General features: G+C 37.5%; 1 protein-coding gene across 2 annotated transcripts; it reads left to right on the top strand.

The window, feature by feature from the left end:
- Positions 1-38,644: 38,644 nt before the first annotated feature.
- Positions 38,645-142,562, top strand: CCDC150 (coiled-coil domain containing 150). 2 transcript variants are annotated; one of them, XM_068543845.1, is made up of 26 exons: positions 38,645-38,687; positions 45,888-46,051; positions 47,178-47,398; positions 47,520-47,698; positions 49,634-49,702; positions 55,026-55,163; positions 56,184-56,304; positions 59,403-59,446; positions 60,961-61,053; positions 63,299-63,406; positions 65,446-65,570; positions 65,820-65,997; positions 66,559-66,627; positions 89,134-89,217; positions 118,803-118,910; positions 123,753-123,881; positions 124,780-124,949; positions 125,994-126,087; positions 126,881-127,050; positions 127,962-128,088; positions 131,404-131,598; positions 132,044-132,112; positions 132,205-132,366; positions 133,092-133,178; positions 141,853-141,963; positions 142,249-142,562. In XM_068543845.1, exons 1-26 carry the CDS (start codon positions 38,676-38,678, stop codon positions 142,372-142,374), a joined length of 3,153 nt encoding a protein of 1,050 aa, XP_068399946.1. In that variant the 5' UTR covers positions 38,645-38,675; the 3' UTR covers positions 142,375-142,562. The 2 variants fall into 2 exon arrangements, with proteins under 2 accessions (XP_068399946.1, XP_068399948.1); XM_068543847.1 differs by lacking the exons at positions 38,645-38,687; positions 45,888-46,051; positions 47,178-47,398; ... (11 more) ...; positions 118,803-118,910; positions 131,404-131,598 and adding an exon at positions 119,978-120,304.
- Positions 142,563-144,179: the final 1,617 nt, after the last annotated feature.

The raw sequence follows: 144,179 nt of genomic DNA, 5'->3' as shown, positions 1-144,179 counted from the left end.
TACAGTATACCTTAATCAATGGAGTAACATTCTATCATTTTTGCCATATTCTATTGGTTAGAAGCAAGTCACGGATCTCATCCACACTCAAGGAAAGATATTTTACAAGGGGACTTAGCTCATTGTCTGCCACAGGGAAAAGGGGAACAAATAGATATTTGGTGACCAGAAGGCAAATATATTGGTTTTTACCAATCACTATGTGCTTCTATATTTTCCAGGCTGCCTCATGATTAAGTGGCCATGTGACTAGTTCTATCCAATGAAATGTGATCAGAACTAATGTTGGTCATTTCTAGACTGAGATGATTAATTATACAATGTACCTTCCTTATCTCCTCTTCTCCCTTCCCTAGACCATGAAGGCTACATGTTGAAAGATGGCAGCATTACAACATAAAAGAAGTCTGGCTTTCTGAGCAGTGCTTGGAGACAAGCCACCCAGGAGAATAGCACCTATGCCCAGACCAGGACAGGAGTAAGAAATAAACACTTCTCATGTTAAGGCACTCATATTTGGGAGTTATTTGTATGGAAGGATTGAAGGGGGTGGTATATTATATAGGGGAGGAAGACAGCCTCCCTGAGAAAATGACTTAAATAAGGATCTGATAGAGTAAAGGCTCAGCCACTCAGGCATTTGGGGGAAGAACATTCCAGGAAGAAGGAACAGTAAGTATAGAGGTGCTGAAATAGGAGATGGATAAATAGTATCTTACTGTATCAGAGGCTATGTTGATAATCACCTTGTTTTTAAGATATTTTACAGTAGTGTTTCCCCATCCCAAAATTATTTTGTTTAATATATTATTTTTATGAGCTTCATTTATTTATTCATTCAAAAAGAATTAAGTGTTTCAGGGACTAATATAAAATGTGAGTGTAAAATGTGAGTAAATTTGTGATTCCATTGCAAAGATATTATTGTCATTAATACTTCTATATTTCTTTATTTTGTCCTTGATTTGATCTTTTCTTCTTGGTAACAAAAATCTTGTTTTGGATTTAAGAAAGAAAGCCTACCTGGTAAAATTAGTCTGATAAGTTTAAAGAGTCTCTTTAGATTAATTCTGTCTTTTTAACTTAAAAAAGCTCAGTTTCCCAGATTCTTCCCCCCACACCCAGGATAGTGCCCGTGAAAAGAGGTGGCAGTGGAGGCTTATGTGATCAGGTGGCAGCAGCTGGGGAGCTGGATCCATGGCATCCTCTGGATCTATGCTGGCCTCTCATGGGGAGTGGCCATCTGGACTGCCTGGGTTGTGGAAAGCCAACTGGTCCCACCTCTGGTTATTCAGCTGATGGAGTCTGCTGAAGCCTGTGGCTACTGTGACTCATCATCTGATCTCTCAGGTTCTGGTAGGCCCAGCATTGCTCCCTGGCTGATTGGGCCTCCTCCCAGTTGCTGCTGCTGCTATAGACACTTCTAAATGTCTGTCATATGTGCTATCTACTCCATGGCCTAGGCTATGCCTCCCTTTGGCTCTACCATAGAATCACCTCATCTTTCATCACTGCTGGCCCTATGACAATCACTCTATTCTCAGTGCAGCTGCTTTCATGTTCCTCATCAGCATGTGGTTAGTTCTGAGGCCTATACACAACAAGGAAACTGAGGTAGACTCAGTAAGGTTAAACTCAGGGTTTCCCTCTGTCTAACTACACTGTACCCCTGAACTTACTTTGATGCAGCTGCCCTCAGGTTGGTGCCAGAGCAACCTGTGAGGCAATCTCCTTACTAAAGCTTAAATATAAATTGAAGAAGATTCTGGGAAGATAGTGGAGTAGGAAGCACCAGGAATCTGTCTCCCCACCTAGACAATGATTGCACTATCAGAATCTGTCTGATGTAACTATTTTAGAGCACTGGAGTCTGTTGAAGGCTTGAAACCTCCAGGGGAGACTTGGATGGCAAATTGTGGTTAATTTTGGCCAATTTTAGCTCTTAGCACAGTAGCAGCTACCCAACTCCCACACCCAGCCATGTGTCTGGCAGCTATATACATGTTCTTAGAGCAGCTTGCACACAGCTTACAGGAAACAGGGTGGTCAAAAAAGACTATGTCCTCCAAATATCAGGGATCTGTACTCTGATCACTGATTGCTGCTTCTGATCACAGAGGTGCAGACAAAGAGGTGGGTAGCCATTGTTGCTGTACCTACCCTCTCCTTGACGCAAGCCCCTCCCTATCCAGTTGAAGTGATTTCCAGGGGATTTAAAGAGCTGGTACCGTTTTCCCCCTTCATTTTTCATTTTTTTTCCCTTTTAGGAGGCAGACATTAAAAACTAGGGCATTCAAAAACACTGCCTTTATGGAGAAAATTAGAAGCTGACTGTGCATTCCCAGGGAAAGGCTCAGAAAAGACCTGTGAAGACCTTAAGTTACATCTCGGTCTGATCCTTGGCACAGAGACAGCCTGCAACAATATAAATATAAATATAAATATAAATACAAATATAAATACAACAAACCCTGGAAAGGGAGAGAATCTGATTTCTAGAGTTACCACATTATTAGATTCAAATGTTCAAGGTTAAACTAAAAATCACAAGGCTTACAAAGAAACAGGAATGTATAGCCCACTCAAAAGAAAAAATAAATCAACAGAAACTGTTCCTTTAAAAGATCGAATGGCAAATATACTAAACAAAGTTTTCAACACAACTGTCTTAAAGATGCTCAAAGAACTAAAGGAAGATGTAGAGAAAGTCAAGAAAATGATTTGTGAACAAAATGGAAATATCAATATCAATAAAGAGATAGAAAACCTGGGGAAAAAAAGAAATCCTGGAGCTGAAAAGTACAATAGCTAAAATGAAAAATTGGCTAGAGGGATTCAAAGGAGATCGGAGCAGGCAGAAGAAAGAATTAGCAAACTTGAAAATATGACAATGGAAATTATTGAGTCTGAGGAATAGAAAGAAAAAAGATTGAAGAAACATGAACAGAGCCTAAGGAATCAGTAGGATACCATCAAACAAACCAACATATGCATCGTGGGAGTCCCAGAAGAAGAGGGAGAAAAGGGGGCAGAGAAAATATCTGAAGAAATAATGGCTGAAAACTCCCAAGTAAGATGAAATACATGAATATAAACATCCAAGAAGCCCAACAAAGTCCAAGCAAGAGCAACTCAAAGAGACCTACACCAAGATACATTATAATCAAACTATCAAAAATCAAAGAGAAAATCTTGAGAGCAGCAAGAGAGAAGCAAATCATCACATACCAGGTATTCTCAGATTAATCCTAAGATTATCAGCAGATTCCTCACCAGAAATTTTGGAGACCAGAAGAGAGTGGACTAATATATTCAAGATGCTAAAAGAAAAAAAAAAAAACCTGCCAGCTAAGAATTCTAAATCTAGCAAAACTGTCCTTCAAAAGTGAGGGAGAAATTAAGACATTCTCAGATTAACAAAAGTTGAGGGAGTCTGTGACCACTAGACCTGTTCTGCAAGTGAAATGAAAGGACACTCAATAGTAACTTGAAGCCATACGGAGAAATAAGATCTCAATAAAGGTAAATACATGAGTAATTATAAAAGCTAGTATTATTGTAACAATTGTTTGACACTGCATTTTTTGTTTTCTACTTGATTTAAGAGACTAACACATTTAAAGAAAAAAATTAATGTAACAGCTAGTATTACTGTAACTTTGTTTTCTATATAATTTAAGAGACTAATGCATTTAAAAGAACTATTAATTTATGTTTTGGAGCACACAGTGTATAAAGATGTAATTCTATGACATCAACAACCTAATGTGGTGGGAATAGAACTGTAAAGGAGCAGAGTTTTTGTTATGTTATTAAAGTTTTAAATTTTTGTGCATCAAAATACCCTATGAAGAGAGTAAAAAGGCAACACAGAGAATGGGAGGAAATATTTGCAAGTCATATCTATGATAAGGGATCAATACCCAGAATATAGACAGAACTCCTAAAACTCAACAACAACAACAACAACAAAAAAAACAACCTAATTCACAAATGGGCAAAGGACTTGAAGAGACATTTCTCCAAAGAAGATATTTGAATGGCCAATCAGCACATGAAAAGATGCTCAACATCACTAAACATTAGGGAGAGGCAAATAAAAACTATAATGAGATACCTCACACCCATTAGGATGGCGACTATTTAAAAAAACAGAAAACAACAACTGTTGATGAGGATGTGGAGATATTGGAACCCCTGTGCTCTGTTGGTGGGAATCTAAAATGATACAGCCACTGTGGAACAGTATGGTCGTTCCTCAAAAAGTTAAAAATAGAATTCCCATATGATCCAGTAATTCCACTTCTGAATATATACCCAAAAGAATTAAAAGTTGTGTCTCAAAGCATGTGCTATATACATACAATGAAATATTATTCAGCCTTAAAAGGGAAGGAAATTCTACAATATGCTACAACATGGATGAACATAGAGGACATTATGCTAAGTGAAATAAGCTAGTCACAAAAAGGCAAATATTATATGATTTCACCTACTTGAGGTACTTAGAGTAGTCAAAATCATAAAGACAGAAAGGAGAATGGTGGTTGCCAGGGGCTGAAGGGAGAGGAGAATGAGGAGTTATTGTTTAATGATTATAGAATTTCAGTTTACAGGGTGAAAAGAATTATAGGCACGGGTGTTGGTGATGGTTGTACAACAATGTGAATGTATTTAATACATAAAATGGTTAAGATGGTAAATTTTATGCTATGTGTCTTTTACCCCAATAAAATAAATATACAAATAAATGAATAAATAAAATAAATCAAAGCAAGAGTCCCTGCCCTAACATATTCACCCCCTTGAGGCCAGAGCCTGAAGAGGGCATATATTTTGAGAGACACATCTGGGTTGCTCCTATCTCTGTCTGCCTTCTTTTCCTATGACCTGCTGGCACTGGAAGAGACATTTTTCTTTTACTTCTCCTTCCTTATTTCTTACTTTCTTATTGTTTTCATCTTTTCAGCATCTTCCTTAATACCACCACTCCTTATAGCATTTTTAATAATATTCATATAGGAAGAGCCCCAATTTGCTTTCTGAATGAATATATCTTCACAATTTCTTGAGATGAGAGGCCAAAATGAACTTAAAGATACAGAAAGAGATCTATCCCCCAGAAGGATAATATTTTGATTATGTAAGAAATGTGATGAATGCTTTAAAAATCCAAAATGTATACTATAGTTGGCATATTTCTTTTGTTGATGAAAAAATATTTATCTCGGATAAACCCAGCATTTCCACTTGGCTCAAAATTCCAACCCAAAACATGATTCTTTTGGGATAGAAGACTATGAGTGATGCTGTAGCTTTTGGCCAAAGAAAATATATCTTTCCCAGAAGCTGTAACATTATTGAAACTTGTGCCAAGGAGTTTATATTGTGATTTAGTTCAAGGTCATGCAGAGGTAGCAGGTGATGCAGCAATTAATCAAAGAAGACTTAAAGTGAAACAGAAGCATAGAAAATACATTGTGAAATTAAAATCAAGGGTGAGGTCCTAGAAAAATAATATAAATTTTATTAAAAGTTTGATTATAGTGTCTTTTTTTAGTGTTATTCTTTCCCCATGTCCTGGAGTCAGTGATATACCACATACAGCTTATCCATTTATACTGGTTTTCTTTGTATGCCAAGCCACTTCCTCTGGAGACCCATGTTCCACCCTTCTCCACCCCGCTTTGTGTCCTGGAAGACTGACCCATACGGACTGCACAACAGGCTCCCTTGCTCCCTGGCACTGGAGGAGATTGGATGGTAGGACAGCAGAGGGATTGGAGTGTTTTCTCCCCAGCTCCCTCCTGGACTTGGTGATGCAGTTCCAGAGTCCCCCATTAGGCAGTCCCCTTTCTACTCCTCCAGCCCTCACTGAACTACCGGACATCGTTGCCCTTTCTGCCTATGGATAAGAGCAGCTTCCCACTGTTGCTGGTTCCTAGCTGCCTCAACATTCCTGCTAGGTTTCTTAACTCTGCCAAAGCCTCTGTGAACAGAGTTTTTGTGACATTCTGTACTACAGTCCAACTCAGCATGCATTCTATTTTCTGCCAGGCTCTCAACTGGCATCCTTTTCCAGGATATTTATACTTTGAGAAACGATAGATTTAGACATGGTTAGAAGTACATTTAAAGTAGATGGTCTTTACAGTTCAGATCAATAGGGTTCAGGTCAATAGAGCTCAGATAAACTGCCATCAGGTAATTTCATAAGGAACTTTTTTTTTCAATTTTTTAAAAAAATTATTTTATTTATTTATTTTTGGTTGTGTTGTGTCTTTGTTGCTGGGTGTACGCTTTCTCTAGTTGCAGCAAGCGGGGGCTACTCTTCATTGCGGTTCACGTGCTTCTCATTGCGGTGGCTTCTCTTGTTGCGGAGCACGGGCTCTAGGCAACGGGCTTCAGTAGTTGTGGCACGCGGGCTCAGTAGTTGTGGCTCACGGGTTTAGTTGCTCCACAGAATGTAGGATCTTCCCGGACCAGGGATCGAACAGGTGTCCCCTGAATTGGCAGGCAGATTCTTAACCACTGCGCCACCAGAGAAGTCCTGCCATCAGGTTATTTCAGACCTAGATTCATTGAGAGTTTATATCTCAGTTTTGAAGGTTCAGAAACTTCAATTTTATCAACTCACCTAGAGATGACAGAACCATAGGGAATCTGTTCATGCCAAATAAACTCATAGGACACAGAGTTCTATTTCTAGACTTCTGTTTATTAACTTACAGAAGAGAATCTCTGCCACCAGAACTGTTAGACCATCAGCTCAGGGTTCCCCTTTTAGGTGGATAATATCATGTAGAGTCTCAAATTACGAATCAGAGGTTTGCATCATGGTGAGCACAGAGTTAGAATTAGAGGCATTAGATATTTTTAAGGTCTTTTCCCATGTATTTACATCAACACAGTGAATTGCTCTTATACACTTCAGGCATTTGCCTACATGAACACAACAAAAAACAAACAGCATTCACATGGAATACTATAAAGTAACGAGAATGAACAAGTTACAACCAAATAACGATATGGGTGACTCTCACAAACATGAAGTTGAGTGAAAGAAGGCAGACACAAAAGAGCATAGATTGTATAATACATTAATTAATGCCATTTAGAAGTCAGGACAGTGGTTACCTTGGGGTGGGGTGGGAGGTTATGACAGGAAGAGAGCCTCGAGGGGGATTCTGGGAAGCTGGTGATGTTCTCTTTTTTTTTTTTTTAATACAGGAGATTTTTTTTTTTTTTAAAAGGGAACGCTATTTATTTATTTATTTATTTTGGCTGTGTTGGGTCTTCATTTCTGTGCGAGGGCTTTCTCTAGTTGCGGCGGGTGGGGGCCACTCTTCATCGCGGTGCGCGGGCCTCTCACTTTTGCGGACTCTCCTGTTGCAGAGCACATGCTCCAGGCGCGCAGGCTCAGTAGTTGTGGCTCACGGGCCCAGTTGCTCCACGGCACGTGGGATCTTCCCAGACCAGGGCTCGAACCCGTTTCCCCTGCATTGGCAGGCAGATTCTCAACCACTGTGCCACCAGGGAAGCCCGATGTTCTCTTTTTTAATCTGGGTGCTAGTGACACAAGGGGATCAGTTTGTGAAAATTTATCAAGTTATACATTTATAATAGGAGTGCACCTTTTTGTATTTATATTATACTTCAATAAAGTTTTTCAAAATTATCAGTACCACTCCTAGAAACGGAGCTTGCCCTCTATTGGACAGTACTGTAGATCCACTGACCAACTACCACCAATTTTGTTTTTCTGATGGGATAGTCATTGTCAGTACTAAAGCTTCTATCATGACATTATCTCAAATAATAATGTCTAACATCACAACTATTTTACATTAGCACCTCATACTTTCTGGATGTCTTCCAGGTGAAACATAATGATAACTCTTTGGTTCTAGTCACAAAAAATTCTTGGAAATAATATCTTAGACTAGGCTATTTCTGGAGAGAGTTCCATTGACCTCTTTTAAAACTTTAATCTCAATTTTTATGTGCCTTCTTGATACACCAGAGCAGTGATTTGTAATCAGATGTATGCCTTGGAATCTCATCCCACACCTGTTGAATCAAAGCCTCTATAGTCTCCCACTTTCTTGTCATATGTATTTTGAAAATGTGTCCTGGATGAATCAGATGCACTTCTCTATTTAAAAACCGCTCTCTTATTTGAACAGATATTGGCTACATCATTATTCATAGCTACATTATTCACAATAGCCAAAAGGCAGAAACAACAAATTTCTGTGACCAGGTGATTCGATAAACAAAATCTGGTATATACATGCCATGAAATATTATTCAGACTTAAAAAAGAATGAAATTCTGACACATGCTACAACATGGATGAATCTTGAAGACATTATGCTAAGTCAGACACCAAAGGACAAATTTTGTATCATTCCACTTATATGAGGTACTTAGAGTAGTCAAATTCATAGAAACAGAAAGTGGAATGGTGATTTCCAGGAACTAGGGAGAGGTGGATGGACAGTTAGTGTTTAATGGGTACAGAGTTTGTCTGGGAAGATGAAAAAGTTCTGGAGATGAATGGTGGTGATGGTTGCACAACACTGTGAATGCATTGAATGCCACTAAACTGTACACTCAAAAATGGTTAATATGGTAAATTTTATGTTACATATATTTTACCACACAAATAAAAACACTCTCCTGGAGGCTTATTTAACTTATTTTATGCCAAAACAAACTAAGGGTTCACACTATTGGAGGAAGATAATAAAATCAAACTCAAGGGCCATCTAATGGCACCAGCAGCCCCCTACTTGAAGGCCAGAGTGACCCACAGCCTTGCATGTAGATAGAGATTTGTACAGTGCCATTTTTGTTCTTGCTTATTTGATCTGGATGTTGACCAGTGGGAGCAAGCATTATGTACTCAGCCTACAGACTACCTATGGTTCCTCTGGCTTGTTGATTAAAAGCAGCCTCTTATCTCATTGAACTCCTCAGGAAGCTAAGCCCTACCTGGCAACAGTTGCCATGCCAGAGGGACTTTGTTTAAACAGCATTCAGAAATGTCACTCATGAGCATTAAAGAAACCCTGCAATAAAGAATTTCATTCCATTTTGCCTTGACTCCTCTAAAGAAAATATCATTTTTCTTTGAGCACTGTCATATAATTGTTTCTAATAATAATAGTTTATTACTTTAGGCATTTGATTATTATTTTGGTTTAGTTTGTTTATAACAAGGTTTATCTCACCCACCTAGCTGTCAAAAGAAACAGGATACCTTCATGGCCTTCGTAAGAAGCCCCTGGTTCAGGCTTCCCTGGTGGCGCAGTGGTTGAGAATCTGCCTGCCAATGCAGGAGGCACGGGTTCGAGCCCTGGTCTGGGAAGATCCCACATGCTGCAGAGCGGCTGGGCCCGTGAGCCACAATTGCTGAGCCTGCGCGTCTGGAGCCTGTGCTCCGCAACAAGAGAGGCCGCGATAGTGAGAGGCCCACGCACCGCAATGAAGAGTGGCCCCCGCTTGGCGCAACTAGAGAAAGCCCTCGCACAGAAACGAAGACCCAACACAGCCATGAATAAATAAATAAATAAAATTTTTTAAAAAAATAGGAATGCCCCATGTAGTAAACAGAAATCTATTTCCAAAAAAAAAAATAAATAAATAACATTTAAAAAAAAAAAAGAAGCCCCTGGTTCATGACAGCCAGACTTCCAATGGTAGGTTTTCTAATACAATTATAAAGCGCTCTAATCCACTTTTTGAAATCCAGTTGCAAATATGCTCTTTTTCCTTTGGCTAACTAAAGCTGTGGCAAATATAGGTGCTATTACTCCCCCACCCCCAGTCCCACCACAAAAACCAAAACCAAAACCAAACAAAAAAAACCCTTACCTTTTATGAACTAAAGACCTGATGAAATGACAATGTGGGGACTTCTTTTCAGCTAACTATGGTTCCAAATTAAAGTACATCGACTAAGGCACTCTCTTTAGATGAGCCTGCTTTTACGATTAGAAGAATGTAATGGTAATTGTCTTGTAAACTGGCTGTATCAAAGCAGCGACATGTTTGGGGATGCACAACCCTCCACACGTATATTACCTCCCCCTCCGGCAGAAACTGATAGAGCACATTTCCTTGGTAACAGAACACTGACTTCATCTGGAGTAGTGTATTAGTTTCTTATCATTGCTATGACAAATCACCACAAATTTAGTGCCTTAAAAAATACAAATGTATTATTTTGCAGTTCTGGAGGTCAGAAGTCTGGAATCAGTCTCACTGGACAAAAAGTCAAGGTATCATCAGGCCTACCTTCTGGAGGCCCTCGGGAAAAATCTATGTCCTTGCCTTTTCCAGCTTCTAGAGGCTGCCTGTACTCCCTGTTTTGTGACTCCCTCGTCCATCTTCAAGGCTCATCACTCCAGCCTCTCCTTCCATTGTCCCATCTCCTTCTTCTACCCTGAACCCTCTTGCCTCCCTCTTATAAGGATCCTTGTGAATACATTAGACCCACCTGGAAAATTCAGGATAATCCTCCTGTCTCAAGATCCTTAACTTAGTCATATCAGCAGAGTAACTTTTGCCTTGTAAGGTAACATGTTCACAGATTTGAGGGATTAAGGGGGCCATGATTCAGTCTACCATGGGAAGCTATAGCTCCAGATAAAATATTATACTTACCAGCTTCTTTTCCAGATACAATTATAAGATTAAAATTTGGCCAATGAAATGTAATAAGTGGGCCTTCCAGAAAGAACAGTTAAAGGAAGTTGATTTAACTGGAAGGTGTACCCTTCCTTTTGTTCTTCCTCTTTTCTTCCTATCTTCTGCCTCAAATACAGATATGTTGGCTGGAGTTCAGCAGCTTCTATGGACTCCAAGGTTAACACTGGAAGTGGAATCCATGACTAGGGCAGTGAAGCAAAAAAGGTAGAATAAGTCTGAGCCTTTGCAGGGTCACTGTACCATCCTGAAATGCCAAACTCTGGACTTACTGTCCATGAGATAATAAACTCTTGGGTACACAAGTCACTATTTGTGTCTGTTACTATCATCCAAATACAATTCTTGCCTGACTTGACTCCCTGTATAATTCAGCAAATCTACCTTTTCAGTTGATCAGAGGGTATTTGTTAAGAGTCACACTGCACTATGTGCCTCTACATTAGTAGGGCTTTCAAACTAAATGTAGAAGAAAGAAAGAAAGAAAAGAAAAGAAAGAAAGAAAAAAAGAAAGAAAGAAAGAAAAAAGAAAGAAAGAAAAAGAAAGAAAGAAAAGAAAGGAAAGAAAGAAAGAAAGAAAGAAAGAGAAAGAAAGAAAGAAAAGAAAAAAAGAAAGAAAGAAAAAAGAAAGAAAGAGAAAGAAAGAAAGAAAAGAAAAGAAAGAAAACAAGAAAGAAAGAAAGAAAGAGAAAGAAAGAAAGAAAGAAAGAAAAGAAAAGAAAGCAAGAAAAAAGAAAGAAAGAAAGAAAAGAAAAAAAGAAAGAAAGAAAGAGAAAGAAAGAAAAAGAAAGAAAGAAAGAAAGAAAGAAAAGGAAAGAAAGAGGGGGAAGGAAGGAAAGAAGGGAGGGAGGGAGGGAAGAAAGGGCAGGGAAGGGAAGGAAAGAAAAATGTGTCAGCCCCCATAACTTCAGTTAGGGCTGGCACCAGGCACAGCCTGACTTCAGGCCAAACTAGAACCCTAGGACCCATGTTGGCTTTGCCTCCTCAGGGCTTCATCATCAATCTGGTTCCTCTCCTGATGGCACAATGGCTGCAGCAATCCCATCTTCCTCATATCCTTAATTCCCGAAACCCAGAGGAAGAGTGAAAGCCTCTCTGTTCTTGAAGTCCCTTCAAGGTCTTATTAGGCCTCATTACTTCTGTTTAGATTATGTGCATATTCCTGAGCCAGTCGCTGTGGGGACTGAGGGTTGGGATAATCTGATTGAATTGGTTTACACCAATCAGGACCTGCCCTTATGGCTGGGAGTGGGGTCCATCCCCCACATACAATATGGCTGAGAACAAGGGAGGGTGTATGTTATAGAGACAATGAGTATTCAGAGGCAGTCTAGAAGACCTAGTGTGTCAGCCCACCAGTTTCATCAGAGACTTCTCCAAGGCCCTAGAAGAAGAATTTGAGCCATATAATAATTAGCAAAAAATGTTTCTAGGTTAGAAAGCGAGGATTTAAAGCAAACACCTTTAATTCCTAGTCCCTGGCCAGCCTCACAGTCTTCCATTCTGCTTATACAATTGTTCATGGACTCTTTTCCTCCCCAAACCAGAAGCTGCCAGGGCCAGTAAAGATTTCTCTTTGCAGTAGTCTCAAAGTTAAATCTGCTCCAAGTTTATCTGTACATACATTTTTCAAGAGATTATGTGGCCCTGAGATACTGTTTCCATGAGAACTCTAAGATGGGTAATGTCATCACTTCTCCTGGGAACAATAGGAACTTATCTTTGTTACTATGTGTATAGATTCAGCTAATTTTTTTTGTGTGCAATGCAACCAGTCTAGGACCTTAAATGTTCAGGCATGGTTTTCCCTTTCCTTAGTCGATGTACACAAATCTGCATTCGTATGTACATCCAACCTGTCATATAGAGTAGATTCTTTTACAAACAGGTTAAATTTAAAATAAGGTAAATTTTATTTCATTTCTTATTTTTCAAAAATACAGAAAAAAGACATCCATGTGTCCATGACTGAGATTAAACAAGCATTAATTAATTGCCATATTTATTTTACTTTTTTGTTGTTATTAAGTATTAGTTTCAGAACTAAGACAGTTTAGAAATAGCTTAAAAACAAACAAAAACAAACAAAACCCCTAACTCTCACTTTCCTCCTTTCCTCTCTTCCTCAAAAATAACCACTACCCTGAAGCTGATGTACATCATTCCCATTCTGTTTTGTTTTGGGGGGGTTGGCAACATTTTTCTCCCTGTGTATATGTCCAGAACTAAGATATGCCCTGGTTAAATCAGTTAGGATCCCAGCAAGAAGGTGATGGCACACTCAAAGGAGTAATCAGAGAGAGGTTACAGAGGGTAAAAAGGGACTGTTCACGGAGGGATGGGCAGTTTTAAAGAAAAGCAAGACGTGGTGAAGCAGCCAGGAAGTAGCAACGGTGGGAAGTCCCGACCACCTGTGCATTTGAAAGGGCCAGGGAAGGGAGTCATGTTTCCAGAACCTGGTGTGAGCTGCAGTTTGGGACAGGGGTCTGATGGGGCTTTGACCTGCAGTAGAGGAATTAGAGGATCTCAGTTGTTGCCTAAACCAAGGCCTTCTAGAGAAAATCAATACCAGTCTCTCTTTCCTCCCTCCTCTGATCACTTACCCGTGCCTTCCATTGGCCACAACCAACTAAAAGCCAAGATAGCTTGTCTGATGCTCTCCATAAAGGTCAGTATCCTGTGGCACAGAACAGGGAATAGAAGGGTGAAAATGGGATCTGGAAAGTCAAACAGATAATACAATGGTTCTGTATTTTAAAAGTTAACATAAAGACTATCATAAAGTACATAAATCTAATTTTAAAATGATATACAAACTGCTTCCTTCAACCATAAGTTAAAAAACCAAGTTATTAAACTACAAGTTTTATCTCTGAGCACTACAGTTATTCATCAATATGCATTTGATAATCAAAAAAAAGAAAGAAGAGAAAAAGAGGTTGAGGTGGAGGGGGGGAAGAGAGGGAGGATGAGGAGGGGGGGTGGGACACAGAGAGGTTGGTTGATTCCAGAGTTTGTTGAAGAAAGGGGTAGATTTATTTTTCCTCTATGATGGCTTAGAGAAGCAGCAAGAGCACAGAAATTTCTTATTTCCTGTCAACTGATCATCTTCAGAATCACTACGGGTTCCACCCTTCACCTTGCCCTAGTGGAGAATAGAGACATAGCATCTGAAAAAATGCTGTTAGCAAATAAGCACCATTGCCCCATCTTCAAAACAAAACAAAACAAACAAACAAAAAACTTTGAGATATAATACAAATACTATACAATTCACCCATTAAAATTGTGCAATTCAATTATGTTTGTATATTCATAGAGTTGTGTATCCATCATCACAACCAGTTTTAAAACATTTTCATTATCCCAAATAGAAAGTCCACACCCCTTAGCCATCACCCCAATACTTTCTCTTTTTCAACTCTTTGGTCACTTGCTATAACACTGCAAAAAGTAATATTGTTATCTAACTTATGCAACTCCCTAACTTATGCAATCTACAATTTTCCTGTAAATTCTGACTCCAGAAATCTAAAGAACTAGACCAGATATATTATAGTAACCTATTGAATGTACTGGAAACATTGTTAACATTCTTCCCTTATTTATTACCCTTCAACACAGATGCCCAAATTAATTCATCAAACCTGTCAATAACTATATGTTCCTTCTCACTCTTTAAATTACTATTAGATACACTCTGAGGTTTTTAATTACTTTGAGGAGACTTCAATTATTTTTTGCTTCTTTCAGCATTGTCTTTGGTAAGTGAAACACCTTTTAGGATACGATAAATTATTTAAAAGCTTTGAATTATATTAACGGGGACAAACAAAAAAGATCTTGAAATTCCCTGGAGGTAGTTCTGCTTTGTTGGGGATTAATCATAACCTTTATTAATTGCACCGCCTCTTATTTTAGTTCCTTCATTTAAGCATAACGTACAAAAACAAGTGAATGTCCAGAGGGGAACAAAGGAAATAAAGGATTATAAAAATGAGTAGGTATGGAGAAATTAGAAATGGGTGTTTGGCATTGTTTCACTCTGAAAAGAAGAAGGCTGAGGAACAACTTGGCCGTCCTCAAGTTTACAGAGAGGATATTAATTCATCTCCATCTCCACAGACCCTTACATATACACTCTTCCTGGACAACATCATCTACTTCCATCATTTCACCTGCCATTTATATTCAACATGGATTGTGGGTTTATAGCTCCAGCCCTAAGCTTCTCTTTTGGTTCTAGACTCACATATCCCACTGGTCATCTTTACTTAGATGTTACATGAAACTCAACATGTCCAAACTGAACTCATCTTTCCCCTCTGTGGCCCTTGATTCCAGCCTCATAGTGTTCACACCTTTGTGTAACCCTTTCCCCCTGACAGTGGGTGGGGCCTGAGACTTGCTTCTAACCAGTAGAATACGGCAAAGTTGGCGGGATGGCACTCCTGTGGCATTAAGTTATACTAGATTCTGTCTTGCTAGCAGACTTCCTCTAGGGACTCCTTGTTGGCTAAACATAGTAGTCATGTTGGGAGAGTCCAAGTGGTGAGGATCTGTGGCCAGTCTCTAGAAACTGCAAGTGGCCTCAAGGAGCTGAGGGCAGCCTCCAGCTGTCATCATCAATAAGCTGGGGCCCTCAGTCCTACAATCACAGGACATGAATTTTGCCAACAATCTGAGTGAGCTTAGAAGCATATACTTTCCCAGTTGAGCCTCCAGATGAGAATGCAAACTTGGCCAATACCTTGACTACAGCATTGTGAGACATTAAGCAGAGTGCCCAACTAAGTCATGCCCAGATTTCTGGCTCACAGAAACTGTGAGATAATGTATTGTTTTAAGCTACTAAGTTTGTGGAAATTTGTTACACAGCAGCGATAACTAATATACCCCAGAATCTCACCCATTTCCACTTTTCTCTGTCTCCTTATGGCTATATATTCTACACTGTTGACCAAGCCATCCTGAATTCTTCCCTCTTCACCTCTACATTCAACCAGTCTCTGTGGGCCACCATTTCTGCCTCCTGAATAGCTTCTTAATTTAACAATTCCAAAACTCTGTTCCACAGACTGTAAGTAGATACTGCATAAACAAAAATTTATCAGTGGTATATCAAGTATGACATATATAAATTCAGATCTTCAGAATCATTTGCCTGGATATTGCTATAGCCTTTTAATCAGTTTCTCTATATCTATCCTTTCCTGTTTCCAATCTGTTCTCATAGAACTACAAATCTATCTTTCTAAAGTGTAAATCTAACCATTTCACTCCCTAGGCAAATAAGTTCATATTTACTGACAAAATTCCTTAGCATAACTTTGATCCAACTACCCTTGTCTAGTTTCATTTCTCACCATTTCTGCTCTACTCACACTGCACTTTCAGTTCCCATATACATCTTACTTTTCACCACAAACACACTTGCACAGACTGTTCTTCCATCCTGGAGTTCCCTTTCTGTCCTTAAGTCAACAGGACAACTCCTACTCATCTCTTTTTACTTAATCTTGGCATTATTTCCTCCAGAAAATTTTCTCAGACCTCACTACCTGGATCCATGTGAGATGTCCTTCTGAGATGCCTTTCCTATGTGCTCTCTGGGCCTTATTAGGCTTGATCACAGCAGATGGGTTGTTTGCATTTCAGTCTCTTTTATGAGATAGTGATCCCCTTGTCTTCTGGATTCTTGTCTTATTAATTTCTGTTCCCCCTGTAGTTAGCATTGTGTCTGACCCAAGCCATAAATGGTTGTTTAATTAATGAATCAATAAGCTTGCACTTTTAAGATACATGGAAGTTGGCAGAGAATGCAGTTAACTACACAGTGAGAAGGTATTGACTCTTGGAGCAAGATGTGAAAGAGAAAAGTAGCCTTTCCTCTGCCCTCAGCTCAAGGCTAAGTTCCCATTTCTAAGGCATGTGCTTCACAGGCACTTCATCTTTGCAGAGAGAGCTGGTGGGGGATTGAACATGGTTCTTTAAGCTTCAGTCTTGGCTCAACACACTTCTAAAATCTTTGAGGCACTGATGGAAATAGTAGAAATCTGGGGATAGGGCAAAATATCATCTCAGAGCTACAATCAGTCTTTGGGTATTGGAAGATATAGAGAATAGAATGCAGCTTTGATACGAATTATTTTTAATTTGAAAAAAAAGCCACCCAAATAGAACATTTAAATATACAAAAGAAAACTGGAGCCCACATAAAACGGTGTAGAATTGGAGTTCTGTGATTTTTAGTTTGGGTTTTCCCAATACCTGAAACAGAATCAGGACTTGGGTGCACGTTGTTTATTTAGGAGGTGATCCCAGGAAGCTGAAATAAAAGGGTGGAAAGAATGAAATAGAGAAAGGAGGAGAGCCAACAAAGAGTGCCTCATTGACCTGTGGGCAATTGGGGTTTGATTCCCCCTGGGAACCCTCTGAAGAACCATGTAGAATGTGCTCCAGAATCATTTTAGTAAAGAACTGGAGGGGGGCTGGTTATTCTCTGACCTCCCTCCACCATTGGTTGATGGTTGCCTGCAGGGCTGTTAACTATCCCGTCGCCCAAATTTCCAGCTGAGCCTGCTTGTTCTGAGTGGCCTTCTGTGGCTTCAGAGAAAACCTTGAGCTAGAAAGGTGGAGAGATTTCACTGCCCACATTGAGACTAGACACTGGCACTGTGCATGGAATTGTCCACCACCTCTGTGCTGGAATCACATGAGCTAACGGGATATGACATGGGGCACCCAAGTGTCTGCTCTGTGTGTTCTAAGAAGCTGAACTGAATTTGTGATCATGGATTTGTCTCTTTGCTTGAGCCAGAACTGAATCTCTGCAATCTGTGTCCTCTTTGGAGAAAAGTTTACTGTGAGTAGATTTAAACTGCACTGTGCCTGTAGAATGTTGCTGGGTTCTGATGAGATGGTTGTGTTCTCACTTGAGTGGTTATCACAGATAAGACCCCGTAATCCTAAGAATGGCAGGAAGCATGTACATACATTTTCATCTCATCTGGAGAAGAGGTCATAAAAGGAACTAGACTGGGTTTGACAAAGCTCATCTCAGACTGAATTACTGCTGTCCCACGTATATTATTTAAAATATAATAACACAGGGTTGAGAAATGTTTTTAAAAATCTGTCTCTCTGCTATTTGGAAGTGGGGAATTTAAGGTTGCAATTTCTCTGCTGCTGGGAGTGCATCTCCCGTACTGATACCAGATACTGTGCTGTCATGTCAGGGAAGGTATTCGAGCTATTATGAAGGGTGTGATTATTGTCACTGTCAATCATCTTAGGAAGATAAAGACCTTAAATAGGGTGAGAAGGGAATTTTCCCCCCTTCTCCAGGCATGGGTTCCAAGTACATGAAGCTATTCATAAGAGGTGAAGGAAACCAGCCTCTGCCACAGAAGCAATGTGGTAACTAGGCAGAAGAGAAGCTGTATGGATGAACCAGGGTTACAAAAACAGCCACACCAGGTAGCCAGTAGTCTGTACTGGGTTTCCCTTCCATATCCTCTGAGACTTCGGTCAAGTTTTTTTTACAGCATACAGTCTAGCTTCAAGCTCAGCTTTGAGGATTTAAGTTTGTGCTTGATTTGGAGTGCTCTATTCTAAAATTCAAGTGAAGAGAGTATGTCCAAAAGGATAAGGGTGATAATGGGGTCATATCTGCAGAGAGGTCAGGAGGAATGGAGGCAAATAAAAGCCATTGGGATTCTGCAAAATGGAGGTCAACAGTGCCATTTCAAATGGCCATTACAGGAAAGTATTGAAGCTAGTCACCCAATTACAATATCTAAAGAGAGATAAGAGAAACGGAAAACAATCAGTTCAGAACATTCTTTCCATTACAAACTAAGAGAAATAATGTGTTTTTTTAGTTAAAAATTATTTTAACTGTCACACCCTCAAATTCAAACTGAGTCTTAGATTATGACTTCCCAAAGTTACAAATCTAGAAAGTTTTTCTCCCTCAAGTTCAATTATTTTCCAGCTGGAGACCTTCAAGATGGTGGAGGAGTAAGTCGTGGAGATCACCTACCTCTTCGTAAATACATCAAAAATACATCTCCTTTTGGAACAACTCCTATAGAACACCTACTGAACACTGGCAGAAGACCTCAGACTTCCCAAAAGGCAAGAAAATCCCCATGTACTTGGGTAGGGCAAAAGAAAAAAGAAAATCAGAGACAAAAGAATAGGGATGGGACCCGTACCTCTGGGAGGGAGCTGTGAAGAGGGAAAAGTTTCTACACACTAAGAAGCCCCCTCCTTTTCTTCTGAGCCATGTGGCTGTCAGGGTCTTGGTGCTCCGGCGAGGCAAGAGAAGAGCTAACACCTATCTTTCTCAAACTCTTCCAAAATACAGCAGAGGGAGGAACACTCCCAAACTCATTCTATGAGGCCACCATCACCCTGATACCAAAATCAGACAAAGATGTCACAAAAAAAGAAAACTACAGGCCAAAATCACTGATGAACATAGATGAAAAATCCTCAACAAAATACTAGCAAACAGAATCCAACAGCACATTAAAAGGATCATACACCATGGTCAAGTGGGCTTTATCTCAGGAATGAAAGGATTCTTCAATATACACAAATCAAGCAATGTATAAAACATATTAACAAACTGAAGGAGAAAAACCATATGATCATCTCAATAGATGCAGAAAAAGCTTTTGACAAAATTCAACACCCATTTATGATAAAAACCCTCCAGAAAATGGGCATAGAGGGAACTTGCCTCAACATAATAAAGGCCATATATGACAAACCCACAGCCAACATCGTCCTCAATGGTGAAAAACTGAAACCATTTCCACTAAGATCAGGAACAAGACAAGGTTGCCCACGCTTACCACTATTATTCAACATAGCTTTGGAAGTTTTAGCCACAGCAATCAGAGAAGAAAAAGAAATAAAAGGAATCCAAATCAGAAAAGAAGAAGTAAAACTGTCACTGTTTGCAGATGACATGATACTACATATAGAGAATCCTAAAGATGCTACCAGAAAACTACTAGAGCTAATCAATGAATTTGGTAAAGTAGCAGGATACAAAATTAATGCACAGAAATCTCTTGCATTCCTAAACACTAACAACGAAAAATATGGAAGAGAAATTAAGGAAACACTCCCATTTATCACTGCAACAAAAAGAATAAAATATCTAGGAATGAACCTACCTAAGGGGACAAAAGACCTGTATGCAGAAAACTATAAGATATTGATGACAGAAATTAAGGATGATACCAACAGATGGAGAGATATACCATGTTCTTGGATTGGAAGAATCAACATTGTGAAAATGACTATACCACCCAAAGCAATCTACACATTCAATGCAATCCCTATCAAACTACCAATGGCATTTTTCACAGAACTAGAACAAAAAATTTCACAATTTATATGGAAACACAAAAGACTCCGAACAGCCAAAGCAATCTTGAGAAAGAAAAATGGAGTTGGAGGAATCAGGCTCCTGGATTTCAGACTATACTACAAAGCTACAGTAATCAAGACACTATGGTACTGGCACAAAAACAGAAATATAGATCAATGGAACAGGATAGAAAGCCCAGAGATAAACCCACGCACATATGGTCACCTTATTTTTGATAAAAGAGGCAAGAATATACAATGGATAAAAGACAGTCTCTTCAATAAGTGGTGCTGGGAAAACTGGACAGCTACATGTAAAAGAATGAAATTAGAACACTCCCTAACACCATACACAAAAATAAACTCAAAATGGATTAAAGACCTAAATGTAAGGCCAGACACTATCAAACTCTTAGAGAAAAACATAGGCAGAACACTCTATGACATAAATCACAGCAAGATCCTTTTTGACCCACCTCTTAGAGAAATGGAAATAAAAACAAAAATAAACAAATGGGACCTAATGAAACTTAAAAGCTTTTGCACAGCAAAGGAAACCTTAAACACGATGAAAAGACCACCCGCAGAATAGGAGAAAATATTTGCAAACGAAGCAACTGACAAAGGATTAACCAAAATAAAATATACAAGCAGCTCATGCAGCTCAATATCAAAAAAAACAAACAACCCAATCCAAAAATGGGCAGAAGACCTAAATAGACATTTCTCCAAAGAAGATATACAGATTGCCAACAAACACATGAAAGAATGCTCAACATCGTTAATCATTAGAGAAATGCAAATCAAAACTACAATGAGGTATCACCTCACAACAGTCAGAATGGCCATCATCAAAAAATCTACAAACAATAAATGCTGGAGAGGGTGTGGAGAAAAGGGAACCCTCTTGCACTGTTGGTGGGAATGTAAATTGATACAGCCACTATGGAGAACAGTATGGAGGTTCCTTAAAAAACTAAAAATAGAATTACCATATGACCCAGCAATCCCACTACTGGGCAAATACCCTGAGAAAACCATAATTCAAAAAGAGTCATGTACTACAATGTTCATTGCAGCTCTATTTACAATAGCCAGGACATGGAAGCAACCTAAGTGTCCATCAACAGATGAATGGATAAAGAAGATGTGGCACATATATACAATGGAATATTACTCAGCCATAAAAAGAAACGAAATGGAGTTATTTGTAGTGAGGTGGATGGAGTTAGAGTCTGTCATACAGAGTGAAGTAAGTCAGAAAGAGAAAATCAAATACCGTATGCTAACACATACATATGGAATCTAAAAAAAAAAAAAAAAGGTCATGAAGAACCTAGGGGCAAGACGGGAATAAACACACAGACCTACTAGAGTATGGACTTGAGGATACAGGGAGGGGGAAGGGTAAGCTGACCCGAAGTGAGAGAGTGGCATTGACATATATACACTACCAACTGTAAAATAGATAGGTAGTGGGAAGCAGCTGCATAGAACAGGGAGATCAGCTCGGTGCTTTGCGACCACCTAGAGGGGTGGGATGAGGAGGGTGGGAGGGAGACACAAGAGGGAGGGGATATGGGGATATATGTATGCATATAGCTGATTCACTTTGTTGTACAGCAGAAAGTAACACAACATGTAAAGCAATTATACTCCGATAAAGATGTTTTTAAAAAAAAAGAGAGACATGTACCACAATGTTCATTGCAGCACTATTTACAATAGTCAGGACATGGAATCAACCTAAATGTCCAACAACAGATGAATGCATAAAGAAGATGTGGCACATATATACAATGGAATATTACTCAGCCATAAAAAGAAACGAAATTGAGTTATTTGTAGTGAGGTGGATGGACCTAGAGTCTGTCACACAGAGTAAAGTAAGTCATAAACAGAAAAACAATGGGAGGGAGATGCAAGAGGGAGGAGATATGGGGATACATGTATAGGTATAGATGATTCACTTTGTTATAAAGCAGAAACTAATGCACCATTGGGGCAATTGTACTCCAATAAAGTTGTTAAAAAAAAAAAAACAGATACCGTGTGCTAACGCATATATATGGAATCTAAAAAAAAAAAAAGGTTCTGATGAACCTAGGGGCAGGACAGGAATAAAGACAGACATAGAGAATGGACTTGAGAACACGGGGAGGAGGAAGGGTAAGCTGGGACGAAGTGAAAGATTAGCATTGATGTATATACACTACCAAATGTAAAATAGTTAGTGGGAAGCAGCTGCATAGCACAGGGAGATCAACTCCTTGCTTTTTGACCACCTAGATGGGTGGGATAGGGAGGGTGGGAGGGAGGCGCAACTAACACAACATTGTAAAGCAATTATACTCCAATAACGATGTTAAAAAAAATATTTTCCAGTAGCTTTCAGGAAATAAGCCTGTGTCTTGAGAACCAGGCTATGTGACTATATTTTGATCAACTGGATGTGTTTAACTTCCAGGGAATATCTTTAGGAAGGAGAGGTGCTCCTCTTTATTTCTTCTTTTCTGCCTTCTGTGGTACAAAAATGATGGCTAGAGCCTGAGGAGCCATCTGGAACCATAAAGTGGAAGTCCCTTTTAAGGATGGTAGACAAGAAATGTCTAGAACCCTGGCACCAAGGAGCATCTGCCAGCCCTGAACTGTCCACCTCCTGATTTCATTTACATGACAGAGAAACAATCCCTCCCCTAACACCATCTTATTTAAGCCACTGTTATTTTCAGTTTACTGTCACTTAACGCAAAATCTAATATTAACTGAGCATCTGGGGATGTGAGCAAGTGAGTGCAGCCACGTTGATAGAAAAGGAGATGGATTGTGGTCTTAGTTGGTAATCTCAATGGAAATTCAGGTTTATGTATTGACATTATCCTTGCTGTGGCTGTGCTGGGTCTAGCTAGTAAAATGACTAGTTGTCGTGGACATTTGTTCACTTTGTCTGAATACACCCCTTTCTCCTTCGGAGAATTTGTTACTTTTTCCACGTGCTTCTAGTGGGACTGCCATTTCATTACCTTCCACATAGTTGCGGGGGAGGGGTCTGCAGGTGACTCAGGCAGTTCTGGCTTATCATTATTCCCTCTTCTATTTATTGGGATAATTGTTTCAATGGTTGGGTGCCTGACCCTAGCCAAGCCAATTAAAGTCCTCCTCTGAGATCGTTCTAAATGGCTCTAGGGCATAAAGTCCCATTTGACTCCGAAGACACAGGGCTAGGAAGAGGTGAAATTGGTGCTGCTTACAGCCATGTTCCTTACCATGTGGGAAAAGCCTGTATCTGCAATAGAAATGAGGTCAAGTAGAGATAAACAGAAGGAAGAGTAAGTTGGTGGAAGTTGGGGGGGAGGGAGGGAGAGAGAGGGAGGAGTTGGGCCCTAGCCTTGCTAATAATAATTTAAGTCAATGGATCCATTTTCTGGCTGAGCTAACTGTATTAGTTTCCTATTGCTGCCATAACAAATTGCTACAGATTTAGTGGCTTAAAACAATATAACTTATTACCTTACAGCTCTGGAGGGCAGAAATCCAAAATCAGTCCCACTGGGCTAAAGTCAAGTTATTGACAGGACTTATTCCTTCTGGAGACTCTAGAGGAGAATCTGGTTCCTTGCTTTTTCCAGATTTTAGAGGCTACCTGAATGCTTTGGCTCATGGTCCTTTCCTCCATCTTCAAAGCTCTCTCTCTCTCTCTGACCCCTGCTTCCATTATGTCATCTTCTTCTATAATTCTGACATTCCTGCCTTCCTCTTTCCCTTATAAAGTCCCTTGTGATTACTTGGACACAGAAAATCCAGGAGAATCTCTCCATGACAAGATCTTCATCTGTGAAGTCCCTTTTGCCATGCAAGGTAACATACCCACAGGTTCTGGGGATTAGGATGTGGACATCTTTGGGGGGCCATTGGTCTTTCTACCACACTAAATCCCCCCTGGACTTGTAAAAAATTATTTTCTTCTTCTCTTCCTCTTGTCACTTGCAAATAAGAGTCCTGGCCTCACTGACTGACCACAAAACTCCTCATATTAAATCTTACAGAATAAATAGTTTGAGTCCACTTGGATTTATCATGGTCTGTAAACCTCTTCACCCAGGTCAATGAGGATTCATCATAGGAATTCATTCACCTGTTACATTCTAGTATAAATTCTCAGGATTCATGAGGATTGATGGTCTTGGGTAAATCAAACATGATATTGCCTTTTGCATATTCTGAATCCCAAGAAGTCCAAAATTTTAGAGCAAAATTATTACCAAATAGTGCTATATGGATTATTAAGATATTGCTTAGGATGTGTTTATGCCCTGGAAATCTCAACCCCTTAATTCCATGCAGGAGCTAAAACCTTATACAAATATAAACCATGGACAGTACATGAATAGCAACTACCTGGGGACTTCAGGGAGAAAAATAACAGGTGGACAATGGAGAGGACTCAAAACTTGAAGAGTGGCCTGTGCAGGGGTTAATTTCCCTTTTTTCTTCTTTTTTTCTTTTTCTCTTTTATCTGCTGGTGTTAACCTAAGGAAAACTCCAGTTGTGTGTAACTGTGCAGTACCATGGGCAACTGTAACTCTGAGAGAAATACCATCTTTCTAGCCAGAAGACTGGGAAAAGGGGCCCTAAAAAGTTGGAGAAAATGATGGAAATAACAGAGAGGAGAGAGCTAAAGGAGATCCTTTGGTCCTGTGTATGAACCAACATAAGTCACGAGCTCACCACCGAGCTGTACACACACGGAATAGATGTAAAGTAGCATAGAAAAGCCTTCGAAAATTGAAATGATATTGGAGCCGCTCCCACCAAGTTGAGACAGAGCTTAAAGTGTGAACCTAACTAGGTTGATTTCTGTTAAATCAAAAAGTAATCAACATTCTAAAGTCCAGAGGACTTTAACAGGTCCCAGAGTCTCACTATATATTATTCAAAATGTCCAGAATACAATCCAAAATTACTCAACATACAAAAAACTAGGAACATGTGGCCAATTCTTAACGGAAAAGACACTCAACAGATGCAAAGCCTGAGATAACCCAGATCAGGTGCAAACTTTTTATGTAAACAGCCAAATGGAAGGAATGTTTTCGGTTATTTGGGCCATATGGTCTGTGTCACAACAACTCAGCTCTGTCATTGTAGTACAAAAGCAGTCACATACAATATGTAGATGAATAAGCATGGCTGTGTTCCAATAAATTTGTATTTATGCAAAGTGAAATTTTAATTTCATGTAATTTTCACATCACAAAATATTAGCCTTTTTTTGATTTTTTTCCCAACCATTTAAAAGTTTAGCTTTGGTTAAACTGTAGTGTGAAAACAATTCTTTGCTCATGAACGAAACAATACCAGACAGTAGGTTGGATTTGGTTTACAGGCTTTAGCTTGCTGGCTCTTGATACAGATGGTGGAAACATCAGACAAAGATTCTAAAGTAGCTATTTTAACAATACGTCATGAGGTAAAGGTAAACACTTGAAATGGATGAAAAGATAGAGATCTTCTCAACTAAGAAATAGAAACTATAGTAATAATAAAAAAGAACCAAATGGGAATTTTAAAACAGAAAAGCTACATATCTGAAATAAATGTCAAGAAACTCAGAAAATCCTTAAATATTATTAGGAATTCTCTGCTCTACCGAGAGACCCAACAGGATCAAAATGTATCACATGATTCTAAGGGTGATTATGTGGAATGAAACAAATCATATTTCTGAAGCAGAATGAAGTTTTGTAGGGGCAGGATCTAAGACCTAAATCTTCTAGGTATTAGAATTGTTTTATTCTTATGTATACTGGGGAAAGGGAATGGAAAATGAGTCATCAACTAAAAAATACCTGGAAGATAGAAACATTTTTGTCATTTTCTTTTAGTATTTTTTGTCTTATCTTTATCAGGTTTTTTATTACAAAAGAAATACATATTTATAAAACATTTTTGGTAATAATACAAAAGTACATAAAGCATAAAGTGGAAGGAATTTATCGCTCATCTCCCAATTCCAATCCTGAAGATAAATACTAATGGTTTGGGCTTCCCTGGTGGCGTAGTCGTTGAGAATCTGCCTGCTAATGCAGGGGACATGGGTTCGAGCCCTGTTCTGGGAAGATCCCACATGCCGCGGAGCAACTGGGCCCGTGAGCCACAACTACTGAGCCTGCGCCGTCTGGAGTCTGTGCTCCGCAACAAGAGAGGCCGCGATAGTGAGAGGCCCGCGCACCGCGATGAAGAGTGGCCCCCGCTTGCCACAACTAGAGAAAGCCCTCGCACAGAAACGAAGACCCAACACAGCCAAAAGTAAATAAATTAATTAATTAATTTAAAAAAAATACTAACGGTTTGTGTATCTATTCAAGCTCTTTATTGTCCATATAAAATAAATACATGTATTCAAAGGTTTTTCTTTTAAATGAAAATAGGATCGTATGCATATCTCAATTTGTTCTTTTCATTCAGTAATGTATTGTGTACATTTTCCATTTTAGAACATTCAGATTCACTCATTCTTTCTGATGGCTGTTTAGTATGAATACACAGTATTTAGTTAACCACTTTCCTATTGATTATGGTAGAGTAAATTGTGGATTCCAATTCTTCACTCTTCTATAGTACATTGAACATCCTTACCATGGCTTTCTGGTGGTCTTGGTATAATTTCCCATGTCTTGACTTCGGGCCTGGCTGTGTTGCTTGCTTTGACCATTAGGATATTATCAGATGTGACACAAACAGAGGCTTGAAACGTGCTTGTGCAATTGGGCTTGCCCTCTTGTTCTTCCATCATTCCCAAGAAGAGTATGCCCCAGCTAGTCACTGCCCCCTTTTGCCTGGGCCCCAGAAGGGGACACATGGATCAGAGTTTTCCCAGCCAACTTGTAGACATCACGAGTGTGAAAATAAATGCTTGGCTTTATGACACTGAGTTTTAGAATGGCTGTGTTTGATGGTATTACTGTGGTGATAGCATTTTTATAGGATGGTCATTTATGTTTATTCCAATTTTTACTAAAAATTTACAATTAATATCTAGCACTTTACACATATCTCACAACTTTCAGCCTGACAAATTCCCAGAAGTATAATTGCTAGGTCAAATCTTAGTATTTTTGATGCTAAATAATGCTGATGGTGATAAATATTAATACTTGTTGAACATTTTCTACATTCCAGACGCCAAGACTGTCATATGTGCCAAAAACTGTAAAGGGTCTCAGATTTTACCCTATTTTCAAGCTAACAAGCTATCCTGCCACAGTTTCATGGATGCTGACAGAGACACGAGACTCCTGGGTAAGAGACAAAGGACTTTGTTACTCAGGACACAGCAAGCAGCATAAGGATCAGCATGTTTGCATTAGTTCCCTTTTCCTCAAATTACCAGAGGGTCCTCATTGCATATGAAATGGATGGTGTTACAGGAGGGGATCCCTGAGCTTAGGGAATCCAAATCTTTTATAATGGATGGTAAGCAAGCCTTCCCTTTGCTCCAGAGGCAGACTCTATCTCTATTTTCCCTCTAAAAATATTCTTGAAAAGAGAGTCCAGAGAAAGGGCAATCAGTGCCTTTCCTCACAAGTCACAGAGAAATGTGAGAGACCTATAGACAATTGTCTCCTGGTGGTGTTATTAACTTACTTAATCCTCTCTACTTTACAAATATGGAAACTAAAGTACAGAGAGTCTAGCAACTTTCCCGAGATCATACAGCTAAGGAGTCAGGCATATTGGTTATTATTTCTAGAACAAAGATAGATTTCCGTTTAAGAAAAATCTTTAATACTGTAATTCTAGAATAAGGAATATATGAACTCAATTTCTTCATTATCATATTAAATACTAGTCCTTTTGACTTTATTAAGCTGTTGAGTTTATATAAGGCAAAATATTATATCTTCATAGCACTGTATCTAGAGAGAATGTTTTCCACGAACAGTTATTTTAAGAAGCCAGGACGCTTTCCAGGAAGAGAATACACGGGGGTAGAAAATGAAACCAGCCAAGTTGTCAAAGGTTTCAAGAGACAGTATGCACTTCAGAGCTAATGTAGAAGCTTGATTTTATCATCAGTATGTTTGACTGAATTTACTATCTTTGTGGGTTTTCAGTACTGATTGTTATGGAGGAAACAAAGAAGAAAGCAATGTGAATATGGATTTTTCTATTTGTTGAGTGCCAGAGGAGAAACAGTTCTACTTTGTCATATAATCTTATTAAATAATGTTTTATAAAGATTTAACCTTTTACCATTTGATCATTGTTTCACCAAGATATCCAAGTGATACCTTGATCTCGATTTGAATGTTTTTAGTGGAATACATATATTTATATTCTGTAGGGATTATCACTATTGTAACAAGGTCCAAATATAATTATGAGAGGTCTATAAAGGAATCATAGAACCTTAGCAATAATGGAACAGATTCTGAGGAATAAGATCTATAAATTGGCTGTTTAGAATTCAATGTCTGGGTAAAACATTATTTTGATTTCCACCTTTTTCACCCACCTGAAATTTCCTACATTTTAGATGAGACACATTCCTGTTGTAATACTGACCTGTAGCTTATTCCAGAGCCTTGTGTTTTGAAGGGCTGAGTTAATCTTTGATTATTAAAAATAGGAGCATTCTTATTATTTATAGGAACACTTATTTGAATTCATTACTTACATTTAACTTATCATCAGTTCTTTAAGAACCTTTTTTCATTCCATAAATAAAAATTTTATTCTATTCATATGATTTATTGACTCATGGAACTCAAGGATGTACTGAATATACAATAATGCAGCTAAATTTCAGAAACAACTGAACTAAGGTCCTTGCTGCAGTTATAACATTTCACCCATTGAATTCTAAACAACCACTTTATAAATTTTATTTCTCATCAATTTTCCCATTACTGTGCAGTTTCTCTTGGCCAAAAATTATGTGGAAAAGACTCTGGCTGTGCTGGAGACATATATACAGAACAATGTATGAAAATGGAAATCTCCACAGTAACCATGGAGATGAGGCACAGGTTCTGAGGAAAAGGAACAGCGCTGAGGAAACCCTCAATGATGCCCTCTACAGGACCTCAATGATGTCCCTTTCTTTTCTCCTGATTTTCTACAGTAAGTTGCAGTTTACTCTTTCTTCATATGTAAGATGCTTCAAATAAATCAAAAAACAGGCAAAGAAAGATATAAATAATGAGAACAATATAACCAAGTCTGAGATAATAATATTCATGTCACCAAACCTGCAGGTTAGGAATACAGAGCAAACTAATCATTCAATTCTGATACATATGTTGTAGACTTTCAGAGTTGGATATATAATGATTATCCCATTTTCTCCAATGAAACTCAGGTAATCACCAATGCTAACTAATCGACTGATTCATTCGTTTATTCAACAGCATACACTGAGATCTTACTTTATGCCAGGAATTATGCCATATATTTAAAGAAGTATATTTATTTTATTTTTAAGAGGTTATACATTCAAATGATTAAAAATGAAAATAATACTAAAAGGTATACACTGTAAAGTTTTATTCCCACAGAGGTTCGCAGCTACCATTTTCCCCATCCCACATATCCTATAGGTAGGGTGACCATACACCCTGGTTTTCCTGGAACATTTCCAGTTTGTGCTTTTCGTCTTGGTTTAATTATTAATAGTGCCCCCTTTTTATTCTTGAAAATGTTCTGGTTTAAATAATAAACATGAGAGAAAAAAATCAATAAATTTGAAAACAGGAACTCAATAGAGAAAATCAATGAAACCAAAAGCTAGTTCTTTGAAAAAATAAATCAATAAAATTGATAAACCTCTAGCCATACTGACCAAGAAAACAAAGACAGAAGACAAAAATTGCCAATATTAGGAATGAAAGAGGAACTATCACAACAGATCCCATAGAGAGTAAAAGGATAATAAAAGAAGACTGCAAACAACTCTATGCCCATAGATCAACTCAGATAAAAGAGACCAATTATTAAAAGACAAAAATTACTTAAACTCACTAAAAAACACTGCAATACCAAAAACAAACAAACAAACAAAAAAACCTAGTCCTATAACTATTAAAGAAACTGAATTTATAGTTCAAAACCTTTCAACAGAGAAAACTCCAGGCCCAAATATTCACTGGCAAATTGTTAAAAACACTTAAGTAAGAAATAATATCAATTCTAAATAATCCTTTTCAGAAAATATAAGAAGAGGAAACACTTCTCATGTATTTTATACTGCTAGGATTATCCTAATATCACACCAAACACATTATAATAAACTGAAAATAAATACCAGTATCCCCCCACAAACATAGATACAAAAATCCTCAATAAACTATTAGCAATAAGATATGGGACATATATAAATGGAATATTACTCAGCCATAAAAAAGAATGAAATAATGCCATTTGCAGCAACCTGCATGGGCCTAAAGATTATCATACTAAGTGAAGTAAGTCAGACAGAGAAAGAAAAATATCATATGATATCACTTATATGTGGAATCTAAAAAGATGATACAAATGAACTTATTTACAAAACAGAAACAGACTCACAGACTTAGAAAACAAACTTATGGTTACCAAAGGGGAAAGGTTGCAGGGAGGGATAAATTAGGAGGTTGGGATTAACATATACACACTACTATATATAAAATAGATATCAATAAGGACTTACTGTATAGCACAGGGAACTCTACTCAATATTCTGTAATAACCTATATGGGAAAAGAATCTGAAAAAGAATAAATATATGTATATGTATAACTGAATCACTTTGTGTACACCTGAAAGTAATACAACATTGTAAATCAACTATAGTCCAATATAAAATAAAAATTAAAAGAAAAACTATTAGCAAATCAAATCTAGGCATATATAACAAAAATAATACAAAATGACCAAGTCGGGCAAAACCTAGGAATACAAGGTTGGTTCAACTTTTGAAAACTCAGTGTAATTCACCAGATTACCAGACTAAAGAAGAAACAAAACAAAACAAAACATGATTATCTCAATAGCATTTGACAAAATTCAACACCTCTTCATAATAAAAACTCTCAACAAACTAGAAATGGAAGGAAAATTCCTTAACCTGATAAAGGATAACCATAAAAAACCTACATCTAATATCAAACTTAATGGGAACATGGTAAAGATAATCTCCTTTCACCACTCCTACTCAACACCACAGTGAAAGTCCTAGCCAGTGCAACAAGGTGAGAAAAATAAAGTCATTTCAGATTGTAAGGGGGGAAAATACTCTATTTACAGATGACAGAATTTTTACATAGAAAATCCCCCCAAATATAGCAAAAACAGTTCCTAAAACTAATAAGTGAATTTACCAAATTCACAGGATAAGAGATAAATACAAAAGTCAATTACATTTCTATAAACTAACTTGGATTTTAAAATTTTTAAAACAATATTTACAATAGCACCAAAAAAAAAGAAAACATAGGTATAAATCAAACTATGAATAGGATCTATATGCTGAAAACTACAAAATACTGATAAAATAAATCAAAGAAGACTTAAATAAGTAGAGAGATATATCATGTTCGTGGATTGATAGACTCAATAATATTAATCCTAAATTCTCCCCAACTTGATATACAGATTCAGCATATTCCCCATCAAAACCTTAGCAGAATTTTTTGTAGGTATCAACAAGTTGATTTTTAAATTTCTACGGAAAGGCAAAAGAATTAGAATAGCCAAAATAAAGTTGAAAAAGAAGAACAAAGTTGGAAGACTACGCTTTCTGATTTCAAGAAATACTGTAAACTACACTAACCAAAGACAGTGTTGCACTAGAAGAAAGGATGGATAATCTTTCCAACAATAGTGCTAGAATAATTGGATGTCCATAACCAAAAACAAAACAACGTATACCTCATAACTTATTTTAAAAAATAACTCTAGATCATAGACCTAAAGGTAAAACACAAAATGGTACAACTTCCAGAAGAAATCATAAGAAAAAAATCTGCATGACCTAGGGATAGGCAAGGAATTTTTAGGTATGACACCTAAAGAGCAATACATAAAAGAAAAAACAACTGGTAAGTTGGTTCTATCAAAATTAAAAACTTTTGCTCTGCAAAACACTGTTCAGAGAATGAAAAGACAAGCCACAGACTAAGAGAAAATGTTGTCAAATCACATTTTGATAAAGGACTTGTATCTCAAAAAATTTACCAGGAAAAAAACACCCCATTTTTAAAATGGGAAAAAGGTATGAACAGACACATTATTACAAAAGATACATTCATGTCAAATAAGCATATGAAAATATGTTCAACATCATTAGTCACTGAGGAGATGTGAATTAAGCCACAAGATATCACTACACACTTACTAGAATGGCTAAAGAAAAAAAAAAATACTGACACTATCAAGTGTGGATAAGGATGACAAGCAACTAGGAATGCCATACATTGTTGATGTATATGCAAGATGGTAGAGCCACTGTGGAAAGCAGTTTGGCAGTGTCTTACAAATTTAAACATATACCTACTATATAATCCAGCAATCCCACTGCTAAGTGTTTAATCCAAGAGAAATGAAAAATTTATTTTTACACAAAAACTTCTATGCAAATATTTATAGAAGCTTTATTAACAACCACCCCCCCACACAAACTGGAAACAACTGAGATGTCCTTCAACCAGTGAATGAATAAGCAAACTGTGCTATATCAATACAGTGGAATGCTAGTCAGCTATAAAAATGAATTATTGATTCATGCAACAACATGGATAAATCTTAAATGCATTTGCTAAATGAAAGAGGTCAGACCCAAAGGGTATGACTGCATTAACATGACATTTTGGAAAAGCAAAATTATGGGTACGGAAAACATATCAGTAGTTGCCAGAGGCTGGGAAGTGGGGGGGAGGGATTGACTATTAAGGGGTAGAATGATGGAATTTTGAGGGTGAGGAAACTTCTGTATACAACTGTGGTGGGAGATAGAAAACTCTAATAATTTGTTGAAACTCATTGAACTGTACACCACAAATAGTACATTTTACCATATGGAAATTAGATAAAACCAACAAGGATTTTACAGAACACAAGCTGGAATGCAGACTGGGACATATAAATCTAACTGTATTACAAATAAATCAAATAGCCACCCTGAAGCAGGTGGAGAAGAAAGGAGTGACCCAAGTAACTTTGCAAAATGGTGTTTGGACTGGGTGCTATAAGGCTAAAGACAAAAAGATCTGTGCCCAAGCAACATGCTCTAGTTTTAAATGTGTTTCTTATCCGGTATGGATTAGCAATTTTTAAAACTGCTTTATATGTGTACTGGGGTTGAACAAACAAGTAGATGTATTGTGGATAATGAGAGCCAGGTTTCCCATAGTCACAGAAAGAAGTTAAAAGAAAAGGGCAAAAGTTAGAATAAACTGTGGTGCTCGATTTGAGTGGGAATATCAGTATGAACTCATGTCTTGTTTATATATCCACACATTTATATACATGTAAAACATATATATATACACAGATAGATACAGAAATATAGATATATTAATGTATATGCATGGGGTGGTATTTATACATATATTTCCTATCTCTGCCTTCTGAGAGGAACTAGAAGCAGTGATAGCCTAGCATTCAGATTTTAAATACCATTCTTTAATAAAAAGAAACAGGGCTCCTTGGAGAAGTGACTGAATCTAGGGCTGGGCCAGGAAAATACAAGATGAGCCTGGAAATCTTGCAATAATAGAAAGTAGGGAAGTGCTTAAAGAAAAAGAAAAAATGAGACACAGTGGCTCCTTAACGGTCTCTGAATGGCCAAAGCTGGAACAATTTCAGCAATAAAAGAATAATGATATTGAATTATAACCCAAAGAATAAAATAAATATCCATAAGCTCATACTGATGTAAATAACTGAATAAATAAATAAATGGGAGAAAACATACAACACCTCTCTACAAAAGAACTCCAGCTAGTAAATGAGGAAAATAGAAAGCCACCATTAACACACCATAAAAGCTGTTAGCAAGAAAAACCAGCTAAATTTAGTGGGTGAAAGTTTGAGGAGAAACAGGATATTTGCACAGCCTTGAAGTACCTCTCCCCAAATACTTATTAGTTATAGAGAAGAACACAGTAAGATCACTGGAGAAATCTAACAGGCATCACTTTAAGCAAGAGATGAATATTAACTTAAACAGTAATAAGGCAGGCATATCATGTACCCCCGAATATGAGGCACCAAGATGTACCCAATATCACTTCTGTGGTATTTTTCCCAAATTGCATAACCACGATCTAGTCATGAGAAATCATGACAAACCCAAATTGAGGGACATTTTACAAAATAACTGACCAGTAGTCTTCAAAGATCCTAAGGTCATGAAAGACAAAGACTGAGGAAGGAGACAGGACAAGTAAATGCAATGTAGGATCCTGGATTGTATCCTGAAACAGAAAAAAGACATTAGTGGGTAAACTGATGAAATCCAAATGAAGTTTGTTGTTTCATTAACTGTATCATACCAGTACTAATTTCTTAGTTTTGATCACTGTACCATGATTATATAAGATTTTAATATTAGTGGAAGCTGGGTGAAGGGTATATAGGAACTCTATGTACTGTTTTTGCAACTCTTCTGTGAATATAAAATTAACTGATAACACAAAGTTTGTAAAAAATTATCTTGGTTAGGATGGAAAATTATACAGTCTCCCTTTTACTTTTATTGGTTCCTTATGTATCCTCTCAGTGCTTATTTATACAAATATAAAATTCTTATCCCCTCTGTTTTCCCACAACACCTTGCTTTTTTCACTTAATATATATAGTGGAGACTCTCCATATAAGTACATAGATATTTTCTTTTCTTTTCCAGTTTTTTATTATGAAAAAAAATTTAAACATACAGAAAACTGGTAAGAATTGCATAAACACTCACATACCATCACCTGTATTTCCTCATTTTCTTTTATAAACATATGGTATTCCATTGTGTGGGGTTAACTCATGTATTTCTCATCTCATAGTTAGATGCTGAAATTTCTGTCTTGACCCACTGTTGTCAGAATGGAGTAGAAAATGGATAGGAGATGGAATCAAATTGAAAAGCATGGGCTTTGAAGCCAGATAAACCCAAGTCCAGATAACCATTCTGTCACTTACTGGCTATATGGTCCTAGGCAAGTTACTTAATTTCCTCAAATCTCAGTTGCCTCATCAGTAAAATGGGAATATAACTACTACATCTTAAAGTTACAGTCAGGATCATGTGAGGCAATATACAGTCGGCCCTCCATATCCATGAGTTCCACATCCACGAATTCAACCAACCTCAGATAAAAATATTCAAAAACAAAATTCCAGTAAGTTCCAAAAAGCAAAACTTGAATTTGCTGCAGTGGGTAGCTATTTACATAACATTTACATTGTATTAGGTATTATAAGTAATCCAGAGATGATTTAAAGTATTAGGGAGGATGTGCATACTTTATATGCAAATACTATGCTATTTTATATAAGGGACTTGAGCATCCTTGGATTTTGGTATCCTGGTGGGTGGGGGAGTCCTGGGAACAATCCCCTGCAGATGGGGAGGGATGACTGTATATAAAACATCCAATTCAATAGATGATTCAATAGATAATATATACTGTTACTATTATTCAATCGGAAAATTTCAGAAATACCTGGCAGCTGATAAGCCAACTTAAAGAACACCCATGTCCCTTCCTTTTGCTGATTATGAGTCATCCTATTAAGACCAAAAGAGTACTCTTATCTTAGGAAATGTAAAACAGAGCCCAGCAACATCGCCATAACCTTGACCTTATTCTTAAGTTTGATCAGCAGAACAATGTGAAAATCTACTTGGCCACACAATTTATCAATAGTTGGTAAAGTTAAATGACAGAGACCTTGTAAGAAGCGCTGTTACCCTAGACTGATTCAGCTAACAGATCTATCTTTTCAGCCCTGGGCTGACTCATCAGTTCATGAAAAAGTCAGACTCCTCCAAATTTTAATCTCTATACCCAGAGCCAATACTTTACCAAAAGGTCTGGACTGCCCACATAAGGTAAGGAACCAGTTAGTGAATTTGCCATTCTCATCCCTCCATTGTACCAACCATATATGAAAATTCTGATTTTTTTGTGTGCATTTGCATTTCTTTATCCACAGAATACATTTCCACCTCCAAGGGGGAGTGGTTGCAGGTAACTTTGCTGTCATTTGTGTAATTGCAATGTCAAATCATTCCCAGCTGTGGAAAAAAGCAGATGCCTTTTCCTGCCTACAAATAGTATAGTCACGAGAGTGAGACATAGCCTCTGTAGAAGCATTCAAAATTTATTCATTAATTCATTCACTAAACAGGGACTTACCAAGCCTCTACTGTCTGCCAGGCATTGTGCTTGCAGCTGAAAATTTAAAAATCAAAATAAAGAGAACAAAGGTCCTGTCCTCAAGTGGCTTACAGCCTAATCAAGGGGAGGTAAGGCACACTGACAATTATGCTGTACAATAAATACTTTGGGAGGGAATAGAATGGCTCTACAGAAGAGGTTACATTTCCATTGAATTCACCAGACTGATGAGAGGGAGGGCATGCCTGGCAGAAGGTGCAGAGCCTGCAAGCACAAAGACGTGCCTGTAGGCTTGAATTCAAGGTTCCCTTGGGGGGCCAGGTGCAGATGAGGCTGGTAGATTAGGCTGAAGCCATTAGAAATTTGGGCTTAATACTGTTCAATGGAAAACTAAAAGTTCAAGTGGGGAACTATTAAATGTTTTTAAGCAAAGGAATAAGATAATCAGATTTACCTTCTCAAAAGATCATTTTAGTAGCTATATGAAGGATGCTTTGGGAAGAGTGATCAGAAAACCAGTTAGAAGGCTATCATAGTAGTCATGAGAGAGGATGGTCCTCATGGAATCCCTAGGATTTCCATGGCTGAAAAGACCTTGTTTTTGAGTGGGGCCAACAAGTGTGAAACTATTTATCAACTGAAAATCAAGAGGGAAATCAGGAAAAAAAATCAATACGTTCAGGCACTTAGAATAAAAACAGACTTTTAATATAGTAAATTCTCAGGTGTCCAGAAACCCCTTCTCTAACAGATGAATTAGTTTATTGACGACTTCAGATTCTTTTCTCTAACTCTGTAATTGCCTGACTTAAGTTCTAATGTGGTTTACCAAATGGTAGACAGAGGAAAATAAATTAAAAACACTAAATTTAATCAATTTGGCTCCCTGACTGCTGTTTAATATGGAGAGTCAAGGAGAAGGTGAAAACTCTCATTACACTTAAGTGTACAGATTATCTACGGAGTGCATACACATATCCCTCATCTTCATCCATAAATCAGAGGTCACTGCAAGAGAAAACCTGCGAGTAACTGGCTCTTTGTATTGACGCTCTAAAATACTCTTCCACTTTTCATATTAAAAGCTTTATTTGGCCCCTTCACCTGAATAACGTTTGCGGTGCTCATTTCTCCTTCACCGGATGGCCCTACAGTTTGATGAATATGCCTTACAGCTGTGGTTTGACATTCTCTCCATCTCACGTGAGTCTCGGCTATCAGAATAAGAACAGCCAGATCAATTCAGCCGCCACTCACTAAGCAAGGGAGGACTCATCTCGGATCTGACTGCATTCATTTGAGGGCTAAAGTTATTGTCAGCTGCAACCCCAGAGAGACGAGAAGAATACATTAATTGCCCTGGTGCTGGTAAAAGGTGTTCTGTCCAGCTACCTAAAGCAAAGCCGTGTTGCCTTTTCACTGTAGAAGACTTCACGGTAAGTGTGAATTCCCAGTCTTACAACAAAACTCAGAAACGACTGCAGTTTTATTCTCGGTGCTCTCTCTCGTTTCGCAGCTACTTACAGTCAAACTGAGAAATACCTACTCACCTGTAGACAAAGCAAGAAATAAATTATGCTGAAGAGACAAAAAACCAGGGAGCAGACATGTGTTTTACTCTCGGTCTGGCCATGATGCACGAGGATGAAGAGGGGCTTGTTTATTTCTTCAATGAGAAGAACGTTTGAGCTCGGTATTTTTACCATTTTTTATGCTCATTAACAAAATCTTGTTTTCCTGTCGTTCAGAAGTTACTTGATACTTTCATCCTTCTAAAACTAAAAACATTTTCTTCTCTTGGACTCTGACCTGCTGCAGGGTATGTGTCAAATGACCCAAACGCCGCACGCTCACCGGCATGGGATGGGTAACTCCGCAAAGCGGACGCCGCAGGACCTCCGGGACGTGAGTGGGCAGAAACTACCTATCCCGGCGTGTCCCGCTTGCGAGCACAATGGAGATCTGTCGTCGTCCGGGTCATGGGGCTGCGCGTTCCGTGCGCGCCTCCGGATACCGGCCTGGGTCCCGCCCGGGGCGGAGGGCCCTCCAGGGCCGGGAAAACTGCGATTCCCGGCATGCCCTGCCACGGGTGCGCCTGCGTACGGGAACTCCCGCGCCGGGGGCGGGTAGGTTTAAAGCGCTGTCTTAGTTCCATAGAAACCAGCTCACCTTCTGCCGGACAGAGCCACAGGAGGACAGATGGACTGTGGGGTGAGGCTGCGGGACCCTGGGAGGTCCGGAGTCCGCGGGGGCGGGTCGGCGGTTCAGATAAGGTCCCAGTCATCTCTCCCTGCCGCCCTCTCCCCTAGCTGGCGGAGTTTACTCTTGCTCTCTGGAGCTCAGGACCCTGATTTATGGCGCTTCTGCGCTGGATGCCGGTGAAAACTGTTTAGGAGCGAGGTGTTTTTTTTTGATTTTTGTTTTTTTTTTAAAGTGATGGTCAAAGTGAAGGGGATGAGATTTTTTTTATATTCTTTTAAAAATTTATTTATTTATTTACTTATTTATTTTTGGCTGTGTTGGGTCTTTGTTTCTGTGCGAGGGCTTTCTCTAGTTGCGGCAAGCGGGGGCCACTCTTCATCGCGGTGCGCGGGCCTCTCACTATCGTGGCCTCTCTTGTTGCTGAGCACAGGCTCCAGACGCGCAGGCTCAGTAGTTGTTGCTCACGGGCCTAGTTGCTCCGCGGCATGTGGGATCTTCCCAGAACAGGGCTCGAACCCGTGTCCCCTGCATTAGCAGGCAGATTGTCAACCACTGCGCCACCAGGGAAGCCCAGGAGCGAGGTTTGCATTGACCTGGCTCCAGCGGGGGAAGGATAGCCACCAGAGAGGGCCGCGCATAAGCCCCAGTCCGACTTTTCTTTATTTATATGTTAGGTTGGCGTTATAGGTTCCTGGGAAAGCCATTTCATTAATTTTCTGGTTTTGCCACCGGTTATCTTCCCTGGCCCACTCGTTAGAATGCAGGTGTCAGGAATTTACATTCATTCATTGCTGTTTCCCCAGCTCCTACCAATTAGGCTGGAACAAAGTTAAATTTTTGTTGAACTATACCGCTGTTTGCCACCCACAATGTCCCATGTACTGTCTGGGCTCTGAAGATAGAAAATGATTAAGAATATGACCTTACTGAGGTGAAGCTCGGGTTAGTCTGGCTTGAATGCTCCACACTGATCTTGGAGCGCCCAGGACTAGGTCCTTGAATCTTTTCTGTTCTCTGTTATCCAGTCTCCGTGGCTTTAAAAGCCATGTATATATTGGCAACTTCAGAATTTATATCCCCGGTCCACCTTTCTCCCCTGACTCCAAATCTACAAGTTCAATCAGGTATTGGGCATCTTTCCTGTTTTAAATTTAACATTTCCAAAACAACTCTTGATCTTTCCCCCTGAAACTTCTTCTTCCTAATAGGCTTTCATTGTCTCAGTTAATGGCGACACCGTGCTTCCAATGCATCCTTTCTCATCTAATCTATCAACCAAACCTATCTTTAAAATATGTCTGGACTCTGACCACTTCTTACTGTTCCGTTGCTAGCACCCTGGTCCTAGCCAGCGGTATCTCCCCTGGGTTATCGTAGTAGCTTTACAACTGGTCTTCCTACTTTGCTGTTGTCTTTCTACCATCTCTGCCTGGCTACCATCTAGGCAGAGTGATCCAGTTAAAAGTTAAGGTAGATCACAACACTTCTCCACTCTAAACCCTCCAACAGCTCTGAAAGTAAAGGCAGACCTTTACAATAGCCTTTAAGGCTGTATGTAACCTGTCCTGTTATTACTCTCTGACCTTATCTCCCACTAGTCTCGCCTTCACTTTGTGCTTCCCAGTCAAACTGACCTCCTTACTGTTTGTGGACCCATCAGGCCTTCTGACTTAGGGCCTTTGCACTCTCTGTTCACTCTTTCTGGACCTTTCTGTCCCATCCAGATGTCACTCCTGTACCTCCTTCACAGGTCTTTGCTTAAATATCATCTCAGTGAGGTTTCCTTTGACCATTCTGATTAAAATGGAAGCCTGCCCCACAGCCTCCCTCCCATCCTCTTTCCTACTTTTTCTCCATTGTACTTATCACCAGTGAACAAACTATATATTTTACTTATTTCCTCAACTGGAATATAAGCTCCAGAAGGGCAAGGAGTTTGTCTCTTTTGATCATTGCTGTATTCCCTGGCGTCAAAACAGTTTCTGGCTCGTAGTAGGCATTCAGGAAATGTTTATTGGACGTATGAGTAAATGAAGAAAATATTACTGACCAAATTATTTTCCAGTGGTTGTGATAAGCAACACTGAGTTCCTGGCCTGTTACTTTGGAACCGACAGCATATAGTTGTAGCTATTGCCAGATATAAGAATGGAGCCTGTGTCTACAGAAGCCAGTGTTGCCTTTTCAAAGCCACCTGGCTTTTACTAGTATATTACTTATGACATTTGTCTTATTCATGCCATGCTTTCAGTGAGGTAACCTGAGCTCTCTGGAAATACTTTCCCTAAACATAGAGACAGCACTGTATTAATTTGATAATGATATATTTATGAAAGTAATTGTGAATTAACTTTTTTAAAAATAAAAGCTTATATCTTAGTTTTTTTTTTTATTATCGTTGCTATCAAGCATCAGGGATTAGGTTCAAGGCTGCATTCAATGATATTTACTCCTTTTCAAAAACAGCAAAGCACAGATATGTTCAAGCTGTAGTCTCTTTGCTGGAATATTAGCAATTAGAGCTAAGTTCTCTTCTTGTAAGAAGACTTATGGCTTCTATCCCCATAAGTTATAGATAGAGTTGAGAGTCTGTAACTTCTTAATAACATACAGAGTTATAAGTCTACTGAGCGTGGAAGTCATAGAGTTACGGCCACTGGCCTCCAGGTGGCCTGCGGATTGTGTGTGGAGGCATGGTGTTTCTGTTACCCTTGCTTGGACGTGCCGGATAAGGGAGGAGAGGCAGGGGTATGAGCAACCGCAGCGAAAATGAGAATCTCTCCTGACTCTAAGCCTCAGCCCAACGGATTCACTGGATCCCAAGTTCTTACTTTTCCTTTAACAGGCTCGCGGGTGCTCAGGGACTTCCTGGTGGATATTAAGGCTGTCCTGCTCTTGCCACTGGGCCACCATTGCTTCCATTTTTGTTTCTGAGGGCTCTCCTGACCTTGACATTGTTTTTCTCCCCATGTGGAGAGGGGGTAGGGAAGAATTTTCAGCTAACCCTGAGACCTGTTTGTAATAAATCCTCAAAGGGTAGATTGTCTTGTTTAGTTTTTGAATCCATTTCTTTGACGACCTGAACCTCAGTGATTGACTAAGAGGATATTTCAAGGACAACACCATGTATTTCACTCAAAAGCTTTATGCTCTGCCCACCGTCAGCCAGTGTCCCAGGCACCTCGATGTCTCCCTCCTGAGGATGAATTTTCTATAAACCTCCTCGCCCTCAGAGGCTGGGGGCCAAGTTTATTCTTCTTCTTTGTCTGAGAGTATTTTTCCTCTCCAGAAGCCTGAGGCACTCCAGTATAGATCAGGTTCAGGTGGGTGTGAGTGATGATGCCAATCAAATTCTTACCTAAACATATATAGACTTACTTTCTCTTTTCTGAGAAAATGAAGCAATTTAATTTGTGTTGTTTTCCATCTTGTTTTTATGGCTGAATGCGCACACATACCCTGTAAGGTTATATAAGCATTTTATATCTATTTTGGGTACCTTGGGGAAATAACAGCAAAACTATGCCATTTCGACAATTACACGAAAAAATTTTAGGTGGGAATCTGCATCTTATTAAAAATATGTGGGAAACTTGTACTCCATTTTCTGTATTTTTTTCCAAAAATGAACTTTTATATTTGTGTTAGTATTATGTATCTGACTTCTGACATAAATTAATTAGACAGTCCTTTATATTATAACCAGCTCCCTGGGCCTAACAAGTTGCCACAGAAATTACCCTCCCCTCCCACCTCCGGCACCGCTTGTCATTTTCTTTATCTCCTTCTTCTTCTCATTTCTCTACCAACTATTACCTGGGACTACTATGTATTCCAGGACTGCTTTTGTTGCAAGCAACAGGAAAGTGTGACAAAACAAAAGTTTATATTTCTCACATAAGCAAAGTTTGGAGGTTACTAGTTTTATTTTAAAAAGTCAGGTAAATCTGAGCTTCTCTGGCCTTTTCCTCGTTTCTCAGATGCTGGTGATCCCCGACTCTTTGTTTACATTTAACAGTGAGGTACTGCATGGCTGACTTCAAGAGAGCCCTCACAGCTCCGGGCATCACACAGGGGAAGGAAAGGACAGGTGCCATCATTTCTGTTCTTTTTATCAGAAAAAAAAAAGTCTTCCCAGAAGCTTCTTGCAAACTTCTGCCTAAAGTCTCACTGGCCAGGATATGTCACATGGATGTGCCAGCTGTAAGGGAGGGTGGAGATGTGAACTTTTCAACTTCTTTTGGAGGGAGGACAAAGGAGCCAACTGCCTGTTACAAACCCCATTAAACACCCTTTCCGTACTTTTTCTCCCAGCCCCAGGCCTGGTTTATTTCTATGTTGGCAGTAGCCAGACAGCAGGTGACAGAAAATGGAATGGAGGGTAAACCCATCTGGTGTTTCTTCACTGTTACCTCTCTATTTTCTTCCCACCCCACACTATTGGTGGTTCCCCCAACCCTAGCCCTGGTTTCATGGCAGTAGAACCAGCCCTAAGGTTTGTGTTCGAGGTTCTTCTTTCTATTACCTGAGGGACACTATCCTGGCCCAAGTGGTAACCTGAGCAGGAAACTCCAAACCTGGCTTTTTTCAGAAATGTAGATGAACCTTACTTCACATCTTTGTGTATCCAGAGACTCTATTAATATCTGCGTCTACTTTTGTCATTCCCTTCAAGAATGAAGCATGAAAAGCAGTTAATAGAAGAGAACTTCTTTACCCCCTGTCCTTAAGCTGATTGTTAACAGAAAATCTAAAGAACTCAAAAAGGTTATGTGTGTCAGAAATGCATTCTGTTTTATAGAGGAGCACAAAGGAGAGAAATCTTGGTCAGGAGCATAAAGTAAGAATAAAAAGAAAATTTGTACCCTTTGACCTACATCATTCCATTTCCCCTATCTTCCAGCCCCTGGCAACCACCATTCTATTCTCTGTTTCTATGAAATCAGATTTTTTTGTTTGTTTGGTTTTTAGAGTCCATATATTAGTGATACCACACACTATTTTTTCTCTGTCCAGCTTATTTCACTTAGCATAATGCCCGCCAGATTCATCCTGCAAATGGCAGGATTTCCTCTCATGTGGCTGAATAACGTTCCATATATATATAAATCACATCTTTATCTATTCATCCACTGAAGGATGTTTAGGTTGTTTCCATCTCTTGGCTATTGTGAATAATGGTGCAGTGAACATGGATATGTGGATATCTCAAGATACTGATTTTAGTTCCTTCAGATATATACCCAGGAGTGGGGTTGCTGGATCATATGGTAGTTCAAGTTTTAATTTTTTGAGGAACCTCCATACTGTTTTCCATTATGGCTGTACCAGTTTACATTCCCACCAACAGTACATAAGGTTCCCTTTTCTCCACATCCTTGCCAACGTTTGTTATCTCTTGTCTTTTTAAAACTAGCCATTCTAACAGGTGTGAGCTGCTATTTTGTGATTTCGATTTGCATTTCCCTGATGATTGGTGTTGTTGAGCATCGTTTCATGTACCTGTTGGCCACCTGTATATTTTCTTTAGAAAAATGTCTATTCAGGCCCTCTGCCCATTTTTTAATTGGATTATTTCTTCCTTTGCTACTGAGTTGTATGAGTTCTTTATATATTTTGGATATTAACCCTTTATCAGATATATGGTTTGCGAATATTTTCTCCCATTCTGTAGGTTGCCTTTTCAAATAAGACATTCTGAGGATCTAATGTATAACATGGTGACTATAGTTAATAATATGATATTGTATACTTGAAAGTTGCTGAGAGTAGATCTTTAAGTATTCTTACCACAAAGAAAAAAAGTTACTTATGTTAACTATGTGAGGTTGTTAATTATGTGGATGTGTTAATTATTTTGATCTTGGTAACCATTCTGCAAGGTATATGTATATAAAATCATCATGTTGTACACTTTAAATGTATACAATTATATTTGTCAACTATTCCTCAGTAAAGTATTTGTTTGTTTGTTTGGGGTTTTTTTTGTTTTGTTTTAAGTAAAAAGAGAGAAATAGGCCATTCTCTGGGACCTGTAGGGGAAAGATAGAAGGTGGTTAAAGAGCTGTCCTCAGTGGCTGTAACAGTGTTACATTGGCAAGAAGCTCAGCCTTTCCACTGGTGCGCCCTTAAATCCTGCCACCAGTTTTAAGACTCCTTTAATTCCTTCCCTGGGTCCTGGGGACCACCTTCAGTGACTTGAACCTGAGGGAGTCCCCACTTCCATTGCCTGGGATACCTCGGGGAGGTATCTAATCACACAGCAAGTGGGAGAGAAAGGTGTATTACGAATATTCCAGGTGGGGCCTTTGTGAACACATTCCCACAGATACACTACTGCTAGTGATGCTTAAGGTTTATGGTTTGATTAGTATAGAAATGTCTGTACAGGATAGAGTTGCAGGAGAATGTCCTTAAAGTTTCCACCAGTGATCTTGTCACTGAACTTTGGGCACATGATTCGTTTAAATGTTGGGACTGCTTATAAGCTGATTCTGCTTCTGTCACTAATACCTGAAAGGGTAGTCTCACTACTCCCATTTACTCTCATGTGGTCTTGTGGGAGGAATCTGGAAATTTGATGTCAGTAGGTGTAAAAGAGTCTTTGCTATGAAGTTATGTTTGCAAGTTATTTTTAAAAGTCACTGCTTCAAGGTAGTTGGTAAATATTTTATGACAACTGCTCAGAGATCCAAGTACTGTAGAGTGTTGTTTTGTTTTGTTTTCAGAAAGATTGGATGGGAATATGTTAAAATGAAAATGGCTGGCAATGAAAAGAGGTAATAACTCCTTCAGCCAAGTCATAGGTCCTAGTGTACGTCTAATAGTAGCAGACAGGATAGACTAGATTGTGCTGCAATAACATACTACCTAACAATCTGCGGCTTATAACAACATTAGTTTCTTGCTCACTCACACTGTATGCCATGGATGGGCCATGGCTCTGCTCATGTAATCTTTACTCTGGGATCTTGGCACATGGAGCAGGCCCTATCTGTGATGTTGCTCATCGCATGGAGAAGGGAAAAGAGATGATGAATGACAAGTTGGCTCTTAAAGCTTCTACCCACATTTAACTGACCAAAGCAGGACACATGGCCATTTCCAAGCTCAACAGGACAGGGATGTATAATCCTCCACAGGAAGGGGCAGTGGCTATTTTGAACAATAATAGAACCGACTACACTAATATTGTGACTTTAATCTCAGGTGCATATGGAAACTACAATGTCCAGACCAGTCCCCTCTCCAGCCCGCATCAATGCTACAGCTTCTGAAACATTCACGATACTTCAGCAAAGGACGAGAATAGTTGAGGAACAGACCAGTTCTCTGAGGGATGACCTAATAATGTTGGGCTTTGGTGAAAAAAGGTAACAAATGAAAAAATTGTGTTACAATATCTTTGTAGGTTGAAGAATTTTGCCTCACTGGTTACTAATAAGGAGTCACAGTGTGGGTGGTTTGGCAGGTGAAATAGGTACTTAGAAAAGAATTGAGAAATAACATTAGAATATTAATTAGAAAATATTTGCAAGATAAAGAGTTGTCCTCCTGTAATGGAGCTACTACCACTATTATAAACAGATTTTTAAAGTGTGTTAATTAGGTGCACAAACTTTGATATCCTATTCTCCCTCAATACTTGATTAAGAACAAATGTAATTTCTCACATAATTAGAAAAAAAATTTGGTCCTTTTTTAATAATAAAAATAGACTTTGATATTAGTTAAGGTGAACATCTACAACTTGATTCATGCCATTAATATGGTCTGTATTTTCTTTCCTAGATTTATTGTAAATTAAAAGAGAGGTTATAAGTCTTAAAAAAAAATTCGTAGTTTAGAATGAAGTACTCAAAAGAAGAACTGTGTTTTTCCTTTGTGCTCCTGAAGAAGTTATTGCCATTAAAAGTTAGATTGTCAAAGACCTTGAGGAATCTGGGTGCTTAAGTGGCCAATGTTGAATTTACTGGTGTGATTTTCTTTAAAATTACGTATGTATTTCCTGAATGTCTCTTATGAAGGCCTAAAATTAGTATAGTTGGTATTATAGCACACATAGAATAAATAACTCTTCGGCAAAGATTAAATTTGTACCAGTGTTGAGTATGTTAGAACAAAATGGGAATGTTTATTATCACCTTGTTTAAAAATTTTCTAAAAAGGATGTGAAATACTGCCTCCATGCTAACTTTAATTCTTAGTTTACCATTATAGAATTAGCATTTAACATGTTTTATATATCACTTGCTTTTACATACAAAATAAGCTTACAAAAAATTCCGATTAAACTAACCATTAAAAAATCAGTGGTCTTTACCCATCCCACATCGGTCTCATCCTCTTTACCTAATAGTGCTCTCTATGTTTAAATTTGCAGGGGCTATCAGATACTGGTTAACTAAAGAATATAGTTTTTATACTCAGTAGAAGTGTTGCATTGATTCGATGGTTGGGATTACCCTAAAATATTGTTATATTGGGATCTTTGTCCAGAGGCCACTTGGAAACTCCAAAATGTTTAGAAGAGCCTGTGAGCCAGAACATCATTAGCCCTATCCAGAATGAAATAATTTGTTCAGGAAAAACAGATATTTTATGGAAGAACTGTGAGTTTCTGGTAAGTCGAATGTGCTGTCTGGAAAGCCTCATCCAGTCCTTGAAGATGAACATCTTCCATCTGCAAACTGAAAAGGATTTGAACCCACAGAAAACAGGTATAGAGAGAAGAGAATCATCAGAAATTTGGTCCTGTGTGGGTGCTTGATGAGTTCATGGTTCTTTTCCTTTCCTGACCTTCTTTAAACTGCTTGATGACCCTCCTGTCCTGTCTGGTAGATTTTCTGAAGGAAAGACTGAATACAATACAGGAGGAGCATTCCAAGGACCTGAAGCTATTGCAACTGGAAGTGATGAATTTGCGCCAGCAGCTAAGAGATGTAAAAGAGAAAGAAGACAAGGCACAAGATGAGGTGCAAAGGTTGACTGTGACTCTGCAGCTTGCCTCAGAGACAAAGGTTTGAGTCCAGAGTTCTGGAATGCAAACTCACTGTTAACCTGTTATCTGGAGGAGGCAACAGACCCATAAAACTGACTTTTAAAAATAGGTGATGTTGGTGTGAGGATTCTTGACATCTGAAATTTATCTACGTCGATAGCCTATAACATTGTGTGCTGTCAGTAATTGAGTATTTATAGATTCCTACCCTCTACATGTGACTGTGAGGATCCAGAGATACGAGGGAGTCTGTGCTCTTCAAGAGCTTATATGGTAGCTGGGAGAACAAGGCATAGCAGGAAAAACTAAAGAGAAAAAATAAGAGTATAAGAAATATTGAAGGACAGTATAGGACAATAAGCAAATATTGCCAACTAAGTGTTCTGTATTCAGGTGGGTTTGAGAAGGTGCGCATGTCCTGTCTAGAATAGATTAGGCTAGGCTTCAAGGAAGAGACAGGACTTGAGATGAACCTTTAGAAGGCAAAGCAGTGAGGTGAGGACATTTAAAAGACCACACACAGGGGCTTCCCTGGTGGCGCAGTGGTTGAGAGTCTGCCTGCCAATGCAGGGGACGCGGGTTCGAGCCCTGGTCTGGGAAGATCCCACATGCCGCGGAGCAACTGGGCCCGTGAGCCACAATTACTGAGCCTGCGCGTCTGGAGCCTGTGCTCCGCGACAAGAGAGGCCGCGATAGTGAGAGGCCCGCGCACTGCGATGAAGAGTGGCCCCCACTTGCCACAACTAGAGAAAGCCCTCGCACAGAAACGAAGACCCAACACAGCCAAAAATAAATAAATAAATAAATAAATAAAGACTTTCTCTCTATTAAAAAAAAAAAAAAAAAGACCACACACAGAGGCAGCAAAAAAATAAGACTAGGGAAAAAAACTAATGATTTTGTTTTCCCTTCACAGGCCAGGCAGTATAACAGATGTTATTTTGTTTAAAACATGTTTTGTTTAATCTCTGCAAAACCTCAAGATGTAGGATATTATTGTCTCTATTTTAATGATAAGTGTACTGGGGCCCAGAGAGAAGTCACCTCTCCGAGATCACACTTGCCTGTTTTCTTCCTGTAACTCAGATTTGAACCTAGATCTTTCCCTTGGGTGCAGTTAGGAGGAAATGCATAAATTAGCTGGACAGGAGTGAGGATTTGTTTGTGTAAAATAAGTTGGAAATTGGCTAGGGATAACGTCATAGAGGATCTCAAAATCAAGAATAATCAAGTAGTTGGGCTTGATCCTATGGGGAGTGATTAAATTTTTGATAAGAAAGTGACATAATGAAAACAAGAAAACTAATCCAGCAGTAGTGTAGAGTATCAATTATAGAAGAAGAGATTGGAGATAGGAAAACCAATTAGGAATCCATTGCCTTATTTGAGACATAGACCTTATTAGGTCTGAGCTACGGTTGTGGCATTTTGAGAGGAAAGATATGTTAGAATGTGGTATTGGATAGGGGCTGAAGGTAGAGAAGAAGGCAAAGACAGCTTTGAGTTTTTACATCTTAGATTGTAGTGCCATTAATAATATAAAAGAGAATGAATAGTGAAAACTGTTTTTCATCCTCAACTCCTAAGCATAGATAATATTTGAGGCTAGAAAAAATGGAGTACTTAAAAAAATAGGAATACACCCTGTAAGAAAAATGTCTAGCAATTACCAGATTTTCCTCTGATTATTGAATTTTACATAGAAGGTACATGTGACTAATCATTTTTTAATTATCTGAAAGGGAAAATGATAGAAGTCATGAATCAAAGTAATAAAATAACTTTAAATATCTCATTGTAATAATTACTTTAGACTCATAAGAAGTGTTTATAACTGTATTCAGAATAGCATTTATAGGTTGCCCCAAAAAAGTCTAGATTTGAACTGTGATATACCATAGACAGTTTCTTCCTGTCATTTCAGATTATTTAGAACCTTTTCTCCTATTTTTAGAAGAATGCAGCCATTATTGAAGAGGAACTGAAGACCACAAAACGTAAAATGAACCTTAAAATTCAGGAGGTAAGATAAAAAGGAAGCTGGAAGGTGAAGGGGGCATTGGAATTGCAGAGGGGGAAGTCAAGGAAGTGGATAGAATGAAAAGAAACCATTGAAGAAGAAAATATGTGGCTGTTTATTAGGAAGATTTTAAAAATATGCCACATGAAGTTACACCTGCCCGTACGTGACATTAAGACTTCCCTTCACCTCAATACTGCCACAAAACCAGAAATAAAATATAAATGCTCTCTGAGCCGGGAGGGAAACAGTTACCATGAAACTCATGCAGTTGCCCATATACTAGAGTTAAGTGGACATACAAAGACCTTTTACACTGAAGTTATGTTTAAAATAAGAAGGTTTTAATAAGTCTGCTCATCTAATTTTACCTTAAAACTTTCATTTCAGTCTAAATTTAAGTAGATAACAGATTGGAATTATGGAGTAGGTGGCTGCTAAAAGTTGTTGGACTAAAAATTTGCAGCTGAAAACAGTGGAAGAGTCAGAAGAATTACCAATTCAATACACCTTGACAGTGGCCTAAAAACCTCAATATTCCCTGACAGAATAATAATTGACATTAGTCCAAATCAAAAGAATCAAGTTATATTTAAAATATTCTGTTATACAAAACAGAGAAATAGATATACTATTTTAAAAATTATGAATTTCAGTGTGTTTAGGGTAGTAAGTGTAGCTATCTGGGACATTCTCTCATGTAGAGTATTTTATTTACCATTAGTTACTGATAAAAGCATGATTGTTCATTGTTAGTTGGAGTATATTGTTTCATGCTTTAAAAAAATATTTTGGCTATTTTAATAGATTCTTTTTAGAGCAGTTTTAAGTTTTTAGAAAAATTGCACAGAAACAGAGTTCCCATATATCCTTTCTCCCCACCCCCAGAGCTTCCTCTATTATTAACATTCTGTATTAGTCTGGTATGTTTGTTACATTTGATGAACCAGTTTTGATACATGATTACTAAATTCACAGATTAAGTTTTACTTTTTGGTCATCACAGTATACAGAATAGTTTCACTGCCCTAAAAATGCCCTGTGCTCTACATACACATCACCCCGCACCTCCCTCCCCCACCCCTCATCTTTCCCCAAGCCCCTGGCAACCACTGATCTTTTCACTGTCTCTGTAGTTGGAATCATACAGCATGTAGCCTTTTTGGACTGCCTTCTTTCGCTTAGCATATGCATTTAATCCTCCATGTCTTTTCATGGTTTGATAGCTCATTTCTTTTTATCAGTGAACAATAATCCATTGTCTGGATGTACCGCAGTTTATCCATTCACCTACTGAAGGACATCTTAGTTGCTTCCAAGTTTGGCAGTTATGAATAAAGCTGCTGTAAACATTCATATGCAGTTTTTTTGTATGGACATAAGTTTTCAACTCCTTTGGATAAATACCTAGGAGTACGATTCATACTTATCATATGATAAGCTTATGTTTAGTTTTCTAAGAAATTGCCAACCTGTTGCAGTGGCTATGCCATGTTGTGTTCCCACCAGCAGTGAATGAGAGTTCCTGTTGTTCCACATCCTCACCAGCATTTGGTGTTGTCAGTGTTTTGAATTTTTGCTAATTTTATAGGCATATCTATAGTATCTTGTTTTAATTTGCAGTTTTCTACGGACGTGATATTGAGCATCTTTTCATATGCTTATTTGCCATCTGTCTATCTTCTTTGGTGAGGTATCTTAGATCATTTGCCCACTTTGCAGCTGGGTTTTTTTTCTTATTGTTGAGTTTTTAGAGTTCTTTTTATATTTTGGATACCAATCCTTTATCCAGTATGTGTTTTACAAATATTTTCTCCCAATCTGTAGCTTATCTTTTCATTCTCTTAACAGTGTCTTTTGCAGAGCAGACGCTTTTAATTTTAATGAAGTCCAACTTATCCATTTTTTTTCATGGATTGTACGTTTGGTATTATATCTATTAATAAAATATCATTGCCAAACCCAAGGTCACCTAGATTTTTCTATGTTATCTTTTAGAAGTTTTATAGCTTTCCATTTTACATTTAGGTTTTGAATTATTTTTTGTGAAAGGTGTGAGGTCTGTATCTAGATTGTTTGGGTGAGTTTGTGTATGTCTAGTTGTTACAGCACCATTTGTTGAAAAGACTATCCTTTGGATTGCCACTTAACATTATTTTTTTATTGGAGAAGTCTTAATTCTTGGTGCTGTAGTAAAATGTTGAATTTTCATTGAACTTGTCAAGGACCTGAAGAAGGACTGTGCTAGTCAAATAGGGACATTTTGAGGGTATGTGGAGCAGGAAGGATGTATTAGTCTGCTGGGGCTGCCATAACAAAGTACCACAGACTGGTGGCTTAAACAACAGAAATTTATGTCTCACCATTCTGGAGGTGAAAAGTTCAAGATCAAGATATCATCAGCAGGTTTGGTTTTTTTCCTGAGTCCTTTCTCCTTGGCTTGCAGATGACTGCCTTTTTTCTGTGTCCTCACATGGTCTTTTCTCTGTGTACACATCCCTGGTGTCTCTTTGTGTACAAATTTCCTCTTCTTATAAGGACAACAGTGATGTTGGATTAGGGCCCACCCCAGCGGCCTCATAACTTAAACAACTCTTTAAAGGCCCTATCTCCAAACACAGTCATATTTTGAGATACTGGAGTTTAGGGCTTCAACATATGGATTTCAGAGGGATGCAATTCAGCCCATAACAAAGGACTATACAAAGATAAAGTAAATGCAGTATATATGTTTCTAAGAGATAAGAAATACATATATATATAAAATCTGGTTCTGATGAACATGAAATAGATTAACTGATAGCCCTTCATAATGCTTTAGGGATGAATATCTTAGTAGTATAATTATCAAATAAAGATTCCCTTTATAAGGCACTTAAATTATATCTTGAGCAAATTATACTATATAATTCGATGTAGAGCTTAGAAAAGTACATTATGCTACTCTAAATTATAAAGTGATTATAATCTGATACTAAAATAAAACCTGAAAAATATAGCCCAAAACAAAAACTATAGTTCATTCTTAAATAAGATTATAATATTAATATTTAACTGATTATTGGATAAGGAAGGAATTTCTAAGCTTGAAAAGAAGGAACAGGATTATAAAAAGCTCGGTAAGTTTGACCATATAAAAATTAAAATCTTATACATGTTTAAAAAAAGCAAAACTAATAAAACATAACAAAACTAGACAATAATCTTCCCTTTTAAAGAACTTAAATTGACTTGAAAAAAACAGTGGGCAAAGGATAAGAACAGTTCAGAAAATATATAAAGAACTAATAACCATATTAGAAAATGTTTAATCTCACTAGGAACCAAAGAAATGCAAAAATATTAAGGTGTTGTTTTTCATTTATTAGCAAAGATTTAAGAAAGTGATAATCTGTAGTGCTGATGAGATTTATTCAAATACTACTGATAAGTTAAAATTGGAAGGAGAATTGTAAAATGTATCAAAAGTCTAAAAAATGTTTATGCCTTTAGCCTAGTGATTCCTTTTGTAGGATTTATCCCAAGGAAATAATCAGAAATTCAATGAAAGATTTATTCTCAAGCATGTTCAGCAGAACAGTATTTAGAATAGCAAAACACTGGAAATATCCAAATGTTCAATATTAGGTGTATGGTTAAGAAAATCATAGAACATTTCCAAAACGGGCTATCTTGTAACTATTTCATGTCAACATATTTTTCATCTCATTTCACTTTTTAAAACCTTCTTGGGCTTCCCTGGTGGCACAGTGGTTGAGAATCTCCCTGCCAATTCAGGGGACACGGGTTCGAGCCCTGGTCTGGGAAGATCCCACATGCCACGGAGCAACTGGACCGTGAGCCACAACTGCTGAGCCTGCGCGTCTGGAGCCTGTGCTCTGCAACAAGAGAGGCCGCGATAGTGAGAGGCCCATGCACTGCGATGAAGAGTGGCCCCTGCTTGCCGCAACTGGAGAAAGCCCTCGCTCAGAAACAAAGACCCAACACAGCCAAAAATAAATAAATAAATTAATTAATTAATTAATTTTAAAAAAACTTCTTAAAAATTGTTAAATATATCATCCTTCAAGAAAACACATATAAAGTACATGTGTAGAGAAGAGTTATAAAGTGTACTCTTACGTCATCTTTACTGGGGTTTAAAAATAGAATTTCTGGGACTTCCCTCGTGGTGCAGTGATTTAAGAATCCTCCTGCCAATGCAGGGGACATGGGTTCGAGCCCTGGTCCGGGAAGATCCCACATGCTGTGGAGCAACTAAGCCCGTGCGCCACAACTACTGAAGCCCGCTCACCTAGAGCCTGTGCTCCACAACAAGAGAAGCCACCACAACAAGAAACCCGCGCACCGCAACGAAGAGTAGCCCCCGCTCACCGCAACTAGAAAAAGCCCACACGCAACAACGAAGACCCAACGCAGCCAAAAATAAGTAAAAAAATTAAAAAAGAAATTCTTTCAATTTAACATCGCTTCATAAAAGGAACAGCATTTTTCAGTTCCCATTTAAATTGGAAAGGATTTCTTTACTTCATGATAAAAGAGACTCTTAACCTTCTTTGTATCTTTACCTAACTCATTTTATAGTCATTTATTGATAGAAATAAGGTCAGTGTACCCAAATTCTTGAGTGTTGTTTTTGTCTGCTGCTTAACAACTACTTCATTATTTGTTTTGATCTTTAAGTTCCAATACATGAAAAAAAAAATTCCAATACATAATTGAAACAGCTTTCAGAGGAATGTTTATAATACTATGGGATAAAAAAAAAAAAAAATATATATATATATATATATAGGTGAAGAAATCAAAATACAGGAAAATAAAGAGTTAAAAAATAAAGTTAGAAAATAGAGAAATACAGAAAATACATATACTAAGACATATTAGTGTTTTTCAAACTTCTTTTTGACAGCAATACATTGTAAGACATATTTTACACTGCAACACCATACATACATGCATATACACAAACATTTCATGAAGCAGTACTTACCCTTCCTTACTACTTGCTATGTGCTCTGACATTTTCTTTCTATTCTTTTCTCCCCCCTTTTTCAAGTGCTTCTTGCAACTTACTAATGCGTCTTGACCCACAATTTGGAAAACAGACTTACACAGTAGGAAGATGAGGGTAACAAATTTGACTCTGCATTTCTTAGAAGGTTATCCGTTAGGGAGAAACAAAAACATGTTTCTGAGTAGTCATAAATGAACGAAGAATGGGGGTGAGATGGCATGTCTGGTAAACTTTTCATGGTGACTTTGATCTTTGTTAAACTGCTATGAAGTTCCCTTGGTCTTGCCTAACTGCAATGTTGCTCTATAGCTAAGGAGACAACTGTCTCAAGAGAAGCACCTAAGGGAATCTCTTGAGAAATCTGGATCAGCCATGTTACTCAAAATACAAGAAATGGGATCAACAATGGAGATGGAACGGAAACAGGTAGAGAGATTTTCTCTCCTTGTTTATGTTGGGAAAGTGAAACCAAAAGGGAAAAGCTAATGTTTTACCTACAAACCTATAGTTTTGCTTATTTCCTCTAGATTTATTAAATTCTTTTCTTTAGTATTCCTCTATTAACATTCTTACTACAATTTTAAAAATTTTAGTGCAAAATAAGAAAGGACTCTGACGCCATTTAGTCCAACGCTCTTAATTTATGAATGAGGGAGCTAAGGACAGAGAGGTTATTTTGTCTCAGGCTTTACAGAAGTGAACTCTTAGCTCCTGGGAGGGAATCCTTCCCCCTACACCATATAATCTCTGTTACAAGAATTGATTTTGGAAGGCACTGACCTAGTCTCATGTTATATGTATTGTATATGACGTGCATAAAAAAGAAAGATTAAACTGAGCTGACATTTGAAGCAAGGAATAAGTCAAATAATCAGGAATGTGTTTGCATTGCTGTTTTCAAGTCTCATTTATTTTAGCATAATATTTTTGCTTTCATCAAAGTTGTTATTTGAAATATCTATATGTAATTTAGAATATTTTAAATGCTAAGTACCAAGGCAATTAGTAGTTTCAAATCATAATACCTATTATTAGATTACATAATTTTTATTATTTTAACGAGTGCTGTCCTTCACAATGGAATTATAAAGAGGATTCTACTTAAAGAATTGGCAAATGATCCTTTATTGCTATACCTTATATTGCCAGTATAGTAGGCACTAGCCACATGTGGCTATTTAAATAAAAATTAATTTTATTTGTTAAAATTAAACAAAATTAAAGATTCAATTCCTCCCTCACTCTGGCCACATTTTGAGTGCTGTTGAAGAGTGCACAGAAAGTTCTCCTGGACAGCACTGCTGGAAGACACTGCACTCTGTTGAGATCTTTAACTGTAACACATAAACACCGCTTCTTCCTCCAGGAATATTAAGATCAGAAAAATCTGCCTTACGCCTGTGCTATAAGTTAGCTTAGTAGAAATCTTTACCTTACAGAAAAGGAGTTTTTCTTATACGATTTCAGGTGCAGCAAAACTGCATTGCCCTACGCAGTTCTATTCAGACCACCCAAGAACTACTGGCACAGGAGCGACAACAGAAAGGAGAGTTGGAGACCGCTACCTCACAGCTCAAGTCTGATCTAGGTATGAAAATAGATGCTAGAAATTACACTTTTGTTAGTTTTTTGAGATTTCATGTGAAAACTTTTTAAGATTCCAAATTCTCGAAGTGGCCAGTGTTACTGGTATTTCCCACAGACCTGAATGTAAAAAATTGCTGATTTCCTTTTTATCTGTGGCACTGAGAAAGAGAATGTTGGTAATAAAATAGAATTTGACCCTCTTTTTTTTTTTTAATTAATTAATTAATTAATTTATTTTTGGTTGTGTTGGGTCTTCGTTTCTGTGCGAGGGCTTTCTCTAGTTGCGGCAAGTGGGGGTCACTCTTCATCGCGGTGCGCGGGCCTCTCACTATCGTGGCCTCTCTTGTTGCGGAGCACAGGCTCCAGACACGCAGGCTCAGTAGTTGTGGCTCACGGGCTTAGTTGCTCCGTGGCATGTGGGATCTTCCCAGACCAGGGCTCGAACCCGTGTCCCCTGCATTAGCAGGCAGATTCTCAACCACTGCGCCACCAGGGAAACCCAGAATTTGACCCTCTTAATTGTAAACTTATGTAGATTTTTTTCAGGTTTATTTAACTGTGGACTTGGGAACATTTGGGTTCTATAAATCTAGATTGAATATTGGATAATAGAATGCTAATAAGGAAATGAGGTCATTAATCCTTGCTATCCTACTGATTCTAACCATTTATCATGTCAGACTTTCCATTCTTCAGGTTATCAACCTATTTTGGTCAACTTGTATTTGTAGAAATGAATAGTTGTAAGGTACCATAGAGAGAGGTTAGATTAACTACTCGTTTGAGGAGGAAAAAACATCTGTTTAAAAAAAAAAAGAGTCCTAAAAGGTGACAGAGCTAGGAAATGGAAGTGTCTAGACTTGATCCCAGGTCGCTCAGAGGCATGCTTCTTCCAACCCAACAGCCCTTATCAGACTACTGTTTGTTAATATATAATTGTAACAGCAGTTTTAAGGTAGATCTCACTATAGAGATCACCCAGAGTTCCAGTGCAGTGCCTTACGGATGAATAACACTTCATGGTTTACACAGGGCTTTCACATACATTATCTCATGTAATACACAAAAACTATCTGTAATTCCTAAAGTTACAAAATGAATAAATGGTGAAGTGAGGCCTCAACCTGGATCTTCTAACTCCAAACCCAGTGTTCTTGCCAGTGAGGCTTTCCTGCTCTGTGGCTGTAATGAGGACAGGGAATACCAAAAGGGAAATGAAAATTTAAAAAAAAAACAAACATAAAGGGTAATCCATTCAATACTTTTACTTACTGCTTTTAGCAGAAAGTATTCTTTTTCCATATAGTTGTTGAGTAATGAATTATTCTGTGAAGTTCTCACTGATAATGCCCCTAAATAATTTTCTGTCTTCCTGTGACTGCATGCCTACAAAAATACATGTTACATTTTATTGTACTACCACATTATCCCATTTGAGCCTTACAGCAAACTTGTGAGAAAGATAAGAAAATATACCCCATTCTACAGAAGGATAAAAAGATCTATAGTGAAGGACCCACAGTAAATAGAATAGCTGGGGCTAAAACACAGATCTTTCTATTATACTAGTTGTCCTTCTGATTAAGTGATTTTTTAAAATGTTACTTTCTTAATGGATTAATGCTTTATTTTTGAATTTTGTAAGAATATATGGAAGACCATTAAAAACATTGAGATTAGAATAACAGTAATTCAAATTAACATAAAAAAAGGAAACCTGTCTGAATACCAGCTATATGCTTCATATTGAATAATAGATGCTTTACATGCATGCAATTTTATTACTTTAAGGTACAAATAGTTATTCTAACTAGATTAATAAAAGGAATGCCTTTAGATATTTGCTTCAGTGAATTTTAAAATGCACTTATTTATTAATAATTATTTATTAGCGTTAAACATTGTGTATATATATGTGTATATGTGTGTGTATTACCACACATTAATTAAAGTGATTAAATTGTTCTCCTAAATAGGATAAACATTCCCCTTTTAGTCTTTCTTTGATTAGTGGATTTTTCAAAATAGATCATGTAGTTTATCTTTTTGCTCCTTCACATATGTTAAATTAGAATTTGTTTAAAATGAGTCTTGGACTCATTTTCAAGAAGTACAGTTTTTCTGAGTATATCATAAATAAAATGTGAGTTTTTATGTGTTTTGTAATTTTCTGGCTTTAGAATATTTAAGTGAAACAAAACTAATAGATCTTTATGAATTTTCTATGAAGCCAAACATTAACCTCAGAAAAGTGTATATCTCTTGGCTACTAGTATACAGTGCCAAACTGTTCTCCTATTTCTGCCTTTGGTTTTATTTTCACTGTATATACATACTCTGAGTGGTTTCACATCTTTTTTTTTTTCCCACACCAAATCATCCTCCTGAGCTCCAGATGGTATCTTACTGCCAACTAATCATCTATATTTAGATGCTTTGCAGATACCTCAAAACACATGATGGAAGCTTAAGTGTTGCAGTCATTTTTACTCATTATATCCCCCAAACCTGCTCCTTGCCCTGAATTCCCTGTTAGAATCCACCAACCACCCCCACTGTCCAGGTCTGTACACTAGGTATTTTCCTTGACTCATCTATTGCCTTTACCCCACCGGTCGGTCACCAAGTCCTGACAGTTCTCCCTGCTTGCTTGCTTTTCACAAGTCTTTTCCTTCCGCATCATTACCTCAGAGCCAGCTCTCGTTGTTTTACACTTGGGTTACTGCAACAGCTACTAAACTGATCTCCCTGTCTTTATTGAGCCTTTGTCAGAGTAATCTAACAAAACGCTTTTTGATCTTTTTGATTGTGTGCCTCTCTGGCTTGAAATCCCTCAGACTCATCATCATCTGTGCATTGAGTAAAATGTGACCTCATTTACCATTGTACATGACTGTGGACTAGTTTCTTGATAATTTCAGGATTTAGTTTCCAGTCTATAAAAATATGATAGAAATACTTCCATTCTCCTTATTTCTGCAAAATACAGACTAAAACAAATTTTTTTTAAATCAAAGTTTCTCAGGGAAAATACCATGTGTTTTCAATGTAGTTGTAAGTTATTATCATCATAGTTATGTGGATTTTTTTTGTTTTTAGTTTCTAGAGATGACCTCATTTCCAAGTTGGTTGAAGAAAATAAGGTAGGTTTTGAGGTTTTGAGTACAGAGGTTTTCTTTCATCTCTTCACTAAGTAGTATTTCCTCACTCATGTTTGTTTACAGTCCTTCTGATTCTCCTAAAATCTTTATTAAAAAAGTTTCAGTGTAAATGAGTGTATATCCAGAACTATGGTCAACTGGATATTAGGAAATAAATCATTTCATGCAGATTATTATAGTTTGAAAAAAGGTGCCTTGGCAAAACTAATGAGACTTATTTGCATTTTATACCTATTGCAAATGAATTGTTGTGAAGCTTTTTTTATGAAATGTAAGAAATATTAACTATTTTTGGTGATGGTTTATCAACAACATGAATGTATGTACTTACTACCACTGAATTTAACACTTAACACTTAAATAGTTTTAAGTGAACTGTACTCTTAGAAATAGTTAAAATGAGTATAGTGCTATACAGTAGGCCCTTGCTGGTTATCTATTTTATATATAGTAGTGTGCATATGTTAATCCCAACCTCCTAATTTATCCTTCCCCACCCCTTTCCCCTACAGGGGAAAAGAATCTGAAAAAGAATACATATTATTAGATGTAATTATATAATAATATAATGTATATTTGTATATAATATATAATATTAATATTATTATTATTATATATAACTGAATCGCTGTGTTGTACACCTGAAACTAACACAATATTGTAAATCAACTATACTTCAATAAAAAAGACATTTCATTAAAAAGACTTAAAAATGGTTAAAATGATAAATTTTGTTATGTGTATTTTACCACAATAAAAAATAGAATAAATGTTACTACGTTTATATCTTAAGACATTTCTAAATCAATCTCATGATGTAGATGTTATATGATGTTGACTTTTATTGAGATGCTTCTTCTGGAAAGCTAGAAAAGTGGTTCTCTCTCTGAAGGGAGAGGACGTAGACTTTGTTCTTCCCCATGTGACTAAGTACCTATTGGGTAAAACCCAGCCCACAACTCAACATCCCTATCACCTTTTCCTCATCTCAAAGAGAACCTTTTTTTTCACAGAACAAAGGTGCTTTCTTCTGCTCCACCCTCAGGTATTCCTTGATGAAAATCTCTTCCCCTACTTCTAATTTTAAAAGAGCCTTGCATGTGTTTCTTTGAAATAATAAGCTCATACTGCTAATAGGAAGAAATGTGTATGTAACATAAAGTAAAAATATTTCATCTTAGAGAGTAGAATTTTTTTGACATAAGGATACTAGGTAAATATCAAGGTTTGTTTTTAGGCAAATTCTTTCTAATTGGAGTCCCAGTATGAGAATATTTTTAATAAATAGTTTTGATAAATTTATAAATTAAGAGAAGTTTGGGAGTTGGATATATCAAGATTTTAAAAAATCCTTTATAAGACACTTATCTATGTATATTAGAACTTGAACTGGTACTAGCCACAATACAGAACAGGTATTTTGAAAGAGATACATGTAATAGCTCTTACATGTAGAAAAAGAGAAATTCTTTTTTTTTTTTTTTTTTTTCCTGTAGAATATACAGATGTCTTTCAACAAGGAACATGAAGAAAATGCATATTTGAGGTCTGAAATAATATTCCTTCATGAAGCATCAGAAAAAGCACAGGTAAATCTTCCCATTTCTCTAGTGTTTAGATGTTAATTTTGTTCAGTTAAAGAACGAAGAACCAAGATTAATCCTGGTTACGTGAATTCATACCATTGCCATCATCCAAAATTTTTATTTCCATAAGATTTACTTCATTTGTGAAACATCATCAGATTAACTACATTTCCCATTTCACCCTCTAAATTCCTGTGATACGTAGGTATTTGAGATATACTGCTAAACCATGCACTAGTTTAAACTTTGCCTTGTTTGTTTTCTAATTTACTCACTAAATGTATACCTTTTATTTCCCCCTATGAAACTCTAAGCAGTTCAATGCCAAGGGCTATCTTATACTTTCTTTGTATCTTCTATGGCAAAGCACAGTAGGAACCTAATAAATACTTGCTGATTTTGGAGTTATGTGTAATCATTTTATGTGGGATGGTGGTTCCCACATTCAGCTGATGTTTTCTGTATATGCATGTATATGGAGAGGAGTCACCACATATGCAAGCAACCGAGTTATTTCTCATAGGGCCCAATGAAATAGTATCGATCATTTAAAAGAACTTTTTGTTAGTACAATTTGATTATTTCAATGTTAGGATCATAGTGTTGTTATGCTCTCTTTATGATAAAGAAAATACAAAATGTGATCTTTCATAAAATAAAGATAACAGTAACTACTACTACTCTTACTATAAATGGTAGTTAACATTTACTGAATCCATACTACAGTAATGGCACAATTCTAAGCATTTTATGTTACTAGCAAATTGTAATCCTCTCAATAGGACTTCTTTAGAACTATTATTATTCCCATTTTAAAGATAAGAAAGTTGATATACAGAGACGTTTAATAATATAGCTAGGGATTCCCTGGTGGCACAGTGGTTAAGAATCCTCCTGCCAATGCAAGGAACAGGGTTCGAGCCCTGGTCCGGGAGGATCCCACATGCCGCGGAGCAGCTAAGCCCGTGCACCACAACTACTGAGCCTGCTCTCTAGAGCCTGCGAGCCACAACTGCTGAGCCCGCATGCCACAACTACTGAAGCCCTCGAGCCTAGAGCCCATGCTCTGCAACAAGAGAAGCCACCACAATGAGAGGCCCACGCACTGCAATGAAGGGTAGCCCCTGCTCACCGCAACTAGAGAAAACCGGCGTGCAACAATGAAGACCCAACGCAGCCAAAAATAAATTAAAAAAAAATATATATATATATAGCTAGTAAGTGACACGGTTGGAATTTGAGCCCAGCAATCTAGCTGTAAAGAAAATTAGCTATTTCTTTTCAAGGAGCAAGAGTTCTCCTCTGTCTTATCCCCAAGTATTCCTTGATAAATAGTTTGTGCATCTGGTTATAACTTTAAAATGCCCCTGAATGAATTCCTGTCTTATGATGCTGTCCCACTTATGATGCTGTCCAGATAATCTTTAGTTTATCTCTCCTTTCTTGTTACTGTTTTTTGAGTGTTTTTTTCTATTAACCCTTCAGAGTTATTTGCCCCATCCTTAAAGAGTTTGTACATTAAAACATAAGATCCTTACCAAATATACTTTGGTAAGATCCTTACCAAATATACTTTGCAAAAATCCTTACCAAATATACTTTGCAAAAAATATACTTTGCAAAAATATACTTTATCTTTGAGAATTAAGATAAATATTTTCCACAGGAATACAAATTTCAAAATACCAAAAGGACAAGAGAATTATAAACTAACTACATGTATGATAGATGTGTTACAGAAAAGATTTTTGTTTTATTTTGGAAGGTTAATCTTGTGAAATGGCACAGTCATCTGTATTTTGCTTTTTTGAATACTGTAATTGGTGATGAAAGAGCTTAGGTATTTTGTTATCAGCTAAACAATTCTGAAAGCTCATCATCCAATTTTGAGAATGGATTTCTGTAACATTGGCCATGCATCTACATTGTAAATTCCATTCTGTAGATGTCTTGCTGTAATTGACCAGCATTCAAAATTATGAAGAATGGAAGATTGGTAAACTGCCAAATGCTTCAGTTGCTCCTCTGTATCAGCAAATTTCCCCTTTTAATTTACAGTTGTTTAGGATGATGACTCCAAATATTTGAAAGTATTTTATAATCTAATGAAATATCAATTGGGATTAGGTTAAATAAATTAGGTTCACATGTATGGTGAAATACTAGGCCATTGTTAAAAATGATGATACGTAAGTAAAAAGACTTATTTATTGGAGAGATCTGTGATTTGCTGTATATGTTGTCTTAGGTTTTGAATGACCAACTGACTAGAAAGTGTTCAGAGCTGAACAGAATGCTTCAGACTGTTAGAATGGAAAATACCAGAATCATTGCTGACCACCAAGCCATTCTGCAGGTATTCATTTTTAACACTAGTCAATTTCTGGTAGAGTCATCAGGAAGCCTCCTTGGCTAAGAGATCAGGAAATACAAATAGCCAACTGGATACATAAAATATTTTAGCAATTAATTTCAAGGATTTTTCTGAATTATTTTATTTTTTAATTAGATGTTTCCTGTTTTCATCAGAGGGGTCATTTGGCCTTACACTCAGTGCTTTCTTAATGGTTTCTTCTCAAATATCATTACTTTAGGAAAAGTAATTACCTGTCCCAGTATTGATAGAATCATGGAGAATACTTATGACTGACCCTAAAGTATTTACCTTTTCCCCAAAGACCTGTGCTTTCCCATTTTGCTTATGCCATTCCCTCTGCTGAGAATGGTCTTTACTTCATTTTCAAGTGTTTGAGATTGTGTTCAGTCTTTAAGACTCACCTTCACCCAGAAGCTTGATCACTCCAATCAGAGAGAATCAGTTTTGTCTTTTAATTTCTACTTCTAGGACACTAAACAGGCTGTAATAATAAGGCTCTCTCTCTTTTTTTTTTTTTTTGAGCATACTTACTATATACCAAGCATTGTGCTAAGGATTTTACATATATTACCTTCTTTAATCCTAGCAGCTGTTACATAAAGGGATATTTGTCATCCTCGTTTTACAGATAATAAGAATAAGATTTAGAGAAGTTAATCAACTTGCCCAAAATCACCCAGCTAGTATCGGGTGGAGCCAGATTTAAATCTAGATTTGACTCCAGACTCAGTGTTTTTAATCATTTATGTTATGTTGCTTCTCTTGTTCTGCATTCTATAGTAGCAGTTTATATGCATGGCTCATTCCCTGTACTACATTCCTAGGACATTGTCTTACATATCTTTGTTATTACCCATAGGGCTAAGCGCATTTTGCACATAACAGGTACTCAATAAGTATTTTTTATTAATTCAGAAAGCATTTAGTGTTTACCTCATGCAAGTATGTTGCTAGATCTAGATAGAATTATGGCAGTGAACAAGACAAGTCCCTACTTTCATGGAACTTACAATTTAGTAGACTGAATAATGTGACTTATGTATGTAACACTTTCACAAACATTTTAAAACTTTGGAATATGACACAAGTGAGATCCCATTTTGCCAAGTATGAAGATGTGAAGGTTTACCTTGCAGTCAAATATTGTTCAAAAAGAAGTGTTTTAAAATATGTTTACAAATATAATTACTAATATGTACTATATTTACAAAAGCTTTATAAATTGTATATAGAGGAGGTGTGCATAAAATTGCTGTTTTGATAATTGAAAATAGTAAGCCAGAGAAAATTGTGCAAAACAGTTATAGACTTCTGCTGTAGCAGTATCTGAGTGCAATTTCAGATACTGTCAAAAGAATTTACACTAAACTATGAAACATGATTGTCCCTGGAGAATGGAATTATTTGGAAGAGATGTGGGGGAGATAGAGGTGGAGCGATCATTTCACTTTATATATGTTGATATTGTTTTACTTTTTAAAATATAGTATGTTGAAATTTTAAAGTACCAAAATATACTTAATATAGTTTTTTAAAAATCTTTTTTGGAGTATGGTTGCTTTACAACGTTGTGTTAGCCTCCACTGCACAACAAAATGAATCAGCCATACGCATACAGATATCCCCTCCCTCTTGGACTTCCCTCCCATTTAGGTTACCACAGTGCATTAGGTAGAGTTCCCTGTGCTATACAGTATGTTCCTATCAGTTGTCTATTTTATACATGGTATCTAAAAATTTGTTCATGTTAGGAGTTTTATAAATTTTGCAGCAAGCTGGATAAATAATGCATCTTGATTGTTGGCTAGAAGAGCTATAAAATGATAGAACTGTGGTCAGGTCAGGGTAGGTACAAAGAGCAAGCTGGACATTAAGATAAATTCTTTTAAAAGGGGTTTTATTTATATAAATTAAATTTGTCTTTTGTAAGTATCAGTATCTTTGATCAGTTGTTTAGAGTGATACCCTATCAAATGACTTCTGGCATCTTAACTTTTAATATTGCTTCTAACACTTAGGAAGAACAGAAAATGATGACACAGACATTTCAAGAACAAAACTTACTGCTGGATGCAGCCCATGCCAGTATCACTAGTGAGCTGCAGACTGTTCAGAATGAGAAAACACAACTCCAAATGCATCTGTAAGTAAACTGTGGGCAACTTTTGCATCTTTTGTTTTTGCATTTGTATTTGTTATCTTTAATGAAAATGTTTAATTCTGCATTTGCTGGGCCAGTCACAGAAATAAAGACTCTGCCCTAAAGGAACTAGTTTTGTTAGAACATTTCGGTAACTGCCCTCAGGCCGGAGATATGTTCTGTAAGAACATTTAGTCTTTCTGTTAAAAAACTGTCATTCAGCTTTCATATCTCCTTGTTCTCTTCCTGCAGGGACCATTTAGTCCTTGAGCATAACCAGTGTATCCAGAAGGCACAGGATGCTGAGAAGAGGGCAGCTGTGCAAAAAGAGCTGCTAGAATCAACTATTGCAAGATTGCGAAGGGAACTGGACGCATCAATGCAAGAGAAGACCTCTCTGCTAGAGGAGAAAGAAGGACTTCAGAGAGAGGTAGGTAGAGGCGAATTTATGTTACCTCCTGGTTGTGGTGGTGATCTTGTTTTAAAATTTTATTGTAAGTGCAAAAGACCAGAAAAGAAATACAACCCAGATGCAGTTTGTCTGAGTTGCCCATGAAAGAAACCTTTGGGTGGCTAATCTGTGTCTTTCAGCATGTGAGTGCACTGTGCCAAATAGTTACCCTTATATAGTATGAGTGAATGTTAACTAACCATTCACACATCCTCATGTTAGTTAAGGAGTCAGATTTAAAACTCGATTTTCCCAGTAGGAGTGGGACAGTGTAGCGGAAACAGTGTAAGGGGAAACAGCCCTGTCTTCCTTGTTAGGAAGGAACCAGCAGAGTCTGACATGCAGATGTGTCTTTCTAATTTCAGGGCTGTTTGTGAAGTCTGCTCTGCCTCTGAGACTCCCCGAGTGGCCCCTTTTCTGAGAGGATGTGCTATCTCTGCAGTGTAGGTATTAATTGACATGCAGGGTGTATCTGCTATAGTAGAGCCTGTCAGCTGTTTTTAAATTGACCCATTTCTTTTTTTCCCTCCTCTTGGGCAGGTTAATAAAACCGAGAAAGAAATAGCAGAAGAAAAATGCAACTTGGAGAAGGAATTAGCTAAAAGCAAGGTATTCCACATTTTATTTGTTGTTATGTCATTATATTTAATTCCTTCTGTATTGCTGCTTCCTATATCAGCTTATCTTAATGAGGAGATGGGCTATTTTGTTGTTTGTTGTTCTCTATTCCCCCAAAATGTGGGGGGAATAGAGAAGCCACGAAGCTGGATGCACTTGGAGCACTCCAGTCACTTCAGCATAAGGCTGCGTCTGGGGAATGTTTGCTTGTTGAGCATCTTGTGTTTGCCAGTGAGCCATCACTGCCTCGGACCCTAGTGTTTCCCGAGTAGTTTAGCCAGGGAGTCCCCTGAGAGTGAGCTAATGGGCCTGTGGGCTGCAAAGGGATGATTGCTGATGATGCTGGTGGTTTTTTTTGTTTGTTTTTTGGGTTTTTAAAAAAAACTAATTTAAGCTTCCTAACTTGTTAGCACTTGCCACTTTATTTGTGAGATACCCTTTTCTGGGTTCTATGAAGGTAGAATGGCCAGAGAAACAAATACAATCCTTATTAAAACAAAAAAAATCTTTAAGACATTGCTGTTTGCATTTCAAAATTTGAAGAGAGTAAAGATTATGTATCACTATCATCTAGAGAATATATCTGGAGCATCAAGGACTATCAGCCCATCCCCATTCAATAAACCCAGCAACAGGTGTCAGATATAGGCATCTAGCCTTGATTGTTTCTTGGCTCAACTAAATAGCATTCTTATGTGAACTTTTAGTTTAAGAACTGGGGAGAGGAGAAAAGCTAAATTCTGAGCTGGAGCTCAAAGACAGTTCACTAAGCTGGCAGGTACCTTCTGTGGTTTAGTCACTCATATCTAGTGATTTGCAAACAGTCCACCCAAAAAATCTTTAAATAAAGCTGACTTCCTGTGGCAAGGACTTTGCTGGGTGTCAGTGTGGCCTCAAATATGTTTTTTAAAATTTGGGAAGTTGGTGGATACTATTAAATTCATTAATACTTTTTGCTTTAAAATGCTCGTGAATATTTCATGGCTGAGGCAAATGCTATTTGTGATTAAAACATGGTATTATTATTTTGCTTGTCTGATTTCATTTGTTTTAATGTAGACTAAGTGTATGTTCATGGGGCTGAAAGATACTTGCTCGTTAGAGAGGTTCGGTTAAGCCAAATGACAGTGCTTCTGCAGAGTTCCGTTTTTTGGTCTAACTTGATATTTTTTACATGTGTACTCATTGTAAAGCTATGTTTTCTTAAAGTCAGGCTTATTGAGTTATAATTTAGAGTGAAATTCACCCTTTTTTTAGTGTACAGTTCTGTGAGCTTTGACAAACACAATCATGTAACCACCACCACAACAATCAAAATATAGAACATTTCTATCACCCCGGAAAGTTCCCTTGCGCCTTTTAGTAGTCAGCCTCTTCCTCCATCCCCATCCCCTGGCAACCACTGATCTGTTTTTCTACCCCTGTAGTTATATCTTTTCCAGAATATCATACAAATGGTATCATACAATATGTAGCATTATAAGTCTGGCTTCTTTTATTTAGCATAAAGCATTTGAGATTTGAGATTCACGCATGTTACTGTATGTATCAGTAGTTTATGTTCTGTTATATCACAGTTTCTTTACCCATTTGCCAATTGAACATTTGGGTTGTTTCCAGATTTTGGCAGTTATGAAAAAACCTGTATAAATATTCATATGTGAACGTGTATTTTTATTTCTCTTGGATACATATCAGGAATTGGACTTTTAGATCCTACAGTAAATATATGTTCAACTGTCTTCCAAAGGATGTGTGCCATTTTGCATTCCTACCAGGAATATATGAGTTCCAGTTTCTCTACACTCTCACCAGCACTTGGCATTGTCAGTTCCTTTAGTTTCGGCCATTCTGATTGGTGTGTAGGGGTATGTCATTGTGGTGTACTTTGCTCTTCTCCAGTGACTAGTAATATTGAGTACCTTTTCATCTGCTTATTTGCCATCAACAACTTAAAGTGCCTCTTCAAATCTTTTAACCATTTTTAATTCAGTGTTTGTTTTCTTATAATTTATTTTTCAGAGCTTTAAAAATAGTGTCATATTAATTCTCATGTAATAGTTATTACTATTTGTATATAAACAAATTTTATATGTGCTTTACCTACTTTTCTTCTATATTATGCCTTTTCATGCTCTTTTAAAGAGCAGAAGTTTTATATTTTGATTAAGTCCAGTTTATCAATTTTTCAAATTTTATGGATGATACTTTTTGTGTTGTAGCTAAGAAATTTTTGCCTAATCTAAGATTACATAGATTTTCTCCTTTGTTCCCTAGAACTTTTTTGGCTTTACGTTCAATATTAGGTCTATGATCCACTTCAAGTTAATTTTTGTATATCATGCAAGATGTAGTCCAAGGTTCATTTATTTTTAGGTGGATCATCTGATTGTTTTAGTACCTTTTATTATTGAGATATAATTAGTATACCATAAATTCACCTTCTTAAAATATACAAGTTAGTGATTTCTTAGTATATTCACAAGTTTGCACAAATACCACCACTATCTTATTCTAGAACCTTTTTTATCATCCTAAAAAGAAACCTAGTACCCATTAGGAGTCACTCCCTATTTACCCCTGCCCACCTCTGGCAACTACTATTCTACTTTCTACCTCAGTGGATTTGTCTGTTCTGGACATGTCATGTAAATAGAATCAAACAGTATGTGGCCTTTTGGGTCTGGCTTCCTAGCATGATGATTTCAAAGTTTGTCCATATTGTAGTGTATATAACTACTTCATTTCTTTTATGGCTAAATACTATTGCATGAATATAACACACTTCATTTATCCATTCATCAGTTGATAGACATTTAGGCCGTTTCCATTTTTTGGCTATTAAGAATAATGCTATGAACATTTGTGTACAATTCTTTTTGTGAGCATATGTTTTCACTTCTCCGGGAACAAAACTACTGGGTCATGTGATAACTCTGTTTATCATTTTGAGAAACTGCCAAATTGTTTTACAAGTAAGGTAGTTGCACCATTTTACAGTCCCACTAGCAATGTATGAGCATTCCACTATCTACGTCCTCACCTAAACTTGTTATTGTCCTCTTTAAAAAAACTACACCCATTCTAGTAGGTGTGAAGTATCTCATTGCGGTTTTTTTTTTTAACTGAGGTGAAATTCACATACTATAAAATCAACCATTTAAAAGTGAACAATTCAGTGGCATTTAGTACAATATTCACAATATTGTGCAACCACCACCTCTGTCTAGTTCCAAAACATTTCAATACCCCAAAAGGAAACCCCATACCCATTAAGCAATCACTCCTTATTCCCTCCTTCCCCCAGCCCCTGACCAACACTACTCTGCATTCTGTCTCTATAGATTTACCTATTATGGATATTTCATATGAATATAATCATACAATATGTGATCTTTTGTATCTGGCTTCTTTCACTTAGCATAATGTTTTTGAGGGTCATCCATGTTTTTGTATCAGTATGTATCAGTACTTCATTCCTTTTTATGGTTGAGTAATATTCATTTTGTGTGTGTTGGTGTGTTTGTGTGTGTGTGTGTGTTGAGTTGCCAAAAAGTTCGTTTGGGTTTTTTGTAAGATCTTACAGAAGACCCAAACGAATTTTTTGACCAACCCAATATATGTATGTGTGTGTGTATACATACACACACACACACACACACACGTATATATATGTACACACACACATACCACAATTTCTTTATCTGTTTGTCTGTTGATGGATATTTGCATTGTTTCTGCCTTTTGGCTGTTGTGATTAGTGCTGCTATAAACATTTGTATGTGTATTTGTAAGTACCTGTTTTTTTATATATCTTAAAGATATGTTAAGATATATAGCTATGAGTGGAATTCCAGGGTCATGTGGTAATTTTATGTTTAACTTTCTGAAGAACCACCAGACTGTTTTCCACAATGCTGAACCACTTTTTCTTCTCACCAGCAGTGTAGAAGGGCTCCAGTTTCTCCACATCCTCACCAACACGTTATTTATTTATTTATTTTATTTAATTTAATTTATTTTATTTTTGGCTGTGTTGGGTCTTTGTTGCTGCATGTGGGCTCTCTCTAGTTGCGTCGAGCGGGGGCTACTCTTCCTTGTGGTGCGCGGGCTTCTCATTGCAGTGGCCTCCCTTGTTGTGGAGCACGGGCTCTAGGCTTGTGGGCTTCAGTAGTTGTGGCACGTGGGCTCTAGAGCGCAGGCTCAGTAGTTGTGGCGGACGGGCCCAGTTGCTCTGCGGCATGTGAGATCTTCCTGGACCAGGGCTCGAACCCATGTCCCCTGCATCAGCAGGCGGATTCTTAACCACTGCACCATCAGGGAAGCCCCTATTTTTTGTTTTTTGATAATAACCATCCTAGTAAGTGTGAAAGTGGTACCTCATTTTGGTTTTGATTTGCATTTCCTTAATGGCTAATAATGTTGAGCATCTTATTATGTGTTTATTGGCCATTTGTATATCTTCTTTGGAGAGCTGTCTACTCAGATCCTTTACCAATTTTTAAAGTGGGTTACTTAATGTCTTTTAATTGTTGAGTTGTAAGAGTTCTTTATATATTTTGGATGGTAGACCCTTATAAGATATGTAACTTGCAGATATTTTTCTCCCACTCTGTGGGTTCTTTTTAAATTTTTAGATTTTTATAAAGTCCAGTTTATCAATTTTTTCTTTGGTTGCCTGTGCTTTAAGTGTCGCATCTGAGAAACTGTTGCCTGATCCAAGGTCACAAAGATTTACACCTTTTTGTTTTGTTTTGTTTTTATATTGGAGTATAGTTGATTAACAATGTTGTGTTAGTTTCAGGTGTACAGCAAAGTGATTAAGTTATACATCTACCTATTCTTTTTCAAATTCTTTTTCCATTTAGGTTATTACAGAATATTGAGCAGAGTTTCCTGTGCTACACAGTAGGTCCTTGTTGGTTATCTATTTTAAATATAGCAGTGTGTACATGTCAGTCCCAAACTCCCAATCCCTCCCCTCCCCCACCCTTCCCCCCATAACCATAAGATCATTCTCTAAGTCTGTGAGTCTGTTTCTGTTTTGTAAATAAGTTCATTTGTATCTTTTCTTTTTTTTACATTCCACATATAAGTGATATCATGATATTTGTTTTTGTCTGTGTGACTTATTTCACTTAGTATAATAATCTCCAGGTCCATCCATGTTGCTGAAAATGGCATTATTTCATTCTATTCAATGGCTGAGTAATATTCCATTATATTTATGTACCACATCTTCTTTATCCACTCCTCTGTCGATGGACATTTAGGTTGCTTCCATGTCTTGGCTCTTGTAAACAGTGCTGCAATGAACATTGGGGTGCATGTATCCTTTCAAACCATGTTTTTCTCCGGATATGTGCCCAGGAGTGGGATTGCTAGATCATATAGTAGTTCTAATTTTAGTTTTTTAAGGAACCTCCATATTGTTCTCCACAGTGGCTGCACCAATTTACATTCCCACCAGCAGTGTGGGAGGGTTCCCTTTTCTCCACACCCTCTTCAGCATTTATTGTTTGTAGACTTTTTGATAATGGCCATTCTGACTGGTGTGAGGAGATACCTCATTGTAGTTTTGATTTGCATTTCTCTAATAATTAACAGTGTTGAGCATCTTTTCATGTACCTCTTGGCCATCTGTATGTCTTCTTTGGAGAAATGTCTATTTAGGTCTTCTGCCCATTTTTTGATTGGGTTGTTTTTTTGGTATTTGGCCGCATGAGCTCTTTGTATGTTTTGAAGACTAATCCCTTGTCGGTTGCATTGTTTACAAATATTTTCTCCCATTCTGTGGGTCGTCTTCATTTTGTTTATGGCTTCTTTTACTGTTCAAAAGCTTTTGAGTTTAATTTGGTCCCATTTGTTTATTTTTGTTTTTATTTTCATTACTCTAGGAGGTGGGTCAAAAAAGATCTTGCTGTGGTTTATGTCAAAGAGTGTTTTTCCTATGTTTTCCTCTAAGAGTTTTATACTGTCCAGTATTACATTTAGGTCTTTAATCCATTTTGAGTTTATTTTTCTGTATGGTGTTAGGGAGTGTTCTGATTTCATTCTTTTACATGTAGCTGTGCAGTTTTCCCAGCGCCACTTATTGAAGAGGCTGTCTTTCCTCCATTGTATAGTCTTGCCTCCTTTATTGTAGATTAATTGATGATAGGTGTGTGGTTTATTTCTGGGCTTTCTATCCTGTTCCATTGAATTATATTTCTGTTTTTGTGCCAGTATGATACTGTTTTGATTACTGTAGCTTTGTAGTATGGTCTGAAGTCAGGGAGCCTGATTCCTCCAGCTTCATTTTTCTTTCTCAAGAGTGCTTTGGCTCTTCAGGGTCTTTTGTGTCTCCATACAGATTTTAAGATTTTTTGTTCTAGTTCTGTGAAAAATTCCATTGGTAATTTGGTAGGGATTTCATCGAATCTGTAGATTGTCTTGGGTAGTATAGTCATTTTGACAGTATTGATTCTTCCAATCCAAGAACATCGTATATCTTTCCATCTGTGTCATCTTTGATTTCTTTCATCTGTATCTTATAGTTTTCAGAATAATGGTCTTTTGCCTCCTTAGGTAGGTTTATTCCTAGGTGTTTTATTCTTTTGAATACAATGGTAATTGGGATTGCTTCCTTAATTTCTCCTTCTGATCTCTCATTGTTAGTGTATAGAAATGCAACAGATTTCTGTGTATTAATTTTGAAAGTTGACTGAATTCATTGATGAACTCTAGTAGTTTTCTGGTAACATCTTTAGGATTTTCTATGTATAGTATCATGTCACCTGCAAACAGTGACAGTTTTACTTCTTCTTTTCCAGTTTGGATTCCTTTATTTCTTTTTCTTCTCTGATTGACGTGACTAGGACTTCCAAAACTGTGTTGAATAAAAGTGGTGAGAGTGGACATCCTTGTCTTGTTCCTGATCTTAGGGGAGGTGCTTTCAGCTATTCACAGTTGAGTATGACGTTAGCTGTAGGTTTGTCATATACAGCCTTTATTATGTTGAGGTGGGTTCTCTCTATGCCCACTTTCTGTAGAGTTTTTATCATAAATGGGTGTTGAATTTTGTCAAAAGCTTTTTCTGCATCTATTGAGAGGATCATATGGTTTTTATTCTTCAATTTGTTGATGTGGTGTATCACACTGATTAATTTGTAGATACCGAAAAATCCTTGCATCTCTGGGATAAATTCCACTTGATCGTAGTGTATGATCCTTTTAATGTATTGTTGGATTTGGTTTGCTAGTATTTTGTTGAGGATTTTTGCATCTGTGTTCATCAGTGATATTGGCCTGTAATTTTCCTTTTTTGTGGTATCTTTGTCTGGTTTTGGTATCAGGGTGATGGTGGCCTCATAGAATGAGTTTGGGAGCGTTCCCTCCTCTGCAATGTTTTGGAATAGTTTCAGAAGGATAAGTGTTAACTCTTCTCTAAATGTTTGATAGAAGTCGCCTGTGAAGCCATCTGGTCCTGGACTTTTGTTTGTTGGGAGTTTTTAAAGCACAGTTTTAATTTCAGTGCTTGTGATTGGTCTGTTCATATTTTCTATTTCTTTCTGGTTCAGTCTTGGGAGATTATATCTTTCTAAGAACTTGTCCATTTCTTCTAGGTTGTCCATTTTATTGGCATATAGTTGCTTGTAGCAGTCTCTTATGATCCTTTGTATTTCTATGGTGATTGTTGTAACTTCTCCTTTTTCATATCTAATTTTACTGATTTGAGCCCTTTCCCTTTTTTTCTCGATGAGTCTGGCTAAAGGTTTATCAATTTTGTTTATCTTCTCAAAGAACCAGCTTTTAGTTTCATTGATCTTTTCTGTTATTTTCTTTGTCTCTATTTCATTTCTTCCCTCTCTGATCTTTATAATTTTTTTCCTTCTACTAACTTCGGGTTTTGTTTGTTCTTGTTTCTCTAATTGCTTTAGGTGTAAGGTTAGGTTGTTTATGTGTGATTTTTCTTGTTTCCTAAGGTAAGATTTTATTGCTAGAAACTTCCCTGTTAGAACTGCTTTTGCTGCATCCCATAGGTTTTGGATCATTGTGGTTTGGTTTTCATTTGTCTGTTAGTATTTTTTCATTTCCTCTTTGATTTCTTCAATGATCCATCAGTTGTTTAGTAACATATTGTTTAGCCTCCCCATATTTGTGTTTTTTACAGTTTTTTCTTATAATTGATTTCTAATCTCATAGCATTGTGGTTGGAAAAAATGCTTGATATGATTTCAATTTCCTTAAAGTTACCAAGAATTGCTTTGTGATCAGTCCTGGAGAATGGTCCATGTGCACTTCAGAAGAATGTGTACTCTGCTACTTTTGAATGAAATGCTCTATAAATATCAGTTAAGTCCATCTGGTCTAATGTGTCATTTAAGGCCTTTGTTTCCTTATTGATTTTCTGTCTGGATGATCTGTTCATGGATGAAAGTGGGGTGTTAAAGTCCCCCACTATTATTGTATTACTGTCAATTTCTCCTTTTATGGCTGTTAGTATTTGCCTTATATATTGGAGTGCTCCTATGTTGGGTACATATATGTTTTCGATTGCTATAGCTTCTTCTTAGATTGATCTCTTGATCATTATGTAGTGTCCTTCTTTGTCTCTTGTAACAGTCTTTATTTTAAAGTCTATTTTGTCTGATATGAGTATGGCTACTCCAGCTTTCTTTTGATTTCTATTTGCATGGAATACCTTTTTCCATCCTCTCACTGTCAGTCTCTATGTGTCCCTAGATCTGAGGTGGGTCTCTTATAGACAACATATATACGGATCCTGTTTTTGTATCCATTCAGCCAGTCTATGTCTTTTGGTTGGAGCATTTAATCCATTTACATTTAAGATAATTATCAATATGCGTGTTCCTCTTGCCATTTTCGTAATTGTTTTGGATTTTGGGGTTTTTTTGTGGGTTTTTTTGGCCATACCCCTTGTTTTGTGAGATCTTAGTACCCTGACCAGGGATTGAACTTGGGACATGGCAGTGAAAGTGCCAAGTCCTAACCACTGGACCACCAGGGAATTCCCTGGATTTGTTTTTGTAGGTCTTTTTTCTTTCCTTCCTCTTTTGTTCTCTTATCTTGTGATTTGATGACTAACTTTAATGTTGTGTTTCGATTCCTTTTTCTTTTTTGTGTGTATCTATTGCAGATTTTCGGTTTACGGTTCCCATGAGCTTTTGATATAGCAGTCTATATATAAAGAAGATTGCTTTAACTTGCTAGTCTTTTAATTTCAAATGCAATTCCAATATCCTGCATTTGTGCTCTCCTCTTCTCACAGTTACTGGTTTTGATATCATATTTGTGTGCAGATGATTTCCTACATTAACTGTATGTTTGCCTTTACTGGTGAGCTTTCCATTCATAATTTTCTTGTTTCTAGTTGTGGCCTTTTCTCTTCCACCTAGAGAAGTTCCTTTAGCGTTTGTTGCAAAGCTGGTCTGGTGGTGCTGAATTCTCTTGGCTTTTGCTTGTCTATAAAGCTTTTGATTTGTCCTTCAAATCTGAATGAGAACCTTGGTGGGTACAGTATTCCTGGTTTTAGGTTCTTTCCTTTCATCACTTTAAATATATCTTGCCACTCCCTTCTGGCCTGCAGTGTTTCTGCTGAGAAATCACTTGATAACCTTACGGGAATTCCTTTGTATGTTATTTGTTGCTTTTCCCTTGTTGCTTTTAGTATTTTTTCTTTGTCTTTAATTTTTGTCAGTTTGATTACTGTGTGTCCTGGCATATTCCTCCTTGGGTTCATCCTACCTGGGAGTCTATTTGCTTCTTGGACTTGGGTTACCGTTTCCTTTTCCTTGTTAGGGAAGTTTTCAGCTATTATCTCTTCAAATATTTTCAAAGGTCCTTTCTCTCTCTACTCTCCTTCTGGGAAGCCTATAATGCGAATGTTGGTGCATTTAATGTTGTCCCAGAAGTCTCTTAGACTGTCTTCATTTCTTTTCATTCTTTTTTCTTTATTCTTCTCCATGGCAGTGATTTCCACCATTCTGTCTTCCAGCTCACTTATCCATTCTTCTGCCTCAGTTATTCTGCTATTGATTCCTTCTAGTGTATTTTTCATTTCAGTTACTGTATTGTACATCTCTGTTTGTTTGGTCTTTAGTTCTTCTATGTCTTTTTTAAACATTTCTTGTATCTTCTCAGTCTGTGCCTCCATTCTTTTCCTGAGATCTTGGAACATCTTCAGTATCATTACTCTGAATTCTTTTTCCGGTAGATGGCCTATCTCCACTTCACTTAGTTGTTCTTCTGGTGTTTTATCTTGTTCTTTCATCTGGGACATATTCCTTTGCCATCTCATTTTGTCTAACTTTCTGTGATTGCGGTTTCCGTTCCGCAAGCTGCAGGCTTGTAGTTCTTCTTGCTTCTGCTGTCTTCCCTCTGGTGGATGAGGCTGTCTAAGAGACTTGTGCAGGCTTCCTGGTTCCTGCCCACTGGTGGATAGAGCTGGTTCTTGTCCCTCTGGGCAGGGCCACGCTCAAGAAGACTTTAAGCAGCCTGTCTGCTGATGGGTAGGACTGTATTCCTGCCCTGTTGGTTGTTTGGCCTGAGGCGTCCCAGCACTGGAGCCTACAGGCTGTTGGGTGCGGCTAGGTCATTGGGAGGAAATGGCAGCCTTCAGGAGTGCTCATGTTAATGATTATTCCCCAGGACTACTGCTGCCAGTGTCTTTGTACCTGCAGTGAGCCACAGCTCCTCCCCTGCCTCTCCAGGAGACCCTCCAGTACTAGCAGGTAGGTCTGGCCCAGTCTCTTATGAGGTCACTGCTTTTTTTCCCTGAGTCCTGGTGCACATGAGACCTTGTGTGTGCCCTCCAAGAGTGGAGTTTCTGTTTCGCCAGTCCTGTGGAATTCCTGCGATCAAACCCCGCTGGCCTTCAAAACCAGATTCTCTGGGGGCTCCTCCTCCTCTTACCAGGCCCCCACACTGGGAAGGCTGACATGGGGCTCTGGACTTTCAGTCCTGTGGGAGAACTTTTCAGGTATAATTACTTTCTAGTTTGTGGGTTGCCCACCCAGTGGGTATGGGATTTGATTTTATTGCAGTTGTGCCCCTCCTACCATCTCGTTGTGGCTTCCTCTTTGTCTTTGGATGTAGGGTATCTCTTTAGGTAGGTTCTAGTGTTTTATTGTCTATGGTTGTTCAGCAGTTAGTTGTGATTTTGGTGTTTTTGTATGAAGGAGTGAGCTCATGTCCTTCTACTCCCCCATCTTGCAACTGTCATCCTGCACCCATTTTTTATTCTAAAAATTTTATAGTTTTACAGATTACATTTTGGTCTTTGATCCATTTTGTGTTAAATTTTATATATGGTATGAGGTAGAGGTTTAACTTCATGATTTTTCCTGTGGATATCCAGTTATCCCAGGACAATTTGTTGGAAGACTGTTCTTTCTATTGAATAATCTTGGCTCCCTTGTCAAAATCTAGTTAACCATAGATGCATGGGCTTATTTCTGGACTCTCAATTCCATTGCATTGATATATATGACTGTACGTATGCCAGTACCACATGGTCTTGATTACTGTAGCTTTGTAATAAGTTTTAAAATTGAGATGTGTGAGTCCTCCAACTTTATTTTTTTTGAGATTTTTCTGGCTATTCTGGATCCTTGCATTTCTATTTGAATTTCAGGATCAGATTTTCCATTTCTGCAAAAAAAGAGGAGCTGGAATTTTGATAGGGTTTGTATTGATCCTGTAGATCAATTTGGAGAGTATTGTGATCTTAACAATAGAGTATATATTTTCTCTATATAAGATTGTGCTATCTGCAAATGGAGATAGTTTTATTTTTTCCTTTCCAATTTGTTGCCTTTTGTTTCTTCTTCTTGTGTGATTGCTTTGGCTAGAACCTCCAGCCATGAGAGGTTGAATAGAAGCGATGAGAGCAGACATCCTTGTTTTGTTCCTGAGTTTAGAGGGATAGCTTTCAGTTTGTCACCATTAAGCATGATGTTAGCTGTGTGCTTTTCCTAAATGCCCATGATCAGGATGAGGAAATTCCCTTCTATTCCTAGTTTGTTGAGAATTTTTATCATGAAAATATGTTGAACTTGGTCAGTTGCTTTTTCTATATCTATTGGAATAATCTTGTGGATTTTGGCCTTTATTCTATTACTAAGGTGTATTACATTGATTGATTTCAAATGTTGAACCAAGTTTTCCTTTGGGGGATAAATTTCACTTGATTATGGTGTATAATCCTTTTCATATGTTGTTTGATTTGGCTTGCTATTATTTTGTTGAGGATTTAAAAATCTATATTAATAAGGGTTATCCCATAGTTTTTTGTGTTTTTTTTTTCTTGTGACATCTTTGGTTTTGGTATCAAGGTATTCAATAATATTGGCCTCTTAAAATGATTTGATAGTGTTCCCTCTCCTATTTTGAGAAGACTTTGCGAGGGATTGGTGTTAATTCTTTCAATGTTTTGTAGAATTCAACAGTGAAGCCATCTAGTTCTAGGTTTTTCTTTGTGGGGAGTGTTTTGTTTTGTTTTTAATTATTATTATTATTGATCCAGTCTCTTTATTTGTTGTAGTTCAATTCATATTTCTACATTTTTTTTTTTTGAGTTTCAGTCATTTGGGTCTTTCTAGGAATTTGTCCATTTCATCTAGGCTATGTAATTTATTGGCATACAGTTGTTCATAGTAGCCCCTTTTTTATTTCTGGAAGTTCAATATAATGTCTCTTCTTTCTAATTTTAGCAATTTGTGTATTCTTTTTTTTTTTTTTTTCTTGGTTAATACCACTAGTGGTTTGTCAATTTTGTTGATCTTGTCAAAGAACCAACTTCTGGTTTTACTGATTTTCTCTATTGTTTTTCCAGCCTCTGTTTTATTTCTGCTGTAATCCTTATTATTTTCTTCCTTTTGCTTGCTTTGAGTTTAATTTGCTCTTCTTTTTCTAGGTTCTTAAGATGGATGCTTAGGTTATTGATATGAGATATTTCTTTTTTATTAAATATAAGTTTATACAGCTACAGATTTCCCTCTAAGCACCACTTTAGCTGCATACCATACATTTTGCTTATCATGTTATATTTCCATTTTCATTCATCTCAAAATATTCTTTAATTTCCTTTGTAATTTCCTCTTTGACCCATTGGTTATTTGGAAATATGTTTTTGAATTTCCCCATATATGTGAATTTTCCAAATTTCCTTCTTTTATTCATTTAATTTTATTTCATTGTTGTTGGAGAACATACTTTATATGATTTCAGTCCTTTCAGATTTATTGAGAGTTGTTTTATGGTTTAACATGTGGTATATCCTAGAGCATGCTTCATGTGCACTTGAGAAAAATGTGTATTCTATTATTGTTTGGAGGAGTGTTCTAAAGATGTCTGTTAGGTCCAGTTGCTTTATAGTGTTGTTCAAGTCATCACTTGTTTCTTCATTGATCATCTAACTGTTCCACCTATTATTGAAAGAGGGATATTGAAGTCTTCGAATGTTAGTGTTGAATTGTTATTTCTCCCTTCAATTCTGTCAGTTTTTGCTGTATTGTTTTTGCTTCATTGGGGTTGTGTTGTTAGATGCAAATGCATTTATAAACGTTATCTTCTTAATGGGTTGATCCTTTTTTCAATATATAATGTACTTCTTTATCTCACAGATTTTTGTCTTAATATCTACTTTGTCTCATGTTAGTGTAGCCACTCCAGCTCTTTTCAGATTACTGTTTACATCATATATCTTTTTCCATCCTTTTTTCAACCCATTTGTGTCTTTGGATCTAAAGTGTGTCTCTTATGAACAGCATACAGTTGGGTCTTTTAAAAAACTTATTCTGCCTGTCTCTGCTTCTTAGTTAGAGTGTTTAATCCATTAATATTTAACATAATTACCCATAAGGTAGGATTTACATCTGCCACTTTACTATTTTTTTATATGTTTTATGTGATTTTTGTTCCTCTCTTTCTCCAGTACTGCCTTCCTTTGTGTTAAGTAGATATTTCTGGTGCACTATTTTAATTCCCTTAACCTTTCTTTTACCATATATTTTTGATTTATAGATAACAAAGAGAGTTACAAACAAAAACTACATATTTATGTGTCTTCTACATGTACCTATGTTGCTACATTTTCTGGTACCCTTTATTTCTTTATGTGGATTCCAGTTATTATCTAATCCCCTTTTATTTCAGTCTGAAGAGCTCCCTTTAGCATTTCTTACAGGGCATTATTTTCTAGCCTCACAGTCTAGACCCCACCAAAGGGTGGACACTGGTAAATTATCCCACACAATTTAAATTGGGATTAGAGAGAATTGACATCTTAGCAATATTGTATCTTCCTAATACAGGGACACAGTATGTCTCTCCATTTTATTTAGGCTTTTGATTTATCTTGTCAGCATACTGTAATTTTCAGCATGTCAAATATTGGACATATTTTTTCTTAGATTTGTACCTAAGAATTTCATGGATTTTGGAACTGTTATAAATGGAACTTTTAAGAAATATCAATTTCCAATTGTTTGTTGCTATTATATAGAAATACAATTGATTTGACCTTGTATCCTTCAACCTTACTAAACTCACTTATTCTAGTATTTCTTTTGTAGATTCTTTGGGATTTCCTATGTAGACTATCATGTCTGTTGTCAGTAGAGACAGTTTTATTTCTCCCTTTCCAGTTTCTATGCTTTTTATTACTTTTTCTTACCTTGTTGCACCAGCTAAGGCCTCCTGTGTGATACTGAATAGGAATGGCAAGAGCAGATACCCTTGCCTTTTTCCCAGTCTTAGGGGAAAACATTCAGTCTTCCACCAATACTGATATTAGTTGTAAGTTTTTACAGACATAATTTATCACATAGAGATGGTTCCCTTTCATTTCTAGGTTACTGGATTTTTATCATAAATTAATGTGAATTTTGTGCAATGCTTTTTCTGTGTCTATTCAGATGGTCATATGGTTTTTCTTCTATAGTCTATTGATGTGGTGAATTATAGTAATTAATTTTGAATGTTGAACAAGGCTTGTATTACCAGAATAAACTACACTTAGTCCTGATTTGTTATCCTTTTATATATTGGTGGATTCATTTTGCTAATATTTTTTGGAGTATTTTTGCATCTATATTTATATGCTTGAGTTAATATATAAGTAAGTATCAAGTACCAGAAGGACTTTCACTTCTAGTAAATGTACACTATACAATTTGTAATAACTCTCCTGCTAAAGACAACTAAAAAGCAGGGAAACATGTTCATAAGATACCATTTATTTTACAGTTAAAAATGTCATTTTAAAAACAAGATAATATTCTTGGATCTGGCATAGATTTCTTTTCTCTATTTTTTCTAAAGGTAGACATAAATGCATTAACCTGCAACCTGCAGACTCTAGAGGAAAAGAATAAGCAACTGGCAGATCAAATTGCTTCCCTAGAACTTGAGCAAGCAACTTCTGATTGCCATTAGGGGTATAAAAAGGTCAGTCTAAAGTAGCAATTAATGACTATGAGTTTTAAAAAACAATCAGAAATCAGGAGATGGGTTTCCTTCATTTTTTTTTTTGTTTTGATAATTATCACAAGTCTGAATAATGCAGGCTAAATATGTCAGAGAGCCTTACGGTATTCAGACAATAGAGGATTTAGGGAAACAAGAGTTTAAGACAGCCTTTAAATGTCTGCCTACACAGATGATCTATAATGCTGAAAAGCACCAGTATTTCTAACGTTTTAAAATATTTTCTTTTCCATAAATTGTGAGGAACAAACTTGTATTTTTTTTCTCTTTCTGACAGTTCCATCCATTAGGAAATCAGTAGTAAGTTCGATTTCTAAAAGCTATTTGACAAGGTCAATCCATTACAAATAAATGGTAGAATTCTTAAAACATCTCCAGGTGAAAGAGATTTAAAGAGATGATTGTTATGTTAAACAGCTAATAACTTTTCCATGTGCTTCTGAATGCTTGAGAAAGAATTAGCCATTGCTTCTATAACATGCAAATCATCTTTCAAAATTCCAAAGAAGGCCCTGATGTGAAGTCTGCCTTAATCTGAACTAAATTCTTTCAAACTCTGTCATAAGCTGCTCATTACTTCAACTATAAAAAATTACAGAGACTAAATCTAAATCCTGGGACTTCCCTGGTGGTGCAGTGGTTAAGAATCCACCTGCCAATGCAGGAGACACGGGTTCAAGCCCTGGTCCAGGAAGATCCCACATGCCGCGGAGCAACTAAGCCCGTGCGCCACAACTACTGAGCCTGCGCTCTAGAGCCCGTGAGCCACAACTACTGAGCCCTCGTGCCACAACTACTGAAGCCCGCATGCCTAGAGCCTGTGCTCTGCAACAAAGAGAAGCCACTGCAATGAGAAGCCCATGCACCCCAATGAAGAGTAGCCCCCGCTCACTGCAACTAGAGAAAGCCTGTGCGCAGCAACGAAGACCCCATACAGCCAAAAATTGGTAAATAAATAAAATTTAAAAATATATGTATAAATCCTCTTACATTTTCATGGCTTTAGAGCCAGACTATCTATGTTTCAGTTTTGGCTGTGACCTTGGGTGTGATCCTTAACCTCTCGGAGCCTGAGTTTCTTAATCTGTCAAAATGGGGATAATCATACTATTATTAGGAGGTTGTTGAGGTTAAGTAAGTTAATACATGTAAAGCATGTAGAGCATTGCTAACATTTATTGAATTCTTAGTATCTCAACTGTCTCAGAAGAAAGCCTGTAAGTTCCTATCAAAGCAACAAGGTGCATTAGCTCTAATTCCTGGTACTGTCTCAAACCACACCTCCCTCCCCCAAGATTAAAGATTCATCCATGTCCTTTCCTGTTGGCCAGGCCTCAGCTGGGCTTATCCACCCACCTGGTTTGGGTCTCTCTGGAAGACCATATCTCAGTCTGCGTGATTCTTTTGTGCCTCTACTGCCAGTGAGCAGGCCTCTGGCCTTATCCTATTAGTGACTTTGACGGGTCTTGCAAGTGATTTGGTCAATGTTGATTATTGCCTGCCCACAGCACCTCTTGATTAAGGTCTCCCAGTGATATCCCATACCTCAATTCCAGCTTATATGTCTATGCATAGAATCTTCTCTGACCAAGCCTGCCTGGAAGTGCTTCACTTGGCTGTATGAGTCTTGAGGAAAGAGGCTAAGAACTTTTTTTTTTCAATCCGAGCAATGTCATTAAACCTATTGCCATTCAATGCCGGCAGTATATTTTTGTTCTTTGAGAATTAACACTTAAAATTCTCAATAAAAACTACCCTCTAGTATAACCTCTTACTGATTTTTAGAGATATACATATGAATGTGTGTTGTGTATGCCACACCACAGATTTAAATTCAGACCTGGTTACAATACTTGGCTCCATTTACTGTGTGACCTGGGCAAGTTCTTAACCTCTATGGCCTTCAGCACCAAGGGGATCTCCCCTAACTGTGGGGTTCCCACAGCCTACTGTGCATACCCATATCAAAATAGTTACTACATAAGTTAGAAATTGACCTGCTTATGCATCTGCCTTCACTCTCTTCTAATGCAAGAAGAGTAGTTACTCATCTGTATACTCCCTTGCCTACCATAGCGCCTAATACATAATAGGTGTTTAAGAAACGTCGATTGGGTAGAGCACAAAGAGGGTCATGTCTGTCTTACCAGGCTGTGAGGATTAAATGTCATACTGTGAGTAAAGTGCCCCTCACAGGGCCAACATATACAGTATACTTGTATAAATATCATTTCTTCTTTTTCTCACACTTCCTTATTTTAGGTTTATGTTTGCCATTTCAGCCTTTAATGACTGTGTAATTTTTAAAATTTTTTATTGAAGTATAGTTGATTTACAATGTTGTGTTAATTTCTGCTGTACAGCAAAGTGATTCGGTTATACTTTTATATTTTTAAATATTCTTTTCCATTGTGGTTTATCACAGGATATTGAAGATAGTTCCCTGTGCTATACAGTAGGACCTTGTTGTTTATATATTCTGTATATAATAGTTTGCATCTGCTAACCCCAAACTCCCACTCCATCCCTCCCCCATTCTCCCCTCTCCCTTGGCAACCACAAGTCTGTTTGCTATGAATGATGGTGTAATTTAAGTCCGTTACCACAGGCAATCATGCAGGGAAACACAATGAGAAAAGATCCAAATGTGAGAAGGTTACTATTCCTGGGTTCAAGTTAAATGACTATTTGCCCCACTTCTCATTTGTATTTTAATCATACATTTTCAAATGGTAGCACCAGACAGAAATAGAATTAGTTGCATACACAACTAGGATTATAATGACTTGAAATTAAACAATGTATTAAATGTAGTATTTCTTAAAACTAGGATGACATTCAGTCAGTGTATACTTGTGAGGGTGACAGAGTTGGTTCCATTTGCGGGGGCCCATGTCATACTGGTTGTTAAACACTTTGAATAAAATTCCTACTTAAGAATCTACTTATAAAACAGCTTTACCAAGATGCTACTATCTCTTGGTTTTATGTATCCTTCTAACAGCTTCTGCTAACTTTTAGAGCTTACCCAGATTTTTAAAATTATTTTAGAAATCACTTTGTGGCTTACTGTTGATCCTTGTCAGCCTGCCTTTCATATCTTAAGATAATTCTTTCTGTGTTAGCTTCCTGCTTTTCCAAGGAGTGATGTTTCAGTGCTTGAGTTAAAATGTATATTCTAACCATTAGCATTTTTCTTTGTATGCTGTTTCTAAGGTGATTCTGCAGTTTCTGTTTTGCTCTGTATATTAATAATCTTTATAGTATATTGCCAAGATTATTTAAGCAAAGGTTGCATTGAGTTCTGCATTCCACAACTCAGAATCTGAGATATTCACTCATTTAAGTGGTCTCTCTCTAATTTCTGGTGTTCCATCAATTTTCTTAAGTACAGGGCCTATTTAAATAATCTGAAAACAGTAATTTAAGTTACTGCCTTAACATCTACTTTCCTTTAGCAACTGGAACAATTTATTTTTGTTTGTCATAAATTTAAATAAGTGACTCTGTGTCAAACAGTATCACATTTTGATTTTTCTGAGTTTTCACTTAGTGCATTAGTGTTCTCTTTGGTGGCAAAAAGGGGAAATTATTTTAAAAGTGTATTTGAAAGAGTAATAGAATTCTTTATGCGTTTGCCTAAAAGAGGGAATTTTATTGAGGAAAAAAGTGCCATTATTTTAAAAATTCTTGGACACATTTTATAAGAGACCCGGACTATCCAAGTTATTTAAAAAAATAAAAAGCCTTCCACATTCCAAGAAGGCAAGCAAAGTTATTTTTGAGTGTTTTTATTTGTAATGGCTAGCATATTTTTGGTTAAATCTAGCTCTTGACTTTTTATAAGCTAACCTACATTTTGCAACACATTGGGCACCTTGATTTATAGGACTTGGAACTGAATTTTAAGTTTTAAATAATTCAGCTTTTATGGTTATGGTGTAGCTTTGTTTTTGTAGCATTATTGGCCATCCTTGTGATATATTTTCTGCTGAAGGCTTGATCAAAACATAATCCCAAACGTTGCATTCATGGGATGATTTTACATCATAGTTCCCAAAATGAAAAATATTGTGGTAAAGGAGGACTGTATGTCTTCCACAGACAGAAAATTAATTGATGACTAATGTTATGATAATATATTATTACTAGCCTCCTATTTATTGATAGCAGTCTACATTTTCCTTAGGTTATTTTGAAACCAATACTTTATTGGTCTGAATGCTTTAAAAAAATATTTTCCTTTGCTTTAGTGGGAGCAACACACGATTGAAAGTGAATGGACCTAGAGTCTATCGTACAGAGTGAAGTAAGTCAGTAAGAGAAAGACAAATACCATATGCTAACACATATATGTGGAATCTTAAAAAAAAAAAAAAAATGGTACTGATGAACCTAGTTGCAAGACAGGAATAAAGATGTAGACATAGAGGGACTTCCCCGGTGACTCAGTGGTTGAGAATCTGCCTGCCAACGCAGGGGACACAGGTTTGAGCTCTGGTCCAGGAAGGTGCCACATGCCGTGGAGCAGCTGGGCCCTGTTCTGGAGCCTGCAGGCCACAGCTGCTGAGGCCCACGTGCCTGGAACCTGTGCTCCACAACGGGAGAGGCCACCACAATGAGAGGCCCGCGCACCGCAACGAAGAGTGGCCCCCACTCAGCGCAACTAGAGAAAGCCCGTGCGCAGCAATGAAGACCCAACACAGCCAAAATAAATAAATAAATAAATACATACATAAATTAGTTCCTTTTAAAAAAAAAATGCAGACATAGAGAATGGACTTGAGGACACAGGGTGGGAGGGGGAAGCTGGGGCAAAGTGAGAGTAGCATTGACATATATACACTACCAAACGTAAAATAGTTAGCTAGTGGGAAACAGCAGCATGGCACAGGGAGATCAGCTCGGTGGTTTGTGACCACCTAGAGGGGTAGGATAGGGAGGGTGGGAGGGAGGCTCAAGAGGGAGGGGATATGGGGACATACGTATGCATATGGCTGATTCAGTTTGTTGTACAACAGAAACTAACAGTAGTGTGAAACAATTATACTCCAATAAAGATCTATTTAAAAAAAAATTTTTTTAAAAAGTGAAACTTTAAAAAACAAAGTATGAATATGTATAAGTAGGTATGAAATAAATATTGATCTGATAGGACAAATGCCTAAATAGCCATAATAGTTAATTACCCACCGATCTAATATTGGGTATAAATTTTTATATTGAATGTGCATAATTTTACAGTAGGACTAATCACTACTTATAATTTTTCCATAGGTTTTTATCAAGTCTAGAATGTCTAAAATGGCTTAATTCTTCTAGCCAAGACAACTACCAAGGAGAAAACAATGCTCCAGATTAATGTGACCTCTTAACAGAATATATGCTATCATGAAAATATTTTGAACAGGGGAAGAAATGAGTTACATGTTATACAGTAATCTAGTTTGGAATGTGTTTTTACTTTTATTTGGAAAATATTCACAATATTTAAAATGAAATAAAGTGCACTACAAAGAGACGAGTAAAGAATAGCTGTAACAATGTTGGAGATAGTGAGGAATGTCTCTTGTGTAAATTAATATCCCAACATACATGGTTTCATCTTTACAGACTAGCCTAAAGTTGAATATAAAACAAAAATCTAAATTCTTTGGCTTTAAATGCTGAAAAGGTCCTTTTGTTCTATTATTCACAGATTAAGCAAACGTAAACCAGAAATAGTGATTATGTCAACATAGGATATTTACCAACATTATTAAGACTTTGAACTTAAAATTTACTGGAAATGACCCATAGTGCAGCTGGTTGACCTACGTGATTAAGAATTTGTGTTCTTAGTCACATTTGCTTGTGTGTGTATTATTCCTACAATGGACTTATGAAGATGATTTTGACATACGGCAAATATCAGTATTTCCTGTTATTAAGATGTAACACTGAAATTGATTATGGAAGGTGAAAATTTCTATATTCAGTCACTAATAGTGTTCCTGAAGTACCAGTAAGGTTCAAAATTTAGTCAAGAGAAAACTATTTTATAGTTATTTCCTCTGACAAAGTCTGAGGGAAAAAAAACTCATTATTAAAGGCTGTTTGAATGATTAAATATGTAACTTCATGAAATATAGAGACTTCAGTAATGTTTGTCCTAGATAACATTGTGTTGAGTACTTGATCAAACAATGTTGGAGTTTCCGACAAACATTTCTTTTGTTTTTTTTTTTTTCAGTTTTTTTTTTTTTCTTTTTTTACTGCCTTTTACTATGGTAACTGAAGTATCTGCTATTGACCAAATGGTTGTGATCATTTGTAGCTCCCATTGTCTTAAATAACTACAATCATCCCTCAGTATTTGTGGGGGATTAGTTCCAGGACCCCCCAGATACCAAAATCTGTGGATGCTCAAGTCCCTTATATAAAATGGTGTGATATTTGCATATAATCTATGCACATCCTTCCATATACTTTAAATCATCTCTAGATTACTTATAATACCTAACACAATGTAATGCTATTTAAATAGTTGTCAGTTGCCCGTGTGTGGCAAATTCAAGTTTTGCTTTTTGGAACTTACTGGAAATTTATTTTTCCTGAATATTTTTGATCCACAGTTGGTTTAACCAGTGGATGTGGAACCTGTGGATACAGAGGGCCGACTGCATATAATCCTCAAACTGTATATCTGCAACCACTGATAAAACCACCCCGCATCTGGGTTAGGTTGCAGCTACAAAGGAATACTTGACATAACAAAAACAGAATTAGGAAACAAAGAACAACTGTGAGTCTTAAGGCACTCATATTTTCATTAGCAGTCTCTCTACATGTTTCATATTACACTATGATCAGCTGTCTAAAGACAGACTAAGAGGTAGCAGTAGCAAATAAATATGAATCCTGGATTCATTACTTTAGAAATAGTAAGGGTATAAATACTTGTTTAAGAAAGAAAATGATTATTCATTCTATGCCTAGAGGTACTGATACCTGTGTTTGCTTTATCAGCTTGCCCAACAGCAGGTGGAAAATGTCTTGGGAAAAATTACTGAGAGTAAAAATAAACTGGCCTATGAAAAGGGAAGACTACAGGTATGAGATTTCATTTTTTGATTTTTGTTTTCTAATTTTTTAATGCCAGTTGTCAAGCTAAATTTTCCTGGATTTTGAGAGGACTTAGCTCTGTCATTTACTAATTCTATAACTTTGGACAAGTTTTTAAGCCTCCCTAAGTTTGGTCTCTCATTCAAATCCAGGTGACTCCTATTTACACACCCATAATATAATACTGAAACCTAAAATTGTGAAGCCAAGGCTCATTCTGTGACAGTATAAACTTTATTATAATTATTTTATGCATGGTCATTTGCTGCCAATGTAGAAAGCCTATGTTCTCTCTCTCTTTATTGAAGTATAGTTGATTTACAGTATTACATTAGTTTCAGGTGTACAACAGAGTGACTCAATACTTTTATAGATCATATTCCATTTAAAGTTATTATAAAATATTGGCTATATTCCCTGTACTGAACAATCAGTCCTTGTAGCTTGTTTATTTTATACATAGTAGTTTATACTTCTTAATCCCCTACCCCTGTTTTGCCCATCCCACCTTCCTTCCCCCAACTGATAACCAATAGTTTATTCTCTATTTCTGTGGGTCTGTCTCTGTTTTGTTATTTTCATTGCTTTGTTTTATTCTTTAGATTCCACATATAAGTGCTAACATATAATATTTGTCTTTCTTTGTCTGACTTACTTCACTAAGTACAACACCTTTCACGTCCATCCATGTTATTGCAAATGGCAAGATTTCATTCCTTTTTATGGCTGAGTAATGTTCTCTCTCTCTCTCTATACATATATATATGTGTGTGTGTGTGTGTATATATACATACACACATATATATGTATATATATATATAGAGAGAGAGAGAGAGAGTATATATATATATATATATATATATATATATATATATATATATATATTCTCACATCTTCTTTATCCAGTCATCTGTTGATATACCCTTAGGTTGATTCCATATCTTGGCTATTGTAAATAATGCTGCTATGAATGTTGGGGTTTTTTTTCCCTAAAATAATGGTTTATTGAGATATAATTCACATTTGAAGTGTACAATTTAGTGGTTTATAGTACATTCACAAAGTTGTGGAATCATTACCACTGTCTAATTCCAGAACATTTTCATCGTGCCAAAAAGAAACCCTGTACCCACTAGCAGTCATTCCCCATTCTCCCCTTCCCCTAGCCTCTGGCAACCACTAATTTACTCTCTGTCTCTGTAGATTTTCCTATTCGGGACCATGTTTAACTTTTTGAACTGTAAAAAAGAATTTTTTTTTTTTACCACCCCCCCCACCCACTGCTTTCCCCCCTTGGTGTCCTTACGTTTGTTCTCTACATCTGTGTCTCTGTTTCTGCCCTGCAAACCGGTTCATCAGTACCATTTTTCTAGGTTCCACATATATGTGTTAATATACGATATTTGCTTTTCTTTCTGACTTACTTCACTCTGTATGACAGTCTCCAAGTCCCTCCATGTCTCTACAAATGACCCAGTTTCGTTCCTTTTTATGGCTGAGTAATATTCCATTGTATATATGTGCCACATCTTTATCCATTTGTCTGTCGATGGGCATTTAGGTTGCTTCCATGACCTGGCTATTGTAAATAGTGCTGCAATGAACATTGGGGTGCATGTGTCTTTTTGAATTATGGTTTTCTCTGGATATATGCCCAGTAGTGGGATTGCTGGATCATATGATAATTCTGTTTTTAGTTCTTTAAGGAACCTCCATACTCTTCTCCATAGTGGCTGTATTAATTTACATGCCCACCAACAGTGCAAGAGGGTTCCCTTTTCTCCACACCCTCTCCAACGTTTGTTGTTTGTAGATTTCCTGATGATGCCCATTCTAACTGGTGTGAGGTGATACCTCATTGTAGTTTTGATTTGCATTTCTCTAATAATTAGTGATGTTGAGCAGCTCTTCATGTGCTCTTGGCCATCTGTATGTCTTCTTTGGAGAAATGTCTATTTAGGTCTTCTGCCCATTTTTGGATTGGGTTGTTTGCTTTTTTAATATTGAGCTGCATGAGCTGTTTATATATTTTGGAGATTAATCCTTTGTCCGTTGATTCGTTCTCCCATTTTGAGGGTTGTCTTTTGGTCTTGTTTATGGTTTCCTTTGCTGTGCAAAAGCTTTTAAGTTTCATTAGGTCCCATTTGTTTATTTTTGTTTTTATTTCCATTACTCTAGGAGGTGGATCAAAAAAGATCTTGCTGTGATTTATGTCAGAGTGTTCTTCCTATGTTTTCCTCTAAGAGTTTTATAGTGTCCAGTCTTACATTTAGGTCTCTAATCCATTTTGAGTTTATTTTTCTGTATGGTGTTAGGGAGTGTTCTAAGTTCATTCTTTTACAAGTAGCTGTCCAGTTTTACCAGCAGCACTTATGAAGAGACTGTCTTTTCTCCATTGTATATCCATGCCTCCTTTGTGATAGATTAGTTGACCATAGGTGCATGGGTTTATCTCTGGGCTTTCTATCTTGTTCCATTGATCTATAGTTCTGTTTTTGTGCCAGTACCATATTGTCTTGATTACTGTAGCTTTGTAGTATAGTCTGAAGTCAGGGAGTCTGATTCCTCCAGCTCTGTTTTTTTCCTCAAGACTGCTTTGGCTATTCGGGGTCTTTTGTGTCTCCATACAAATTTTAAGATTTTTTGTTCTAGTTCTGTAAAAAATGCCATTGGTAATTTGATAGGGATTGCATTGAATCTGTAGATTGCTTTGGGTAGTATAGTAATTTTCACAGTATTGATTCTTCCAATCCAAGAACATGGTATATCTCTCCATCTGTTGGTATCATCTTTAATTTCTTTCATCAGTGTCTTATAGTTTTCTGCATACGGGTCTTTTGTCTCCCTAGGTAGGTTTATTCCTAGGTATTTTATTCTTTTTGTTGCAATGGTAAATGGGAGTGTTTCCTTAATTTCTCTTTCAGATTTTTCATCATTAGTGTATAGGAATGCAAGAGATTTCTGTGCATTAATTTTGTATCCTGCAACTTTACCAGATTCATTGATTAGCTCTAGTAGTTTTCTGGTGGCATCTTTAGGATTCTCTATATATAGTATCATGTCATCTGTAAACAGTGACAGTTTTACTTCTTCTTTTCCAATTTCTATTTCTTTTATTTCTTCTCTGATTGCCGTGGCTAGGACTTCCAAAACTGTGTTGAATAATAGTGGTGAGAGTGGACATCCTTGTTCCTGGTCTTAGAGGAAATGCTTTCAGTTTCTCACCATTGAGAATGATGTTTGCTGTGGGTTTGTCGTATATGGCTTTTATTATGTTGAGGTAGGTTCCCTCTATGCCCAGTTTCTGGAGAGTTTTTATCATAAATGGGTGTTGAATTTTGTCAGAAGCTTTTTCTGCATCTATTGAGATGATCATATGGTTTTTATTCTTTAGTTTGTTACTATGGTGTATCACATTGATTGATTTGCGTATATTGAAGAATCCTTGCATCCCTGGGATAAATCCCACTTGATCATGGTGTATGATTCTTTTAATCTGTTGTTGGATTCTGTTTGCTAGTATTTTGTTGGGGATTTTTGCATCTATATTCATCAGTGATATTAGTCTGTAATTTTCTTTTTTGTAGTATCTTTGTCTTGTTTTGGTATCAGGGTGGCCTCATAGAATGAGTTTGGGAGTGTTCCTTCCTCTGCAATTTTTTGGAAGAGTTTGAGAAGGATGGGTGTTAGCTCTTCTCTACATGTTTGATAGAATTCACCTGTGAAGCCATCTGGTCCTGGACTTTTGTTTGTTGGAAGATTTTTAATCACAGTTTCAATTTCATTACTTGTGATTGGTCTGTTCATATTTTCTGTTTCTTCCTGATTCAGTCTTGGAAGGTTATACCTTTCTAAGAATTTGTCCATTTCTTCCAGGTTGTCCATTTTATTGGCATAGAGTTGCTTGTAGTAGTCTCTTAGGATGCTTTGTATTTCTGCAGTTTCTGTTGTAACTTCTCCTTTTTCATTTCTAATCTTATTGATTTGAGTCCTCTCCCTCCTTTTCTTGATGAGTCTGGCTAATGGTTTATCAATTTTGTTTATCTTCTCAAAGAACCAGGTTTTAGTTTTATTGATCTTTGCTATTGTTTTCTTTGTTTCTATTTCATTTATTTCTGCTCTGATCTTTATGATTTCTTTCCTTCTGCTAACTTTGGGTTTTGTTTGTTCTTTTTTCTCTATTTCCTTTAGGTGTAAGGTTAGATTGTTTACTTGAGATTTTCCTTGTTTCTTGAGGTAGGCTTGTATAGCTATAAACTTCCCTCTTAGAACTGCTTTTGCCGCGTCCCTTAGGTTTTGGATCGTCGTGTTTTCATTGTCATTTGTCTCTAGGTATTTTTTTATTTCCTCTTTGATTTCTTCAGTGATCTCTTGGTTATTTAGTAACGTATTGTTTAGCCTCCATGTGTTTGTGTTTTTTATGCATTTTTCCCTGTAATTCATTTCTAATCTCATAGTGTTGTGGTCAGAAAAGATGCTTGATATGATTTCAATTTTCTTAAATTTACTGAGACTTGATTTGTGAACAAGATGTGATCTATCCTGGAGAATGTTCCGTGCGCACTTGAGAAGAACGTGTAATCTGCTGTTTTTGGATGGAATGTCCTATATATATCAATTAAATCTATCTGGTCTATTGTGTCATTTAAAGCTTCTGTTTCCTTATTTATTTTCATTTTGGATGATCTGTCCATTGGTGTAAGTGAGGTGTTAAAGTCCCCCACTATTATTGAGCATTGGGGTCTTTGAATTAGTATTTTCATTTTCTTCAGATATATACTTGGGAGAAATTGCTGGATCATACAGTAGTTCTATTTTTAGTTTTTTGAGGAACCTCCATACTGTTTTCTGTATGGCTGCAACATTTACATTCCCACCAATGTTGCACTAGGGTTCCCTTTTCTCCACATCCTTGCCAACGTTTGTTATTTGTGGTCTTTTTGATGATAGCCATTCTGACATGTGTGAGGTGATATCTCATTGTGGTTTTGATTTGCATTTCCCTGATGATAAGCAGTGTTGAGCATCTTTTCATGTGCGTGTTGGCCGTCTGTACATCTTCTTTGAAGAAATGTCTCTTCAGGTTTTCTGACCATGTTTTTAATTGGCGTGTTTGGGTTTTTTGATATTGAGTTGTATGAGCTGTTTATATAGTTTGGTTATTAACCCATTATCAGTCATTCCATTTGCAAACATTTTCTCCCACTCAGTAGGTTGTCTTTTCATTTTGTCTATGGTTTTCTTTACTGTGCAAAAACTTTTAAGCTTAATTAGGTCCCATTTGTTTTATTTTTGCTTTTGTTTCCTTTGCCTTAGGAGACAGAACCAAATAAAGATTGCTACAATGTATGTGAAAGAGTGTTCTGTGTTTTCTTCTAGGAGTTTTATGGTTTCAGGTCTTACATTCCAGTCTTTAATCCATTTCAAGTTAATTTTTGTAAATGGTATAACTTAGTGGTCCAGTTTCTTTCTTTGGCAAGTGGCTGTCCAGTTTCCCCAGCACAATTTATTGAAGAGACTACCTTTTTCCCATTGTATATTCTTGGTTTCTTTGTTGTAAAATAATTGACCATATATGTGTGTTTCTTTCTGGACTCTCTGTTTTGTTCCATTGATCTATGTGTCTCTTTTTATGCCAGTACTATACTATTTTGATTACTGTAGCTTTGTAGTATAGTTTGAAGTCAGGGAGCATATGTTATCTCCAACTTTGTTCATTTTTCTCAAGATTGCTTTGGCTATTCTGGATCTTTTATGGTTCAATATAAATTTTATGATTATTCTAGTTCTGTGAAAAATGTCATGGGTATTTTGATAGGGATTGCATTAAATCTGTAGATTGCTTTGAGTAGTATGGACATTTTACCAAAATTTCTGTGAACATGGAATATCTTTCCATTTCCTTATATCATCTTTAATTTCCTTCACCATTGTTTTATAGTTTTGGAGAGTAAATGTCTTTCACCTTCTTGGTTAAGATCATTCCTAGGTATTTTATTCTTTTGGTGTGATTTTAAACAGGATTGTTTTGCTCTCTCTTTATGATTGTTCATCGTAAGAGTATAGAAAAGCAACAGATTTCTGTATATTAATCTTGTATCCTGCAACTTTACTGAATTAATTTATTCTAATAGTTTTTTGGTGGAGACTTTAGGGTTTTATATATAAGTATGTCATCTGCAAATAGTGACAGATTTACCTTTTCCCTTCCAGTTTGATTCCTTTTATTTCTTTTTCTTGTCTGATTCCTGTGGCTAGGACTTCCAATACTGTGTTAAATGTAAATGGCAAGAGTAGGCATCCTTGTCTTGTTTCTGACTTTAGAGGAAAAGCTTTCAGCTTTCCAACATTGAGAATGATGTTAGCTGTGGGTTTGTCATAAATGGCCTTTATTTATGTTGATATATGTTTCCTGTATACCAGCTTTGATGAAAGTTTGTATCATGAATGGATGTTGAATTTTTTTTTAACATCTTTATTGGAGTATAATTGCTTTACAATGCTGTGTTAGTTTCTACTTTATAACAAAGTGAATCAGTTATACATATACATATGTTCCCATATCTCTTCCCTCTTGCATCTCCCTCCCTCCCACCCTCCCTATCCGACCCCTCTAGGTGATCACAAAGCACCAAGGTGATCTCCCTGTGCTATGCGTCTGCTTCCCACTAGCTATCTATTTTACATTTGGTAGTGTATATATGTCCATTCCACTCTCTCACTTTGTCACAGCTTACCCTTCCCCCTCCCCATATCCTCAAGTCCATTCGCTAGTAGGTCTGTGTCTTTATTCCCGTCTTACCCCTAGGTTCTGCATGACCTTTTTTTTTTTTCCGCCTTAGATTCCATATATATGTGTTAGCATACTGTATTTGTTTTTCTCTTTCTGACTTACTTCACTCTGTATGACAGACTCTAACTCCATCCACCTCACTACAAATAACTCCATTTCGTTTCTTTTTATAGCTGAGTAATATTCCATTGTATATATGTGCCACATCTCCTTTATCTATTCATCCAATGATGGACACTTAGGTTGCTTCCATGTCCTGGCTATTGTAAATAGAGCTGCAATGAACATTGTGGTACATGACTCTTTTTGAATTATGGTTTTCTCAGGGTATATGCCCAGTAGTGGGATTGCTGGTTCGTATGGTAGTTCTATTTTTACTTTTTTAAGGAACCTCCATCCTGTTCTCCATAGTGGCTGTATCAATTTACATTCTCACCAACAGTGCAAGGGGGTCCCTTTTCTCCACACCCTCTCCAGCATTTATTGTTTGTAGATTTTTTGCTGACGGCCATTCTGACTGGTGTGAGATGATATCTCATTGTAGTTTTGATTTGCATTTCTCTAATGATTAATGATGTTGAGGATTCTTTCATATGTTTGTTGGCAATCTGTATATCTTCTTCAGAGAAATGTCTATTTAGGTCTTCTGCCCATTTTTGGATTGGGTTGTTTGTTTTTTTGATATTGAGCTGCATGAGCTGCTTGTAAATTTTGGAGATTAATCCTTTGTCAGTTGCTTCATTTGCAAATCTTTTCTCCCATTCTGAGGGTTGTCTTTTGGTCTTGTTTATGGTTTCCTTTGCTGTGCAAAAGCTTTTAAGTTTCATTAGATCCCATTTCTTTGTTTTTATTTCCATTACTGTAGGAGGTGGGTCAAAAAGGATCTTGCTGTGATTTATGTCATAGAGTGTTCTGCCTATGTTTTCCTCTAAGAGTTTGATAGTGTCTGGCCTTACATTTATGTCTTTAATCCATTTTGAGTTTATTTTTGTGTATGGTGTTAGGGAGTGTTCTAATTTCATACTTTTACATGTACCTGTCCAGTTTTCCCAGCACCACTTATTGAAGGGCTGTCTTTTGTCCACTGTATATGCTTGTCTCCTTTATCAAAGATAAGGTGACCATATGTGCGTGGGTTTATCTCTGGGCTTTCTATCCTGTTCCATTGATCTTTATTTCTGTTTTTGTGCCAGTACCATACTGTCTTGATTACTGTAGCTTTGTAGCATAGTCTGAAGTCCAGGAGCCTGATTCCTCCAGCTCCATTTTTCTTTCTCAAGATTGCTTTGGCTATTCGGGGTCTTTTGTGTTTCCATACAAATTGTGAAATTTTTTGTTCTAGTTCTGTGAAAAATGCCAGTGGTAGTTTGATAGGGATTGCATTGAATCTGTAGATTGCTTTGGGTAGTAGAGTCATTTTCACAATATTGATTCTTCCAATCCAAGCACATGGTATATCTCTCCATCTATTTGTATCATCTTTAATTTCTTTCATCACTGTCTTGTAATTTTCTGCATACAGGTCTTTTGTTTCCTTAGGTAGGTTTATTCCTAGATATTTTATTCTTTTTGTTGCAATGGTAAATGGGAGTGTTTTCTTAATTTCACTTTCACATTTTTCATCATTAGTGTATAGGAATGCAAGAGATTTCTGTGCATTAATTTTGTATCCTGCTACTTTACCAAATTCATTGATTAGCTCTAGTAGTTTTCTGGTAGCATCTTTAGGATTCTCTATGTTTAGTATCATGTCATCTGCAAACAGTGACAGCTTTACTTCTTCTTTTCCGATTTGGATTCCTTTTATTTCTTTTTCTTCTCTGATTGCTGTGGCTAAAACTTCCAAAACTATGTTGAATAATAGCGGTGAGAGTGGGCAACCTTGTCTTGTTCCTGATCTTAGTGGAAATGGTTTCAATTTTTCACCATTGAGGACAATGTTGGCTATGGGTTTGTCATATATGGCCTTTATTACGTTGAGGTAAGTTCCTTCTATGCCTACTTTCTGCAGGGCTTTTATCATAAATGGGTGTTGAATTTTGTCGAAAGCTTTCTCTGCATCTATTGAGATGATCGTATGGTTTTTCTCCTTCAATTTGTTACTATGGTGTATCACATTGATAGATTTGCGTATATTGAAGAATCATTGCATTCCTGGAATAAACCCCACTTGATCTGGTGTATGATCTTTTTAATGTGCTGTTGGATTCTGTTTGCTAGTATTTTGTTGAGGATTTTTGCATCTATGTTCATCAGCGATATTGGCCTGTTGTTTTCTATCTTTGACATCTTTGTCTGGTTTTGGTATCAGGGTGATGGTGGCATCATAGAATGAGTTGGGGAGTGTTCCTCCCTCTGCAATATTTTGAAAGAGTTTGAGAAGGATAGGTGTTAGCTCTTCTCTAAATGTTTGATAGAATTTGCCTGTGAAGCCATCTGGTCCTGGGCTTTTGTTTTTTGGAAGATTTTTAATCACAGTTTCAATTTCAGTGCTTGTGATTGGTCTGTTCATATTTTCTGTTTCTTCCTGGTTCTGTCTCGGCAGGTTGTGCATTTCTAAGAATTTGTCCATTTCTTCCAGGTTGTCCATTTTATTGGCATAGAGTTGCTTGTAGTAATCTCTCATATTCGTTTGTATTTCTGCAGTGTCAGTTGTTACTTCCCCTTTTTCATTTCTAATTCTATTGATTTGAGTCTTCTCCCTTTTTCTCTTGATGAGTCTGGCTAATGGTTTATCAATTTTGTTTATCTTCTCAAAGAACCAGCTTTTAGTTTTATTGATTTTTGCTATCATTTCCTTCATTTCTTTTTCATTTATTTCTGATCCTATCTTTATGATTTCTTTCCTTCTGCTAACTTTGGGCTTTTTTTGTTCTTCTTTCTCTAATTGCTTTATGTGCAAGGTCAGGTTGTTTATTTGAGATGTATCCTGTTTCTTAAGGTAGAATTGTATTGCTATAAACTTCCCTCTTAGAACTGCTTTTGCTGCATCCCATAGATTTTGGGTCGTCGTGTCTCCATTGTCATTTGTTTCTAGGTATTTTTTGATTTCCCCTTTGCTTTCTTCAGTGATCACTTCGTTATTAAGTAGTGTATTGTGTAGCCTCCATGTGTTTGTATTTTTTACAGATCTTTTCCTGTAATTGATATCTAGTCTCATAACATTGTGGTCGGAAAAGATACTTGATATGATTTCAATTTTCTTAAATTTACCAAGGCTTGATTTGTGACCCAAGATATGATCTATCCTGGAGAATGTTCCATGAGCACTTGAGAAAAATGTGTATTCTGTTGTTTTTGGATGGAATGTCCTATAAATATCAATTAAGTCCATCTTGTTTAATGTATCATTTGAAGCTTGTGTTTCCTTATTTATTTTCATTTTGGATGATCTGTCCATTGGTGAAAGTGGGGTGTTAAAGTCCCCTACTATGATTGTGTTACTGTCAATTTCCCCTTTTATGGCTGTTAGTATTTGCCTTATGTATTGAGGTGCTCCTATGTTGGGTGCATAATATTTACAATTGTTATACCTTCCTCTTGGATCAATCCCTTGATCATTATGTAGTGTCCTTCTTTGTCTCTTGTAATAGTCTTTATTTTAAAGTCTATTTTGTCTGATAGGAGAACTGCTTCTCCAGCTTTCTTTTGATTTCCATTTGGGTGGAATATCTTTTCCCATCCCCTCCCTTTCAGTCTGTATGTGTCCCTAGGTCTGAAGTGGGTCTCTTGTAGAAAGCATATATACGGGTCTTGTTTTTGTATCCATTCAGCCAGTCTGTGTCTTTTGGTGGGAGCATTTAATCCATTTACATTTAAGGTAATTATCAATATGTATGTTCCTATTCCCATTTTCTTAAACATTTTGGGTTTGTTATTGTAGTTGTTTTCCTTCTCTTGTGTTTCTTGCCTAGAGAAGTTCCTTTAGCATTTGTTGTAAAGCTGGTTTGGTGGTGCTGAACTCTCAGCTTTTGCTTGTCTATAAAGGTTTTAATTTCTCCATCAAATCTGAATGAGATTCTTGCTGGGTAGAGTAACCTTGGTTGTAGGTTTTTCTCCTTCATCACTTTAAGTATATCCTGCCACTCCCTTCTGGCTTGCAGAGTTTCTGCTGAACGATCAGCTGTTAACCTTATGGGGATTCCCTTGTGTGTTATTTGTTGTTTTTCCCTTGCTGCTTTTAATATGTTTTCTTTATATTTAATTTTTGATAGTTTGATTAATATGTGTCTTGGCGTGTTTCTCCTTGGATTTATCCTGTATGGGACTCTCTGTGCTTCCAGGACTTGATTAACTATTTCCTTTCCCATATTAGGGAAGTTTTCAACTATAATCTCTTCAAATATTTTCTCAGTCCCTTTCTTTTTCTCTTCTCCTTCTGGGACCCCTATAATCTGAATGTTGGTGCGTTTAATGTTGTCCCAGAGGTCTCTGAGACTGTCCTCAGTTCTTTTCATTCTTTTTTCTTTATCCTGCTCTTCAGTAGTTATTTCCACTATTTTATATTCCAGGTCACTTATCCATTCTTCTGCCTCAGTTATTCTGCTATTGATCCCTTGTAGAGTATTTTTAATTTTATTTATTGTGTTGTTCATCGTTGCTTGTTTCCTCTTTAGTTCTTCTAGGTCCTTGTTAAATGTTTCTTGCATTTTGTCTATTCTGTTTCCAATATTTTGGATCATCTTTACTATCATTATTCTGAATTCTTTTTCAGGTAAACTGCCTATTTCCTCTTCATTTGTTAGGTCTGGTGTGTTTTTACCTTGCTCATTCATCTGCTTTGTGTTTTTCTGTCTTCTCATTTTGCTTATCTTACTGTGTTTGGGGTCTCCTTTTCGCAGGCTGCAGGTTCGTAGTTCCCGTTGTTTTTGGTGTCAGTCCCCAGTGGCTAAGGTTGGTTCAGTGGGTTGTGTAGGCTTCCTGGTGGAGGGGACTAGTGCCTGTGTTCTGGTGGATGAGGCTGGATCTCGTCTTACTGGTGGGCAGGTCCACGTCTGGTGGTGTGTTTTGGGGTGTCTGTGACGTTATTATGATTTTAGGCAGCCTGTCTGCTAATGGATGGGGCTGTGTTCCTGTCTTGCTAGTTGTTTGGTATAGGGTGTCCAGCACTGTAGGTTGCTGGTCGTTGAGTGAAGCTGGGTCTTGGTGTTGAGATGGAGATCTCTGGGAGATTTTCACCGTTTGGTATTACGTGGAGCTGGGAGGTCTCTTGTGGACCAGTGTCCTGAAGTTGGCTCTCCCACCTCAGAGGCACAGCCCTGATGCCTGGCTGGAGTACCCAGAGTCTTTCATCCACACGGCTCAGAATAAAAGGGAGAAAAAATAGAAAGAAAGAAAGAAAGAGAATAAAATAAAATAAAGTAAGATAAAATAAAATAAAGTTATTAAAATAAAAAATAATTATTAAGAAAAAAAATTTTAAGTAAAAAAAAAAAAAACGGACGGACAGACCCTTGGACAAATGGTGAAAGCAAAGCTATACAGACAAAATCTCACACAGAAGCATACACATACACACTTACAAAAAGAGGAAAAGGGGAATAAATAATATATATTGCTCCCAAAGTCCACCTCCTCAATTTGGGATGATTCGTTGTCTATTCAGGTATTCCACAGATGCAGGGTGCATCAAGTTGATTGTGGAGATTTAATCCGCTGCTCCTGAGGCTGCTGGGAGAAATTTCTCTTTCTCTTCTTTATTCGCACAGCTCCCGGGGTTCAGCTTTGGATTTGGACCCGCCTCTGCGTGTATGTTGCTTGAGGGCGTCTGTTCTTCGCTCACACAGGACGGGGTTAAAGGAGCAACTGCTTCAGGGGCTCTGGCTCACTCAGTCTGGGGGGAGGGATGGGTACGGATGTGGGGCGAGCCTGCAGCGGTAGAGGCCGGCGTGACGTTGCAGCAGCCTGAGGTGCACCGTGCGTTCTCCCTGGGAAGTTGTCCCTGGATCACTGGACCCTGGCAGTGGCGGGCTGCACAGGCTCCCGGGATGGGGGGTGTGGAGAGTGACCTGTGCTCGCACACAGGCTTCTTGGTGGCGACAGCAGCTGCCTTAGCGTCTCATGCCCGTCTCTGGGGTCCGCGCTGATAGCCGCGGCTCACGCCCATCTCTGGAGCTCCTTTAAGCGGCGCTCTGAATCCCCTCTCCTTGCACACCAGGAAACAAAGAGGCAAGAAAAAGTCTCTTGTCTCTTCGGCCTCTCCAGACTTTTCCCGGACTCCCTCCCGGCTAGCTGTGGTGCTCTAACCACTTCAGGCTGTGTTCACGCTGCCAACCCCAGTCCTCTCCCTGCGATCCGACTGAAGCCCGAGCCTCAGCTCCCAGCCCCCGCCCGCCCCGGCGGGTGAGCAGACAAGCCTCTCGGGCTGGTGAGTGCTGGTCGGCACCGATCCTCTGTGCGGGAATCTCTCTGCTTTGCCCTCCGCACCCCTGTGGCTGTGCTCTCTTCCATGGCTCTGATGCTTCCCCCCTCTGCCACCCGCAGTCTCCACCCGCGAAGGGGCTTCCTAATGTGTGGAAACCTTTCCTCCTTCACAGCTCCCTCCCACTGGTGCAGGTCCCGTCCCTGCTCTTCTGTCTCTGTTTGTTCTTTTTTCTTTAGCCCTACCCGGGTACGTGGGGAGTTTCTTGCCTTTTCGGAGGTCTGACGTCTTCTGTCAGCATTCAGTGGGTGTTCTATAGGAGCAGTTCCACGTGTAGATGTATTTCTGATGTATCTGTGGGGAGGAAGGTGATGTCCGCGTCTTACTCTTCCGCCATCTTCTCTGGACTGATGTTGAATTTTGTCAAATGCTTTTTCTACATCTGTTGAGATGATCATGTGATTTTTATCCTTTCTTTTGTTAATGTGGTGTATCACATTGATTAATTTGTAGGTGTTAAACCATCCTTGCATCCCTGGAATAAATCCCGCTTGATCACGGTATATAATCCTTTTTATAATTGTTGAATTCAGTTTTCTAATATTTTGTTGAGGATTTTTGCAACTATATTCATCAGAGATGTTGGCCTGTAATTTTCTCTTTTTTTGTGGTGTCTTTGTTTGATTTTTGGTATCAGGGTAATCATAGGCTCATAGAATGAATTTGGGAGTGTTCCCTCCTCTTCAGTTTTTTGGAGTAGTTTGAGAAGGATAGGTATCAGCTCTTCTTTATATGTTTGGTATTGATAGAATTTCCCTGTGAAGCTGTCAGGTCCTGGACTTTTGTTTGCTGGGAGTTTTTTTATTACTAATTCAATTCCACCACTGGTGATCAGTCTGTTCAGATTATCTCTTTCTTCCTCATTCAGTCTTGGAAGATTGTATGTTTCTAGAAATTTATCCATTTCTTCTAGGTTGTCCAGTTTGTTGGCATATAGCTGTTCATAGTATTCTCTTCTGATGTTTTTTTGTACCTCTGTGATATCAGCTGTAATTTCTCCTCTTTCAGTTATTATTTTGTTCATTTGTGTCTTCTGTCTTTTTTTCTTAAAGAGCCTGGCTAAAGGCTTATTGATTTTATTTATCTTTTCAAAAAACCAGCTCTTAGTTTCATTGATCTTTTCTATTGGTGTTTTTCTTAGTCTCCTTTTCATTTATTTCCTCTCTGATCTTTATTATTTCTTTCCTTTTGCTGACTTTGGGCTTTGTTCTTTTTCTAATTCCTTTAGATGGTATGTTAGGTTGTTCATTTGAAATTTTTCTTTTTTCTTGAGGTAGTCCTGTGTCGCCATAAACTTCCCTCTTAGGACTGTTTTTGCTGCATCTCGTAGATTTTGGAAAGTTGTGTTTTTATTTTCATTTGTTTAAAGGTATTTTCTGATTTCCTCTTTGATTTCTTTACCTACCCATAGGTTTTAGTAGCATGTTGTGTAGTCTCCACATGTTTGTGGTTTTCCCATTTTTCTTCCTGTAGTTGATTTCTAGTTTCATACCATTGTGTTCAGAAAAAATGCTTGATATAATTTCTGTTCTCTTAAATTTGTTGAGACTTATTTTATGGCCTAGCATGTGATCTATCCTGGAGAACATTCCATATGCATTTAAATTTTATTTATTTTTTATTTTTTTTAATTTTTGGCTGCATTGGGTCTTCATTGCTGTGTGCAGGCTTTCTCTGGTTGCGGCACGTGGGGGCTGTTCTTCGTTGCGGTGCACGGGCTTCTCATTGCAGTGGCTTCTCTTGTTGTGGAGCACGGGCTCTAGGCGCACAGCCTTCAGTAGTTGTGGCACGCGAGCTCCAGAGTGCAGGCTCAGCAGTTGTGGCGCATGGGCTTAGTTGCTCCGCGGCATGTGGGATCTTCCCAGGCCAGGGCTCGAACCCGTGTCCCCTGCATTGGCAGGTGGACTCCCAACCACTGTGCCGCCAGGGAAACCCCCACATGCATTTAAAAAGAATGTGTATTCTTCTGTTTTTGTATGTAAAGTCCAGTATATATCTATTAAGTCCAACTGGTCTAATGTGCCATTTAAGACCACTGTTTCCTTATTGATTTTCTGTCCATTGATGCAAGTGGAGTTTTAAAGTGCCATACTGTTATTGTATTGTTGTCATTTTCTCCCTTTATGTCTGTTAATATTTGCTCTATATGTTTAGATGCTCCTGATTAGGTTCACCTATATTATGTACATATATGTTAATGAACGTTAATCCTATTCTTGTACAGATCCCTTTATTATTATATAATGCTGTTTGTTGTCTTTTGTTATAGACTTTATTTTAAAGTCTACTTTGTCTGATGTGAGTATTGCTACCCCAGCATTTTTTTCCTCTTCCATTTACATGAACTGTCTTTTTCCATCCCCTCACTTTCAGGCTGTGTGTGTGTCTCTGAGATGAGTCTCTTGCATGCAGCATATAGATGGGTCTTCATTTTTATCCATTCAGCCACCCTATGTCTTTTGACTGGAGCATTTAGTCCATTGATATTTAAAGTGATTATTGATAAGTGTGTACTTATTGCCATTTTGTTACTAGTTTTCTGGTTGTTTTTATAGTTTTTCTCTGTTATTTTCTTCTTCTACTTCCTTCCCTTGTGGTTTGATGATTTTCTTTAGTGGTGCGCTTGTATTCTTTTCTCTAGTTTCTGTGTATCTATTGTAGGTTTTTTATTTGTTTAACTGTGGCGTTCATATATGTTGACCTAGAACTTTATGTGCTTATTTTAAACCGATAGTCATTTAAGTTCAGATACACTTATGCACTTTTAAAAAGCTACATTTTTTTATTCCCCTCCCCCACATTTTGTGTTTTCAATGTCATATTTTACATATTCATGTCTATTTCTTAATTATTTATTGTAGTTATAGTTGATTTTATAATTTTTGTCTCTTAATCTTGTACTAGCTTTTTTAAGTGGTTGATCCACAACCTTTACCTTATATTTGCCTTTACTAGTGGGATTTTCCTTTCCTATAAATTCTTCTCGTTGTAGCCTTTTCCACTTAGAGAAGACCCTTTAACACTTGTAACATCAGTTAGATGAACTCTCTTAGTTTTTGCGTCTCTGAGAAGTTCTTCATCTCTCTTTCAATTCTGAATAATAATTTTTCTGGGTAGAGTATTCTGGCTTGTAGGTTTTTGCCTTTCAATACTTTAAATATATCATGCCACTCCCTTCTGACCTGCCAAGTTTCTATGGAAAAATCAGCTGATAGCCTTACGGAGGTTCCTTTGTATTTTACTCTTTATTTTTTTTTTCTTGCTGCCTTTAAAATTCTCTCGTTAACTTTTGCCATTTTAATTATGATATGTCTTGGTGTGGGTCTTTTTAGGTTCCTCTTATTTGGAACTCTTTGTACTTCCTATACCTAGAAATCTGTTTCTTTCTTCATCCTCAGGAATAAATTTTTTCAGCCATAATTTCACCAAATACAGTTTTAACCTTCTTCTCTTGCTCTTCTCCTTCTAGGACCCCTAAGTTGGGAATGTTGTCCCAGAGGTTCCTTCAACTATCCTCATTTTTTTAAATTTGTTTTTCTTTTTGCTCTTCTGAATTGGTGATTTCCAATATTGTATCTTCCTGATTACTTATGCATTCTTCTGTATCTCCTAGTCTGTTATTAATTCCTTTTAGTGTATTTTTCATTTCAGTTATTATGATCTTCAGCTCCAACTGGTTCTTTTTTATATTTTCTAGTCCCTTGTTAAAATTCTTACTCTGTTCATCTATTCTTTTCCCAAGTTCAGTTAGCATTCTTATTACTAATGCTTTGACCTGTATATCTGGTAAATTATTTATCTCTATTTTGTTAGTTGTTTCTTCAGGGGTGTTTTTTGTTCTTTTGTTTGAAATAAATTCTTTTATCTTCTCACTTTGTTTAACTTTCTGTATCTCTAGGTAAAAGTTACCTATCCCAAACTTAAAGGGGTGTCCTTGTGTGGGAGTGTCCCTGTGCAGTCTGCTCGTGTCCAGTGGCTTTGTTGGGAGAGCTGAATCTGAAGTGAGCACAGGGTACATCTTCCCCCAGGGTGTGCTGGCAGTTACCACCTTGGTGGGAGGTAGGACCAGAGATGAAGGGGCTAGAGCCAGAGCCAGGTGTGAGCTGGCACTTCTCCTATGCTCACTGGCTATAGCCACCCTATCAGGTGTAGGGCCAGGTATCAAGGTGCTGGAGCAGAAGCCCTAAGGGTCAGGTCCAGGCTGGTTTTGTTCCCTCTTAAGTGTGCACTCCCCCTCCCCTCCAGCAATGGCAGCCTTCGCCCTAGTGGGCAGCTCCATCAGGGCAAAAGGGTCCAGAGTAGGTGCCTGGTGTGGGCTGGGGTATGCACTGGGATGGTCCCAGCACATCAGTAGGAGTTCCAAGTAGCTCCTGCTCCACCACTTCTGCACACACTGGTAATGATTGCCCTCACCCTATTCAGATGCAGGGCCCAGTCTGAACCGCTCCATCTCCCCCAAGTGCTTATCCTCCTTGACAGTGGCGGCAGTGGGGAGCTGCTCCAGAGCAAGAGGGGCCGGAGCTGGCATCCGTGCAGGCTAGGGCAGCTGTTGGGGTGGTCTTGGGAAACCGGCCAGAGCCCCAGGCCATTTTTAATCTGTTTCCTCTACCTTGTTCCTGGGAGTAAGCAAGCGTGTGTGCGCTGTTCAGGAGCAGAGTCTCAGTTTCTTACAGCTCTCTGGTATGTCCCACTGATTTTCAAACCAGCTAGTGGGATTCATCTTTCCATTGTTGGTCCCCAGGACTGGGGTTCCTAATATGTGGTTCAAGCCCCAAAATCTCCAGGGAGGATCTCTGAACCTGTGATATCCCCTCCTCTTCTGTATCCCTGGTAGGGACATAGGTCCCGATCTGATCACTTCTCCCTTGCTACCAAACTCTGTGGATCTTTCTTTGCAGCCTTGGTTGTAGACATCTTTCTGCCAGTCCCCAGTTTGTTTTCACTGAGAGCTGCTCCACATATAGATGTATTTTTGATTTGTTTGTAGGGGTAGGTGAGCTCAGCATCATCCTACTCCATCATCTTGATTCCCTCCATCACATATGTTCTCCTTTTTGCAGAATTTTTGTAACATTCCTAAAAAGAAATAACCCTGGAAATTGAGATGCAAGGCAATAGAATTCACTTGTGCATGAGATGATACTGTTCTTTCACTCCATGTGGGTTTTGTCCCTAAAGTGTCCTCAGAGCAGGAAGCTTGCCACTAATAAGGCTAGACCTGCCTTAAACCAACTTCAGTAGAAACACTGAAGTCTAAATTAGTGGTTCTCAGCCTTAGCTACACAGTAGGCTCCCCTGGGGAATTTTAAAAACTCTTTATGCTAGGAAGTATATGATGTCTGCCGTTTACTTTGAAACGAACCATTAAAAAAAGAAAAAAGAAAATAGTTTGATAGATCGATAGAGGAAATGATGGATGGATATATGATAAGTAAGTATAAAAATGTTAATGGTTGAATTTGAATGGCAGGTGTATGCACATTTCAATTTTTCTGTATATTTAAATTTTTTCATAATAAAATATAAAGGGAAAACTTCCCATGACCGGGCTTGCACCCCAGAGCAATTAAATCAGAATCTCAGGGAGTAAGTCGTAGGCTTCAATACTTTTTAAATCCCCGGTGATTCCAATGTGCAACCATAGTTGAGCACCACTGGACTGAATGGTATGAAGTGAAGTCTGGTTAGGCTTGGCAGCTATAGAGCTGACTGAATAAGTAATCTCCCTAGAGATTTGCCGAACACCTTAGTGTTAATCTTATCTCATCTGCCCAAGGGACTTACCATAGGGTTAGCAGACAAGATCCAGCCCAGAAATGGCAGGTGATCTGAAACGCAGTTGATAAACCATGGTTGTGAAACAGTATGTTGTCCAATAAAAAGATAAAGCTATTTGGCCACTATTTGTGTGCTTTTAATTAATATTTTCCAGAGGCAGCGATGCACTTAAGTATAATCATCTTTCTTTTGTAACCTTGCACAAGTCTTAATTTTCTTGTTTCATCTTATTCACCTATGAAATGAGCTGGGGAAGTACACCTCTCTTATTTACTTCTCACTGGGAAAGGTGATCAGTGTAATAGGCTGGGTATATACTTTCTCCTTTGTGACACTAATCATCTCATAGAAGCTGTGGCCCATGATTTTGACCTGCTTTTAGCTTTCCCAAGAGAAATGAAGTATATTTCTAAGTGTGTGGGAAAAATCTTAAATACTCATAGCCAAATCTTAAACCCTTGAGGCCAAATTTTAGCTGGGAGTGGAATACATTTTAAGATTTATTAGTGAGTCTGATGTTACCTATCTAACCTTTTAAACCTTGATTACATGTTAGAGATCATCCTTATAATCTTAAGGAAAATACATGCCTTTTTTTCTGCCCATATTCCTGTAATAAGGGCTGAAGCTTTTTGATAGCCTTTGAAAGGTGAAACACTTTTGAAACTATTGATTCACTGGTGTTTTTATGTCATGCCTTGGGTTGGCACATTCCAAAAGGCACTGACCTCATCAGCCCAAGGGAAAGTGCTCTTATATAGCACATTATTCTTTTTTTTTTTAATTGACAATCTTGTGTTAGTTGCTGGTGTACAGCAAAGTGGCTCAATTTTATATATATGTGTGTGTATATATGTTCTTTTTCATATTCTTTTCCATTATGCTTTATTTAAAAATATTAAATATAGCTCCCTGTGCTACATAGTAGGACCTTGTTGTTTATTTTATACACAGTAGCTTGCATCTGCCACTCCCAAACTCCTAATTTATCTTCCCCCCGGACTTCCTCCTTTGGTAACCGTAAGTTTGTTTTTTATGCCTATGAGTCTGTTTCTGTTTTGTAAATAAGTTCATTTGTATCATATTTTAGAGTCCACATATAAGTGATATCATATGGTATTTTTCTTTCTCTGTCTGACTTACTTCACTTAGTATGATAGTCTCTAGGGCCATCCATGTTGCTGCAAATGGCATTAGTTCATTCTTTTTTATGGCTGAGTAATAGACCATTGTGTGTGTGTGTATATATATCCATATATATACACATACACACACATCTTCTTTATCCATTCATCTATCGATGGATATCTTGGTTGCTTCTATGTCTTGGCTATTGTAAATGTATACCATATTACTCTCACAAGATAATCTAAAAGAAGAGCTACATATTAAATATAATCAAAACAATAGTCTGCTGTGTGTTCTCTCAATTGGATTATAATTGATTAAAATATCACATATGAACCATATTAGATAAAATATTACATTGTCAAAATTGACTTAATGATGTAAATACCGGGTTTTAGGTTTTAATGCAGACTGTCAGAAACTGTCACCTCACAAACATGATTTCAGTTTCATATATAGTGCTGTATACTATTGCATTATCTAAATATGCCCAAATGTATTTATCCTTTCTTTTTTTTTTTTTTTTTTTTACAGGGAACTCAATTTATTCCCTCTACCTGCATTTGTATCTTTCACTGAAAATTATTATTATTATTATTTTTTTAAATTCAAACAGAAAGTCACAAAAATTATAATCATCCTCATCAGTTCACTCAGTCCCATGTAATTAATTTTTTTTTCATCTTGATCTTTTGTTAGCACTTTTATGAGTTCATCAGTTTTTCATTAGAGTTCTGAAAGTGCTTTTTCACTCAGTTCAGCAGTACAGTCAGTTACCAGAAACCTGTACTTGTCAGAGTCTTTTCCATGAATTCCTTGAAGATGAAACCCTTTTATAGGAACATATTTGCAAAAGCATCAGAGTACACCCAGGACTGTCTGTAAATGACAAAAGACTTAAAAATGACCACGGTTGAAGATTTGATGAAAGTTCATAATAATGCAATTGACAAGGAAATTTAGTTATTTCTGAGATATACATTTTAAAGTGATAACTAGAATTATGACTTATAACATTATACCAGAACATATAAGATTTTTAGAAATTTCATGTAATGTCTGAAACATTTATATTAGCATATTTCCATACAAATAACCCAATGAAAGTTTAGTATTAGTTGTTTTGTTTGTTTGTTTGTTTGTACTGCAGGTTCTTATTAGTCATCAATTTTATACACATCAGTGTATACATGTCAATCCCAATCGCCCAATTCAGCACACCACCATCCCCACCCCACCGCAGTTTTCCCCCCTTGGTGTCCATATGTCTGTTTTCTACATCTGTGTCTCAACTTCTGCCCTGCAAACCGGCTCATCTGTACCATTTTTCTAGGTTCCACATACATGCGTTAATATACGATATTTGTTTTTCTCTTTCTGACTTACTTCACTCTGTATGACAGTCTCTAGATCCATCCACGTCTCAACAAATGACTCAATTTCGTTCCTTTTTATGGCTGAGTAATATTCCATTGTATATATGTACCACAACTTCTTTATCCATTCGTCTGTCGATGGGCATTTAGGTCGCTTCCATGACCTGGTTATTGTAAATAGTGCTGCAATGAACATTGGGGTGCATGTGTCTTTTTGAATTATGGTTTTCTCTGGGTATACGCCCAGTAGTGGGATTGCTGGATCATATGGTAATTCTATTTTTAGTTTTTTAAGGAACCTCCATACTGTTCTCCATAGTGGCTGTATCAATTTACATGCCCACCAACAGTGCAAGAGGGTTCCCTTTTCTCCACACCCTCTCCAGCATTTGTTGTTTGTAGATTTTCTGATGATGCCCATTCTAACTGGTGTGAGATGATACCTCATTGTAGTTTTGATTTGCATTTCTCTAATAGTGATGTTGAGCATCTTTTCATGTGCTTCTTGGCCATCTGTATGTCTTCTTTGGAGAAATGTCTATTTAGGTCTTCTGCCCATTTTTGGATTGGGTTGTTTGTTTCTTTAATATTGAGCTGAATGAGCTGTTTATATATTTTGGAGATTAATCCTTTGTCCGTTGATTCGTTTGCAAATATTTTCTCGCATTCTGAGGGTTGTCTTTTCGTCTTGTTTATGGTTTCCTTTGCTGTGCAAAAGCTTTGAAGTTTCATTAGGTCCCATTTGTTTATTTTGTTTTTATTTCCATTACTCTAGGAGATGGATCAAAAAAGATCTTGCTGTGATTTATGTCATAGAGTGTTCTTCCTATGTTTTCCTCTAAGAGTTTTATAGTGTCCAGTCCTACATTTAGGTCTCGAATCCATTTTGAGTTAATTTTGTGTATGGTGTTAGGGAGTGTTCTAATTTCATTATTCTACATGTAGCTGTCTAGTTTTCCCAGCACCACTTATTGAAGAGACTGTCTTTTCTCCATTGTATATCTTTGCCTCCTTTGTCATAGATTAGTTGACCATAGGTGCATGGGTTTATCTCTGGGCTTTCTATCTTGTTCCATTGATCTATGTTTCTGTTTTTGTGTCAGTACCATATTGTCTTGATTACTGTAGCTTTGTAGTATAGTCTGAAGTCAGGGAGTCTGATTCCTCCAGCTCCGTTTTTTTCCCTCAAGACTGCTTTGGCTATTCGGGGTCTTTTGTGTCTCCATACAAATTTTAAGATGATTTGTTCTAGCTCCGTAAAAAATGCCATTGGTAATTTGATAGGGATTGCATTGAATCTGTAGATTGCTTTGGGCAGTATAGTCATTTTCACAATATTGATTCTTCCAATCCAAGCACATGGTATATCTCTCCATCTGTTGGTATCATCTTTAGTTTCTTTCATCAGTGTCTTATAGTTTTCTGCATACGGGTCTTTTGTTTCCCTAGGTAGGTTTATTCCTAGGTATTTTATTCTTTTTGTTGCAGTGGTAAATGGGAGTGTTTCCATAATTTCTCTTTCAGATTTTTCATCATTAGTGTATAGGAATGCAAGAGATTTCTGTCCATTAGTTTTGTATCCTGCAACTTTACCAAATTCATTGATTAGCTATAGTAGTTTTCTGGTGGCATTTTTAGGATTCTCTATATATAGTATCATGTCATCTGCAAACAGTGACAATTTTACTTCTTCTTTTCCAATTTGTATTCCTTTTATTTCTTTTTCTTCTCTGATTGCTGTGGCTAAAACTTCCAATGTTTTAGTTTTATTGATATTTGCTATTGTTTTCTTTGTTTCTCTTTCATTTATTTCTGCTCTGATCTTTATGATTTCTTTCCTTCTGCTAACTTTGGGTTTTGTTTGTTCTTCTTTCTCTAGTTCCTTTAGGTGTAAGGTTAGATTGTTTACTTGAGATTTTTCTTGTTTCTTGAGGTAGGCTTGTATAGCTATAGACTTCCCTCTTAGAACTGCTTTTGCCGCATCCCATAGGTTTTGGTTCGTCGTGTTTTCATTGTCATTTGTCTCTAGGTATTTTTTGATTTCCTCTTTGATTTCGTCAGGGATCTCTTGGTTATTTAGTACCGTATTGTTTAGCCTCCATGTGTTTGTGTTTTTTACGTTTTTTTCCCTGTAATTCATTTCTAATGTCATAGCGTTGTGGTCAGAAAAGATGCTTGATATGATTTCAATTTTATTAAATTTACTGAGGCTTGATTTGTGACCCAAGATGTGATCTATCCTGGAGAATGTTCCGTGCGCACTTGAGAAGAACGTGTAATCTGCTGTTTTTGGATGGAATGTCCTATAAATATCAATTAAATCTATCTGCTCTATTGTGTCATTTAAAGTCTTGTGTTTCCTTATTTATTTTCGTTTTGGATGATCTGTCCATTGGTGTAAGTGAGGTGTTAAAGTCCCCCACTATGATTGTGTTACTGTTGATTTCCTCTTTTATAGCTGTTAGTAGTTACCTTATGTATTGAGGTGCTCCTATGTTGGGTGCATATATATTTATAATTGTTATAGCTTCTTCTTGGATTGATCCCTTGATCATTATGTAGTGTCCTTCCTTGTCTCTTGTAACATTCTTTATTTTAAAGTCTATTTTATCTGATATGAGTATAGCTACTCCAGCTTTCTTTTGATTTCCATTTGCATGGAATATCTTTTTCCATCCCCTCACTTTCAGTCTGTATGTGTCCCTAGGTCTAAAGTGGGTCTTTTGTAGACAGCATATATATGGGTCTTGTTTTTGTATCCATTCAGCAAGCCTGTGTCTTTTGGTTGGAGCTTTTAATCCATTCACGTTTGAGGTTATTATCGATATGTATGTTCCTATGACCATTTTCTGAATTGTTTTGCGTTTGTTTTTGTAGGTCCTTTTCTTCTCTTGTGTTTCCCGCTTAGAGAAGTTCCTTTAGCATTTCTTGTAGAGCTGGTTTGGTGGTGCTGAATTCTCTTAGCTTTTGCTTGTCTGTAAAGCTTTTGATTTCTCCATTAAATCTGAATGAGATCCTTGCTGGGTAGAGTAATCTTGGTTGTAGGTTCTTCCCTTTCATCACTTTAAGTATATTATGCCACTCCCTTCTGGCTTGTAGAGTTTCTGCTGAGAAATCAGCTGTTAACCTTATGGGAGTTCCCTCGTATGTTATTTGTCGTTTTTCCCTTGCTGCTTTCAATAATTTTTCTTTGTCTTTAATTTTTCCCAATTTGGTTACTATGTGTCTTGGCGTGTTTCTCCTTGGGTTTATCCTGTATGGGACTCGCTGCACTTCCTGGACTTGGGTGGCTATTTCCTTTCCCATGTGAGGGAAGTTTTTGACTATAATCTCTTCAAATATTTTCTCTGGTCGTTTCTCTTCTCCTTTTGGGACCCCTATAATGTGAATGTTGTTGCATTTAATGTTGTCCCAGAGGTCTCTTAGGCTGTCTTCATTTCTTTTCATTCTTTTTCTTTAGTCTGTTCCACAGCAGTGAATTCCACCATTGTGTCTTCCAGGTCACTTATCCGTTCTTCTGCCTCAGTTATTCTGCTATTGATTCCTTCTAGTGTAGTTTTCATTTCAGTTGTTGTATTGTTCATCTCTGTTTGTTTGTTCTTTAATTCTTCTAGGTCTTTGTTAAACATTTCTTGCATCTTCTCGATCTTTGCCTCCATTCTTATTCCGAGGTCCTGGATCATCTTCACTATCATTATTCTGAATTCTTTTTCTGGAAGGTTGCCTATCTCCACTTCATTTAGTTGTTTTTCTGGGGTTTTATCTTGTTCCTTCATCTGGTATATAGCCCTCTGCCTTTTCATCTTGTCTCTCTTTCTGTGAATGTGGTTTTTGTTCCACAGGCTGCAGGATTGTAGTTTTTCTTGCTTCTGCTGTCTGCCCTCTGGTGGTTGAGGCTATCTAAGAGGCTTGATAGGAGGCTCTGGTGGTGGGTAGAGCTGACTGTTGCTGTGGTGGTCAGAGCTCAGTAAAACTTTAATCCACTTGAATGTTGATGGGTGGAGCTGGGTTCCCTCCCTGTTGGTTGTTTTGCCTGAGGCAACCCAACACTGGAGCCTACCTGGGCTCTTTGGTGGGGCTAATGACAGACTCTGGGAGGGCTCACGTCAAGGAGTACTTCCCAGAACTTCTGCTGCCAGTGTCCTTGTCTCCACGGTGAAACAGAGCCACCCCCCCGCCTCTGCAGGAGACCTTCCAACACTAGCATGTAGGTCTGGTTCAGTCTCCCCTGGGGTCACTGCTCCTTCCCCTGGGTCCCAATGTGCACACTATTTTGTGTGCGCCCTCCAAGAGTGGGGTCTCTGTTTCCCCCAGTCCTGTCGAAGTCCTGCAATCAATTCCCACTAGGCTTCAAAGTCTGATTCTCAATGAATTCCTCCTCCCATTGCCGGAACCCCAGGTTGGGAAGCCTGACGTGGGGCTCAGAACCTTCACTCCAGTGGGTGGACTTCTGTGGTATAAGTGTTCGCCAGTCTGTGAGTCACCCACCCACCAGTTATGGGATTTGATTTTACTCTGATTGCGCCCCTCCTACCATCTCGTGGCTTCTCCTTTGTCTTTGGATGTGGGGTATCTTTTTTGGTGAGTTCCAGTGTCTTCCTGTCGATGATTGTCCAGCAGCTAGTTGTGATTCTGGTGTTCTCGCAAGAGGGAGTGAGAGCACGTCCTTCTACTCCGCCATCTTGGTTCCTACTCAATTTATCCTTTCTTATGTCGATGGATATTTAGGCAGTTTTCAATTGTTTGCAAATAATGCTGATATGATGAATTCTTGCACATGTCTTTGTACTTATCCAAAATATTCTCTATTCTAGGTATAATTCTTAGGAGGAGAATTGCTGGGTTGTACGATGTACATTAAATTGAAATTTACTAGAGTTTGTCAAATTTCTCCTAAAAGTAATTATACCAGTTTAGAAAGCAGTCTATATAAGAGGATGTATAGTGTCATGTGTTAACATGGATGAATCTCATAAAATAATACTACATACTGTTTAGGGATACATTTATAGTAAAATTATTAAAAAGGAATAGGAATGATAAAACACCAAATTCAGGATAGTAGTTAACTCCAGGATGGAAGAGATTTAGTTGGATTAGGCTACACAGAGGGTTTCAACTATATTAGTAATGTTTTATTCTTTTTAAGTTGAGTGATGAATAGAAGGGATGTTACTATATATGCCTGAAAGATTTCCAACATTTTTTTTAATAAATTTATTTATTTATTTTTGGCTGCGTTGGGTCTTCATTGCTGCACTCAGGCTGTCTGTAGTTGCGGTGAGCTGGGGTACTCTTTGTTGCGGTGCGTGGTCTTCTCATTGTGGTGGCTTCTCTTGTTGCGGAGCACAGGCTCTAGGCCCACGGCCTTCAATAGTTGTGGCTCGCGGGTTCTAGAGCGCAGGCTCAGTAGTTGTGGCGCACAGGCTTAGCTGCTCCGCTGCATTAGGGGATCTTCCTGGACCAGGGATCGAACCCGTGTCCCCTGCATTGGCAGGAGGATTCTTAACCACTGCACCACCAGGGAAGCCCAACACTTTTTTCTTGTCTTTAAACATATGTTAGTTAGCGCTTTATGCTCACTTTAATCTACCACTGGCCCCATCAGTCTTATACCAACTGGATTCAAATATTATGTTAGCTGCCAAGCCCCTTAGGAGCAGCTGCATTTGTGACCTTAATTTAGAGATTATTTAAAGGTTTTGTTTGGTTTTTTTTAGTAAATTTTTATTGAACTATAACATATTATACAGAAAAGTACACAGGGTACAGCTAATGGATTTTCACAAAGTAGAGGTACCCATGTGACCAGCACACAGAATATTCCCAGCACCCAGAACCCATTTCATAGCCTTTTTCAGTCACTATCCCCCATGATGTTACTATCCATCATCCTGACTTCTAATACCCCAGATTAATTTTTGAACTTTATATAATAATACAGTATATACTTTTTGTGTGTTTTGTTTCTTTCACCCAGCATTATAATTGAGAGATTCATCCATGTTGTTTGTTGTTGTACTTCTTTGGTTTGAATTGCTGCATGGAATTATATGAATATTATTAAGGGTGCTGTGCTGAAATTATCAGTTTTATGAATGTATTTTCATACTTCTAGTCAAAATACATAACTCTGGCAGTTTAGGTTGTTTCAACTCTGTAGCTCATTTCAAACTTTGGGGTAACGTTGTAGGCTTGTCCCACTTTATTTCCAACTTATCATATGTATCGAAGAAGAAAAAACCTAGGAAATTTATTAATAGCATTAATTTAGAATACTTGCATTATAAAACACATAAAAATAAGTTTTCCTTTTCATCCATTTCTTAGGTATCTCACAGTTTCTATAGTGTTATGTTTTTATAGTTTTATATTAGAAAATATATGTAAGGGGCAATATTAGGGTAGGAGATTAAGAAGTACAGACTACTGTGTATAAAATAAGCTACAAGGATATATTGTACATCACATGGAATATAGCCAATATTTTATAATAACTATAAATGGAGTATAATCTTTAAAAATTGTGAATCACTATGTTGTATAGTTGAAACTTACATAATATTATAAATCAACTATACCTCAATTTTTTTAAATATGTATCTATATATATTTAGATCATTTGAAACAATAGGAGGATATGACCTTGACCTAAATACCGGTATTTCCGAGACTGCCTGGGAAGCTAGCTATGGAAGCTACTTGGATTTTAATGACACAGAAACATCAGATCTCTGAGGGCAGCAGGATTTATTTGCTTCTGTGTTCTTCCCCATTTCAATGTCCTGAATTAGAAATCCTTCCTAAAAAGAAACCCAGTATAAAAATTAAAGTGCTTTATAGATGAGAACATGCCATCTGACAAGTTTCAGGGCATTTTATTGAGTACTCTGAGACTGGGGGTAGCGTAAATTACCTGAGAAATATTGTGGAATAAGGATATTCTGTGTTTTGTTTGAAGAAAGGCAAATCTAAAATTCTTGAGTGTTCATTAGTATTTTCCATGGAGTTCTAAGGTTAACAGAAGTTTGCTTACGTTTAAAATGAGAATAATTGTTGAATCAATACCTCCCTTTAGAGGCAGCCATTCTAATTCTGAAGCTTAAGTGAATACACTTAAGGGGGAGCCATGGAACATGTTTTATACTGTACACTGGAAAAGAGCACCAGAAACAGGCAAAGATGAGAAAAAGAAGGATTCTGCTGATGGAACAAGAGAGATTTCCTGAGACAAAATGTGTTTTCATGTAGCCTTTCTAAAAAAAACTAAATATTAGCACTCAAATTTTAACAGTTCTTGAAAACAATCAGTGGCTACAACCAAGAGGAGTTTGCCCTTCAGAGGTGGGAAACAAGAAAAGATACTGAGAGGGGAAAAAGTTGATTTAAATTAAAAATTTTGGATGAAATTTTTTCTGATTCAGAGATAGGCTCAGTAATGTTAATTGTTGATTTGTATTGAGAAGATTGGGAATAAGAGGAAGAAAATGTAGAAAAACACACAATTTGGAGATTTGTGAGTAAATATTAATGCTTTTATTCCCCCAAATCATCTTTTCTTTAAAGTGCAGGATGTGAGTAGTCAGCTTTATGAGTTAGTTTTCAAGTATAATTCAGCCTATAAGAATTCTGTTAATTCAACTTTCGTAATTCTTTGTGGGTAAACACAAGACTCTTGTCTCCTTACATATTGACAATTCTAATTATCCGTACTCAGAAAGGGTTTTGAATACTAGATACCACAATTCCTTTAAAATTGAAATATTTTACCCACAAAGTTTCACTGTTAATATTCATGAGTCATGTTAATCTGGAGTTTCCATAAATGCTATAAACCAAATGAATTATCTCAGTACATGTATAGGGCTATAGTCTACTTTTATTTGTTGAAATAGCTATTTTAGTTGAAATAGCATCATTAGAAAAACTTAGGATTGCTTTTTACAAGTTTTAAGGATTTTCTGTGATTTTTTTTTTTTTTTGGAAAACTTGTGACATCTTTTTTTTTCTGTTTTGGAGTATATATATATATTTCATTAATGAGACTTGTTTCTTTATTCTTCTGTTTTTCCTCTAGATAAAAGTTAAGCAGCTAGAAGAACAACTACATTCTTTTACTGAAACCAGTTCACAGAATGACCATCTACGCAAGTTGAATAAGGCACTAGAGGGCAGGTATGCTCAGGTGTGATTAATAGCTATAAAACAGATTGCTTCTATGTTGTTTTAATTAGCTTTTAAGAAATTGGTGCCTTTCTCCCCACCTCACCATATGATCCCAGAAAGATGAATATTCTCTCATTTGACTCAATTTATCAAAAAAATTTTTAAACACCCTCGATGCACAAGGTTCCACTCAACCACAGAAGAATGCATAAAGATGCCTGAAGCAGTATTGGGACATTCAACTTGCTTATGCTCTAATTGCAGGATTAGTAATGTACTCCGCAGACTTTATTATAGAATAGAAGGTTATGCCTTTCAGAAACAAAATAGATTGTATTGTGAGCATGCATAGGGAACATCATTATGATGAAAACATCAAGAATCTCTATCATAGAGGAAGTGGTTTTTTAATTTGAGCCTTAAAACTTTTGGCAGACGTGAGGAACCAAGTATCTTTGGGTTTTTAATTACAGGCAAACGCAGAACTCGTTGCCAACAAGATACACCTGCAGTAGCACACTTGAAAGAGGTATTAGTAGTGAAGGTGCTTACTTGTTAGCATGGTGGCTATTGAGACTGAAAACCGTTCGTAGGTCACATAACAATTTAACATATGAACAGAGAAAATTAGATGAAGAAGATATATAAAACATTTAGTGAAGAAAATAATCCAGGAATATGTTACTAAAAGAAAGTGATTCATTTCAATGATTTACAAATTTATCACATTATTTATTTTTAATTTTTAACACTCAGTGTAAGCATGTGTAACTTCTTCAACTATAACGTTTGTTTATGTATACCCTTGGTGACCAAGGAGCTAGAATGTGTCTTCAAATGGAATGCTGCTAGGGTTCTAACAGTCTGACTATACTGGTAAAGGGGACCTCGTTAGATACGCTTTGTTTCTTCCGTAGGACATACTTTACACTAGTATTTTCTTCATTCTGAAAGCAAAGGAACACATTTTTAAGTATATTTTCCATCCCAGCTTCATTTAGAACGTTGTGTTGTTTCTCATAGTAAAGGGGGCACTCACTGAAAAATAATTCTAGGTTTAGTTGATGTTGTCTTTTTAAATTGGTGATGCCTCCAAGAAAAAGGAAGTCTCCAGAGAGGCCTGCGTCTTCAAGATTCCTTGAAGGCTATAGGCCCCATGTCAACAATGTAAAGGAACGAACTCCATCAGTTGGTTTGCCCAGTGTTACGCCAAACCCTACACGCCACGTGACCTTTGCACCTACCCTGACTTCTGTGAGGTCTTCTCAGGAGATGGGAGACTCTAGGATCTCTCTAAAGACTCTTTTGAATGCCATTAAAACCATGGAGGGAAGACTGGAAGGTAAAATAGACATTCTTGCCTCAAGACCATTAATAAATGATGAGCCACCAAATGTTCTTTACCGGGATTCGGTAAGTGAAGGCCACAAATTAAATCATAAGGAAATTTCAGATTTATACAACAGTGAAGAAAAGTAGTAATATCTAGAAAGATAACGTTTGGAGGTGTGAGTCACAACAAGGAAAGAACTTCTTCACAAACAGGAAAAACTGATGATGTAGATCAAAACCATCATTCTGGTGATTGCATACTTAATTTTTGTTTTGGACACAGAAATGTCATATTTGGCTTAAGAGTAACCATTGAGATTTTTAATCTAATTTTCACTTTAAAAATTAATGCTAATAGTCTTAACATTTACAGTAAAATGGGTAAAGCGTGATTTTAAAGTAGAAATACATAAACAGAAGCCCTGAGAACTTGAACACTGGAAAATACTTTCCAAAGAAAACTTACTAGAGCATCCATCTTTGTTTGGTATTTAAAAATAGAAAGTACTATAGCTTGTCTTCTAGAGTTAACTACTATTTAGACCCTTTTTGTAAGCACTTTTGCTAGTGGCCTTTTCATATTTATAAATATTTTATAAACACTGGTAAAATTATAAAAACTATATTCTTCCTAATGTACTTTTCTAGAACAAAATCCAATAGGTTTTCAAAACCTTATAAGTTAGCATCTTTTGTACTATTCTTGAATCCTTACAGAAGAAGTTTAAGTATTTTTAATGTTACAGGTTAAAAGTTATAAGGAAGTATAATATTGAGGAAGATGTGGGGAAAAGGCATTCTTCTTTGCTGCTGTTTGGAGTGCCCTTTTCCTGTGGAGGGCAATTTGGCTTTGTTTATCACTTTATGCCCACAGTTGTACTTTTTCCTACAGATACACTAGCTTGTACATAAGACATGTTTACAAGGTTACTTTCTGAAGTATTGTTTGTTATTAGCAAAAGACTAGAAAAAACCAAAATTCCATCAGTAAGAGGCTGGCTAAATAAATCATGGTATATCCATAGTTTGGAATACTGTTTGAAGATATATTTATCTTAATCATAACATATCTATTATTAGGTTAAAACAGTCAAGGTTCAGAAGAGTATACAGAGTATTTTACTATTTGTGTGCAAAAGGGTTGGGGCGATGAAGTATACATACGTATTCACTTTTGAATAGAGTCTCTCTAAAATGAATCGTAATAAATTGGCAACATTATTTTCAAGTAAGGAAACTGAGTGGCTGGGAGATTTTTCACTTTATCCTTTTGTACCTTAAGAGTAATGTGAATGTGCTACCCATCCAGAATAATTTTATGAACATTTTATTTTCAACAGAAGTAAAAGTAGAGAAAGGATGGTCTTTTCAACAAATGTGCTGAAGCAATTGGGTATCATATGCAAAAACAAAATACCTTTGATCCATACCTCTTACCATATATAAAAATTAACTCAAAATGGATGAAAACCCTAAAGGTAAAACCTAAAACTGTAAAACTTCTGAAATATAGGATGAAACCATTGTGATCTTGGATTACACAAAGATTTCTTAGATTTGACATTAAAAGCATGATCCATAAAGGAAAAAATGTAACATTGACAACGTATGCTCTTCAAAGACATTGTTAAGAAAATGAAGAGAAAAGCTACAGACTGGGGGGAAAAAACATTTGCAAATCACATATCTGATAAAGGTCTTGTCTCCACAGTTTATTAAAAACTCTCAAAACTCACTAAGAAGGAAAAACAATCCAAAAAAAAAAAAAAGGCGCAAAGTATTTGAACACACGTTTCACCAGAAAAGATATATGGATGATAACTAAGCACTTGAAAAGATGTTAAACATCAGTCATTAGGGAAATGCAAATTAGAACTGCAGTGAGATACTACCACGCACTATTAGAATGTCTAAAATTGAAAAACTGATTACCCCAAGTGTTAGCGAAGATGTGGAGGAACTCTCATACGTTGCTGAAGGGAATGTAAAATCACTCAACCACTCTGGAAAACAGTTTCGTAGTTTCTTTAAAAGTAAGACATATTACTACCATACAACCCAGCCATTCCACTCCTATGCATTTACCAAAGATAAATGAAAGCATATATCTACACAAAGATCTGTATACAACTGCCCAGAGCAGCTATACTTGTAATAGCTTAAAACTGGAACAACTCAAGTGTTTAGCAGAATACTATTCAGCAACAGAAAGGAAGAAGTATTGATACATAAAGAAGATTGATTGAATCTCAAACTAACTGTGCTGAGTGAAAAATCATTCAAAAATGAGTACATAAAATATGATTTCACTTACATAAAATTCTAGAAAATAAAAGTGAATTGATTGTGACAGAAAACAGGTCAGTGGTAGCCTTGGGTGGATGTGTAGGAACAGGGAGAGATAGAAGTGGGGGAAATTACAAAAAGGCATAAGGGAACTTTTGGGATAATGGAAGTGTTCATTATCATGATTATGGTTTATACATATATCAAAATTGTACACTTTATGTAAACATAGCTTATTGTATGTCAACTATATCTCAGTAAGGCTGTTTTAAAAAATGTGAATGTATTATACTAAAATTATTTTTAAATGTTTAAAATAACATTCTTGAAATGACAAAAACAGTAGTGATAGAGAACAAATAAGTGGTTGCCAGGGGACATGGGATGAGTTTGGGGGAGGGTGTGAACACAGAGAAGTAGCACAAGTGAGTTCTTTGCGGCAGTGGAGCAGTTCTGTATCTTGATTGTCGTGATCACAGGAATACGTGCATGGGATCAAATTACATAGAGCTATGTGCATGTGTGCATACACAGATGAATGCAGGTTTAAAAAAATGGTGAAAATTGTAAGTTTTGTAGTCTAGTTAATCTCATTAAAGTCAATTTCCTGGTTTTAATGTTGAACTACAACAATATAAGATGTCATCATTGGAAGCAGGGAAAAGAGTGCATGGGGACTCTGCACTAATTTTGTAACCTCCTGTGAGTCTGTATTTCAAGATAAAGTATTTTTTAAAAGAGTAGTATTTAAAATAGTATGAGGATCATCTGAAATAACTGTGTAGATATACTAAAAGTATTTCAGAGATGTAAGATTCTAATACTTCTAATTAGGATTAGGACACTATTTAGAACACTTCTGTAACACTATTTTCTTGACACTATTTAGTACTTATTCACCTTTGCTCTTATGATATTAATTTACATTGTATTTTCAAATTCTGTGATAATCAGTTTCTCCCCCGTTTTTCATCTTAGCATCATTGTCTTATCTCCCTTACCTTCATTCTGCGCTTTCATAGAGATTGACATATATTAGAGATTTGCCCATGTTTATTAACAGATTTTTTTTGCTTTGTAGTTTTAAGGGGAACAACAGCTACTAAAGCTAGTTTTTATTTACAATAATATATAAGCATATTTAATTAAACATTTTAAATTTGGTTTCTAAATTGCTGTGTCTTATTCTAATTGCTGATTGTGCTTTGGGAGAATCATTTATCATTTCTTTTTTTCTACTAAGGTGAAATCCATTCTTGAAAAGAATGAAGAGGAGCTCTCACGAGTTGTGAAGGGTCGTGCTGCAGCCCTGAAAGAGAGTCAGAAGTTGAAAGGTGACCTCGAAGCTTTGGAGGGCAGGGAGAACAAGAAGGCAAGACATCAATCCTTTCTGAAGTCTGTTACTGAAATGAAGCGCTTCTGAAATCTTTCATGAGCCATATTCTTTCCTTTCTTGTTACCTTTAGTAAAAAAGAATGAGGATTGATCAGAGGAGGATTTTTTTTTTTTTCCTAAAGAAAGGGTAACTTTAGAAGAGCTCTAAAATATTTCCCTTAAAAATACATGATTTAACTCCCAATGGTTTTTTTTTCTTCCTGTCTTAAAATAATCAAAAGTCCTATTTTTTTCTGTTGAAACACATCTGACCTTGGTAATAATAACCACCTACTTATGTTTTATTAATGTGATATAACACTGTTAAGATTTTATGTTAAATAAAATTACCAAATGCTTTCTGCTTAACAGTGTGTGTGCTTAGTGGGAAGAGAGGTAACATCCCAAACTTCTTGACAGCATGTGCTAGAGTTTGCCCCTCTGAAGAGGGCTGTGAGTTACATCATTCTTCAGCAGCTTCCACTTTCTCTTATGGTCCTTTTTCCTCAGATAATTCTGATGGCTTCAGATGTGTTATCTTCTTCTGACCCCATGGTAACATAGCTGAGGAGGGCTACCACAGGCCAGTCTGGGACCACCTCTAGACCCAAGAAGCTGTTGGTCCTTGTATCTCTAGTTAATATATGTGCTGTGACACAACAATAGTTAGGACGCACTGCAGAGTTCTTCATAGGATCCATATGATCTAGGGTCTAGTTTTCTTTTTCTCAAAGTCAGAATAACTTAAGAAACAACATAAATATAAAATATACTTTAATTATTCCTCTTAGCATTCTACCAGACCTGGTTTCCATAATCTTCTAGAAGTCATGGGACTCAGCAGAAGAATAACCAGAAAGGATCAAATATCTTTGTCTTATTTCATTTTCTATTAGGTGGGAAACTTCCAGCGACAACTGGCAGAAGCTAAAGAAGACAACTGCAAAGTTACAATCATGTTGGAGAATGTGTTGGCTTCTCACAGTAAGATGCAAGGCGCTCTGGAAAAAGTGCAAATAGAGCTTGGGCGGAGGGATTCAGAGATTGCAGGCCTCAAGAAAGAAAGGTACCAGAGATTATTTTTCTGTCTTTGTACTTGTATTTTTCTGCTGCCTTGTAGTAAAGAACAGTGTGCAGTCAAGAAACAGTCACTTTATATTGATTCCCTTGTGAAAATAAAGTAGTAAAATGGTATTTAAAGAAGTAGCAAATTCAGGAAAATCTGGAATTATAAATAAAAATGATATCCAAAAATTCTCATATTTTGTAGTGATGTAAATAAGTATGTATTCTAGAAATTCATGCGATATATGCTGTTTTATCCTTGCTGTTTTCTACACCATTTATACCTGCCCTTGGGTCTACAGAACGGTAATTGTCAAGATTAAAGCCAAGTGTCTACTTCTGTTTGAATTAATTATCCGTTTATTAGTATCCTGTTTATTTTAGATGAATCATTCTGAGAACTACTTTTAGCCATGTTTTATAAGTGAACTCCTTTGAATGTTTCAAAAATTACATAATAGTTTCCCTTTTAGGTTAATGAACAAACGGTTTGAGTTTAATCAGACCTGTAAGACATATTGTAATATATTAGTGGTGCATATTGCCTCTGTGTTATGGGAGAATGAGTGAGTTTTATATTCTTCATTGTGCTTGTTTTTTTACATATTATGAATCTGTATTACCTCTGAACTTAAAAAAAGTCAAGGGGATGGTATTAAAAATAGTTTACTATTCACAATAAAATTCTAGGTAAAAAACAGAAATCTCAACAGCAAGCCAGTCCATATAGAGGTGATATATTTTTGTACTAGTAATGTATAAAGTTACCGGCCCATAAGTTAGTCATTAACATGTACTGATAGTTTAATATATAAAGCCAAATTGCATCATAAATGGGGCAAGTTTTTAATCCATAGGAAAATTAGTTTCTTAACCTGAAGCTGAGGCTACTAATTGTCACCTGCCAACTCTCAGATATTCTGATTATCTGTAGCCCACTACATATGCCATTTGGGCTTCTTGGACGGTGCCCTGTAACTCCCAGTGGTATCATTCCTAGGTGGTACTTTTCTATGGTCACTCTCCCTGTGCCCTTCATTTATAGGGCTCTAAATCAACAGCGGGTACAGAAGCTGGAAGCAGAAGTGGACCAGTGGCAGGCCAGAATCCTTGTCGTGGATGCCCAGCACAGCAGTGAGGTAGAAGCCAGGTTTTTATAGATGATAATGTTGATATTTTTTATTTTATTGGGATATTGCTATTTTGGAAAAACGGAGTAAAACAATCGGGTAAATTTCCTTTCCATTCAAGTCTGAGTTTTGAACAGCGACATATTTCCAAATGGGAAATGGGTCTGCGATCTTACAGTGAACCATTTATTGGCAAACCAGGACCATAATTATGCCTAACTCTCTTTGTCTTATATGGTCTGCATTCTTTTCATGTATTAATGCATAAGTGAAGTTAAAGGGCTTAGAAAACAACATAACTTTAGTCAGAAGTAGCTAGAGTGATCCCATTAAATAAGGAGGCATACTCACACGTGTTTATAGGCGTAGACACACATGAATATGTATCTACACGTATGCACATATATAAAATAGAGATATTTCCTATAAAAAGCTTTTTCTAGAAGGATATACAAGGAACAGTTGCCAGTTCTTATCTCTCTAGGCAGTGAAACCAGAGGGTCATAGGATCAGGAAGGGGAGTTTAACTGGTTTAAAACTTTAGAAATTAGGATAAATAAGTTGGCTCTATTTCCCAAAACTCTAGTGACCAGTGGAGCATACCCTTCCCATCACCTTCTAAGAGTCTCCTAAGGACTGTCTGTAATAAATTCTCACATATATATCCCAGGCATCTGGAGTCTTTGGTTCTGGTTCCAAATAATTATTGTTTCAAAGTTTAAAGAGTGAATATACAGTGTTATAGACTTCTTGTATCTGTTACAGTGGAATTACAAATAATCTTCTTCCTTCTCTCTTTCAGATGGAGCCTCTACAAAAAGCTCTAGATGTAGCTAGAGAAGACAACAGGAAACTGGCTATGAGCCTGGAGCAAGCTCTCCAGACAAATAATCAGCTGCAAACAAAGCTTGACCATGTTCAAGAGAAATTGGAAAACAAAGAACTTGAGCGAAAGAATTTGGAAACCTGCAGGTAAGGGCAGTATAGTTGCAGTGGAATTAGGGAAGAGCCTCTGGGAGAGTAAGTTTGGCTAATTCACATAAACCAGTTAAACCCTTTTTCCCTACTTTGAGCTAGCTCTCCCAGCAGAGCCATGTGAAGGAAGCAGGCATAGTTGAGCAGAGCAGATATTAGCTGGCTGGGGTACGCTCCTTTTCAGCTCTTCCCTCATTTAGTGTCGGTCTTCTTCTGTACATGAAGGTTTAAACCAAGTTGGAAGGGACACTTACGTGTTTCTGCCAAACCTTTTCTATCAGAAGCTTATGTGTCCTTTAAAAGCATGATTTGGAAGAGGAGAAACAGAAGCATGGATGGGAATAACCCCTCCAGGAGTGGGATAAGTCCATTTAAGCAGCTGCTAAACCATTCATTGTTTTCAATTTTGTCCTGAGATTAGTTAGGTCGATCAAGTTCAGGTCAAGCCACTAAAGTTTTTTGTTAAACTGTATCTAGGCAAATAGGATTTAGATATTAATAACATCCCATGAAAATTTATACCCAAGGGAAATGCATTGTGCACATGGATCTTTATTCCTTTCACGTAGTGAACATACTGATACAGCAGACAAGTATAAGCTAAAGCAAAGAAGGTATTTTTCGTATTTGTAATCTGTACAAATTTTACATTCTGGTAAAATGTTGCTGGCTCAAGACTACTCAGTATTGGTTAAAACAAGAGTATGTGTTTCACTCTTTTGGGTGGATCTCTTTATATTGAATGACTTTTTGTTTTTTAATGCTGTAGGTAAATGCTTGTTTCTTCTTCTGTTAATGAGTTCCAGATCAGTGATTTTTACCCGGTGACTGATCTGCTTCTCATTTGTAAATGACACCTCCTAAGATGTTTTCTAAAGGTGATTTATCATCTCTCTTTTTCAAAACAGAGAACGGATGAGTGAAGAATCCAAAATAGAAGCAGAATTGCATGCTGAACGCATAGATGCTCTAAGAAAGCAGTTTCAAATTGAGAGAGAAACTGCAAAGAAAGCAGCACAACGGGAAGTGACTGAGGTATGGAGGCAAGTGACAAAAGTCTCTCTCTAGGTGAATGCCTTTGAAGAGGAGAACCAGCTACAGGATTTCCAAGAATGGCTACAGTTGTTCTTTGGCTCTTCTAATCCCCCTTTCACCAGCAAGCCAGATACATCTCTATGCTGTTTGTTTGTAAATTAACACACACAAAGTTTCTGATATACAGTTATCTGCCCAATGAAGGAATGCCTTGATGACAGCCTTCCCACTGGAGAATAATAACTGAGTGGGAAAGAGGGAGGAGGAGACTGCCATCTGCTAGACAGATAGCAAATCACCTGTCTCCTCAATTCACTTAACTAGCATCCATAATGCACCTACCTCCTCCTGAGAGGCACAAGTAAAAACAGCAGAAGATGTGGTCTGTGCTAAATGACCCCTTATTTAATTGTCATCTCCACTCTTTACATGCGACAACTAGGAAGACATCAGAAGATGTTTCTTGGATAGCTAGAAGCTGTGTACAATTTTAAAGGAATTCAAAAGTAAGGGAAAGTTTGTTTTAGGCTGGTTGGGTGATCGAAGAAGAAGGGAACCTTGATGAAATTATACAGGGTTGAGACTGGCAGAGCTGACAGCGCTGCGACAATCTATGTAAGAGAATGAATAAAGCTTAGTTACAAGAATAAATAGGACATGTGAGCAAAGAAAAAGGATTTGCCTCTCTTGATCAGAGCAGAGACTTTAGGAAATTTCTGAGAAAAGGGGGTTAGCTTAGATGAGACCAGCTGGTAGACAGCCTTGACTACCAGAATGTTGGATGGAAAGTATTAGGTAAAAGTAGAGCACTGTAGGTTTCTGAGAAGGCTATGAGCACAATTTTAGGTAGGTTAGTCGATTAGCAGTGGAGAGTAGGTAAGAATGAAGAGAAACTGGAAACATGGAGGCTCAAGGGAACTAGAGCAGTTACTTTGGGCTTCAGATGATTAGAGCCAAGCAAAGTGTTTCTGTTGAAAACAGAGAACAATCAAATCAAAAATCCATTTTAATTAATAGAAAAATCAGACAGACACTAAGTGTATCATAAGCAAAGGGGAGGGAGTAATTAAAAATAATTCCAAGACTTGGTTGGGGTGGCTGGTCTGTATTTTGCCAAATTTAGCGCATTTAGCAATTGCACTTTACAGTGCACAGTCACAAAATCAGATTCAACTATTTATATGATGCTTTGTAAATTGAAAAAGCACTGTATAAATATTAAAAATATTATAAAAATAATTTCTGTGGGAAACAAAAATGGGCACTGAAATTAAAAGTACCTTTATTCAGAGAGAGTTGTTCAGAATACTTAAAAGTTTAAATCCTTTTAACAGGGATCAGTAAAGATGGTGAACTTGTGCAGGAGAGACCAAGGAACAGTACGAGTGTGATGTCTTGAGCAGTTAGTGGCAGGGGTGGGCTCAGGGTGCACTGTTGAAGACTCCCAGCTCTGCCTCTTATTAGCAACGTGTAAATTTACTATCTGTGCAGATGACTTGACTTCTGAGTCTCAGTTTCCTCAATCAAAATGGAAATCATCACAACTGCTTTCCAGGGTGGTTTTGAGGGTTAGTTTTTAGGGCTTACCCAGTTTTGACAAAGCTGTGATTGAGGTAATGGTGGAATATCTAACAGAAATTTAGTTGGGTGATAATAAAAGACTAACACTGTAGTGTGAGGTTAGGATCTGAGGGAATGAGCTAGTATAAAGAGAAAAGGTAACAAATAATTTTGACTTTTTTCTTTGACATGTTAAATACTTACCAGCCACAGAGAATACCACCCCCCTATCTTCTCCCTTCTCAGCTGCCGTCTCTTCTTCCTAAAAATCAAGTGGTACTCATTTAAGGGCATATGAGGAGGAGGGGGAACTCTGTAAAATGATTTAAGTAATGTTAAAAGATAAATTGAGGAATAATAAAATTAAGAGTTTATTTGAACAAAAATCAGTTTGAATCAGGCAGTATACAATCGATTGCAATAGAAGGGCGCTCTGAGGAGTTGTATAAAATGAAAGACTTTTATAGGCAGAGGGGAGCAGGAACAAGGAAGTTATACTAGGCAAAAAAGTAGATTAGTTACTAGTAGCAGAGTTACTTCCTTTAAGGGATGGCAGGGGTCTATCAGGCAGATTACCCAACTAATGCTGATCAGGCGATTCCTGATTGACTGGTTTAAGAGTCCTTTTCTGGGAGAGCCAAAACTAATTAAGTTTCAGTTTGGTGACATAAGGCTTAGCATAAGTGACTTCATTGTGGGCCTGTTGTCTTGTTTTTAATAGTAATCACTATGTTATTTTTCCACTAGACAAGTTTATTAAAATTTCTAAACAAAAAGCAATATTAATAAGAAGTATAAACTACAATGTAAACAAGCTACAAGGATATATTGTACAGCACAGGGATATAGCCAGTATTTTATAATAACTGGAGTATAATCTATAAAAATTTTTAATCACTATGTCATACACCTAAAACTAATATAATATCGTAAATCAACTGTACCTCAATAGAAAAATAGCAATATTATAAAAATACATGCAAGGATAGTCAATAACTGATAGGTGTATTTACATAAACTGCCATATAATTTATTTTCACTTCTCCGTACATGAGGTCGCAAGTGACAGAAAGAGACGAGCTTAAGCTTTTTTTTAAAAAAAAAAGCTTTAAAGCATAGTAATGATCACTGAGCAATTAGTGTGTGCCAGGCTCTATATTCCTTCTCTGCCTCGTCTTGTTTAACTGTTACATGAATCCTATGAAGATAGGCTATTCACATACTTTTCCAATGATGAACCTGAGGCTTAGGGAAGTTAATTATCTGAAGTTACTTGACTAGTGCGTGGTGAAGCTGAGATTTTAACTTCTGTCTGATTCCAAAGCCATGCTCTTAGAAAGCAAATGATGAACATACATTTACGTTATCTGTTCTAAGAAAAATTGTGTTCTTTAGTGTTAAAAACTATGAAAATCACTGAGAGTGTTTCTCCACAAATCTACTTGTTATTATTGCCTCACTTACCCTCCTTTTTAAAATATCTATTTATTTGGCTGTGCCAGGTCTTAGTTGCGGCACACAGGATCTTTAGCTGTGGCACACAGGATCTAGTTCCCTGGCCGGGGATCAAACCCGGGCCCCCTGCATTGGGAGCGCAGAGTCTTAGCCACTGGACCACCAGGGAAGTCCCATCACTTAACCTCCTTTTTAAAAGAAAGGTCCAAAGAGAACAAAATATAGGGACACAGCTAAACATAAGCTTCTCTTACTGAATGGAAGGTTAAAATGTTCTAATTTTCCCTTTGTATCCCACAGCTGAAGAAAGCCCTTGATGAAGCCAACTTCAGATCAGTGGAAGTATCCCGGAGCAACCGAGAGCTGCGGCAGAAACTTACAGAGTTGGAAAAGATACTGAACAGCAGCAAGGAGAAAATAAAGAATCAAAAGGCCCAAATTAAGCTCCACTTGTCAGCTAAGGCGAATAATGCTCAGAATATAGAGAGGATGAAGGTTGTATGAGAAACCCTAAATCTCCCCTCACCTCCTTAGTATCTGATGAGGATCCAGGCAGGCAGTGGTGTCTGGGGAAGATGGTTTCAGAGCACTACCACCACCATGTGTTCTCTGGGAATTACAGCCACACCTGGGAAGTGGGCAGATTGCCTGGGGGGAGGTGGGGGGAGACTTTTTTTCCCCCGCAGAGATAGTGCTGCATCAGTGTTTGGTTTCTCATTAGCTGCCAGTGTCACATTCTGGCTCCCCAGCTGTCTCTTCCACAGTGATTGTACAAGACTTTGCTCTTTTGGGGTCAGGGGGCTGGATGGGAAGGAGAGCCCAGCAGGAACTGGTAACTGTGGATCTCATGTGGGATTCCTTCTGTCAGCCTATAGGCAAAAAGAGCAAGCCAGTTTTTCCACTGATCATCTTTCTATGTTATCTCCACACTTACTTTCAGCAAATAGAAACAGAATTGAGGCAAATGGAGCTAATTAAGGATCAATATCAGAAAAAAAACTATGAACAGGTAGATGATTTCCACACCCTCTGTTTACCATTCACGTGAAATCCCAAACTTGGACAGGTTCACCAACTGTCTCCCTCTTTGTGCCCTCCCAGTCACTGAGTATCCAGAAATTTGTATCTGAAATGACTAACCTACAGAAGGAGATGAAGCTGTTGGCCAAGAGCCAATATGATATGTCAGCACGGAATAAGCAGCAAGAGCTGCGACTTGAGGCAGAGTGGAAAAGGAGGCAGGAGTTGGAGCATCGGTGCCAGGTAAAAGGGTTCCTAAGATTGATCTCAAAGATTACCAGCAAAGGCCATGTGCAAAACCCAGCTTGAGGGCACCTAGCTTTTCTAGGCTCTATAGAAGAAGACAAATTTACAAGTCGTTCGTCTTAGCTAAGTCCTTAGAATCATATCTAGGAATGAAGCCTGGAGCTTTGACTATGGCACCTCGTCTTCATGTTCAACTTAATAAAAACGATACTCATTTTTAAAGAATGGCTAAAGCTCACATATGCAAAGTACTAGTTACTAAGTAAGACTTCTGAACTTCATAGTCTTTCAGGAACTTTACACCCCTTGGTTCTTCCCTGTAGCTCAGATACATCTGTTGCTGTCACAGGACTTTAATCTACTCCCAACCTAATGAAAAGCACATTTTATTACAGAAAAGGGACTTCAAGAGACCATCAAGCTCTTGCCTTCCAACAGAGATTGTCTGCTGTGAAAAGTATTCCCCAGTTCTGGAAAGAGATGTTAATTACCTTTTCTCAGGAGAATCTGTAAATCAAAATCTGTAATCATATACACAAATGTATACTGTAGGTTAAACTGAAAATAATAGTTTTTATCTTATACTCTGGTAGCGCCTGGAGTTAGAAAGTACCCCATCATACTTTCATAATTTGGTTGCTCATTTATTACAATATTGAAGCTTTTTCTTCCATATATAGTACGTTGGGAGTTTGTAAAAAATCTTTGTATCACGTTTTCAGGAATTGGAAGAAACTGTTAGACACCTGAAGAAATGTAAAGAGGCAACAGAGAATAAACTGAAAGAAGCTAGTGTGGAATCAGAACAGGTGAGCCAGACCCACAGACACGAAGACTTAGACAAGCTTCCTCAGACACGATGACCCTGAAACACAAATCAGTGTAAAATCCTTCAGTAACACAGTCGTCAGGAGTGCAAAAGGCAAGAACCAATACCTTACTTAGTATAGCCTCTGTTATAAAGAATAGTTTTAGATTAAGATTCTGTGTCTTGATGAGACATCATAGAATGCTAAAGTAGTGATTGATATTGACGAATATTAACTTGGTAGTCCAAGTCCCTGAAATTCCAGAAATCCCTGGAATTGGGATTGACAGATATACACTAATATGTATAAAATAGATAACCAATAAGAACCTGCTGTATAATAAATAAATAAAATTCAAAAAAGAGATTCTTAAGCTAAAGGTATCACAGTGACATTGCTGCCAGTTTATCCCTTTTGTAGCCATTAAATTACATGATACTATGACTGTCAGAATGGTATATTAAAAGGAATATGGGGGGGGCAGAGTGAAGATGGTGTACTAGGAGGACGCAGAATTCGCGTCTCCTCACAACTAGGGCACCTACCAGGCACTGGTGGGGGACCATGGACACCTAAGGGGATGGGAGGAACCCCCAGCGACCAGGTAGGACATGGGGCATTGGGGGGAGTGAAGGGGGAGGAGAAGCAGAGGTGGGATGGGACTGGCACCCTAGGGGCAGCTGGGGGAAAGGAAGGGATCCCATGCCCGAAGGGGGAAATTTGGAGACCACTGGGAGGGCAGAGGATCAAAAGGGAGCAGGGCCAGGTTTCCCCTGCCCACTTGGGCCCCTGGGAGCCTGCTGAGATCCCGGGCCTGATCCTCTGCCCACCAAGGCCCCCTCCAGCTGCGTGGGTCCTGAGGGAGTGGGAGGGAGGGAAGGGGGAACAAAGGTAAAGGCCGGACCTGTGGGACTGGCATCCCTGAGGGGTGGCTGGGGGAGGGGAGGAGTTCCTACACCCAGCGGGACCCACCCACGGTTAGGGGTCCAGCAGCAACAGGGGAGACCCTGGAGGAGACAGTGGGGGAGGGCACAGAGGAATGAAAGGAAACAGGGCCAGCACTTTCCCTGTTGGGCTCCTGGGCCTAATCCTTGGAGCCTCCCTCCTACTGTGCAGAGCCCAAGCCCTGCCCCTACACCCCCCATCCAGGGCCCCACCTCTACACTCAGAGACCCCCTCCAAGGCACTGGGCCTAAACCCCACCCAAACACCCTCACTCAGGGCCTTACCTCCAAACTCCAGAACTCCACACTCCGGAGGCCCTCCTTTCCTTCCACCCAGGTCCTAAGCAGAGGCCCTGCCCCACACTTGAACATCACCCCACCTAGGCCCCACCCCCAGGGCCTTTTCCTGCTATGGGGGTCCTGAGCCTAGGTCCTGCCCCACCTTAAACCCTGCCCCTGCCTAAGTTCCACCCCTGCCTAAAGCCCACCCCCCCATAGCCAAGGCTTTTTCTTTTTTCTTTTTTCCTCTTAGATTGGGGTTCTGTTTTACCTTTTTGACTCACTGTTGTTGATTCTCTTATATTTTAATATTTCCTAATCTTTTATTTTTCTAATTTTTTTTTATTCTTTATACTTTGTTATTGTTCTCTCCTTTTGGTTTGTACCGCCCCCCCCCTTTTTTTTTTTCTTTTTTCTGTTGTGGTTTTATTTTACCTTGTTGCAGTTGTTTCAATTATAGTTTTACATTTCCTAATATATTTTTTATCTTTCTAATAATTTTATTTTGTTTTTTATTCTTTGATATTGCGCTGCTCTGCTTTTTTTTTTTTTTTTTTTTTTTTTTACCATGCCACAAAGCTTGCTTGCGAGATCTTGGTTCCCAGGCCAGAGGTCAGGCCCGAGCTCCTGTGGTGGGAGCTCCAAGTCTGCTGGACTAACAGAGAACCTCAGACCCCAGGGAATATTAATGGGAGTGAGGCATCCTGGAGGTCCTCATCTCAGCACCAAGACCTGGCTCTATCCAACTGCCTGCAAACTCCAGTTCTGGACGTCTCAGGCCAAACAACCAGTAAGACAGGAATTCAGCACCACCCATCAAAAAAAAAAAAGAAACAACAACAACAAAAAAATATGTTACAGATGAAGGAGCAAGGAAAAACCTACAAGACCAAATAAGTGAAGATGAAATAGGCAAGCTACCTGAAAAAGAATTCAGAGTAATGATAGTAAAGATGATCCAAAATCTCGGAAACAGAATGGAGAAAATACAAGAAACATTTAACAAGGATCTAGAAGAATTAAAGAGCAAACAAACAAACAAACAATTACTGAAATTAAAAATACTCTAGAAAGAATGAGTAGTGGAATAACTGAGGCAAAAGAATGGATAAGTGAGCTGGAAGATAAGATGGTGGAAATAACTGCCAGGGAGCAGAATAAAGAAAAAAGAATGAAAAGAATTGACGGCAGTCTCAGAGACCTCTGGGACAACATTAAACACACCAACATTCGAAATATAGGGGTCCCAGAAGAAGAAGAGAAAAAGAAAGGGACTCAGAAAATATTTGAAGAGATTATAGTCGAAAACTTCCCTAACATGGGAAATGAAATAGTCAATCAAGTCCAGGAAGCACAGAGAGTACCACACAGGATAAACCCAAAGAGAAACACGCCAAGACACATTAATCAAACTATCAAAAATTAAATACAAGGAAAAATTATTAAAAGCAGCAAAGGAAAAGCAACAAATAACATAGAAGGGAATCCGCATAAGGTTAAGAGCTGATTTTTCAGCAGAAACTCTGCAAGCCAGAAGGGAGTGGCAGAACATAATTAAAGTGGTGAAAGGGAAAAACCTACAACCAAGATTACCCTACCCAGTAAGGATCTCATTCAGATTCGACGGAGAAATTAAAACCTTTACAGATAAGCAAAAGCTAAGAGAATTCAGCACCACCAAACCAGCTTTACAACAAATGCTAAAGGAACTTCTCTAGGCAGGAAACACAAGAGAAGGAACAGACCCACAAAAACAAACCTAAAACAATTAAGAAAATGGTAATAGGAACATATGTATTGATAATTACCTTAAATGTAAATGGATTAAATGCTCCCACCAAAAGACATAGACTGGCTGAATGGATACAAAAACAAGACCCGTATATATGCTGTCTACAAGAGACCCACTTCAGACCTAGGGACACATACAGACTGAAAGTGAGGGGATGGAAAAAGATATTCCATGCAAATGGAAATCAAAAGAAAGCTGGAGTAGCAATTCTCATATCAGACAAAATAGACTTTAAAATAAAGACTATTACAAGAGACAAAGAAGGACACTATATAATGATCCAGGGATCGATCCAAGAAGAAGATATAACAATTGTAAATATTTATGCACCCAACATTGGAGCACCTCAATACATAAGGCAAAGGCTAACAGCCATAAAAGGGGAAATTGACAGTAACACAATCATAGTAGGGGACTTTAACACCCCACTTTCACCAATGGACAGATCATCCAAACTGGAAAGAAATAAGGAAACACAAGCTTTAAATGATACATTAAACAAGATGGACTTAATTGATATTTATAGGACATTCCATCCAAAAACAACAGAATACACTTTCTTCTCAAGTGCTCATGGAACACTCAGAATAGATCATATCTTGGGTCACAAATCAAGCCTCAGTAAATTTAAGAAAATTGAAATCGTATCAAGTATCATTTCTGACCACAATGCTATGAGACTAGATATCAATTACAGGAAAAAATCTGTAAGAAATACAAATACATGGAGGCTAAACAATACACAGCTAAATAACCAAGAGATCACTGAAGAAATCAAAGAGGAAATCAAAAAATACCTAGAAACAAATGACAAAGAAAACATGATGACCCAAAACCAATGGGATGCAGCAAAAGCAGTTCTAAGAGGGAAGTTTATAGCAATACAATCCTACCTCAAGAAATAAGAAACATCTCAAATAAACAACTTAACCTTACACCTAAAACAATTAGAGAAGAACAAAATAACCCCAAAGTTAGCAGAAGGAAAGAAATCATAAAGATCAGAAATAAATGAAAAAGAAATGAAGGAAACAATAGCAAAGATCAATAAAACTAAAAGCTGGTTCTTTGAGAAGATAAACAAAATTGATAAACCATTAGCCAGACTCATCAAGAAAAAAAGGGAGAAGACTCAAATCAACAGAGTTAGAAATGAAAAAGGAGGAGTAACAACTGACACTGCAGAAATACAAAGGATCATGAGAGATTACTACAAGCAGCTAAATGCCAATAAAATGGACAACCTGGAAGAAATGGACAAATTCTTAGAAAGGTATAACCTTCCAAGACTGAACCAGGAAGAAATAGAAAATATAAACAGACCAATCACAAGCACTGAAATTGAAACTGTGCTTTCAAATCTTCCAACAAACAAAAACCCAGGACCAGATGGCCTCACAGGCGAAATCTATCAAACATTTAGAGAAGAGCCAACACCCATCCTTCTCAAACTCTTTCAAAATACAGCGGAGCGAGCAACACTCCCAAAATACAGCAGAGCGAGCAACACTCCCAAACTCATTCTACGAGGCCACCATCGCCCTGATACCAAAACCCAGGCAAGGATGTCACAAAAAAAACTACAGGCCAATATCTCTGATGAACACAGACGCAAAAATCCTCAACAAAATACTAGCAAACAGAATCCAACAGCACATTAAAAGGATCATAGGCCATGATCAAGTAGGGTTTGTCCCAGGGATGCAAGGATTCTTCAGTATACCCAAATCAATCAATGTGATACACCACATTAACAAATTGAAGGATAAGAACCATATGATCATCTCAGTAGATGCAGAAAAAGCTTTTGACAAAATTCAACACCCATTTATGATAAAAACCCTCCAGAAATTAGGCATAGAGGGAACTTACCTCAACATAATAAAGGCCATATATGACAAACCCACTGCCAACATTGTCCTCAATGGTGAAAAACTGAAACCATTTCCTCTAAGATCAGGAACAAGACAAGGTTGCCCACTCTTACCACTATTATTCAGCATAGTTTTGGAAGTTTTAGCCACAGCAATCAGAGAAGAAAAAGAAATAAAAGGAATGCAAATCGAAAAAGAAGAAGTAAAACTGTCACTGTTTGCAGATGACATGATACCATACATAGAGAATCCTAAAGATGCTACCAGAGAACTACTAGAGCTAATCAATGAATTTGGTAGAGTAGCAGGATACAAAATTAATGCACAGAAATCTCTTGCATTCCTATACACTAATGATGAAAAATCTGAAAGAGAAATTCAGGAAACACTCCCATTTTCCATTGCAACAAAAAGAATAAAATACCTAGGAATAAACCTACCTAAGGAGACAAAAGACCTGTATGCAGAAAACTATAAGACACTGATGAAAAAAGTTAAAGATGATACAAACAGATGGAGAGGTATACCATGTTCTTGGATTGGAAGAATCAACATTTGTGAATATGACTATACTACCCAAAGCAACCTACAAATTTCACAATTTGTATGGAAACACAAAAGACCCCGAATAGCCAAAGCAATCTTGAGAAAGAAAGACGGAGCTGGAGGAATCAAGCTCCCAGACTTCAGACTATACTACAAAGCTACAGTTATCAAGACAGTATGGTACTGGCACAAAAACAGAAATATAGATCAATGGAACAGGATAGAAAGCCCAGAGATAAACCCACTGACATATGGTCACCTTATTTTTGATAAAGGAGGCAAGAATGAATATACAATGGATAAAAGACAGCCTCTTCAATAAGTGGTGCTGGCAAAACTGGAGAGCTACATGTAAAAAAAATGAAATTAGAACACTACCTAACACCATACACAAAAATAAACTCAAAATGGATTAAAGACCTAAATGTAAGGCCAGACACCATCACACTCTTAGAGGAAAACATAGGCAGAACACTCTATGACATAAATCACAGCAAGATCCTTTTTGACCCACCTCCTAGAGAAATGGAAATAAAAACAAAAATAAAAAAATGGGACCTATCGAAACTTAAAAGCTTTTGCACAACAAAGGAAACCATAAACAAGATTAAAAGACACCCTCAGAATGGGAGAAAATATTTGCAAATGAAGCAACTGACAAGGGATTAATCTCCAAAATTTACAAGTGGCTCATGCAGCTCAATATCAAAAAAACAGAAAACCCAATCCAAAAATGGGCAGAAGACCTAAACAGACATTTCTCCAAAGAAGATACAGATGGCCGACAAACACGTGAAAAGATGCTCAACGTCACTAATCATTAGAGAAATGCAAATCAAAACTACAATGAGGTATCACCTCACACCAGTCAGAATGGCCATCATCAACAAATCTACAAACAATAAATGCTGGAGAGGGTGTGGAGAAAAGGGAACCCTCTTGCACTGTTGGTGGGAATGTAAATTAATACAGCCACTATGGAGAACAGTATGGAGGTTCCTTAAAAAACTATAAATAGAACTACCATACAACCCAGCAATCCCACTACTGGGCATATACCCTGAGAAAACCATAATTCAAAAAGAGTCAGGTACCACAATGTTCATTGCAGCTCTATTTACAATAACCAGGACATGGAAGCAATCTAAGTGTCCATCAACAGATGAATGGATAAAGAAGATGTGGCACATATATACAATGGAATATTATTCAGCCATAAAAAGAAACGAAATTGAGTTATTTGTAGTGAGGTGGATGGACCTAGAGTCTGTCATACAGAGTGAAGTAAGTCAGAAAGAGAAAAACAAATACCGTATGCTAACACATATATATGGAATCTAAAAAAAAAAAAAAAAAAAGGTCATGAAGAACCTAGGGGCAAGACGGGAATAAAGACACAGACCTACTATAGAATGGACTTGAGGATACAGGGAGGGGGAACAGTAAGCTGGGACAAACTGAGAGAGTGTCATGGACATATATACACTACCAAGCGTAAAATAGATAGCTAGTGGGAAGCAGCCGCGTAGCACAGGGAGATCAGCTCAGTGCTTTGTGACCACCTAGAGGGGTGGGATAAGGAGGGTGGGAGGTAGGGAGACGCAAGAGGGAAGAGATATGGGGACATATGTATATGTATAACGGATTCACTTTGTTATAAAGCAGAACCTAACACACCATTGTAAAGCAATTATACTCCAATAAAGATGTTTAAAATAATTAATTAATTAATTAAATAAAAGGAATATGGACTCCTCTCTTGTGAGTTTGCCAACAATAACACTTACTGGGCCCTTAAGGAAGTTACATTTACTTTCTGTAACTCATCAGTTACCAGTTCCATAATAGTCAGGAAGTTATTACCTACCACTGTTACTCTGATAGATCGCTTGGAGTAAGTTTCAATAAATGTTGGCTGCATTCTCAAGAGGAGACATGACGTACAATGAATGTCATTTCAAGCATCTTTCCCTCCACTTCTGATAAAGAGAAAAGTGGGGTTTGGTTTGGGGGTGGATGGGAGTGTGTCTGTCGTCAGGATGCACAAACAGACCTGGAAAATACTTTAGCTTTGTAGCTTTCTAAAAGTTAAATGACAAGCAGAGCTCTAGTTTCTTATCTCACTATTTTGTACCCACACTGTGACCTGGTTAATATGGGACAAGTACATAGTAGCACAAATTTATAAAGGACCTATTATATGGCTGGTGCTGTGCTAGGTGATGGAGATACAGGGTGAATAAGCCAGACGAAGCCCCTGCTCTCATCGAACTTGCCTTCTCCCAAGCAAGAGAGAAATAGACTAGTCTCTGAGACCTCAGAGTCAAAACATGAAAATGCTGTCCAAGAAACATAAATAATCAAAGGGGGAAATCAGTCATTTTACTTTTTATTCTAGAGGATATGTTCTACAGCTATTTTGAAGCAACCTTTATATATAATAAAAACCTGCTGGCTCTACCTTCAAAATATCAAAATATCCCAAATACGTAGAAAAGTGCCAGGCACATATAGGCACTCAATAAATATTTGTCAAGTAAATACTGATTCTAGATCATCTTCAAAGGCAGACTATTAGAGGGACTGTTTTCAAGTCTAACAGATCATTTGGAAGTTTGTGCTTAGGAGCTAAAGTATAAAATATTTTGATAAAGGAAATAAAAAGGATACCATTTACACTAAGCTGGTCCAGTGTTTTTACTAATTCATTCTATTACTTTTATAAAGCACAGCAGGAAAATCTAGGCTTTACAGTTCAGGGACTTTGGAGAAGTGTTTAGTCTTAGAGAACAGAACTCAAAGTGTGGTTTGAACTACGACATGAATTTTCAATGCCATCTTGTACTTTCACTCTTAACTTTCTCCTGAGCCCTCTCACCTCAGTTCACATCCAGGAAATATTAATAAATGCATGAAAATCAGCAGGTTTGCATTCATTCTTTAACTCCATATTCAGAAATTTTTCTCTCTTCTATAGGAGGATGTGTATTATGCAAACAGGTTGCAAAGACCATGCAGTTAGAATTTGAGTCTTTTAATATCTAGGTAAAGTCTCTTGAACTGGCAACTATAGGAAGAAAACTTCCAGTTTAACTAATATGAAGCCCATTTGCTAATTGTGGGGGGAAATAAAGCTTGTAAATTATACAATGTAAAAAGAAAGAGTCTCTTGAACTAATACCCAAAAAGATTAAGTGTTCCTTTGTTGTAAATTTTAATGAGAACATTTGTATGTGCAGGTATCAGCTAACCTGGAAGAAGCTCAGCGCTGGTTTAAGTGCAGACTCGATGGCCTACAACTTGAGCTGACCAAAAACCGGTTGCAGAGGGAAGACAGGTGGCGGGAAGAGGTAGAATATTTGGATGTCTTAAGCAATTCTGGATTTGTTCCTTCTCAGATTTCTAATTACACAAGTTCTCTCTTCATCCAGCTACTCTCCACTAATCTGTAGATTTCTTTAAACTACTGTTTGGAAAACCAATGAACCGAATTTCTTTCTTAAAAGTTCTACCTCTCCCAAGCTGTCTAGTTTAGAACCACCTATCTTGAAAAAAAATGACATCCATAAAGACAAAATAGGTCCTCAGCTCTGCAGTTAGTTTCTAACAGTTTGGGGTGTGTTTCCTTTCCACAGGACCAAGATAAAAGGCACAACGGCATATCCAATCAGTCTGCTCTACATCGATGGGAGAATAAACAGAATCTTAGACTTGTGCCCAAGAAGTGTCATTCTGAACTAAAGAGAAAGTGGTGTCCTTGACAGAGGAGCTTCTTCACTTAGAACAGCTACATCACCCTGATTCCCTGAGCCCAGCAACTAGGGCTGGGCTGTTTCCACCGTCATCAGGACATGAAGTCTTTGATGTGGACTAGAGATTTTGGACCTGAGTTTATCCTTTTATGAACTCTTTGATATCAATACGGAACCACCCCATCTTTTTTGTCCCTTTCCCCATTTTTGACCCAATAAATTTATATTAATGTGTTGTATGATAGGAGATGCTGTTGCATGATACTTGGCTATTGTTCTAAGTAAATTTTATCAAAAATCATTTAATGAGGTACTGGATGATTTGGCAACTAAGTGATATGATACTTTATTTCAGTGAAATGTCCTAGTGTAACATCGAGTAGATAATCCCTGGAAATACTATGATCACCTGAAAAGTGGTAAAAACTCTCCCACTGTCTAGTAAACATATACCCTTCTATGCTGGGTAATTACTAGCACACCTTTTATAAGACCATATCTCTATTCATATATAAGATATCTCAGAGGTTGTATTTGCAGCTTCCTTGGACATTTACGAAGAAGTTTATTCAACTCTGTTCCAGGAGATTATGCCTGACCAATGTAGCGCTCTCCCTTACTATAGTAAGCAATAAATTCAGCTTTATCTTCTCACTTCAGATTAAGTAATCCAGATTTAAAGTATGTAAACAGCTGGCATAATACCTGGCTTAACTGATGCTCAAGTAATGGTAGCTGCTGGTAATAGTATTAGGACCTAAATCAAGTGAGCAATTATAAAATTAGAGAGAATATCAAATATAAGACTCTCAGAGGTTGATGAGCCCACCACTCAATATCTAATATAAAAACAACACAGCTGGGGACTTCCCTGGTGGCGCAGTGTTTAAGAATCCACCTACCAATGTAGGGGACATGGGTTCAATCCCTGGTCCAGGAAGATCCCACATGCCGCAGAGCAACTAAGCCCATGTGCCACAACTACTGAAGCCTGCGCTCTAGGGCCTGCGTGCTGCAACTACTGAAGCCCACGCGCCTAGAGCCCATGCTCTGCAACAAGAGAAGCCACCACAATGAGAAGCCCACGCACTGCAACAAAGAGTAGCCCCTGCTCTCTGCAACTAGAGAAAGCCCACACGCAGCAATGAATACCCAATGCCGCCCAAAATAAATAAATAAAATAAAATAGAACAAAATAATACTAAAAAATAAAAAAACACAGCTGAATTTATTGCTTACTGTGGTAGGGGAGAGATAAGTTAGTCAGACAGTGGCCTCCCCGATCAGAGCAAACTGCTGATCTTATATAGGGTTTTGAGGAAGCATGGAGTTGAAGCATTGGAAGAGTGTCAGAGGTTTAAGTGGGTTGACATCATCTGTAGATGTTTAGTACTTGAGTGAGACTATTGTTGATTAATTGACATTCAGAGGCAAGTTTCCTGGAGGGCATCCATTTCTGTGTCTGACTTTCAAGAGTGAGGGACTCACTGATTGGCAGGCTGGTAAAAGCCTCCTTAAGTTGTCTAACTCCTATAGTATTTATCCCTTTGGACTCTTTATAAGGAGGTATTGTCAATTTGATGGTATTGGGGAGTCAGAATCTTGAAACAGCCTAAGAGCCCCATAGAACAATTAACCTTGGTCCTGGGGTGGCACTGAAAACCTTGGTCCTGAATTATGCATAGGAACAAAGATCCCAGTTGCTGCACAGGAGAGATGATCAATCTTAATGGGCTGCAAATGAGTGTTGTCATGACCGTCACATGCCAAGAATATTAATATCCTCATCCAGAACAAGAGGAGAATTATAGTGT

The sequence above is a fragment of the Eschrichtius robustus genome, chromosome 5, assembly GCF_028021215.1.
Source record: "Eschrichtius robustus isolate mEscRob2 chromosome 5, mEscRob2.pri, whole genome shotgun sequence".
In the NCBI taxonomy this organism is placed as follows: domain Eukaryota; kingdom Metazoa; phylum Chordata; class Mammalia; order Artiodactyla; family Eschrichtiidae; genus Eschrichtius; species Eschrichtius robustus.
Note: the sequence above shows the minus strand (reverse complement) of the source record. Positions and strands in the feature narration are given on the sequence as shown.

Bases quoted from the DNA above. Each gene is read 5' to 3' on its own strand.
- CCDC150 (XM_068543845.1), top strand. The intron at 47,699-49,633 runs GTTTGAGTCCAG...TCCTATTTTTAG, and splicing joins AGCTTGCCTCAGAGACAAAG to AAGAATGCAGCCATTATTGA. The intron at 123,882-124,779 runs GCAAGACATCAA...ATTTTCTATTAG, and splicing joins AGGGCAGGGAGAACAAGAAG to GTGGGAAACTTCCAGCGACA.